This window comes from Homalodisca vitripennis, chromosome 5 (assembly GCF_021130785.1).
Source record: "Homalodisca vitripennis isolate AUS2020 chromosome 5, UT_GWSS_2.1, whole genome shotgun sequence".
Taxonomy (NCBI): Eukaryota; Metazoa; Arthropoda; class Insecta; order Hemiptera; family Cicadellidae; genus Homalodisca; species Homalodisca vitripennis.
In genome coordinates this window covers 47,606,599-47,738,724 of record NC_060211.1, presented here as the reverse complement: position 1 = coordinate 47,738,724, position 132,126 = coordinate 47,606,599, and the positions used below count along the sequence as shown (strand labels likewise).

General features: G+C 33.5%; 3 protein-coding genes across 3 annotated transcripts; all 3 read left to right on the top strand.

Annotated features, from left to right (window-relative positions):
• The first annotated feature begins 2,906 nt into the window (after positions 1-2,906).
• LOC124363455 (skin secretory protein xP2-like) lies at positions 2,907-10,894 on the top strand. The gene is made up of 4 exons (XM_046818704.1): positions 2,907-2,939; positions 4,841-4,940; positions 5,952-6,170; positions 10,256-10,894. The coding sequence occupies exons 1-4, from the start codon at positions 2,907-2,909 to the stop codon at positions 10,600-10,602; spliced, it is 699 nt and encodes a 232-aa protein (XP_046674660.1). The 3' UTR covers positions 10,603-10,894.
• A 5,935-nt stretch (positions 10,895-16,829) lies between these two features.
• Positions 16,830-54,890, top strand: LOC124362107 (proton-coupled amino acid transporter-like protein pathetic). The gene is made up of 10 exons (XM_046816291.1): positions 16,830-17,018; positions 29,217-29,291; positions 29,573-29,644; positions 37,625-37,775; positions 43,352-43,473; positions 44,629-44,713; positions 49,153-49,428; positions 50,269-50,444; positions 52,114-52,283; positions 54,077-54,890. Exons 2-10 carry the CDS (start codon positions 29,224-29,226, stop codon positions 54,322-54,324), a joined length of 1,368 nt encoding a protein of 455 aa, XP_046672247.1. The 5' UTR covers positions 16,830-17,018; positions 29,217-29,223; the 3' UTR covers positions 54,325-54,890.
• A 9,397-nt stretch (positions 54,891-64,287) lies between these two features.
• On the top strand, positions 64,288-127,382 carry LOC124363454. Its single transcript, XM_046818703.1, has 22 exons — positions 64,288-64,441; positions 68,664-68,736; positions 73,128-73,193; positions 75,288-75,438; positions 82,233-82,354; positions 84,976-85,060; positions 86,324-86,599; positions 87,212-87,390; positions 91,008-91,177; positions 93,373-93,617; positions 93,832-93,980; positions 103,163-103,334; positions 105,525-105,599; positions 108,662-108,732; positions 109,612-109,674; positions 112,665-112,815; positions 114,226-114,347; positions 115,985-116,069; positions 116,607-116,882; positions 121,652-121,830; positions 124,474-124,634; positions 126,851-127,382. Exons 2-22 carry the CDS (start codon positions 68,669-68,671, stop codon positions 127,096-127,098), a joined length of 3,114 nt encoding a protein of 1,037 aa, XP_046674659.1. The 5' UTR covers positions 64,288-64,441; positions 68,664-68,668; the 3' UTR covers positions 127,099-127,382.
• Positions 127,383-132,126: the final 4,744 nt, after the last annotated feature.

The window sequence follows — 132,126 nt, the reverse complement described above, 5'->3', positions numbered from 1 at the left end:
TAAGTTAGAGAACATTCTTCACAGAAATGGAATTAAATTCTTAAATTCACTATGGAGAGCCATTATACAACAAATGCTAAACCGAAACAACCAATAACACCATCCACTTGTACAGGTGAGTTGAAGTGGTTGTAGCTATGTTGTGATTGGCTGAAGTTTAACCAATTGATGATCAACATTGATCAATATAGTTTCTTAATAGCCTAATAGTTTCTTAATAGTTTCTAGCATTTTGACAATTTTTAGCTCATGTCTGTTGACTGAAAATGGCTTCCATGAGGCTGATATATTTCAAAAGTTTATTATTAGTGTGTTTATTATTAAGTTAAAGTTTCTACCTAGTGTGAACCAGTTAAAGTTCTCACCGGCTACGTAAGCATAAAAACCTAAGTGTATGAATGTGTTTAAAATACATTTAATCTATTGTTTGTAGTACTGATGCATCCATACTATGGGAGTTGATTTTTATGTGATATTTGAGAAGATGTATAGTATAATTTATTTATTGTTAAGCTTCCCATGATTTTAATTTGTTTGTATTGTTAAGTTAAAAATATTTCCATAATTTTCACTTTCTAATCCTAAAGAATGTTTCAAGTTTGGGCATTGTTTTTTAAATATTTCATTGCCTTAAATTATAATTTTAAAACACAACGGTGAAGATATCACCAGCATAATGACAATAATGATATAGTATGAGACCTTCTTCCTGAATGCTTGATAATTTTTTGCAAAATGTGTTATTGGGAAAGTTGTGGTTAATGGAAGATGATGCCTACTGTTAAATTGAGATATAGATGTGATGTTTTGTTAGATGTTATTAAGCAGTGAAAATTTCAGTGTGTTAAAGTACAAAGGAAAAGCTTCATAGAACAATGTAGCTGTACGAACTTAAATATGAAAGTTTTCTTTGATCAAATAATGAAGAACTCTGTAAGAAGATAAAAGTACACAGATCTGAAAAAATACACGCAAATCTGCTTCAAGCTATCAACATGACCCTACCATTTACCAAACGCTTTCTTTGCTTGCAGTTTATCTATAGCAGTTTGGTCTGGTAGAGTGATCTTATTTTTATTCCAGCATTACAGTAGCTTAAACAATTGATGGAAAGGTTTAAAATGAAATGAAAGATCTGCTTCTTGGACTTCTTATCTCTGATTCGTGTATAATTTTAAGCAACAGCCTATAGTACGTTTGGTGTGATCGGTAAATCCTATAGGTAAACCGCTTGCAAAGAAACCTGCGAAAAACAAATATCTGAGTAGCCTCCCGCAGGAGGGGCCCCCTGCAGTGGTGGGGAGTGGGACAAGCATCTCTTATCAGCTGTGTGGGTCATGTTTCGCTCTCTCGCCATTTTGTTTACACTGCAGCTACTTACATATTATATAAGTATATTGTATTTTTGTGTGTTGGCCTATACAAGCGTAAAATATTAATTGAACAGACTAATGTAGTCATAGACATATCCAGGGAGCTTGCACTTTGATGTGAGGTTAGCCGCTAAGTGGCAGGGGATAGAGCAAGCAGGTGAGTGCCGAGCAGTGGTGGGGTTACTGAGGGAGAGCAGCATCACAACGACAGAGGGGTATTTACCCCATCCCGTGTGAACTAAAATTGCCTAATGTCTTTTTGTAAGCGGTTTACCTGTAGCAGGTACTAGGTGCTAATAAGTATTGATTTACTCCAATTTCAGGCCAAACTGCAATCTGCAACTCCCAAATTTCAAATAATGATAACTATAGTGACTCATTTCAGGTTATAAAACTACATGTATAGAAAAGACTGGAGAAAGGAAATGAAAATAAGTTGAAAAATATATATTTGAGAGGAAACCAGACGTAACTTTAATATGGGAAAGTCGAGTGACGTACCATTTCTCCATCAAAACACATATAAATCACTTTATTTATAAGCTTTATAAAATTTTGTGTTAGTCTATGTAGACACTTCATTAGGATCTATTCTGATGTTTTCTAAACCCATATTATATTACGTTACAGAGAAGGTGTGCTAGTTTTCACGATGTTTTTAAGTCAAAAAGAGCGCAAAGGTTTATTAATCACAGATCAAGGACAATTTCAAAGCTGTAATCATTACTTTACATATAAAATTTACCTTTAAATATTCTTTGAAACGTGTTATTTATAAAAATAATTTAGTTCTATAGTACACACAGGCACTGTTACTACATTTATTCAAATTGATATTTTGACCAGTTAAATTGATCCACTGTTACAGTAAAAGACAAAACACTCTAAAGTTAATGTTAAATAAATACAATAACAATCTAGCCATAGTATAAAATGACTTTATGACTTTATTTTCTCAGAAAAACTTACATTTCACAGAACGTCAATGGGTAAATTTTACTATCCATTTGTACCCTTATGTTACCCATTTTATATATTGGGTGAACCAACAAACATTAGAATGGCTCTTAAATGCTGATATTAAACTGTTAAGCAAAGAGGTTAGAGTTTTCCGAGATCCTTCTTAATGTAGAGGCAATCCATAATTCACAATATGTATCTCATATCAATTTACAGATAACTATACTAATGTCTAACAAGTTCTCTTTACAAACTAAGGTGTGTGTATATTGTTACAAACACACAGTAACAGCTATCTCATCTGCGTTGAAGAACATCTGTCAAAGTCTGAGTCATCATATGAATGGGCTTCCTGGAATCAGGTGATTGCAACAAGAAATTCCCTTTGCTTTCTGACACTTTCAAGCAACAAAGCTGTATATATATGCTATCTTCGTTTGTATTTTCAGATCACTGTTTCTGTTCAAGCTGTCTCTTTCTCTCTCTCTCTGCTTCATAACTTCCCAAACCTCTTGCTTCACTTTCTTTTGTTCAGTTTTTGCTTTCGCTATGATTGAAATTTATTTATTCATAATGAAGCCAATGACGGACTTCAAACTGTTTGCTGTAAATATTGCTTTTTGCTTTAAAAAAAATTCCAGGGCTTACCAAGTTTATCTTAACAAATTTAAGGATAATAAATTAAAATGGTTTCTAACATCGACTAAGCTTTTTGTTGGTGCATTTCATGTTTTATTTTGATGCTAGAATTTATTTTCATTTATATTTTGGGAATTTTGGAACTCTGTATTATTTGTTATTTTGGAGTTTAATTTGACAGTTTTAAAGCTAATATTGGCACATCATATCTATATAATCGCTTACATATCTACTAATACTATGTTAAAGTGTAACTGTAGTCATATATTTATGAAATGACTAAAAGAAAACGTTATATGCAGGCTTATAAAAACTGCACATTTCCAGCACAACTAATAATAACCTATATAAACACTTAATGGTTTCACAAATTTAAAAAAATGTTTTATTTCACCGTTTTTCTACCATTGATGAAAGTATTTCTTATAAGACACAAGAAGAAACTGCTTACGTTTATGTCCAAGAAATTTCTTAACCCTTTTAGGTCGACGGAAATTTTTGTAAGTTTTTCTTGTACATACTTGTAAAGTGCTGACTACTTTTTCTGAAGGGTAACTGAAAACGACAGGGGAAAACCGGGAAAATGAAAACGTTTTGTAAAAATGATACATATAACTGTTTAAGTTATTGCTCATAATAAAATTGTCTCCAATATAACGTTATTTAATAATAATTTGATTCGTTATAAAATTAAAAACATTTACTTTGTTTTTTTTTTGTTTTAATATTTTCGTTAGTTTACTTTAAGAACAAAATATAATTTTAATGTGGGAAACAACTATTACAGTTTCTTACTTTTTTCTGTGAGAGTACCTACAAAATTTGATTAGTTGGAAAATAAGGATAAAAAACACAAATACATAACAAAATCGTCTGTCTGATGACACAGCTGGAGTGACGTGTGCGACCATTGATAAAGATGTAGATGAATTATATTACCAACATAACCGCATTAAATATTTATAGAGAATTCAATAGGACATATGTTAGCATAATCATGATTTTACAATTTTTCGTGCATCATAGCATGAAAACAAAAGCGAACTACAGATAGCCCACTCGTCCTAAAAGGGTTAATGCTTTAGTGTTGTATTATACAAATTGCTTATTAATTAGTTTGGTAACATTATTAGTTTGGACCATTAAGACAGTTATGTTGCATGTTTGTTTCAACCAACATCTCTAAAGACTTACAAAGATAGCTAGGTAGTAAAGATTAATTGCAAAAGCAATCTTATATATATATATATGTGAAGTACACAAAGAACTGTTTTTACGTTATGAAAAACTAAACAGCCATGTAAAATTAAAACCCTTCTCCCAGTTATAGTGAAATAATTTATTAGTAATGTGAAATTTAAATAGTTTGTACATTTTTTATTCTAACACTTTTAATTGGTTTACAATGTTAGTGTGATTTATCTTTAATAAAGTATTAAAATGAGTGATAAAAATAACTACTATTAACAATAAGAAATTAATAAAGCAGAATATTGGTGTCATAAATAAGTTTGTATCTTGTGGAACCTTAAAAATTGAATCATTAGACAAACCTTTATGATGGTACAGGCAGTTTTAGACGTAGTAAACAACATTTTCAGTGAAGTATAAATTTTTATTTTAGAGAAGTTTATTTTTTATTAAAATACATTTATCAATTTTTTGCTATAACGATATACTTACTGATATTGTTTATTCTACCCTGACTCAGTAACTTATTTACTATTATTTTATACAAAAGTATTTATTCCTTACCTATTAACAGAATGAAATCATAGAATATGTTTTAAACTTTTAATCTGTGAATATTGTGAATCTTTTATTTACCTTGGATGTTCACATCCTCAATAATAACTATTTGTGTTTAGCAAGGAATCGAGGCTGTAGTAGAAGAGTCTAAGATAGAAGTGATAGAGATAGAAACACCACCAGCTGTGGAAGAACTCTCAGAAAATCCGCCATCAGAAGGTAAGGTGCTTAAAAATTCTGGTATTTCCTCATTAAGTCAACTTATGAAGTGAGGATAATGTTGAAAAGTAAGATTACCTCTACAATACAGATAATTTTGTCTTTTTTGTCTTGTTTTGAAGTTAGGATGTTTTTTTATTTCTGTTATCATTTACAAAACTTTATGTTTTAAATACTTATTGTGTAATCCTTTTGCCACATTTTTTGTTCTTTATTTTTCTCTGATCGCTCTCATTGTTATAATTTTTTAGTTTTGTTAATAATCAAGAAAAACATATAACATTTAGCGCAGTAAATATAAACTTCTTTTATAGAACACCTACATTTTAATACTTTTAAATGGAAAATATCTGGCTCTGTAAATTAATTTATTCAGTTTAGCTGCCGAATACAGTAGCATGTTTCTTAAAATTTATATAATGTCATCAATGTAAAAAATTAAATATTGGCTACAATCTTATTTTATGTAAATAGTTTCAAAATACTTCAACTTTAGTTAAATATACAGTAATGAATCATGTAAGCCATGAACATGGAACTGAATTCACAGTTCACAGAAATATCAGATAGTTAAATCGTCTTGTTGGTCACCTTCTACAGTTTACTCTTGGTAGCCCAACATTTGACAGTCCAACATACTCAGTGGCCCAACAATTTATGAATCATTGGTTGAGTACATAAAAGTTGAATCATGTGTTTTGTATTCACATTACAATACATATTTATTTTATATTCTTGAGAGTCGAAGAGATCATTGTATAACACCATTAATACCCTTTTGTAATTTGACGTTTTGGCAATCTGATACCCCTTTCCCTAGTCTCGTAACAGTAGGAATATCAGAAGTTTATTTTAATTGTGTTTACTTAAACGTTATCCATTTTATTACGTAAGGTAGTTGATACCTGAGAGTGGATCTGTGCTTCACCATGATAATGCGAAATATTAGAATAAAATGATTGGTTGAATTTTTGGTAAAAAAGGGTTATATAACAGCTGTCTTGCTCATAGGAGGTGAGCCAGTGCCAGAACCTGCACCGGTGGAGGGGGAACCAAAACCAGAAGGAGAGGGTGAGCCAGCCGCAGAACCTGTAGAAGGTGCAGAGTCTGCACCAGCAGAACCAGGTGCAGAGGAACCGGCAGTGGAGGAGCCACAGCCAGAGAAGCCTGCTGAGGCTGAAGAGCCAGGGCCTTATCATGAGCCAGAGGATACTCCTGCGCTTATTGAAGGTAAGCGGAAACATTTTAAAGTTTAAGTTTAAAAACTAAAAATTGAATAGATAATGATTTTTAGTTAGTAATTTATTAAGTTTTTCTCAAACAAGTTATGTATAGTTGAAAAAGTAAACAACGTGTATGAATAATATTTTGTTTGTCATACAAAAATAAGAAATTAAATCATACCATATTAGTTAAAGCTAAAGTTTTATGCAATGTAATCCAAAAGAATGAGCTTGGTTATTCTCCTATATAAATAATAGACAGCAATATGTTGGAATTGAACGTGTGAATGATTCTGGTTACTGTAAACAACATTCAGTTGCAAATATCAAACTGTAAAGAATGGAGTACCTCAGAAATCCATATTGAGTCTTTTACTATTTAAATGCTATGTAGGAGGTCAGCCAGAGAAAGTTAGTATGAGTTCTATGTGTTTATATGCAGCTCATATTAATTTAATTATTTAGGCAAGTCGAATAGTATTATAGAAACATTGGCTAATCTAGACTTATCAATTAGAAAATATTCCTTGAATGGTAAAAATCTGTTACTAAGCTCAGAAAGACCTAATTTTGAATATTTTTTTATCTAAGCAAAATGAAAAAGAACTTAATCTGGATATAACAATTGATCAGAACTTGTTAGCTAGAACCAAATTAGACAAAATATTTTAGGACTAACACCTAATGGTAATGTATTTTAGACAAATCGTGTTGAGAATGTAGTGAGTGCAATGCCATCAGAAATTTATGAATTATGGCAAATTAAAAAAATACGTGATTTAGCCACTTTAAAACCATTTATCATTCTTTAATACATTCTCACTTATCAAACAGAATATGTAGGCTGAGCCACTTCTAAATATAACTTAGATAAAATGCTTATTAAAGAATAAATCCATAAGAATTATGGTGGATTTAAAATATTTAATTATTGCAAAAAACTTATTTGTAAAGTTTAAATTCTTATGTTATGGTTTATACATCTTGGAAACAATAATGTATGTCAAAGGACATCACAATGTCGTTCTATTTGAAACAAAACACTGCTATGACACTTGGAACCAAGAGGTTTTGGATGGACATAATTTGGATTATTACAAAAATAAAACTAGTTGTTACATGGGTAAAATATTATTTTCAGTCGCCAAAAGGGAGAGCAAAATTAAAATATAAACTAAAGCAATATTTAACTGAGGAAGCTATACTCGTTTTCAGAATTTCTTTAGGTACTGTATGCTTAAAATGTACAGTAAGAAATAATGCAAAATATAAATAAATAGAGTCTATGGAAGTTATTTCAGATGTTTATGTTTTGTTATCACGAATATTTTTAGTACTTTTCTATTTTACAATTATTCAACTTAGCTAATTATCTTGACTCTATTCATATACACAGTTATGTATGATTTATTTAGTAAAATATATACTATTTTGAATTTGACTTTGATGTTATGATCTACACATCAATGCATGTTGTATGCAAATAAATAAAAAAAATATTTAAATCTCAATAATTTCTCACAATGAAAAGAAGTAGGTAGATTTAGTAACAAGTAAAATATTAGTGTAGTTTTTTTTATAAGTACACGATTCCAACTACATTTGTACAAAAACACTTTTAATCTAGGTCCGATTTGTGAATTTTATAACTCTGAACGGCCACCATATCAGAGCAAAATAGTGAACTAAGCTTGTTATATCTTAATACCTTAGCTGAGATATTTGCAAGATCAATTTTGGCACCTACTTTCAACTTGTTTGTGATTTTTTGAGACACCAATTGTTTCAAAAAGCCACATGATATAAATAAATAAATGTCTATAAATAACATATATTTATATCTATAGATAATAAATTATATTTATATTAATATGTATGTTTATCGTGCTATGCTATATAAATAGGCTGAAGTTAAAAATGTACATTTTTACAGTATTTATATTAGTTTTAACAGTTTGAAAAAAATATAAATAACTGCCAATTTTAAATACCTTTTTGGTACAATTTAAACTTCTTTGTACAATATAGTAATTAAGAATAAAATTTTAATTTCACAATCTAAACGTTTTTTGAGTTTTGTTTTTTTACTCAATACACTTTGTTTTTTTCAGCCACTGCATAATATTATTTCGAACCATCTCTGCTGGAATGAAGACGTTTTGAGTTTTATGTGATAGATGAAATTCTTGTGGTATCTTTATATTATTATTGTTGGCATTTACTTTAGTTAGTCTGAATTCCGTTTTTGTAGCGTACAAGATATTTAAAAACATAATTTTGTTTTTTGTGTAGCAAAAACTTTTACACAGTATCAGTGTGTTTTATATGTTTTTTAGTGCATGTTCCTTTTTTGATATTTTATTGCCTGTAGTTTAAAGTTACTTTTGACTAAAGTAATAAAAATGCATTTTAAATACCTAAAACCGTGTTTGTCCTTTTTCACCCCACCTGTGTCCACAATCTATATATACTAAAGTAGGTTTCTACCTTTTGTATGCACCACAAAGCTCAACTGTCAATGTTGGCTATCAATATTTCTTTAATGTGTTCTTTATATAAATGTTATAGTTATGAATTAACGTTCGCATGTTATAATTTTCTTTCAAAATATCTGTTTGTTGATTTCACTGTAATTTAAAGTGAAATTTCTACTTAAAGATGAGTATCAATATTGTAATAATAAGTGTAATGTTACAAGTTAACTATTTTATATGGCCAAGCACATTTTTGGTTATATATTTTAATTTTTGCATAAACATTTTCACAAATTGAGGATATATCCGTTACTATTTTTGGAACACTAAAGGAAACACCACTCTCTCTTCCATTTCAAAATTATTTTCTACTTAAAATCGAAGAAGTAAACAAACTTTGGGAAAAGTAAACCAATTACTATAAATATGAGAGTAAAATTCATACTATGAATGTGAAGGTATCGTTCACACAAACATTTATAAAAGCCAAAATGTTACATCTAATCTTTTTAATGAATTTTCGTAACATGTATAGTTAAATTTTCTTAAGTATACCATAAATATATGTGCCACATGTATTGTTGTTGTTAAGTTTTACTTTAGTATTTGAAGAAGTAAATATATTTGAACTATAAGCATCAACAACTAAAGGTAGATGTAGTAATATTCAAGTAGGTAATTAATGTATACCATTTCATTGAACTATATGTAGTGAATGAGTTGATTTAATATACTACCCACTTACTTATTTTAGTTTAATGCACTGCACATTGCATCAGATAAAATGTATACTCCCAGTTTTAGAGTTATATCTGCTGTATCACATACCATCAGAATTTCATCATAGTTTTTAGGTTTTGACCACTTTGAAAATCTAAAAAAGTCTAAATGTTTTGTATGCACAATGATTTTTATGTTTGATTTAGTTTTATGTTATTATGAATATATTAAATGAGTATAAACTATTTTCTCGTACAATTACATTAAAATACTTCGAAGATTAATTTATTTTACAACAGAATAAGTTCGCAGAAGTATAACTTGTTAAAGGATTTTGAAAAAAAGTGAGTTATTAACATCCCATTATTTATATTACTATATTTCAATGCTTGTAGAATTAGCAATTACCATAGCGATTGCGGCTGGGTCCAGGTAGATTAACACACACTCTCTCACTCTCTCTCTCACACACGCACGCATGCACTTCGTGAATAAAGTTCAGATTTTTGTTATTTGCAATGTTATCCTAAGTGATGAGTTTATATATTTGAGGCTGAGTGGAAGAAAGGGCTAAAAAACTCTAACTCTGCCTAAAAAAATAGAGACATATTTCATTTCATTAAACATTATAATGAAAAAATGATACCAAAAATGTTTATTAGACTAAAACTTACACAGAGTATTGCTTAATCATGAATCTAAGATGTTACTGAAAAACACGGGATGGAAAACGCTGGTTGCCGGGCTAGCCCCAACCCTCTGCGCTTGCGAGTGTGGAGGTGCGTGTGTGTGTGTGAGGCAACTACGTAGCTCTTCAGCCGCAATCCTTATTTGCTAATACTGTAGGCTAATGCAACCTCTGTGTTGACGCTTTAATGTTACTCACTATACATTTTAGACATGCAGCACTGCTTGTCCATGTTGAGGCAGAGCTCTAAGGACATACCTTTGGGAGAGGAAGATAAGGAACTGAATCCTGGTGGGGTTGAGATTGATTCTGCCCCTAATCCTGCTGAAGGAGAAGTATCTGCCCCTATCACTGCTGAAGGGGAGGTAGCTGCCCCTATTGAAACATCAACAGGGGTTGTTGAAGCTCCTGTGGAGCAAAAACTCACACTGGTAGAGGGTGATCTTACAGCAGTTGTGGAGGGAGAGGTTTCCCCTGGGATTGTGGAAGTGCAGCCTGAAATGAGTGGAGATGCTCAAGAAACTGTGGAAGAAAAACCTTCAGACCAATCAAACTAATGAACCTTCAGACAAGATCAATAATTAATGTATGCATAAATGTCATATAATTTTTCACACAAAAAAATGTTATAACAGGTTATAGAAATACACGAAAGTACTTTTACTTGAGGTAAATTTATTGCTTATTTACTTACAAAGTACTTATAATGCTACACACAATAACATACTTATTGTCAAAAAATATAACAAATTGATAAATTAAGTATTTTTTTATTGGCAAGAATATATTTTATACTTGTGGAATGTGTTTTTATTGTTCACATACATGTTTAACTCAAACGTTTTGTACTTTTTATTTATTTAAAATCAGTCCTGAAATAAAAATTTGAGTCATCATTGAAATGAGTGTAATATTCCTATCAATGCCATGTGTTAACACCTATACTTTCCATCTGACCTGCATACTGTTTTGATATTAAGTGTACTGCTGTGTTCACAGTCATCAGTATATTAAACTTTCTACAATAGCTTTATTACAGAACATCTCTCTGCGGTACTGTTTTATATTTATGTGACCTACACAACATAATGCTGTTGAATCCAAAATAGTTTGTGTGTTAAACTAGGGTTTCAGTCCCCTTTTATATAAAATCTAAGCTGTATTTCAAGTGATTTCAGCAAATTAATACAATTATTGTAATATTACTTCAGAATTAATATTCATTGGCTGAACTTTAGCGGAGCTTATCACTTTGTGAGGTTGGAAACATTTTATTTCTGTCCGTCTGTCCACACAATATCTCGAAAACGAACTGACCATGGACTTGAAATTGTCCATGGGTCTTCATTTCTTCTATATGAAGAACACTATGCCCATAAATAAAATACTGATTACACCGGTAACCTGTTTTTCTGTCTGTTTTTTTAGTTTTTTCTTTTTTTGTTGGGTGTGCATATTACTCCATTGGATCTGACTGAGTATTAAGATATAATTTTACATCTGTCTTACAGGTAACCATGATGGTAACGAGAAAGTAAAAAAGTAGAATAAATCAATTTGTAAACAAACTCAATACCATACACTTATAAGAGATTCAAACAGTGTACATTAACAAGTTAGTCTAACTGTTAAAACACATACATTATTTTATATTGACGTTGGTTGTGAAGACTTATTATTTAAACACTTATATGAAAACAAATTTAATGTACAAAAAAATTAAATGTTATCATGTAGGAAGGTTCTTGAGAAGATTTCATTTAATTTTTGCATGAAACTTCATTTCTACAAGAATAAGTTCTATGATATCATTTTTTTTTGTGTCAACTTTTTTCGTAATTGCCTGCTGTCTATCTGTCTGCAGGACATGTCGAGAATGAAATGACGTGAGCTATAGATATTTGAAATTTTGCATGCAACCTCAGGGAAGGTTTTTTAATGGACAGATGTGGCATACTCCCTACTTGTTTATTTATACCCACAGGTTGCATGTCTGTTGATCTTTGGTTGGCCTGTGAGACTTCCTCTGGTTTTAGTATTATGTGGAATAATGGACTATCCATAATAAGGAAGCGGCCTCATAATAAAGCGTGTATCAGGCCTATCTCGGTATAATATTTAACTTTTAAAGATAATGAAATATAATATACTACACTCAAAATAACCCTCTGAATTAATTCTAATATATATATATATATTTTATATATTATATATATATATAAATATATATGTTTTAATATTATATATATATATATATATATATACAGGGTGATCAAAACTAAACGGCAATCTCTCGAGAGCTTATTCTATAGCTAAAAACAAGTAAAAAAAGTTCATATAACCATATGCCCGAAACGCTTCGTTAGCGAGTTACGCCTAGCGAAAGATTTCGCCCGGATTTCAGAAAACCTTGGTGAAGTTCAGGCTGTATAAAAATGGTAAAGGTAGTTACAAAGATACAAATACGATTGTTTTTTATGTTTTTATATCTGACAAATTTATTAAAAATTCGTCCATCCCAGAGCTGTAAATGCAATACTTTCAGAGATATCTTACGTAAAACACAAGAATTGGTGCAAAGAAATAACACATTTTTGTGTTTTAACGTAAGATTACTTCCCATAAATGTTAAATAAAAGGTCATTTTTTCTTAAACAGATTTGTAGAACATCTTAATTCTGAAAGATTCATGTGAATTACTTAGGAAAAAAATTAATAATAGGTATTGAAATTTAGCTTTATTTAAAAAATAAAACAGACGCACAAAAATGCATATTCTTATCTGCATAAAATATTAACTAATGTTTTAGGTTGTTGAGTAACAGCTGATCATTTATTCTAGACTGAACATTAACCTAAAATGTATTTACCTTTATAAAACTGTAATAATCACCTATAATAGTTGCTCAAAGTGTCCTCCGTTGTTTCTGTTGCAATGCACGTTTTTTCTGCCACGACGAATCCACTCTTTTCTAGCTCGTTTCATAACGTTTTGGAGCATTCTTGATAGTTTCTGCCGCCTCTGTAATGCGATTACGTAACTCCTCTAAGGTGTTAATTAAATCCGTTTGAATAAACAATTGACTTCATCCAACCCCATAAGAAAAAGTCTGCTTGGCGTGAGGTCAGGAGAACGTGGTGCCATTTTACTGGTCCCTTTCGACCAATCCATTGTCCACCACCCCACACCCCCCTACCGTATGTATCATTTAAATAGTTTTTTCACTATCATTAGAAAAATGTGGAGGTGCTCCGTCGTGCATAAACCATGCATTTTATTCTGTTTTGAACAGGAATATCTTCCAAGAGGGTAGGCAGGTTTGTTCTTAAAAAAATTTTAAGTACGCTACTACTTCCATTAAGTCGATTAGGGATGAAAAATGGACCAATCAAATTATCACCCAGAACACCAATGTCATACATTTGACTGAAAATGTATGTTGAACAATGCCTCGTCGCAGTTTCATGTGGGTTGTCGTACGCCCAAGTACTGGTATTCACGAAAATTTACAATTCCCATTTCTAGTAAAACAGGATTCATCAGTAACGAGAATACGCCGAAGAAAAATACTGATGTCGTAAACAATTTCTTCTTAACCAGCGGCAGAACATCATTCCGTTTATTAAGATCTTGCCGGTAATAAGTCTTGAAAACACGTGTTATATGGATTGGGTAACAACGTGTGCTTCATGAAGTGTCCGCCATAACAACGCTTGACTGAGCAAATATTTAACTGACGTGATAATCGTCTGGTGCTTGTGGTTGGTGATCAATTCTACAGCATTTAGTATTGCTTGTTCATTATTATAGTTCCTTGCCGCTACGTTGACGACCAGTATCTATTCGCTTCGGTTTAAAAAAGCTACCCCAGTTTCTCTAAGTCGTACTCTCCACAGCTTTCAAATGTTTTGCGATCAGGTGTTCTTCGATGTGGAAAAGTATCACAAATATTCCTTAACTGCAGCTAAACCATTCTTGTTAACTTTGCCGTGGGTAAATCAGTATCATGTCCCGGTAATACTCTTCAAACGAATACATACCATTTGACATTATCTGCCATTATTTACTAAGATAATTACATACACTTTTATAAAAATATTAAATAAAATATTTTAAAAATAAATATTTAATAAAATATTTTTATACACTTGTATAAAATATTTCCAAATAATCACAGGATCTCACGCAAAATACATCTTCACACTCGCCACAATACAAAAACCTCCATAAAGGTAATCAAATATTACTTCATGAACTTAATTGTTGATCAGCTGATATTGCCCAACCTTGCAAAGAAAGATATGACGATAAAAAGTGTTGAATAAAATGATCACTGTTACTCACAACCTAAAACATTAGTTAATATTTTTAATGCAGATAAGAATATGCATTTTTGTGCGTCTGTGGTTTATTTTTAAATAAAGCTAAACTTCAATACCTATTATTAATTTTTTTCCTCAGTAATTCACATGAATCTTTTTTCAGAATTTAAATGTTCTACAAATCTGTTTAAGAAAAAATGACCTTTATTTAAATTATTATGGAAGTAATCTTACGTTAAACACAAAAAATGTGTTATTTCTTTGCACTGAGACCCGGGTATGCCCATTCTTGTGGTTTTTACGTAAGATATCTCTGAAAGTATTGCATTTACAGCTCTGGTGACGAATTTTAATAAATTTGTCAGATATAAAAACAAAAAAACACATCGTATTTGTATCTTTGTAACTACCTTTACCATTTTTATACGGCCTGACTTCACCAAGGGTTCTGAAATCCGGGCGAAATCTTCTCGCTAGGCGTAACTCGCTAACTGAAGCGTTTCTTTCCGTGCATATGGTTATATGAAACTTTTTTACTACTTGTTTTTATAGCTATAGAATAAATAAGCTCTCGAGAGATTGCCGTTTTAGTTTTTGAATCACCCTATATATATATATATATATATGTACTTACATACAGATTTCAAAATTCCTCAAAATATGGAATTTTAAAAACTATACTTTAATGTTTAATGGGTTTAATCACTAAATTGAGGATGATAACATTTTAATCATCAGTTAAATCACAATCAGATTAAGAAAAAGTATTGCTCTATAAATTTAACCAGATTTTTTCCATATCAGTAAAATATGTTAGAGTAAAATCGTATATTGCCTTCAGAGTACCTTTTCTTGTTCTTTTATGGATTGCTACACATGTTTCTTGTGTTAATTTGTTTTAGATACTCTGTTAGAACAATAAAATTGTAGCTGTTCTTTAATATATTTTTACTCTTTGTCCTCATATATTAAACAACAATATATTTATAAATACATTATTATTTTTCACTTATACCGTATTGTTGTTTTTAAGTTATTTTTTAATTTACTTTATTTATTTTATACAACTTTACATTTCTACTATCTATCATACTACATGAATAATTGAGTGACTATGTTTATTATAGTGCATACACTTAATTAGGAAAATGATCTAAAGGCATCAAAATTGCCTATATGCAAAGTACAATATATTTTATTCAAATTCATTATGCAACTGGAAGTAAAATATTTAATTAATGTCACTTAATGTCAACATATTAAACATAATTTTCACTCCCCTTGCAAATCAAGCAACTCATCGTCATTATAACTTCATACAAATACCTTTAGATATTTGTAAGTAGAGATGAAATAAAAGATATTGATGAGATGTGCAGGAATTTCCTCTAGAAGCCACTTTACAATGGCATTCTGGTCTTTGCCAAATGTGATAAATTTAAATATATTTATTTTTTTAATAGTTTTAGCCTCATAAGAATAAAAAAAATTAAGTAACTTTTTCCATCTCAAGAAGAATTGAAAACCTTATGGAGATACATATGGCATTTTTTATGAAGGTGCTAACTTGTTGAACATGTAACTTCTACTGAAAAATCATTATTCCAAACTGAACTTCTCTTTCTAAGCAGAAAGAGATTGATTTTAATTTGTACTGAATCACAACATTATTTTTTTAAATAGATGAAAAAGGAAAATCAAAGAAAAAGAAAACTACATGAAATTGTCTCCAAAACTATGTGTTGCCAGAAAATATTTAGTTGAGGGTGTCTATTACATGGTTGGTGAATTGTAAAATTAATTTAATATTGAAATTCTTATATAGAATATAAAATGTTTACTTTTAAATATCAACTTTGATATTACGACCATGATACAAATGTATCTAGATATAAAAATATTTATACCTAATTTTAACATGATGCTTGTTCAACACAACTTGTGTAAATTACTAGTAAAATATTTTTATTTTAATGTGAAAACGCAAAAACTGTAATTTTTACTCAAACTACTATTTACAGATCTTTTAAAACAGAAAAAATATTTATTATAGAGCTAAAGCATAGAACATGTATAAAGATGTACATTTATGGCACATTTTAAAATTGCATTACCTGTGTTGCATGTGCTAATATTTCAAGTAGATTACTTTTCACGAATATTTGTTGAACATTTAGTTCAGCCATTGTCAATATAATTGTAAATCTAATGAATATTGCTTTAAAAAGAGAGTCTGAAATGTGAGAAAACAAGACACACATGTTTGAGTATTCATGCAATGAAAGTCACGCTCTGCAGGGATAATGAAGCATTCATTATCAGAGAAAAGTCCTACAAGGTGTAAAATATACTGCACTGTAATAAAATCTTAGCTAGACATTTGGTACAGAATTTATCAATACTTGAGATACAGGGTATTACAAATAGGCAATTATACGGTTGTCTGAGCCTTCGTATCTGTAAGTGTGTGATTACTATGTTATGGGCTCTTAGCTATAACGCTGAAGTTGTCATTAAACATGCCCAGCTGAGAAGTCAATGTGTATTACTTGGAACGTTACATTATTGAAGTCATATCTCTGGAGGATTCCTGTGAAGATCTGATATCAGGTTTAGTGTGGTTTGTGACGTACCAGTCAGTAATTAAAAGGTGAGTATAGACTACTCTCAATATTTTAAAAATCATCTATGAAGACGAATCCTGGCACTTGTATGAAAGATAAGAATATTTGTGTACTTGCAAATTTAAAGCTAAAGCTGATTTGACAGTTTTCAACCTTACTTATTAATTTAAGTTTAGGAGAAAAAATATATTCACTTCCTGCAAATCACAGTGCACCTCCAAAAAGTTTTAAATGGCTTCGCTACCACTCTCTTAACAAAACGAAATATGTTGTAATCAAAATCATAGAATGAAATAAAAATGAATGAATAATTCTAAAAGAAGGACTGTTGTAAAACTTGAATGTTTATGAAATTGAATCATGTCAACTCCCTGCCCATCTTTCCTGTGACAGAAAATTCATACAAAATCATATCATTCTGTCTGGCTGCATTTTTAGAATGATTCACAAATGACAGATAAAAAATTAAGCTGTTAAAACAACATCTTAAATACAATTTCAGAGATTAAGTAAGACAATTTCATTATCAAATGGGCTTTTTAAAAATGTATATTAAAATCTCTTTATGTAGTCCTTCTTATAACTGCAAACTGATTTTAACCTATACGAAATTACAATTTCAAATTTCAAAATTTTCTATATGTTGAGAAGTATCGTAAAATGTTGAATTTAATAACATTGTTAGTTGCTAATTGAATTTTTCAGTTTGCTTGTAAAAATAATATTCTCAAGTAATGTTCATTAGAGTACACAAAATGGAGAGGTGTATACAAAACTTAGCAACAAAATCTTCTCAAAATAATCATTTTGGCCCCAAATTTTAGGTTTCCTTGCATCAGAGTAGTCAGTGGTGGTGCTGGCTGGTTGGAGGGGTCTTCCCTTGCTTAATACTTTAGAATATGCTAATGTTCCAACTAGTCAAGAATCAAGAATTTTATTGCCATTGACAACTTTACATTGAATAGGCAATGCCAACTTATTTTTCTAATTTACACAAACTTAACTTATTGAAAAATAAAGCAAAAACCAGTAGTTATAGCACAATGAAAACTATTACAAATAACTATTAAGAATAGTTAATTTAGGTAAATTACTTTGATCATTTATAAATATACAGTTTAAAATATACTTAAAAATAAATAACATATACAATTATTATTAAAAATGTACAGTTTGAAAATATATAATTTAAAATAACTTTAATACATACTAAATAAAACCGTATAAAATAATAGGTTTTCTAAAACTTCTTAGTCACAATAGAGCTAAAGTTGTGTATCAAAATTTTAATTAAAAAATGCATTTGTTCTATATAAAATGGGTTTTTAATAAGCCAATTATATATATTATGTTTGAAGAGTCTAACAGTAACATATTTTGCAGTATCAGGCAGCCTATTAAAAATAAATACAGTTTAGTTTGAAAGAGGTACCAGTTTTATCCAGTCTGTGAGGAAGTATATTAAGTTTAACTCCACCTCAAGTATTATACTGGTGAATATAATTTTTGGTTAGAAAATTCTGTAAATTTGTTTTTGGTATATAATAGTACCTGAAAAACATACAAATTTACAATTGTGGGAATTTTGAGTTGAATGAAAAGTGGCTTACAGTGAGCAAGTGAACGCCCTCCTGCAATGTTACGGACTGCCTTTTTCTTTAATAAAAGAATATCATTTACATGCGGAGAATGGCCTCAAGCTAGTATCCCATACAGTATATGTGATTGAAACAGACCGAATTATGTATGACATTCTTAAATATTCCAAGCTTACAAAGTTTTTCAATTTCCATAGTAGGTAATTTACTCTTGATATTTTTTTTTACAAACTGTTTCAATATGCAGGGACCATTGTAACTGAGAATCTATATGAAATCCCAGAAGCCTGACAGATTCCATGTTAATGTCTTGTTTAAGACTTAGAGTTAGGTATTGTGTTTTTGAGGATTAGAAAATAGTTTATTAGAGGAAAACCAGCAAAGAACCTGCTCTTCTGCTTGTTTAGTGATATGTTTTAAACAATTAAGTTTTTTGTGATGGGCCATTAAAGTGGTGTTATCAGCATAAATAACGGAATGAACATTTAAATCCATTCAGTGGCGTATATAGAAAATTATTTTGGAGGGGCTGACACTGGGAGGATTAGGAGATATACAATACCCTAAAAAAACCAGGAGCTCACAATCAGCCCAGGATATTGTTGAGTTTTAAGGTCTCATAAATTTGTTCTAGCTTATAAAAAGTTACTGGGTCCAATTTTAATGTTTTTGTTTCAAAATTTCAGGGGAGGAATTCAGCCCTATATAATAATTCTCATTATAATATAAGAAGAAACATGTTCATAAATGGAAAAAGCCTTATTCTGACCCCTATGATATGCCCTGATATTTCATTACAGTTTCTAATACTGAATATAAAAATTGAACTGTAATATTTAAAATGGTCAAACAATTACGTGTCTGACAGTACATACAAATTACTAGCATTTTGATAACTAAATAAACTAGCTACTCAGTTTGAGGTTATTATAAAGCCTGTCAGTTTTATAAATTACTACAAATAATTTCTTCGTTCAATTTTTATTAAGCCAGGCTTGGCAGGTTTCAAATGAAATCTAAAGTTTAATTCTAAATATATATTAAAGGAATGCTTTAATGTTCTTTGAATAATAATTGTGTAAGTGCTAAAACCTAGATTAAGCATTAGAATACATGTATTACACAATTTGTTGTGCGTTTAATTGTTACTAATTAATAAGTTGCTATTTGTTGCATGTATTGCAGTCATCAAAAGACATTAAAATTTTGTTCAGTTTTATAAAATATCTGTTAAAATTCTAATTTTATCTTCCCCTTTACAACTTTCAGGTGTTATTTAAAACATGTAATGTTGTGCAAGAATCTTTATTTAGACCAACTTCTTTCCATCTGCTAATTCAGAAGTTTGATTTCAAAGTTAATTGGTACAAAGAACAATAACCAGCTCTGTCTTTATGCTGATGGTGTTATCTCAAAATCTCTGAATGTGAAAAGTTGGCTTAATTACAACAATATTGAGAGCATTTTCTTGATTGAACAAATGAATTAATTTAGCAAAAAAATCTCAAATTGAATACTTAAAAATCTAATTACTGGTATTAATTTTATTGAACTACAATATAGATTCTCAAAAATGATGGATTGTAAAAAATTACACTATACAAATTTACAATCCAAATTTAGAAAGTAAAAAAAGTGCAAAGATTTTGTACTTGATCACTGATAATCAGCTTTTCTGTGCTGAAGGTGTAGAATGATACACAGCAGACTGCGTTTGGGGTTGTTTGCAATAATAAAGATGTTTTATTACAGTGTAGTAACAAAGCTCTTTTGATCTTGTATTATATCATGCACACATGCATTTATGCATTCAATACATTGCAGATTTATAAAGGAACTTCTCAAAGCAATCTATAAAAAATGGTAATATCACAGAAAAATGTACTAAGAATTATTTTGAATATCAAATATAATGAATTATGCAAAGAAAATTTAAGAACTTAAATATATATAAACCTGTATATATAGTTTCCAGCTATATTTTCATCTGTAACTAGTATTAATTTTATTTTAATTCTACCTATTCATACTTTTTGTCAATTTAGTTATAGATATTTTTGTATTGAAATTTTTATACACATAATTTTAAAGTACTATTATAAAAAACTTAATATTTTTTGTAGGAATAAAAAATTATAAGACCATGCTCTCTTTCACAATCGCTTAATCTATTTTTTAACACTTACACAATTATTATTCAAAAGAAACAGAGATTATTCCAGTACTGAATGCCATAGATTAGTTATTAAAAAAAATTATGAATACATTGGACTTGCAATTTAAATTACAAGCTGAAGAGATCCAATCATAAACATAATATTAACACAATATTTCAGAGTAAACCTGAGATATGTTATAATACTATAATCATTACATTAATTATTTAATAGTTATAACATTTAATGCTTAATAGAATCAAGAATCATCAAGAATCAAGAATCATTTATTGTCGTCCCATGTTGTATGCATTGACAAAGTCAGATAAGGTTTACAATAATGTACTATTACATCAACAGTCAAGAACACCATCTCTATAGAGAAATGCAAATAAATATACAATTAAAAAATAGTCAAAATATATTATTAATTAAAACTTAATGCTAAAATAAATAATAATAAATTAATAATAGAATTAACAAACAACAGATAACAATAAAAACAATAAATAATAAATGTTAAAAATTAAAACATAGCATTATTAAAATTTAAGGTCACTTAAATCATGTAAAAGTATTTCTTCTACTGAATAGTAGAAAGCCTTCTGCTTCAGCCATTTCACAAGACAACTTCTGAAATTCCTTAAAGTAGTGGTAACTGCATCTGGTGGTAGGAGGTTAAAAAGTTTTACACTAATGTACATGTAGCTGTTCTGGGTTTTACTTAATCTAAAGTATTTGAGGTCTATCAAGTTCTGAGATCTAGTACTATAGTTATGGACATAACTTCTAAATTTATATAAATTAAGATTTTCTTTAAGGAAAATTAGGCTTTGCAAAATAAATATACATGGAAGGGTAAGAATACCTAGATCAACAAAGACAGGCCTACAAGAATCTCTCTCACCAATACCTGCAATAACTCGTAATGTCCTTCTTTGAGTCTTAAAAAACTAATTTTTGCACCAGCAGAGTTGCCCCACAAGAGAGTGCCATAAGTAATGTGAGCATTAAAAAAAGCAAAGTAAGCGTTCATAACTAGATTTTTGCTTGTACAGGACTTTCATTTTTTCAATAGAAAAATAACCCTCGATAAGCGAGAGCAAAGAGAGTTTATGTGAACCCACCAATTCAGCTTCGAATCCAGGTTTATGCCCAGCAGTTTTACAGATTTACTGTCCACCTTTGAGCTCAGACTAAAGACAATCTCCTCAGTTTTTTCATCGTTTACGCTTAATTTGTTGGCATCAAACCAGAGGAAGGATCTTTCTTTCATGTAATTAATTATCACTTTATTTAGCATGCTATCCTTGTTTGATGACAATAGAGTGGTGTCATCGGCGTAAAGAATACTTTTATTTGGTACAAAATCAGGCAAATCATTAACAAAGATAACAAATAAGAAAGGACCCAGAACAGAGCCCTGAGGGACTCCATTTCTCACACACTGAAGGTCTGACCTCTGGTCACCAACCTTTACAAACTGATAACGATCAGACAAGTAAGAGGTGAGAAGAGACAGCTCACGCCCCTCTACACCATAATACTTTAATTTATCAATTAGCTCACTGTGTGGTACCAAATCAAACGCTTTACTTAAGTCTAACAACAAGGTTGCAACTTCCTCCTTGTTTTCAAAACTTTCGAGAACAGTAGATATGACATTTTCAAGAGCCTTAATGGTAGATAATTTACTTCTGAAGCCATATTGAGCAGGATTCAGTATCCGATTATTTTCAAAAAAATATTCCATCTGTTTTTTTTAGTAACCTTTCAATTATTTTAGAGACTACAGCAATTAAGGAAATAGGGCGGTAGTAGTTATTTATACAGGACTTATCTCCCTTTTTAAAAACTGGAACAGTAATTGTAATTTTCAAACATTGTGGGAAGGTGCCTACAGTAAACATTTGATAAGGTATGATAAAGGAAAGGAGATATCTTCAATAATATTTTTGATCAAAAAATTGGACATACCAAAAACATCTTCAGCTAGAGTTGCTAAATTCTTTTACAGTATTATGAATATCAATATTGTTAATCTCCTGCCATTTGAAAGGTAAAACAGGAGTTTTGATAGAAGATGAGCTTAAAATATCCAAGGAACTAGTTACATTTTGGCTAGGCAAATTACTTACTATTACTAATATTACAAAGAAATTATTAACTGTTTTACTTTAAATAAGGGTATTACATTGATTAAAATTTAGATTTATCCCACACACTCCACAGGGATATTTGGCCATGATATTTTACTATCAATGTGAATCAGCGAGTTTGTTTAATTTATTTATTTACTAAATTTCAATAGTTTATAAACCACTTGACTTGTCCAGTAAGTTTTAACTTTTAATTACAATAACATAAAATAATATAAAAAATGCTATGATAAAACAGTTTTTATATGTGAGAGACAATAAAAACACATGCATAAAATCTCGAAATAATATAGTCCAGCTTCAATTTAAAGCAAAAATTTAAAGCCTCAGGTTGGAGTTGAACCAGGTATCTTCAAGTTTTATAGTCCAAGTCTTTATCCACTGAGCTAACTCAGACTGACATTAACTGGTTATCAAGTATTGATAAGGCTATCTAGTCATCTGACAATGTCAGTACTTGCATGTCACAACAAATAGTCCACATATTATGAGTAAAGTTAATGTTTTCACTATAAATAATCCACTCATAAAATAAAAATCTGAGAGCACCTTTTATGTCAGACTCAAAATTTATCACTGCAAAGACTTATTAGATTGTTTGCCATAGATTAAATGTTCATGCAATAATATTATCTAGGTTATAGTTTTTAGGCAAAACTCCTTGGTAAATTATGAGTAAAGTTAATGTTTTCACTATAAAACAATCCACTCATAAAATAAAATTCTGAGGGCACCTTTTATGTCAGACTCAAAATTTATCACTGCAAAGACTTTTTAGATTGTTTGCCATGGATTAAATGTTCATGCAATAAATATTATCTAGGTTAGTTTTTAGGCAAAAATCCTTGGTAAATATTAATGAAATGTTTTACTAATTATGTGATACCTATTATTTCAGCGCAGTCATCACAGGAAAAAACTCACTGATTTAACACAAGATAAACACTTTTTAAACACCTTTACAATAAAACTTGTCAAAATATTGGCTGCATCAAACCAGTTAATATAGCTTGGTCCAGTCCCTGTTTATATATGACTGAGGTCAAATATTTATTAGTTATTTGAAGTAGACTACCATGCAAAAATATTGCAGCAATTAGAATATTCTAAGATGTATTTGGTGAGATAGCCACAGAGAGGGATCATGGGGGTAGAATTTCTAGAGAAAAAAAAACAAGACCTACTTAGGTCATTAGCTTACTTATGCCATTATTCTTGCAAAATGTACAATGTTTATGTATTAATACAGAATGTTTGAATTTGAGACTATTGTGATGCAGCAGCTTATTGTCATAAAACGTACGTACGTATGTTTAGATGTATTCAATAATCTGGGGCAACAGACAGACACTCTGTGTTATCATACTTCATCCAGAAAATTTCTCATTAAATCTCTTAAAATAGTACCAGGAGCTATTTTAAGATACTGATTGCTGGAGTTTTGTAGCATTATCACATCCTTTTGGATAAGATGAGACCAGATTATATTCAAGGATAAGATTTTGAAAAGCATGTTCCAAATATTATTTGTATAACATTTTCTATCAGTAAACTGTAATTGATAATTAAATTTTCTAATATAAGTCACTTCTATACTTTTTTATCTATTCGCTTTGAACTGAGACAATGATTTAATTGATGTAAAATTTTGAACTGTGTCCATCCAAATGATTGAAAATCTACCATCCTTGTTTGGATTTTGAACTCTTTACCTATTTGAACTTTTTCCATCTGGGTTCTCCATTTCAGATTCACACAACACTTTTACTATGATTGCTCTTTTTTGCATTATGCTCATTTTATTATCGCAACGTGGTAAATACTGAGCAAAGGTTACACAAGATACTTCACGATGAGCAAACCACAATTTGAAAATTATAAAATAACATTGTCTTTTTGACCCAACCATTTTAACAACTAAATTTAAAATTCAACCAAGTATGTTTGTATTTGTAAATTGGCTGCTGCCGTTGGAAAATAAAATAAAATAAAATAAACATTGTATTTTTTACCCAACCATTTTAATGACTAAAATTTCAAATTCAACCAAATAATTTTTATACATCCTTATAACTTTGTGCTGCTTGTGAGAAAAGAGAAGTTTTTTAAAATTTAGACACTATAAAAATTACCTCTAGTATTTTCCAACCATACTGAGTTAGTAGCTGAGCTTTTCAAAATTTATTTTTGACAACATAAATTAAAAAAAAGTATTGTGCTCATACTGTTTAACCTTAGCATATTGATCATAGATCTTCACAGTGAGGCCGAAATATACATACCGTACTTGAAATTCAGACAAATAATAGATTAGTGAGAGCAAATTCTTTCTTCTTTCAAAAAACATTTGTTTTTAGTTGATACATGTTTAGTTGAGACTTAAAAGTGTGGTCCAACCGTATGAATCCAACGCACGGTCGGAGAATTCAGTTCTCTTGTGCGATTGTATTATTTTTTAAAGAAAATATAAATGTTTATAAATTTCACATAACATATGTCTACAATAACAATGTAGGCTTAAGATTGTGTTTGTAGACTTGAAAGTTGTAAAAATGTATTGAATGTTAAGTTTTTCTAAGTTATATTATTAGGATCATGCCTGTAACATGTAGTCTTGCCCATGTTGTGACAGACGCATTAGTGTTGTAACTAATGTTACAACATTGTTACAGACAAGTGTAATAGTATCTGGCTTTATTCTTTATATATTTCTCTGTTTGAAGATAAAATGTTCTATTTCTAATTATCAAGATAATAACTGTGTTAGGGATGTTTTAACACAGTGTGAAAACTGTGAATCATAGAACTTGGAAAATAATCGTTACACAGGCCACTTAAGTTTAAGAACTAAAACCCATACCTGTTTCACAATGCTGGATTGCCATTGTCTTTTTTGTATTTTTATTGTATTGCTGCTCTATCTAGCTCTATCAGTTTTTAAGTAATAGTATTGTTAGTTTCAAACTTTTCTTAATTTCTAATATTGCACACTGTTATTTAATTAATTATTCTCACTCATGGTATCACCAGTCAAGAATGAAGCCAGGAAAAAAACATTTGGGTGGGGTCCAGACAACTGATATTTTCACGCACTGGAGAGAGAGTAAGGCCCCAGTTTGTTCCTTAAAAAGTTCTTGACCCGTTTTTTTTTTCCTTGTTGAGAACGATCTTTCAGCAGTACATGTCAGTAATACTGAATTATTTAAATAATAATAATCGTTTACTAAAAAAGTAATTGAAAAAATTGAAAATTTTTGGTGGGGAGATCCGGAACCTTTGGACCCCTTGCTGGCTACGTCCTTGTCACCAATTTACAAAAATGTCTTGAAGACTGACTAAGCTTACTTAGTTTACTAAATATGCCAGTATAAGAATTTACGTCTTGAATATACCTGAAGAACTAATGTCCACAAATAGAGTATCTCGTAATAAAGAAACAATGATTATATATACTTATACGCATAAATAAAAATGTCAACACATGAACAACATGAAACTGTTGTGGCCCTTGAAAGACACTGCCAATGATGCACTTTCCATGTGAAGGAGAGACTAAAAAATAAATAAAAACGATTATACAAAAATAAATAAAGTACCACTAGAACGGAAACTGTTGTGGCCCTTGAAAGACACTACCAATGATGAACTTTCATGTGAAGGAGAGACTAAAAAAATAAATAAAAATAACTATACAAAAATAATTGAAGTACCACTAGAACAGAAATTGTTGTGGCCCTTGAAAGACACTACCAATTATGCACATTCATGTGAAGGAGAGACAAAAACTTTTTCTATTTAGATTGATTTAAGTTTTATTTTTTATCTGTACATAACTTTTAAATCAATGCCTATTGATGTTATGGTGTTTGTGCAATTGATAAGTAAATAATTAAATATGAAATTTTGTTTACTTGGAATTGGTATGGTGATTTTATGTAGACGTTACCTTTATTTAATTTGATAGCAAAAATAACAATAACTAATACCAGTGAAGGGAGATGGTGGAGAGTAATTTTGCTTACATTTTATTCCAAGTTAGCATGAGTCTCAGTGATTTATGATTCATATAGTACATTAAACTAAGTGCTTCATTCCTCATCATTAAAGTGCTATCTGCAAAAAATGAACTTAATTGTCCCTTTAGATAGATTTTGTATACAAAAATTGATCTTGTAAAGATCTCAGGTTCACTGGCCAGTTCGGTATTTAGTTCCAATATAGCAGGCAGATAAACTTTAAAAAATACACAACTCAGTTATTTTATGAACCTAGAAAAAATCTAAAAAGTGTTCTGGAATGCTTATAAAATTTCTTAAACTTTCTGTTTAAGATTTAGAGTGGTTCTCTAGATATTGGTTACCTTTAAAACCAATAAGAAATAAGTTATTTATATATCTGCTATTACAAAGCTACTTACTACTAACTGAGCCAGATGGGCTTTTGTCCTTCAAAAACAACCATATACTAGTTCAACAACATATTATGAGTGCATTTACCCCATTCTGTGAAATAGAGATATCACAGGTCAGCTAAATCATTAGTTTTGATGTCATTTAAATTTTCTAGAATGTGAAAAACTGATTATTCATCCGATAAATTTTAACTCCTACTGAGGCTTATTAGTTCTCAACAAGTCATTCAAGCCAGCAACAAAACTTCATAGAATCGATGAAGTTTTGGAGAGCTGAGGATTAAACGTGGAAAAATTGTACAATAACAGCGTAAAGAGGGTACTAAGGAGGCATCAACTTATCTAAGACTCTCGAAAGCTGGATTAGTCAGAGAGGCAGCAGAAGTAAAATAGTGACAGAGGACTGGCTAATTAAGTTAGTTGTGAAGCCATGATGATGTGGTAAGTTTCATCTGCGAGTAGATTCGTTTGGAAGTAATTACTAATCTAGTCTCAATATTACAATACCGGCGATAACAATTCCGTTTTCACAAACCATACCTCAAGATGACAACAACATATTTCTACATAAAAATATTAAAAGTGAATGTACAAAAAATGTGTGATAAATTAGTAACTTTTGTTCAGATTTCTCTGAACATTGTTAAAGTAATAATAAAATGGCAAAAAGAAATATTTATCTATAAGTGCATGATTTATAAAAGCATGTTTAATCCAATATATTTATATAAAAATAAAAATAATTAAAAATGTCCCATGTGTAAAATAACTACAAAATGTTTCAACAAGAATTTAATTTTAATTTCCTTGATTTTGAAAGGTCACAATAAGAAAATTTCAGTGTGCTTTAATTATTTAATTCACAATAAAACATTTACAGTTAATACAGATAGAAAATACTGTTGATAATTCCAACAATTCCTGCCATACAGTATAGAATTACAGAATGTGTAAACTTTCCTCAATATAGGAGGGAAATACGTGTTTGCTGTTATATTTCTTTGTCGATTTACTGTTTTTTTTTTTTTCAGTGGAAAGTCATGGATTAGTGCATTTCTTCCAAGTGTACTATTGATACAGAATGTATAATTTTGTACCCTCACTAATGAATGAGTGGTGGTATGAATTCTGCCATCAAATAAGACATTAGAAGCAACCTTATAGGTTTTATCCTTGTCAGAGTTACAGGTGCGGTAAAGGTATACAACATCATTATAGTGTTGCATTCAAAACATAAGGTTCTTTTAGGACTAAGTACAATTTCTCAGCATCTTGTCCTAACAAAAAAAGTACAGGTTATCAAGAAAGGTTAAATCAAATTAGTTTTATTATTGGAGAATATAATATCCATTAACACTTCAAACAACTTGAGGAAGTACTATGTTACTTTTATCTTAGAGAAAGACTTAATACAACATAGAGTGTAAACTCTATTCAGTAGCCAGTTGTATGATTACAAAATTACTATAATTGAGTTGTAATAATATAAGATCATGTATGCAAAGGACCCCAAACATCAAATCTAACAAGTTAATTTAACAAGATATTCAAAGTCTTGTTACAAACAATTGACAGCTAGAAATTAATTTGATAGCGGTGTTCGCCTTAAAAACATATTTTTTAAGGAAACAATATCCAATTTACACGTCATACTACCTGCGTCAGTTTTATGATCAATTTAGATAACATTGTTGGAGTGTTTAAAAATTGCCAATTACAGCTAGTGACGAATAAGGAAACTCCCTGAGTCACCGTGCTCCAATTCGCACAAAGTCGTTAACGGTTGCACTGATTGCTTGTGTTTTCCAGTGATTTTAACGTTCAATCTGCTAAAAGTTGTGTTGACAGCACAAGTAAAAGTGGTACTGTAACATTAATAATATTTTGTTCTGTTACACAGGATAAAAATGACTGAAAAACCACCGATTGATGTGGATACACTCAAGGGTAACAACAGCTTCATATTGGCATCCAAGTGAGTTGAATATATAAATACTCATATTTAATAGTAAAAACACAAAAGAATTACAAAGAAACTAATGTGGCAACACATGTTGTCAATGAACAGATTAGACTAATTTTTATAATTAACCTATACAACAATTTGAATTCTTTTACATTTAAAAAAAATAAAATTTGTAGTAATAAATTAAGTAATTTGAAAATATTTTATAACATATTTTGTTGAGTTATTTTGAAGTTTGACATGTGGAAAGTTCCTTTCTATTTATGCTTACAAAATTCAATTTCTTACAGTGCCAAATTTGCCGAAGAAGGAAAAGAAACTTATGACCCATGGAAACACAGGAACATTCTTCATCCTTTGGGGTAAGTTTCATGTGTTTCATTTGCTGTACATGGTAGAAATAAGTGACTCCCTACAACTCTTGAATTATTTGGTAATAAAATAGATACTTTAAGAAAGATTATTACACTGTTCGAAGTTTTTTATATAACTTGTATTTGTTCAAAGAGATTTACAAATCAGATTTCAACAATTTATCATAGTTTGGTAGTGGGGAGCTTATTTATAAACAGAAACTTAATATTTAAGTTTAACCAATAGGTGCCATATTGTTCATATAAAATGTTTCTTTAAACAGTGTTTTTCGTTTTCTGTTACGTTTTATTTGGTTAATCACAAAAATGATCATAACCGTTGGAAAATTTTGAGATGTAGCGCAATCCAATTTTAGGAAATGAAGCAAAATTTAAACCTTCTTTTAAACTAACTTCAAACACAATCTGATAAACATCACCTGAAGAAGTTCTCTTCAGTACACATTATTTTATTTTGTATATAACAATTTAATAAGCTTATTAAATTTATACCCTGTAGAAGAATGAATTAATTTTGAATAGAAAATTTTATAAATATTTGTTGACACAAACTGCTGATGATTTTAAACATTACATGGGCTTATATAAGGAGGGGAGCTTCGAAATGTTAAAAGACAAACATTAAAATTGTACCCAATGGTTAGTTTTAAGTTGGAACACTTTTATGGTCTTGAAGCTGAACATTTTCCCTAGCCCCTGTTTTTGGAGGGTATTTAATATCACCTAACCCAACCAGTGTGTCAGCCCCCCCCCCCGAAATAATTTTCTGTATGTGCCACTGAAACAGTACATTATTATACTTACAATAGAGTGGGTTTCTCTGAGCATTAAAAGTGACAGCTTAAATTGTGTGCAAAACTTATACACAATCTGGCCAAGGCTAAACTTTAATACAGAATAGTAGATTGCTCGACCTTATAATTGTTAGTATTTTATATTTTATTCTTCAATTGAAAATAATTAAATGCATACTTGCCAGAGAACATTTTACCTTTTAAAGAATTTATTATGAGGAGGAGGAGGTTTTATTTTCTTTACACTTTAAGCCGCGTTTACACTGGAAACAAAACATGTTTATAAACATTGTTTCTGGAACTTTTGTTCCAAAAACAATGTTCCTGGAACTTTGTTTATATTTTGCTACTATCATGAAATATTTTGCACACAATGTTCCTAAACATTTTAGGACAGCCACTCTTGAAGATGTAGTCTGACGAGGAGGATGTTCTTCTTCTAGCTGCCGCTACCTTTGTTTTGTTATGTGACAGAGAACCCAGAAGGTTCTGGGTAAGGCCTTCACTTGCGTCACGAGGTGTTTATAGTGGAAGTGACCTATTCAAAGACCTTAACCCTAGAGAGCTAACGTGTTCAAAAAGTTACGTTAAAGCTAACGAATCGTAAAAATTACGACAGGATTCAAAAAATGTACAAATACATTTTATTTTACAAAAATGCCATTTAATTACAGCTGCCTAAACACTTATAATACAGCTTAGTAAACCTTTTTAAAACTAAGTCTATGGTTAAATCTCATCTATACAATGGACACAACATCTTCCGCGATGCTCGGCACAGATTGGCTTGGCTCATCGGCAGCAAAAGATTGACGTCCTCCTCCGTTTTGCTGATGGACATATTCCACAAATTGTTCGACGGGGGTGCTGAGGGACATTAACTTTGTTTGTTTGAAGAGGTGCTTTAATTATTTCAGCAATTTTCTTGGCAAGTTTGAGTAGTTCATACGGTGCTGAAGCCACGGTGTGATGAGGTTATATTGGATTTGCATTGCAAAGTTTCTCCTTGAAAGCGGTTTCGGGCCCATTTTTTTCACCATGTTACTAGTGTAAATAACACAGGAATTTACTAGCATGATATTTATCATGCCAAAAAATACACATGATGGACACCGCCTCGTCTTTCGGCTGCACGTCATTTGATGGCACATTTCATCCAAAGTATCAACTGCACCTTTGGTTGCGTTGTATGTCTCAATGATTAGAGGTTTTTTTTGAGTCCTTATCAATTGATGGCTTTTCATGACAAGTCGATAGAAGCAACACATTTTTGGAATTCTTGACTTTGTATGAAACCATTGTTTTCATTCTATCGAAACAAAACATACTGACAACTTGTTCTACCAACAGAACGCATAAAAAATTATTGGTAGACCTGATGATTTATGTTTCTCAACAATGTTCCTATATCTAAACGTCTTGTGTTTCCGAAACATTCCACAATGTTTATAAACACCCTTTGATCTTACCGCTTTCTACGGGAAACAAGAAACATGTGGAGAAACACCGAATTTCTGTTCCGAAACATTGTTTATAAACATTGTTCCAAGTAGTTATTCTTCGATTTGAGGAACATTGTTCCGAAACACTGTTTATAAACATGTTTTGTTTCCAGTGTAAACGCGGCTTTAGATTTTAAAATGACATACATACTTTTTAAACCTTTATACAACAAGTTTGTAGCAGACAAACTAATAACAGATGATTCTCGAGGTTATAATCAATCAGCTGTGATAGGAATATACAGTCAGCTGGTCAGATAGTGTGACGTAGGACTGGTGGTAAAGAGCAGCCATGTAGTGTATTATAGTCTCTCTGACATTGGCTTGACTCGGCTGTGTCAGAAAAACTTTGTTGAATTTTGAAAAATTTTTAACATTTTTGAAAATTTTGTTAAACACCCAGTGGGCTCAGTACATAAAAGAGAGGATGGCTCACTAAAATTAGCAGCTTTTTTATTTGAAAACCTGGAAACAGTTGCACGATGTTTCTGGTAATTTATACAAATTATTAGTGAGGAAAATACAGGTTCAAATCCATTTGCGTTATAATGTATATTTGTGTTATATGATAATTTTACTTTGACTAATGATGTGTGTACTGATAGTATAAATATTTTCCTTAAAAACTATCACTCAGTTGGTGTCACGTTAATTTATGACCTGATAAATATTATAACTACAATCATAGTAACTTTTTAAGGAAAACATAGGTGTAGCCCATAACATAACTTAAAAAACATTATAACAATAATAACTGTATTATTTCAAGATTCAAGATCTTTATTGGTCTTTAAACACATTCAATAGTGCAATAGACTTCGTCAAGTTACTAAAATATTCTAAACTAAAACTAAAACAAACAATTCAGATTCTACCTACTCAATCCAGCCTACCAGTAAATATATAGATCTATATAATTAAAAACAACAATAAACAAACAACCAAAAGATCTATATAAAATAATAATAATAAATAACTATTAACACATTTAACATGGATACAATTTTAAAACTCAACAATATTAAAACTGAATAAATAACTGAATAAAACATTGAGAGACAAAATTTTAAAAAAATTATTGTTGTGGTATCACAATTTAAGAATTCATCCACACAATAAAATATTTTAACTTGTAACCAGCACTTCAAAACTATTTTAAATTTGACTAAATATACAGATCTATCATTTAATGGTAACTTATTAAACAATTTAATTTTCATAAAAAGATGACTGCATTTTGTTTTGGTTAATTTAACTGGTAAGAGTTGTAACAAATGTTTTGTTCTAGTAGGATAATCATGAATATCCTGCCTAGTTGTAAATGTTTCAAGTTGTTCCTTTACACTTATAAGACAGTAGAATATATATACATATTAGGAATAGTCATTATTTTTAATTCCTTAAAAATTGGAACACAAGTCTCTCTTTTTAAAACACCTCTCATAACACGTAATGCATTTTTTTGCCATTTCAATACTCTTACTGCACTACTACTGTTCCCCCATAGAGTTATACCATAACTTAAGTGTGAATGGAAAAATGCATAATAGGAGGCTAGGAGCATATCCATAGTTATACAATGTTTCAATTTACTCAAGAGATAATTTACTCAAGACCACTCTAAATAATATTTTACACAATTGATCTATGTGATGTTCCCAACTTAATTTGGTGTCAAGGTATACCCCTAATAGTTTTACAGGTTTACTAATTTCATAATTGCTATTTAAAGTAAACAGTATTTTCTCAGTCTTTTGATCATTTACTACTAAGTAGTTTGTCTCAAACCATTCCATAGCCGATTTTACTGCATAGTTTTCTTTCATAATAAGATTCTCAAAATTGTCACTGAAATTCAAGAGTGTGGTGTCATCTGCATATAATACTGAGGAGCATGGTATATTAAACGAGAAATCATTAACAGCAACAATGAACAAAAAAGGGCCCAGGACAGAACCTTGTGGGACTCCAATTTTAATAGGTTTTAGTTCGGATCTATCTTTATTTTGCACAACTATCTGCTTTCTATTTTTTAGATAGGACATCATTAATTGCAGTTCTTTGCCTCTAATACCATATCTATAAAGTTTGGATGGTAATAACTCATGATCTATGCAGTCAAATGCTTTGGTCAAGTCGATTAATGTTGCAGATGATAACACCCCTCTTTCAAAATTCGCTAAAATTGTATCTACAATATTTTCAACTGCTTTTATTGTACTTCGGTTTTGTATGAACCCAAACTGTTCTTTACAAAATAGATTATTATTAACAAAAAATGAATTTAGTTGCCATTTTATAGATGTCTCAAATATTTTACTAAAAATTGGTACTAACGAAATCGGCCTGTAGCTAGATGGGCTAAATTTGTCTCCTTTTTGTACACAGGAGTTACTTTAGTAACCTTAAGGGCATGAGGGAATACACCTTGCATTAAACATCATATTATACAATAATGACAATAAATCAGCTATTTCATTTATAATTTTCTTTACAAGCATATTAGAAATACCATAATAGTCTTCACTACATGATAGGTTTAGATTGGCAACAACTTTTAATACAACAACTATTGTAATTCTTTGCCATTTGTAGAGTGTCACAGTCATTAAAATTAGATAAATAGTTTTCTACAAACTCTATGGCGCGGTTTTGAGGTGGTCTCATATTGGATTTAATATCCAACTCACTTACTAAATTAGTAAAATAGTTATTAAAAGAACTAGAATTTATTACTGATTATTCAAATCGTAACCATTAATATGTAGATTATTATATTAAGTCCATATGCTTCTCCTTCATAAAATAAAAAAATCAATTATAAGACCTTAAGTCTATCACATGACTTAGACGCAACATTGGATTTTCTTAAGGGCACAATGTTTTGACCTTTTATTTTGGATTAAGTAATATGTAGCCTACTATCATAAACAGATTGTTGTGACTTTTTTTAACATAAATTTTGAACATGACTTCTCAACTTTCTGAAAAAACATGAATTTCTTCTGTATGTGTAGATGTTATGTAAGAACGTGATTCCAGTCCAATTTGTATGATTGTGGCTTTTTTTACCAGTCCCTTGGTCTTCTATTGTACATAAACTTATTCTCCTAGAATGAAAGTGGAAATTCTCTTAAATAAATTAAAGATAGCTGTAGAAAAGCTTGGTTGGAGGTGACAAAGATTGACAATGTTTGAAAACTATGAAGGAAGAAAGAGAGTTGACTTACTTTACAGATGTAAAACTTAATGACAATATGAATTAAAATTAGCACCGATAGGTAAGGCAATTAATACCAAACTACTTTCAGACAATAAGGGTACCTATACATATATTTTAAGTTCTTATATGATTTTTAGTCTGTTACAACATACTTTGGATGATTCCTGCAATAATTGAAGAGCTTTGTGAAACTTTCTTACCAATGTCATCAAGTCCAACTGGCTTATCCTTTGACAGCAGTTGTACTTGCGCTTAAACTTTTCTGGCAATATTACATAGAATAGTCGATCAAATAAACACATTCGTTTCACAAACAGGTTCCACCCTTAAATGATTTAAAAATTTTCTTTTAAAATTTCTGAGGCTCTTTTCACATTCTGATGTAGTGATAAAAAAGCCATCTGCTATATTTTCTTTCCACATTGTTGATGGGATAATTTTGAAGTGTAGTTATAGGCCAAGTGTAGTTATGCTTTTAACACATTCATGATGATAGTAATTTTATTAATTTTTTAATATTGTATATATTTTGCACGTATATATGTCAAAAAACCATAAAAATGTTTTTTGTGTGAAAAGCATTAAAAGCCATTACAAAATACTGATATATTTGATAAGTCTATTGGAATTGGAAATACGGCTGGGTTAAACTTACTATACAAATCATACAAAGTGGGTACTATCTAGAATCCCACACCAGGTTTCTAGAAAAAAATGAGTTTGGGGCTCTAGAGCCCCACATCGGTGTGAACGTGATAAGAGGACAAGCATAAAAATCTGTCTGATAATAAAGTTTCTTCTTCCAGTCTTTGGTAATGACTGTTTGTTATGAGTGTCTACATGGATATTCTTTACACTGCCTATCTAGTTGTCACTCACTTGGAAAGCACACAGTCTGATCCACAAAAGAACATTCAGTTAATTGAATATTTTCCTTATCTCTCAACAAATATTTCTCCGCTTCTTGTTGGTGGATAAATTGGGTTAAGTGAACTGTCAATAAATTTAATACTTGGAAAGCTGGCCACTTCATAAAATTGTTTCGCTACATTACCAGTTCTTTTAAGCGAAGACAACTTTTGCTGGAAGAGTTCTATATTTTCCTTTGGTTTTCTATATTTGTCATTCTATATATTGTACAAACAGCTATTCAATTTTCACACTATGACTCAAGGCAATAGAATGGTGTTACAATCGAAGCCTGTGTTTTGTAACAAACAATTGTTGCTTAGAAGTGAGCATTTCTTTTTTACTATGTTCACGTATTTATTATTTTGCTTGGAGGGCTTTTTTCCTTTTTTACATAACATAAGTTTCTCACAGAAGTCTGCACCATACTGAAAGTTAAATTGATTTTTTACTTGCATATCTTTGACTCCTAAATATCTCACCTCCCTCTTCTGATGAATTAAGCAAATTGAAAAACTTACTGAGAAAACAACCATTTGTTTCCTGTAATGCAATTTTAGAGATCAAGATGGAATTTCTCACAACTTTAGAGACCAGTGGGGCGTAGCTCGGAGTGATTTTTAAAGAAAGAATAGGCCTCTATATTAACCAGGGACCCTAAGAATGTCCACGTAAAATTTCAGTACAATCGGACAAGAAGATTTTTTTTGAATGAGTAACACAGAAACAGACACCATGAGATTTTATATAATAGTATAGATTGAAAGAGCCTGTTAAATGTAATAAACTGTATTGTGCAAACATTGTTTTATGACAACACAACCATGTTTAATTAATTCAACCACTATTTTCAATTTCTTTACATTTATAGACTTGAAAGCATAAGTAAGCTTGATAGTAACAATATTTCCTATTTAAACCTTTTCTGCAATTGCTGTTAAGCACAGAGTAAGAAAATATCCAAACGAGAATATTAAGTTTTAGTAAAAATATACTTTTAACTGTACATTTTAGCAAGAATTAAGTATGCAGTAGTGCTTGGTCAGTACTAATATAAAAGACGTTACTATATAACTTTTACACAGCTAAAGACTATTATAAAACGAATCTTAGTTGTCTTTTGACAGAAGTAGGCTTTTCAGACCTGTGTGTATGTATGTATATATTTTCTTGGTTGTGGCAACAAGGAATTCTCAACACTGGCACCGGCAATATAAATTACTCGAACCAGGAGTGCTCATACACGTTCAAAGCCTACAAAATTGTGTCTGAAGCCGCATTACAATTTAAAAAATATACTACAGAACTAGGAACAACATAATTGCCAAAATCTTAACTTTAAGTTTGACAATTACACACAACAATGAAATCATATCATATTTGTTAAGAGACACTATTCTATGTAAAACTAAATCATAGTATTATTAATATCAATACACCTAAATCAAATATATATAATTATCCTTAATTCAATTTAGTTGTCAATAGAATGACAATGTAAATTAAATATAATTTTACAGGCACTTTGTTTTTCCTTTAGTACGATGGGAGCCCTGTTCCACATGATCAAGGGTAGTCTAGGGTCTGGTATCCTCGCCATGCCGGTGGCCTTCAAGAACGGTGGACTCTGGACCAGCCTGGTGGGAGCCATCTTTGTTGGCTTAGTATATACTCACTGTGTCTCAATTCTGGTGAGTAATATTTTATTTGTTTCTTTCCAATACATCTTGAACATTGTAACATTTTGGATATAATTAGTAGCAGTTCATAAGATGTAAAACACTTCTATGGATCATTTCCTTATAGTTATAATAATTAAAATATAAATTCCAACAGTCATTTAAACTGGAGGAAAATCATTAAAGTTCAATAAGTCCAGTCAAGTTTCAGGTATAACTGTACAGAACAACAGTACCTATTATTAATAAACATTACAAAAACAATGTATAATGTACATAATGATTTCTAACTATATTCCCAAGTAATGTCCATGTACATTTTTTCTCCTGAATTTTGGCCAAAAAATGCATATGTTTCAAGGTTTTTCAACAAACCTAAGAAATCTGATAAGCCTTTAAACTCTCAAATCCCAACTTCACAAACTGTAACTTAGACCCTCTTGAGTCAAACGTGAGCTTGGAAGAAGATAAGTTATGTCTAGACGAACTGAACAATAATAAGCCCTACTTAAGGGATTTTAAACTCCCAAAACCTCCAATCAAGAGTGATGACTAAACGTCAAGTAGGCCTATCTATAAAATCTTGACTGCCAACGTGCAGTCTCTCTTAGATAAGCTCCCTGAACTTGATATTATAATCGCAAACAATAACTTTTCTGTTATATGCTTAAGTGAGCATTGGTGTACCTTTGAATCTAAGGACCTAGCTCTTATAAGTGGTTTTTACTGTGCTACCATATTCTGTAGATCTTTAAGATCGCGAGGTGGAGTCATTATCTATGTACATGATACATTAAAGTTCTCTGAAATTAATGTAAATGATTTCTGTGAAGAAAATGTTTTTGAAGTTGTTGCTGCAGTCGTGGAATTTAATAATTTTAAAGTAATCTTTGTATCTATATACAGAGTTTCTAATAGCAACAAAGATATATATTAATTTAAAAAAACATGGAAAAACTGTGGTTGTTTTTGTGTAATTTCAACCTCCCTATCGTTGCCTCTGGGGACATCAATATAGACATCAATAAAGTAAATGAAGAATTTCCAATGAGTTTCTCAACCTTCTAAGATCGCTCGACTGCTCTTGTTTCAACTACAAGCCTACGAGGGGAAAATCCTGTTTGGACAATGTTGTAAGTGGCCTACCGAGGGATTCTCTCTCTGTCGATGTACTACAGCCTCCTTTGTCAGATCACAATGCTTTGATAACTATCTTGACATCTCAGTCCAGTATTGAACCTAATCTGAGTGGCATTCCCGTAGAAGAGGAAAAGGTAATAAGATCTTTTAGTATGTCTAACAAAGTTAAATTTTATTCTTATATTGGTCAAACGGACTGGAATCATATTTTAAACAGTAATCCAAATCTCACACTTTTTGAAAACTTTTTAAACTATTTTCATGAAGGCATAAACCTGTGCTTTCCAAAAAAACTTCTGAAAATTAGACATAAAATAAATCTGTGTTCTAATAGTAGGCCCAAATGGTTTTCTGAAGAACTTCTCTGTCTAAAAGGGAAAGTTAATAGTTTGCATCATATTTATCTGTGGGCAGTAAGGTATAATCTGTTTGTCGAACAAACCAAGTCAAACTATGTTGAAGCTCGGAAAACCTACAAGAAAGCTGTTATCCATGCCAGACTAAATTTCAATGCTGAATATATATCCTCTGCACCTAATAGCTGCAAGGCAGCATGGGAAATTATTAACAGATATAAAGACAGCTCCAATGCTTGTAAGATCAGCCACAACCTAACCCCTGATGACTTCAATTACACCTTCATTGCAATAGTGAAAGAAGCATGTAGTCAGGTTCCGCCTTCTTTGGCGGTTTCCGGTCAACTTGTGAGCGGCTACCAGGTTCCACCCCTACGTTTTGTGTGGAAAGTAGTTTCAAGTGAGGAAGTATTGAAGTATGTCCAAAGCATCAAAAGCAGTTCCAGTAAAGACATATTCGATATCAGTATTGATCTGGTGAAATTTGTTTTGCCTGTGATAGTAGAGCCTTGACCGAGCCCCCTTACGGCTAGCATCAATCATTGTCTTTCTACAGGCCTGTTTCCTGACTTGCTTAAGTTGTCAAAAGTTGTACCTATTTTTAAAAAGGGTGACCCCTCCCTGGCTGAGAACTATCAACCTATATCTGTGGTGCCCACCTTTTCCAAAATCACTGAAAAAGCTGTGATATACCAGGTTAGTGAATTTTTTGAATCTAATTATCTTTTTTCTAAAAATCAATTTGGCTTTCGCAAGGGTTTGTCCACTGTGAGCGCAGTCGAGCTTCTACTCTCAGGAGTAATAGGTGGTTTTGAACACTGCTCTAGCACACTTGCCAGCTTGTGTGATTTGACAAAGGCTTTTGACTGTGCTCCACATGACATCCTCCTTAACAAATTACAACATTATGGCCTAAATGGTGTTGAGCTAAACTTCTTTCGAACTTACCTGACTGATCGCACTCAGAGGGTGTACTTCAACAACACACTCTCTGAGTTAGCTTTAGTTAAGGGTGGTGTACCACAGGGATCGGTCCTTGGCCCATTCTTATTCTTAATTCTTATAAATGATTTGCCTACCAATGTGGATTGTGGTTCAGTAATTTTTGCAGATGACTCCACGTTTTATTGTATAAATAACAATATAGATACCTTGTTTGTAGAGAGAACTCATGTCCTCCACCAAGCTAACCACTGGTTTTCATCTAATGGTCTGTTACTAAATGATAATAAATCACAAAATATTTTATTTTCTCTTTGTAAAAATCTTATGTTAACGAAGTATAATTTAAATTTAAAGTCCTGTGTAAGACTGTTGGGTATAACTTTGGATTCTAAGTTGACTTGGCAACCCCATGTTCAAAGTGTCTGTTGTAGGCTGTCAAGAGTAATTTTTTTGCTGCACCACCTAAAGAAACTTGTTCCCAAAGATTATCTTAAATCCGCATATTATGCATTTTTTCATAGCACCATATCGTATGGAATCACCATATGGGGTAACAGTCATGATATTCAAAAAGTATTACTGTTACAGAAAAAGGCTGTTAGAATTTTGGCAGGTGTCTCCTCCTTAACTGCATGTAAACCTATTTTTGCGGAGGAAGGTATTCTAACTGTTATCAACCTTTATATTTATTCATGTCTGATTAAATTAAAACAGAATCTTGGTGACTTTTCTCTTAGAAATGACATTCATCACTATCCTACTAGAGGCAGCTTATATTTAGATCAGCCCTACTGCAGATTAAGTAAAACACAATCTATGTATTCTTTTATCGGTATCCGTTTGTTTAATAAACTACCTCTTACCAGTTTATTTACATTAGTCTTAGTAAATTCAAATCAGTGATGTATAGATAGATGGCTGTTAACTAGACCTTTTTATAGTATAGATGAATACCTGGCAATGTCTGTGATAGATGTTTCTTTTTAATTTTTAAACCTATCTGTATTGTAGCCCACATAAATGTTTTAAATGTAACTGTTTTAAATTGTCTATTATTGTACTATTTATTTATTTATTATTGAATGTTTTACCATTTTATTACAATTTTATTAATTTATTTTCTCTAGAACCTATTAATACATGTATTTATTGTTGATTGTCCATGCTTAGTTATACATAGGATACTGTTATTTCATCTCAGCCAGTCAGGTTTTCACTGGAATTAACATTAATGTAATATATCTAGATCTAATATTTTATTGAAGCTCTGGTGACGATGTCAATGCATTATAATAATGTTATAATGAATAATAAAAATTCTTGATTCTTGTTACTATTGTGTATGGGACAATATTTCTTTTATCTAATAATATTAATAGTGACCTTAAAAGTAAGGAAAACTCATAACAACATAGTTACGTGATATATAAAGCACGTTCAATTTTATCACTTACTAGCAGTTCACCCATGGTTTCACATGCTATTTCCTATTAAAAAAAAGGAATATCACAGGCACATTCCATTTAAATGAAGTTTTAAATACTCCTTAGTGGATAATCACTGAAAAATATTGTAATCTTTCAATCTATTTTAGGTATAAGTATAACATGTTTTGGGGCCCTCAAGTTGGAAAGTAAAACTGTAATGAGTACCATGAAATAACTTTAATTCTCTCCAATATTTCATGATAATTTCGAATCCCAAATTCAAAGTTTTAAACTTTTCAGATAACACACTCATGTTGTAATGATTAATGTTATCTATGTTATTTCAAAATGGAAGTAGATTTTGTGTTGCTCCGATCAAGAATATTGTTCGCAGGTCTGAGTAGCCTATTTCGATCAAAAAATGTATTCAAAAAGTAAAACCAGGCTATGTATTGTAGGGACCCTAAGAATGTCCATGTAAAATTTCAATCAAATTGGTCCAGTAGTTTTTATGTGACTGAGTAACACACAAATAAACGTACAGATAGATAACATTAGATTTTTGTATAATAGTATAGATGTCTGTGAATCTGTTAAAACAGTTTAGAATATACAAACAGTGTAATTTTTAAACAGGAATCAGATTAATCCGTAATAAGCCAAGTATGATCCAATGCTATCAACATTAGTTTGCTATAATTTTGCAATGATTACAAAATGACTTGTATAGCAATTTCCAATGTGCAGGTTCTTTAAAGAACCTGTCACCAGTAAGATACTATAGCCTGGCATTTATTACCTTTAAAACATAACACTGTTTGACAAAGACTGAGTAGAGCCAATGACAGATCTATATCCTTATATTTCTTAATCGAACTTTAGATCTGAGTAAGTGATAGCGCAGGTTCAAATCCTGTTTCTGACTGTAGCAACTTTGAATTATACCAATTCTCTTCCTTATTCTATTTTATGAGATCTTCATACAGTCAGTGACACATGAGGATGGGCAAAATAAGGCTGTAAAGGGAATTGGTCTAAATAAGAATATAAAACTTGCATTTTTATGCGTCTTAATTAAATATTTTTGTTTGGGCCTGAGGTTGTGTACAAAACAGTGTTTTAATTGATATTTAAGCAAGCAGTAATGTTATTCATGAGGGAATACAATTTTTTAATGTTTTGTTTAGAAGTTTCTGGATCTCTTATTTAGCAATACATTTAGGTACTGTAAATGATTTTATTGTATTGCGGTACTTCACGAATGCTTCAATCATAAGCAATTGTTACAAACACTTGAAATAATTACTTGTAAAAACTGCAATTTTCTCATTAGCATTAAAAACTGAGAAAGGAAGGCATTAGAAGCTATTTTGATTAAAGTTTGTCTGAACTTCGCACATTTCCAGCTAGCTATAATGTTTTAGATTGTTTATTGTATGTATAAATTGCCTTATTACCAACCCTCTCTATAGCACTACAGAATTCTTTGACTTAAACTTGGCACATGTGTAATCCTGTTTATTTTTGAATGGCCTGTAGACTGCAGGATTTATCATATTCTATCTATTGTTGAGTATTCTTATTTTATTCCTGCTTAAATCTTTTTCTATTGTTTATATTATTATTTTGTTATTTATAATTCTATGATGAGATTAATGGCATGTTTATGTAGTATGGTCAGTAAAATGTTGAATCTTGACGGCCCTGCGTGTTTGTGCAGGTCCACTGTGCCCAAGTGTTGGCCATGAGGTTGAAGCAGCCTCATCTCGGATTTGCAGGGATTGCTGAGGCAGCCTTTCACACAGGTCCTTCCAAGTGTCAACCCTATACTGCCTTGGCGAAGTAAGATATATTGCAGATCATAGGATTTATTGAAGAAATTATGGGCCATTGAGGAAACATAGTAAAGCCTCAGCTATAGGTGTAACCAGAATCAAAACACGGGGGGGGAGGTGAGCCATGGCCGTTTCAGTAGTAATATTTTAGAATACAAAAGGTGAATAAAACCAGAATTTTAAGAAAACTTTAAATACACTGTATGTTTTAGATACACTGTAATACAAACACAGTTAAACATTGTCATTATTACAGTGTCTGTAAACAAAGAATTTGCCGTTGGTTTAAAATATTGGTTATTAATGGTTCTATTTCAGTTACTTCTAGCTTAATATTAAGAATAATGTATTTACCCGCAAAAGAATGCACTTACTTATATTCAAGAGTTTGACTGATCTATTTATTTATTCTGGTGTTTCAACTGAAAAATAAAACCAGATAGATACTGTTTCTTTTAGTGAAGTGCACCTTTTCTTTTTCTTAATTGACAAAACTTTTGACAAGAGCTTGCATAAAATAATCTTGATTATCAACTATCAGTCAATTTTTCCTTTAGTAAAAACAAAATACTTAAAAATAATAACTATTTACAAATCCACATTTTCCTTTGTTCACTCAAAATCATCATCTGAAAATATTTAAGCAATGAAAACCTCTGGAACTAATATTCTTCTTTGAACCTGATTCCTCGGAAATCACTATCCTCTTTTCTAAGTTACATAATATTAGACTACTGAATTATACTCTCTTGGTCATAATTTTAGATCAAAAATTTTTTGACGTGGCCTGCTTTGTGTGTATTCTTGTATTTGTTTAGTATTAATACAACGTTTTTTTTCTCAACATTAAATGTATCAATCTTATACAATGAGTTCAAAATGAATCATTCAACTTAAAAGAAGTGCCTCTAGCACTTGACAGTACTGGTTTTCCATGAAAAACATACAGTTACACAGAATTGAATTGAATTGAATGATTTATTAAGCAATATGACTGTAACGTGACTAGATTTAGACTTTTACTGCTTTTATTGTGAAATGGATCATACTCTGAAAACTTAATCCCAATGCATCTATTGCATACATATCTGATGTAAGTAGATCAATTTAACCATAGCTTTATCATTGATGATCTTTATTTTTTCTATCCATTGCATTTTAGGTCGTGTGTTGATGGAGGCTTATTCCTTGGTTACTACTCTTGCTGCATTGTTTATATTGTCTTCACAGCTTCTTCCATCAAACAGGTACGAATATAAGGAGGTTAGCTCTTAATCAATAATAATATCAGTAAAAGACTATATCAATGTAAACTATCACTATCATCATGGTGTATGTCTATAACCAAGAAGTCCCAGGCCAAACTCCCAGGGAGATCCTAAATATTTTCTAGGGTTTGGACCGCTTTTACTTAGGCCGTATTTTGTTGGTTTTTCATAATAAGTTAAAATGCCAATGGCATAGAAAAATCACATTAAAAAATCACACAAGGAATATAATAAAGGATAGCATACAGCAAATTGTAATGATTTGTTTGGTTTTTTATTTATATCCCACGATGACTGAAATAATTATTCAAGTTCACCAAATACAGACTGAAATTTATCAACTTCTTTTTTAAATGTTGCATTATTATTTTAAGAAGGTGAATAAAATAATATACTCGTATAAAAAGATAAAAAAACAAGATGGATAAAATAATAAAAATACAATTCCTTTAAGGCCTGAACGCACCAAAATTTTGTGTAAACAAACATAAACATTAGAAAGTATTTCTGAAGTACATTAACTAACGGAAGCTGCCAAATAGAATGTAAAGTTATAAGTACTATGATAAATTAGTTTGATATTAAAGTCTATAAAAAGTGAAGAGTACAAGCAAAGATAAGACAAAAGTAAACCAGGGATCAAGTTAAACGTGAACTCAATATAGATATGGCGAGTAACTGGATTGAATATTTTTAATATGTTGTTTCGTATACATATAAATACAGATATTGCATTACATAATATCATGAGTGTACATAAGGGGGTCAGGTGGCTAAACGCCCCCTTGAAAGTTAAGCCAAACATTAAAATTGTACCCAGTAGTTTGTTTTAAGCTAGAATACCTTTATGAGTACTTAAAGCTCAACAATTTCCTGGGGAAAGATTCCCGAGCCTATGTTTATGGAACGTACATTATATCTTGTAAACCACCCAATGTGCCAGCACCCTGCGAAATAATTTTCTATATACACCACTGCATAAAATATATGTTGAGATTCACTCCGATATCTCTAATTGCTCATAGAGAGACATTTTTGATATTTTAAGTTAAACAATGTTTTTAATTGAAGAAGGAACAGTATAATTTTATTAGTTGTACAAATGGTTATACAAAACATTGTTAATTGTTTCAATTATTTTACTTGTCAGTTACTTGGAAATCTAAATGAGCAATATCACAAAAAGAGTGAGGTATGATGAAAAATGGGAAATGCAAAGTGCACAGATATCCTCTTTATTTTATTTCCACTGTTTTGGTTTTATATTTGACTACTTAGTACTTAGCTTTATGTTTAATTATTTCTGAAAATTGTGGTTATGCTTGTATTTGAGCTGTAATTTTTTTATTGCAAGTAACATAAAAGGACCTCATATAGGATGAAAGTGGTATAGGATTGAGGACAGGATTTGTAAGAAGGAACTTCTGTATCAGTATTGTCCTGACAAATAATCCAAATTCAACACAAGATGGCACAGTTATTATACACCAGAAATTGCTAACAGTTCCTGAAAGATGAGTTGTTTTTCTGATGCAGCTCTGGTGATTATTCTGTTCCAACAACAAATTTAGTGGACAACATGAAAAAGATACACTTTTTTATATAACTTATCTAAACTCTAAAAACCTGTCTCTGTAAAAACAGTAAAAAAATCCAGATAACGACGTAATTTAGGTACCTACAAAACCATTAAGGGTTATCTCACATGCAGAGTATCCACTCTATGCTCTGGTGTCTACTTAATTCCCACCGAACTACTGAAATTCGTACAGCTGTCTTAGGAGACCCATCACGATTCTCTGAAGCGACACACATAGAACTACAAAAATGCAATGGAAAAAGACATAATAAATTGTGCTCATCAAGAACACAATGTTAAGACATTGTATGTCTGAGATGCAGCCCACCTCATTGCATGCATAGTAGGTGTAAACACTATTCATGCATCAACAAAATTCTCAATGCATGTTTATTATGCTGCTCAATTATATCTTCTCTACCGATATATTATTTACAAAGCAATTTTACTTATGGAATACCTAATTGGAATATGGAGGGATTTTACTTGAGGAGAAAGTAAATATCTATTATTTGCATTTATTTAAGATCAATAAGGATGTGAAGATTGGTATCATCCTTTTTACTAATTTGTAATATTTGATATTTAAATTTTTTGGATAGGATTTTTAAAAATATGTGCCTATAATTTGTAACATTGTTAAATAATAAAAAATTATTATTTAATCATAATACATAACAAGATTTGTTTGTTGCATCTGTATATCGGTATTTCAGAGGCAGACATTGTAATCAAAATTTGCTAAAGTTACATTACTGTTACTTTCCACAACTATTAATAATGTATTACTTGTAAGGCTACATAGGGGCAAAAAGTAAATGAAAATACTATCCCGTGCTTCAAAGTGGGTGTAGTTTTAAAATATTGATTTCCAAATTTACAGATATCAACATAAAAAAGAAATGTTAACATAAAAGCAGCATTAAATATCTGAAAATAATTTGGTGGTAAATAAATTAAATGAACTGAAAACATTAAACTGTCTTGAATCTTATAGCACACACAATTTTATCCATATTTCGTTGAATTTTATAAGGTTTATGTCCAGGTTGTAAGGTATAAAAATACATTTTTAGTGTCATACTATACATAGAAAAAAGTAATAAAGAATCAGAAAAAATTAAGAGATTCTATGAATATCGAGAGATGTTGAAGATCTTCAGCTAATCCAACTTTTGTATGTATTCGAGATCTTGCTGATGAGTGATTTGGACTTTTTAAATATGGAACGCTTCCTTTGAGAGATCCACTTTTATATTGAATTTTGAGAGCAGATTTTAGCTTCTATACGGGAGACCAAGCTATTGTATTGAAGAAGTCAAATTGTTGCACAGTAATACATTGTTTGAAGGGTTATATTTCTAGAACATTAACATTTAAATAAAATTTGCATTCAAAATAAATCTACAAACTAATGTACATTTAAGCTGCATTTGGAATATTCTTTCCTAGAAAATAATGGTTTCCTGTTCCTTACCTACTTTATGTAAGACTAAGGAAAATAATTATGCTATCAGGTTGGGTTGAACGCCAAATTATTACAATAGTCTTGATTATGTTTAGTGACGTGCATGGACGGATTAATGGGTCCCCATGCCACTTATCACTATATAGTGATAATATAACCTGCGTAACATATTTCCTTTTCCCAGCCCTGTAAAAATGTTTAGAAGTTTTGAGAAAAAAATCAATTTTCAAAAACGACAATTAATGGTGGTCTCATCATTTTTTAATTTTGACATAATTAAGGTAATAACCAACCAGGCATTGCATTGAAATGGTATTATAAATACTGATTCAGTGATATTTAAAGTTACAGTTAATTTTGTGTCAACACATTTACATTATAAATTGCTTTTAAATATGTTTATGATGAAAATAAAATGGTAAATATAGCATATTTGTAACTTTAAATTACAAAAATATCATATTGCACTGAAAATTAAAAGTGACCCAGTTATCTTTTGGTTAACAATCATCCAATCTTAGACATCAGTAGACAAACAGGCTTACACGTACCTATTCATCATAAAGTTTGCATTTAAAGTGTTTTATTTAATAAATAGAGCTATAATATACACAATTTAATGTTATGGTCGAAAATTATAACATTTAGATGAAAACTAACAAGATGTTGACAAATTTAAATTTTGCTGTATGTATACTGTTACCCATTTTTGTAAAACATAAAAATACTATAAAGAACTTTTTGGTTCTTTATAATCATTTTATGATTATAATAATATTTTGGTTGGTTGACAGTTCTGGGACATAAAGCGCCTTCAGGAAAAATTATGGTATAGAGTCCTTCATAGTTGATAAACAGTTGTTTTAGGGAAAATAAAATGTCACTGCAACAAACTGCATCTAATCTTTCTCATATTGCATGAGTCAGTAATGTTATAGAAATAAGTGAGTAAGCTATATAGTTCATGTGTGGCATGAAGGAGCGCATGACTCATATATAATAATACTCTTAATTGTAATACATATTAAATACTTTTCTCCACTTCACCCCCCAATTAAGTCGGTAAAATACTGCTAAAAATATACATTCCACAAATAGAGTAGGTTTTGTGAAATCCGGTAGGATTCTAAACTAAAAGTGTAATATGAGTCTCCGGTGAATGTGTTAATTACTATCCAACAAGAATATGAAAAAGAGAAAGGCGAAATTTGAAAGTCCAATGTTAAGCTGGTTGTAAGAAATGTTAAGTGTTCACCTTCATAGAAATTAAGAAGGTGAAAAATATTAATTTGAAGGAATAAATATTAAAAGATATCTCTTAATGAAATTTAATTAGAAACCATTAATAAGTTCTAAAACATGTGCCAACAGGTGGTGGAGTACAATTTCGACCTAATGATGGACGTTCGTCTATACATCTTCCTGGTGACTCTGGTAGTGATTCCTATTGGATGTATCCGCAACCTCAAGTACCTCGTGCCATTCTCGTTCCTAGCCATCTGTGCTCTGACCTTCAGCTGTGGTTTTGTTCTCTACGAGATATTCAAAGCTTTGCCTCCTCTGTCGTCCAGACCAGCATTCAAAGGTTACTCGAGCCTGCCCCTCTTCTTTTCCACCATGGTTTACGCAGTTGATGGTATTGGAACGGTAAGTAGTACGGCCTAGATAGTCAGTTGAAATAGTCAAGTATTTTTAGACATTTTTTTTATCTTGGAGAGATCCAAAGAATGTGATTCAATGTATGGTAAAAAGAGTATATTCTAAAAGTTCTAATTACTAAGCCTACAAATTAGACTTCTCTCTTATTTTGTTTTCTGTATATGAAGATTTAACCAAAAATTATTCGTCACCACTCTGATTTCAAGCAAACATAATAACCTAAAATAAAGGACATATAGTATTTGCCATACAGTAAAACTTTACCTGCAATAAACTTGTTTGTATGCATTTCAATTTCTTTCCTAAATGCATTTTGCTACATAAAGGCTTCAGATAAGTGACCAATGTGGTAAATAAATGTATCTGAAATTGATAGTTACATATTTGTTTTTTATTCCAAGATATGTTACCCTATATATCAAACCCTACCTATGTTTTAATGAATATTTTTGATTTGAGAATGTCCATATCCATACATTTGCAATATTGTTTTAACTTCTTTGTTATGTTACCTTGTTTCATGGATACCTATGTTACCTATCTATATAACTCATACATACATAAAGGGAAACACCAAAACTGCTTAAATACAAAATGACTAAATTACAGGAAGTTAATTTTTCTTCTCTTGAATTCTTAATATCTACAGTACAATGATTATGAATTGAAATCACTAAATAAATAAAAATTAAATAAGCTCATGTGAATAAATAAATTAAAACCATATATCCAATCCATTTTTACAGAAACAATTGCATTTAAGTTCGTCTTAGTTTGGTTTTGGATGTTCTTTTTAAGTAACTAATTATTTAATATGTTTTATTTTAGGTGTTTCCAATTGAAAACTCCATGAGGAAGCCACAGACCTTCCTGGGTAGTTTTGGAGTTCTGAACATCTCCATGATCTGGATAGTGGCCATGTACTGTGTCATGGGGTTCTTCGGATATTTGAGATACGGAGAGGACACTGAGGGCAGCATCACACTTAACATCTCCTCCTCAGTGTGAGTTACATCTACCCCCTCATTATCTGCATTACACACTTATCATCTCCTCCCCAGTGCGAATTACATCTACCTCCTCATTATCTGCATCGCACACTTAATATCTCTCCCTCAGTATGAGTTACATCTACCCCCTCAATGTGAGTTACATCTACCCCCTCATTATCTGCATTGCACACTTAACATCTCCTCCTCAGTATGATTTACATCTACCCCCTCAGTGTGAGTTACATCTACCTCCTCATTATCTGCATCGCACACTTAACATCTCCCCCTCAGTGTGAGTTACATCTACCCCCTCATTATCTGCATAGCGTAACAAAGATGAAATCTAGTAATAGCGTGTCTTAAAAGTTCCATCCTCAATATTAATTATTTTATAAATGAAGATCAAGAGAACGTCACAAAACAGAGGTCTCTAATTTTATTCTATCTAATGTGACGGCTAACTGAAGTTTGAATATTTCCCTTAAAATGCCTCATTAATGAATCTTGTACTAATATAACAACGTTGAAAACACTTAATTTCACTGAAATTTAGTAAATAAATAAAAATACCTTTATTTAACGAGCATATTTAAAATTTACAGTTGCTTTTCAAATAAAATTTTGTCTACAGTAAATAAATGAATAACTGTATATAAAATCTCATCTTAACAAACCTAAAAAAATGGTTTACAGGCATATGTTGTCAAATTCCTCGACTTTGGCTAGTTTATCGCTATTTAATAATTTGTGTTTGCTGAATCCTATGTACCTGAAGATGAGAATAGATTCTAAACCTAGTGTTCTATTTTTGTAATACGTAATGAAAGCAAATGTCCAAAATCCTTCTACAAAGTATAATATCCTTTCCCATTTTCTAATATAACTAAGACTTTAAAACACTGTGCAAATGTGTTTTACTATCTCCATAGCTCTTGTGTAACAGCATGTGCACTCTGTAAAAAGGTGTATTAGTGCAAATAATGCACATGAACGGACAACTTCAATTATTAGACTTTTAATTTACCTTATCATAGCTACGATTCATTTGGGTGAAGATGTAGGAGCTTTTCTATAAAGTGACTGGTTCAAGAACCACTCCTTTGAAAACATTATTCTTGCAGTATTAAGAATAACTCTTCTTATTTAATACTTTACATATTCACCATATAAACATTCGTCATATACTGTGAAGTTTGTCATAGCAGAGCTACTTTCATTTACATGAAATAAGAAAAAAAATAATTCGCTGATCAGGGTGCTCCACACACATCAGCATCATAAGTAGAGCTTGGCTTTGAGGGAGACGGGATTGAATCTGATTGAAGAGCAAGGCACACCAGTGGGGGATGGTATATGAAATACATCAAAATCAAAAGGAATTGTTAGAAATAAGTCAACGTATTACAATTAATTGCTGTATTTCAGAAAAATTGGAATGCTGTTATATATATAAAACAGCAATGGTTTAGGGCTTTTGGGGAGGGTTCCTAGAAATCCTAAAAATGGGGGCCCTCCTCTTCCCCCCTAGTTACACCACTGCTCCATAACTTATCACTTTCAATGTTGTAGTGCCTATCTTAATTCTTGCAAGCTGTTAGGTTTCTCCATGCTACTAGAAAAAAGAGCATGACTCATTTCTATGCAGCATTACTAGATAAAAATTATATTTTCTTGTTCACAGTATGGGACAGGTGGTGAAGACCATGGTGATCTTGAACGTCCTCTGTTCTTACGGACTGTTCCTGTTTGTACCTGTTGAAATTGCATGGCGCAAACTTGAGCCAAAAGTGGAAAAATCACGGAAGACACTTTACTATTATTTCATGAGAATTGTGCTGATACTAGGATCTGGTAAGATAAACATCTGGATAGTTCATTAAATATAATACCATAAATATTTTAAACTTCATAAATGAGGAAAAATATAAAAATCAGTAATAACAATTCTTTTACAATATTATTTTTATTTTTGGGATGAGGCCTTTTGAAACCAAAGCTTTCATTGTCAGGTGACTCCACAAATAAAAATTGAGTAATACTAGCGGTTACCTGCGGCTTCACACACAATTTTGTTTGTGTAAGTTTTGTACGTGTATAAGCACTTTTGGTTTAACTGAATTATATTTCTGATGCCAATGCTGTTGCTACGATCAAGAAAATTGTCAAAAAGCGTATTTAGCATCGTAATTTACTTCAGTGTTAGTATTTTTGCTGCCCACTTGATATTGCTTTGATTAAAGCCCCATCCCAAAAATCAATATTGAAAAAGAGTTGTTACTAACGACTACAAGTTTTAAATTATTTATAATTGCTCCAAGAGTCTTCAATTTAAGTGATATATGATGAGTATTATTCGAAATAGTAATCTTATATTTTAAATTATAAGTGTCAAAGTATTTCTTAATATCAAAACATTTTATTTTATGGAAATGAAAATACAACCCAACATACTAAAGTCTCACACTTCCCTATTAACTTTCTTATGAATAGAGATGGAATGATTGACTTTGGGGGATGTGTATTTGATCAATTGAGGAGGTCTTCGACATAATAGTTTTCGACTCCCCCCCTCAAATGGGATATTATGGGGGTAAGTCAAAATTTTTAAACAGAAACCTCTAGCAAGTGACATCTTATTTTAAAGAAATTATAAATGGAAGAAGAATGGTGCAAACTATAGGTCTCTAATGTTACTCTATCAAATTTGCAGGCCAATTAAAGTTGAATTTTTTATAAAACCCCCACAGTTTAAGTTACATATAATGTTATTGTAAGGCAGATAAAACATTTACTCAGTAATTATTTTGAGAACTTAGGACCCAAAATCGTAAAACAAGTCATAACAAAGATAAAAAAAACATAAAAAATCATGATTAATTAGGTTTTATTTGTTTGACCAAAGCACATTAGGGACAAAAGTCCTAAGAATATAAATAGCTGATTTTGCCATATCATCTCTTATAGTTTACCAGTTAGTATGTGAGACACATAACCCAGCAGGGATCATTTCTGGCTGGTTTATACCTTCCAGTTGAACCTACCATTGGGCACAGCAAAAACTAATGTGTCACTTAAATCTGGGCACCCCTGTAGATGTCTCGGAGCGGCACATCACTAGCCGCAAATGTTGAGATTCTGGGGTGCAGGGGCAATTCGATAGGTCTAGTCTACTGCAGGAGATGACTGTTGTAGTTTGGTGGGGTTCGTTCCCTAACTATCAGAGGTCCTTGCTAGCCTCAACAAGCGTGTGCCATCCCCTGCCTGCTTTGACTGAAGAGGCTGGTTCAGAGCTGGTCTCCCCTTCTTCCGAGGGGACATGACTTTGAGATAAGTGCACTAATTCTTCCTCATGGATCTCGATAGGAGGCGGCCCCACCCCCTAACCTTACCCATCCTGAATATCCTGTCACTCCGGAAGCAGCGTTCGGAGGTCTAAGCAAAGGTTCTTACAGGACTAAGTGCAATTTATAAGCTTCTTGTCCTAAGAGAACAAAAAAAAATAAAAATATAAAATGAGACACATTCAGACCACTTTGACACAGTAACTGGACTTCCTAAATAATATATACTTATAGTGAAAAAAATGATTTATTTTCATTGGTTCATCAAAGTTTACTCACTTGCCTACTGTTTATTTGTCTCAGTGGTTCTTGCTGCGGTGGTGCCGGACCTGGAGCCGTTTGTTGGTCTTGTGGGCGCGATCTGCTCGTCCACACTCATCCTATTTTTCCCACCTATCATCGAGATGGTCACCTTCTGGGAGGACCAGGCATACATGGGTCGGTTCCGCTGGAGGATCTTCAAGAACCTGCTGATCATTGCCATGTGGCTTTGCACACTCATTACGGGCACCCACGTCAGCTTCCTGCAAATAATGGACCTGTACAAATAGTGTGACCTCTACAATTAGTGTGTCTATGTTTTTAACATCTAATGTGTATACCATATTATTGAGAAAACCATGACTGACAATTGTAAGCATATAATTTATAACAAAATACTCTGCAATGATGTGATCAGGCAATTTAGCCTGCATCTACAGTACTTCTTAAAACACTAGTCTTCTTTATAGTTTGTATAATATCTATGTTAAACTGACCTTTTAACAGCTTACTGTTGTCAAACATCTCTTAAATATGAATATTATGATTAGTTTGTCAGTGGTTAATGACTGTAGTATATTTTATAGACATAGTTATAAAAATAATATTATTCCTCCATCAATTTCTAGCATATGGAAGACTCATACACATGCTGGAAAGAAACAATGACACCAAAATCAAACTACTGGTAAATAAATTCCAGTGATATTAAAAAGTGAAATTACAATTTTTGCAATGCTCGAAGATTCTTCATTCGTTGTACTTAGTAATGGTATTTTTGTAAATATATCCATGTTTTATATTTTTTTTATACGATGAATCTATATTTTATAAATAAAAGTTTTATTAACACTTATATTGTATTATTTATACACTATTTATATTATTTATGTATCGTTAAGCATTAATTAAATCCAACACAGTTCACCTTCCTTTTATTGCAGCGTCTGGTATCTGATTGGTGCACTCAATAGTAAACTCAAAATTCAATTGAATCAACCCTTCCTACCATAGCCACGTTATAGAAAACTCTGTTGCTCCACCGTGCTTAGAGATCGTGTCTATCACTCATTGTAGTGCACTCAACTGTGTACCTGATGAGACAATGAGACTACCACTTCATCTAGTTATAGGTGTCTGTAATGTCAAAACGATGTAATAGACAATAGTTTTGAGCTTCTTCGCCATCGACTTTCTTTGGATTTCTTCTGACGAACATGACTCCAGATTCTAGGAGTCACGTCTGAGACAGTGTCAGATACCAGATACCAGATACCAGAAGGTGTACTGTAGCTAAACTCAAATTTCAAAGAGAGTCTGTGCGTCTTAAAATATGGAACAGAAGTCTCACTGTAACACTGTTTACAGCACCACCTGATGGCTAGACCTAGGAACTATCATTAGCAGGACATAACTATTGCATTCTATGGACTGGTTACAGTACCTAATCTTAGTAAGACACCTGGGTTTGAACTGTCTTTGCATCTGGAGTCGTAATTACTCATTTCTCGAACTTAGACAATGAAAATCCTCAGTGACCCTTATGAGAAAAATGATTCAATACTAAAAAAGCTACCATATTTAGAATTTCAGTTGAGAAAAGTGGAGTAATTTATGATAAGACTCTTCTCTACCAGTATCGGCTATATCGGCGGCCATCTTTATTTCAGACACAACAGTACAGTGTTAAACTTCAAACACTTTTACAACCTTATATTTCATTGTAGAATTATGAGATATGTCATGCATCAATGTATAATTTATACACATTTCAGACACAACAGTACAGTGTTAAACTTCAAGCACTTTTTACAACCTTATATTTCATTGTAGAATTATGAGATATGTCATGCATCAATGTATAATTTATACACATTTCAGACACAACAGTACAGTGTTAAACTTCAAACACTTTTACAACCTTATATTTCATTGTAGAATTATGAGATATGTCATGCATCAATGTATAATTTATACACATTTCAGACACAACAGTACAGTGTTAAACTTCAAACACTTTTACAACCTTATATTTAATTGTAGAATTATGAGATATGTCATGCATCAATGTATAATTTATACACATTTCAGACACAACAGTACAGTGTTAAACTTCAAACACTTTTACAACCTTATATTTAATTGTAGAATTATGAGATATGTCATGCATCAATGTATAATTTATACACATTTCAGACACAACAGTACAGTGTTAAACTTCAAGCACTTTTACAACCTTATATTTAATTGTAGAATTATGAGAGATATCTCATGTATCAATATAACATATACACATTACATTATATATGTATATTTTTTAATGTTTGGTTTTCTTTGAGATGTTATTCAATGATTTCGAGATTTTCTGGAACTGGTACATTTGTGAATAGACTTTTAATGTCAAAATTTACTACCTTGTAATTTTCAGTCAACATCAGGAATTTTCTTTCCCTCTAAAAAATCCCTAGAATTTTTATTGAAAGTCTGTTTCCATACATTTTAAAATTCCAAAAAGGACTTTAACAATTCCCTGAAAGTTGAATCACATGAACTAAATTATGGGATGGAGAGCAAATAACGTTAAATTTCCGGAAAAAATGTACTTCAAAATCCTTCCATCGTCAAAAACAAACTTTCAACAAGGAACTACTGGATTAGGTAACATATTTATGAAGAGTCTTTAATGATCATAGTTTTATACTTAATGAATTGAAAACTGATAAGCTCATAAATGTGTTCTAATTTAAAACAAGCTACTGTATACATTTCTAATGTTTATCTTTCAAATTTGGGGTGAGGTCTTGAGCCCCCTGAGCCCTATATATGTACGCCTATGAATAGAATTGAATTGCTGTTGCTGAGCAAAGAGTAAGTTTACAATGGACGTAACACATTGTCTAGTAAAGGCTCTGATAATTCTTAGTACAAAAAAAGTAAAAATTACAAGTTTTTCTTTCTGTAACAAACATAACTAGATAGCATTTATGCTGTGCTATTTAAAATTTTTAGATATAATGCATCAATTTAATATGAACTTCTCTCTGAGACAGCCAGCCAACCGAGTCTATAGCATTACGTTCTCGCATTTTCCTAAGTATTTTATATCTACTCCAAACACTTTCTACATCAGTAGCGTAGCCAGAAATTACGTTCGGGGGGGGGGTCCGAAACCGGGGGATCTCTAGGGGACGTTTTGTGTGTTATATGCCAATGAGTTCACTGGTAAAAAGGTAAATACCAAACATATGGAGCTTTACTACGCCTTACAGAAAGTGGAAAGATGTAATAGGTAAATTCAACTCTCACAGCAACTCTAGTACCACAAAATTTTCTTGTATATCTTCAGAACTTTACGAAGTTTGATTCTGACCGAGTAGAAGGCACCAAAGTGATGTTGGATTCACTGGATAAGGAAGAAAAAGAACAAAACAGAGCTTCACTCAAGCGTATAATTGACACAAACTATATTTTGTGGAGAAAATGAAATATCCCTTCGAGGACATTGGGCCACTGACAGCCGAAAAACCCTTTAGAAAAGTAGGGCAATTTTCGAGCGTTGCTTCGGGTACAGATCAAACTAACGGTCGGAAAATACACCGGAAAAACTCTACTGATTAGAAGTTCGGCTACTTTGGATTTCACTGATAGAGGTATTTATGAATGAGTTATAATGACGATTTTTTGTATAATTCCACTGTAGACGACAGTAGCGTAGCCAGAAATCTCGTTCGGGGGGTCCGAAACCGGGGGATCCGGGGGACGTTTTGTGTGTGTTATTTGCCAATGAATTCACTGGTAAAAGGTAAATACCAAAAATATGGAGCTTTAGTAACTACGCCTTATAGAAAGTGGAAAGATGTAATAGGCAATTAAACTCTCACAGCAACTCTAGTACCACAAATTTTCTTGTATAGCTACAGAAACTTTACGAAGTTCGATTCTGGCCGAGTGGAAGGCACCAAAGTGATGTTGGATTCACTGGATAAGAAAGAAAAAGAAACAAAACAGAGCTTCACTCAAGCGTATAATTGACTCCAAATATATTTTTGTGAAGAAAATGAAATTCCCCTTCGGGGATATTGGGCCACTGACGGCCGAAAACCCTTTAGAAAAGAAGGGCGATTTTCGAGCGTTGCTCGGGTACAGATCAAACTAAAACGGTTGGAAAATGCCCCGGAAAAACTCTACTGATTAGAAGTTCGGGCACTTTGGATTTCATTGATTGAGGTATTTATGAATGATTTATAATGATAATTTTTTGTATCATTCACTGTAGACGAGCATATAATTATCGGAAAAAATCACTTTCGGTCGGAAATAAAATACACCTGAAAACCTCTAATGATTAGAACTTCAACTACTTCGGACTTCGGTGATTGAGGTAAACGTGGTATTTTTGATTGAGTTAGGACGACGATTTTTTGTTATCATTAAACTGTACTCGAACTACCTATATAATTATCGAGAAAAAAATCACTTCCGGTCGGTAAATACCGAAGAAAAGCTCTCTACTGATTCGTTTTGACGATTTTGGATTTCACTGGTTGAGTGGTTGAGGTAAAAGTAGTACTTATAATTATGTTAGGACATTTGATTTTAGAGATTAATTCAACGCTGACTAATAAATATATAATTATCTAGAAAAAAAATAATATACTAAGGAATATACTAAGGAAAATGAAATAATACCTCAGTCAGTGAAATCCAAAGTAGTCGGAACTTCTTATCAGTAGAGTTTTTCCGGTGTATTAGCGATTTTTTTAATTTTTCTTTGATAATTATATAGGGTATTAGTCGGCGTTCAATTGATACCTAAAATCAATGTTCTAACATAATTCTAAGTACCACTTTTATCTCAACTACTCAACCAGTGAAAATCCAAAATCGTCAAAATCTGAATCAGTAGAGGCTTTTCCTAGGTATATTCCGACCGGAGGTAATAATAATACTTTTTATTATGTCAACAATTATAAAAATTGCATACAATCGTCAAGTTGAATTATTTAGAAATATGTATATCTATTTTAAATTGCCCCCATTCATACCCATTCATACACAGTCCACACTCATTCCTAAGACTCATACATACTTACAGCCATACGTTTAAAACTCTTCTAAAATTTACCACCAGAAATAGAGGATGATCGAATTACTTTAAATTTCATCCCAGCGGCTCATCATAAACTCTTCCACCGAATAAAACACCTCGACGCCAAAAAGTGTCTCAATCGAGCTTTAAAATTTTGTTTGGTTCATTCAAATTTTTGATTTCATCAGGGAGTTTGTTGATCAACTTAACACCAACCTCGAATGGCAAACGTTTGAATGCGGCTGTTCTGTGCGGATGTAACCGAAGGTTGTCCCTGCCTCTTGTCCCGTATTGATGAACGTCCCTGCCCCGGACCAACTCGCACTTAAATCGGCAGTACAGGGCGACATCGAGGATGTAGAGACAGGGCAAAGTTAGCAATCCCAGTTCCCTAAAGGCATCTCTGCATGAATTTCGGGATTTCAATTTTGAAATGATGCGGACAGCTTTCTTTTGACTTCTAAATACTCGCTCAAATTTGTATTTAGAACAGCTGCCCCATAGCCTCAACTCGTACGTTAGATGGGGTGTACAAGGCCGAAGTTGGCCATTTTTAGTACATCCGGGAGCAAAATTTTGAAAGGTTCCGTATAGCATAAATGCCTGAAGGAAACCTTTGAGCAGGTACTTACAATATGATTGTCTCAAGTCAGACTTCGATCAAGGTACATTCCGAGGAACTAGGTGGAATCGGTTTCCTCTATGAGGACATCGTCCGCCATCACAGCAGCGCGATCCTCAATCTCTCTTTACCGCAAAACAGAAATTTAGTGCATTCGATTTGGAGTTATTGGTCCTCAGATTTAATAAAAAAAAAAAAACTGAATACATGAATTCAGTTCTAAAAAGAAAATGATTTCTAATTCATGTTTTGTTGGAGCTTTAATGCAGCGTCAACATACTGGACCATTTTTTCCCCTCTCAGGAGCGATGAGTTCAGCCTGCTGACGTACACAAGGAACAAGGACTGGTCCAAGTATAGATCCCTGTGGGACTCCATAGGAAAAAAGTCGCTAATTTAAAGTGATTTAATTGTTTTTTTTTCTCTCGATAATTATATATGTATTAGTCGGCGTTGAATTAATACCTAAAATCACCGTCCTAACATAATCCTAAGTACCACTTTTACCTCAACCACTCAACCAATGAAATCCAAAATCGTCAAAACTTGAATCTGTAGAGAGCTTTTCTTCGGTATTTACCGACCGGAAGTGATATTTTTTCTCGATAATTATATAGGTAGGCCTACGGTGTACAGTTTAATGATAACAAAAATCGTCGTCCTAACTCAATCGAAAACCCCACGATTACCTCAATCATTGAAGTCCAAATTAGTTGAAGTTCTAATCAGTAGAGTTTTTCAAGTGTATTATCCGACCGAAAGTGATTTTTTTCGATAATTATATACACGTTTACAGTTTAATGACACCTAAAAATGAACGTCGTAACTTAATTCTAAGCAGTCACTTTACGTCCCCACGAACGAAGTGGTCGCTAATTTAAACTGTTCGCCGTGTTACGGTTCAGGTTACTTTGCGACGTCACGTGACCGCGCCCTATAGAAATACCGTGATTACACTACACTATTCGAAAGGCCGAGCCCAAAAGTATCGTTTGATACTTTATGATTTAAACGAAAGGACAATAATATTTTTTAACAACGGTCACTTCAATCAGTGAAATCAATCAATTTAATGTTTGTAGACAAGAGTAATGATAACTGTCCTTTTTTTCCTGCCCCATGCTTTATTTTTTAATATGTTTTTAAAATTTCGGGGGGGGGTCCGGACCCCCCTGGACCCCCCCCCTTCGCTACGCCACTGTTCTACATACTTATGATGCATAAGCATTATTGTTCATGACCTGTTTATATCAACCTGGTCTGTTTTAACAATGTAAAATAAGGTAGAATCGTTTCTCAATGTTTATCCTGTGCCGCATTATCGCCATTGATTGTTGAGGTTTATTCCGGGAAATCAGTTTATAATCGATATCATGCCACTGTTTCTTTTAGTTCATAATATTGATATAAAGGAAAGAGTAGTAATTGTTTTATTTGAAATAATCTGTTGTGAACGGAGAGACAGTAATGACTCCAACCACGCTGATACACGAATGAAAAATATCCCTCGAGATAATAGCTAACTGTAAAATATTGACATTCCTTTCGAAAACCAAGAAGTAATGTGAATGCTGTGGTTGTGAATTAATGGGAAAATTCCAGTATTTTCGTTATAAGTGAACGCTTTGTGCTTTGATGTTGGCTTTGACCCATCGTAACATAACCGTTGACGATTATATTATCTGTGTGATATAAAGGGTGGTCCAACCAAAATGCACGAGGTAAATTGTAAATAAAACAAAGAGTTTTCAGAGAATTATCTTAATATATTTTAATACGATATAAGGATCTATGACAATTTTGTGTGAAACAATATATCGGCCAAATGTTCGCCCCGACTTCGGTGGCATACCTCTATCCGATGCTCCATATTTTGAATGACTCTGAGACATAATTGAGGCTCAATGTCGTTAATATGCCGAATTATCTCATCCTTTAGCTCTTGAATTGGTCTTGGCTTATTGACGTACACTTTTTCTTTTAAATATCCCCAAAGAAAGAAGTCCAACGGTGTCAAATCACATGATCGTGGCGGCCAATTAACGTCACCACGACGTGAGATAACACGGCCATTGAATTTCTCGCGCAAAAGAGTCATTGTTTCGTTGGATGTGTGGCAAGTGGCACCATCCTGTTGGAACCACATATCGTCCAGGTCCCTATCCTCAATTTCTGGCCACAAGAAATCCGTTATCATCTCACGATAGCGAACACCGTTCACGGTAACTGCTTGGCCGACCTCATTTTCGAAGAAGTACGATGACGCCGCCAGCCCATAAACCGCACCAAACAGTCACTCTTTCTGGATACGTCGGCTTTCCAACAATAACTCGTGGATTCTAATTTGCCCAAATGCGGCAATTCTGCTTGTTTACGAATCTTTACGAATCCACTGAGGTGAAAGTGTGCCTCGTCGCTGAAGATAATTTTCTTTGAAAAATTACCATTGACTTCTGTCTGTTCAACCAACCATTCGGCATATTGACGACGCTTGAAATGGTCAGTAGGCTTCAGATCTTGAGTTAATTGAACCTTGTAAGCGTGTAAATTTAAATCTTTATGCAATATTTGCACCAGTGATGTTCGTGAGATGTTCAATTGTTGCGCACGACGACGAGTCGAGGTTGACGGCTCTTCTGCCACACTATCGCGAACAACACCAATGTTTTCCGCAGAACGAACTGGGCGAGCACGCACAGGTGTTTTCACATTTCCTACAGATCCGGTTTGCTGAAATTTGCGCACAATTCTCCCGATTGCGGACACATTTGGTCGATTATGCTGACCAAAAAAAATCACGAAGTGCACGAAATGCATTTTGATTTGAAAGTCCATTTTCGTAAAATGCTTCAACAATCTTAACGCGCTGCTCAATGGTATACCTCTCCATGGTTGAATTTGTCGAACACTGAAACAAAAAATGTCAAATTAAGTCGGGCAAAATACTTGACGTTAAGGTGTGACTAACAATATTATCATCGTGCATTATGGATGGACCACCCTTTATATGAGCACACCTAATTGGTAGAACAAAGTAGTAACAAGTTCCTTTTTAAAATCTCAGAACATAGACAATTTTTACTATTTGTGGGGACACTGCAAAATTACCATAAATCCAACACAAATTCAAAGTTATTGGAGCTTGGAACCACTCATTACTGAGCTGCACCACCACTGGCCATGATTTACGTAAAAATAAGTTTAATTATTAGGGGAGTTTGAAAGCTATATACAGTAGTTGAATTATTCGTTTTTGTTCAACAAATAGCCTATATTGGTTAGTGTCTGTAATAACCAAGTATGTTAATAAACCAAAAATAGAAACAAGCAACGATTAAAATAATGTGCCAATAAACTTTCCACCCTGTCAGCAAAACCACCTCAATGTTTCAGTGATTTTCATAAGATTGTGGCCCAACATCTTTGGAAAGTGAATGTAATTAATTAGTGCCAGTGCAGTTTGGACAATGGGCGTGCTGGAATATCACAATTAAATGTTATATTGCAAGGTAGAAGTTGTTTTAACTCCAAATTGACTTTCTACCCGAGTTTGAATTTTAATCACAAACTAACTAGTAAAGATACAGTTACAGGAGTTACATTACAATGTAATTTACTTCATTCTGCATTTTGAAATATGACAAAAATGTTTAAAAGTTGTAATGTTTCATCATAATGGGGGTTTTAATATCACTAACAATTACAGGCACTATGACGGGATCAATGAAAACACTGTAATATTAATAAATACCGAACCCGTTACTAAAATATAGGACATTTTTATATTATGGAAACTCGTCACAGACAAGAAGGAGAGCGGAAACAGATTGGCCACGGCTGGGTTAATTTGATAAACCAGTGGTGCCACAACATTGTACATTAAAAGATCATTTTATCTCCTAATAACTACTATATAAAAATAATGGAAGCTGTTTCAATATACTAAAAAAAAATAAACAAGTTTCTTGTCGAAAAGGACGAAGAAAGATACCGGTTTCAACCAAACTGCAACTTTTAACATTCATAACTTGAAATTGTCATCCGATTAACACAAAATTTTCTACAAGCTAGGTACACGTGTACTGGTTTTGAATATGCAATTTTATAATTTTATAAAATAATTGCCATTTAATTACCATCTTAACTTTTATTCTTGATCTAAGGTTTATTTTTTTAGTAAGATCTTGCATCTACTCAATATAAAGATTAGTCCCGTATGTAATTCTTTACAGTGACCATATAAATAATTAGATCATAATGTAAATGGAATTGTTAACATTATTTAGGATATAGATATGCATTCCATCATCCATCATGTTTAGTTTATCAAAATCAAGATATTCACTTCTCTGGAAAATCTTACAGCTACCAGGTAAGGAACTAAGAAGTGTATGCATACGTTTACTTTAAAAAAGTGTGACCAACCTTGAAACTCATTCAATTTACTGCTCTGATACTCTTTAAATGGAACGTAATAAACATAATTGAATCTAATGGAGATAAGTCACAACTTAGAGGTCCGCTAGATAAAATAAGGTCGTAAACTACTACTCGACAACAGTCAACTAATCTATAGTAGTCTGATCCTGAGTCTGCTATTATCTTTATAACTATTAATTTGCACTATGCCTTGAAGGTACACACTCTAGATTACATTGTTTTTCTACAGATTTCTCCACACAAACAACTTTTTACTGTAAGTAAACTCAATCTCCATAACAAACAATGATATAGCTTTTTCTGATATCGCTATGGGCGTAGATGGACATCGTAAACTTAAAAATATTTTTCATGCAGATTAGCCTACGTAGTTAGTTCAATCATTCTGATAAAATTTTTTAAGTTGCCAATCTTCATTCCCACCGTAAAAAATAAATTTAACAAATTTAGTTTATTGTGAATATTCTTAACTTCTTACCTTTGGGGGTGAAAGCTACTTATTAAAACAATTTTTCATTTACTTAAAGTCTTAGGTACAGTACTGCTACGGTTCAAAGTAATAAAAAAGCAATATCAGTAAATACAGAGGGGAAAATGTTTTAATAATTAGCAATGTCAAATTCATATGAATGAAATGTATTTATATGAGAATAAATAAGCTTAAAGTGAGTTTTAAATAAAAATTTATTTATTGTGGAATCTGAATTTAGTACATTTAATAATTGATAATATCTTGTCACCTTAGCACTTTTAATTGTTGCTGAAACTTGCTCGAGGGAGTGTGTGTTTTTATATTATTTTATACTGATATCTTTTTATGGTCAATAGGCCACACTATGGAGGGGATTATTTTCAAACATTTATACATCGCTATCTATGCTATGAATTAAATAGACAATGGTATAAATGGTTAATATGTATGACTATCACAGTGTCATGAGAACTCACTTTTAGTTTATGCATTGCTTGTGAAAATTCTCATTGAAATGATAGATTCCCTTTACTCCAGAAATTGAAGAAAAAACAGAAAATCTGTAGACTTGTTTAAAAAAATCATCGATTCTTACCTGTGACACAGCAGCATACTGTAAACCCAATAAGGGTCAAACGATCAAAGGCTAAAACCAAAACAAGTTGTTTTTAACGGTTTTCTGAGGGAGTGATGATTGTGGTACAAGAAGTACCCACATTTTATGAAAAAGATCAAGAAAGCTCGCATCATATAAAATATTGTTTACTCAAAAAGTGCTGCCATGATAGTCTAAAAGAATTTTTTTGCAAATTTACGTTAGTATCTTTACATAATACAAAATTGTCACTAATGGGAATTGTACTGGATGTATAGACAAGCAAAAGAAGATGCTGACATAGGTAGTAAGGCTTTATCCATTGGCTGCAACACATGAAATGTGTTTGATGATGATGTATTTACATCGTTTATAACACATCAGGAGATATCTTCCGTACTTCAGTAATGTGTCTAGTTAGGTCATGTATTGGCAGACTTTGGTCGGCCCCACACATCAGAAAGAGCTGCACCAACTAAACATAATAATAAGTAATTTCCCAAATTTTTAAAGTTTTCGGGGTATAAACTACCACTGATAACCTGATAAGGCTGAAGATTTTCTGTTTTTTCTTGAATTTATGGAGTAAAGGGGGATCGACCATTTAAATGACAGTTTTTATAAGCAAATTCATAACCCGTATAAACTAAAATCTATTGTTAAACTTTTAGAAAGCGATTTGGACACAAGAATAAATTCTGTAAAACAATGATGAGCAGGTACAAAATATCTTAGCAAATGTCACAGTTTCGGATACAGCTAGTTTTACGATTAACGGGAATGTAAGTAGACACAACTTTTTGAGCCGTACTCAGAAACTTAGATAAGTTCAATTTTGGGCATCTCTGTAGTTGGAATTCACAAATAATGTCGATAAATACCATTATACAGGTTTTACGTATTTCGAGGTGTACCATAACCTCCGTGTGATGTTCACGTACGAACACTGCTGGGCAGAGTTTCACATCCATTGCATGAACTGTAATGAACATTACTACAAAATATCTGTACATTTGTAATATATCTAGTTAAGGGAGCAACTGAATGGACACCTATGTAGATAAAAAAAAGTAAAGTAAAGATGTCTTATGTCACCAGGCGAAGTTAGGGCTTTGAAGCCCTCTCTAACACTTTTCCTGGGGACCAACGGCTTAGGTGACTTCCGAACCACTACCAATGGCGCCGGGTAGGCGGGCTGCTTGCAAGGACAGGATAGCTCAGCGGTCACCCATCCAAGCAGCAGCCACGCTCGACGTTTCTTTCTTTCTTTATTTATTTTTTAAATTTTATTTCCAACGGACATATTTCTCCATTTTTAAAATCTCTTGATCCGGTTATCTTGCGACAACCATTGTACCCACTACACTGAGCCTTACATCACCTGATTGACACTAAATTTCATTTTATGGGGTTTATTACACCAAACCTGCAATCAATGAAGAAGTTCGTCAAATACCTTTAGTACGTAAACATTTAGGGCAGTATTTATTGAGATTTTTGGAATAGTATCAATTAAGTTGTGAACCATTTTAGTAAGCCTCAGTAAGTTTAAATAAAAAAAAAATCACCTGAACGGTGTTTTATTTTGATTTTACATGAGACCAATAATTATGAGTAATATTAGACTTTTCTAATATTGTCTCTATTTTCGGTAACTCAAATCCACTGGTCTTTTTGTCTCGTCTGTAGTATATTCCCTATCCAAAGAACAGTTTGTGCTTTATGTGCTAGATATTTTTTTAGTGTTTAGGTGGCATTTTTGGTTTGGTTATTACGATATTGTAAAAGTATTTTGGGTTATAACAGTGGTTCTTATATTGAATTTTCTCCGCCCATGTTCCGTTGTTAACCATGACTTGGGTGGGTTGATCGCCAGAAATTAACTAGTATTAAATGTTTGTATATGTGTCTTTTGACACCTGGAGAAAAGGATAGTTCTTAATCCTCGAAACGTAGTATTCTATTTTGGTACCGAATGGCAGACGTCCAAAACCCCGTTATCCTTTCTTACTGTAGGCGTGTAATTGACAATAAGAGATATACACACTGACATTTTGTCTCTTTGTGTGTTGTAAAATATCGATGAACAACCTGAAATAAAAGAATATGTCTTTTAAAACGTTCACGACGACGTGTACTCCATCGGGTACACACGATCTTTAATTCGTGTTCCTGAATGGGTACACAAGAGGCTGTCGTAAAGCGCGTCGTGCACCTTATGGGGTACACGTTGCTATGAAATTCCTTATTGCGTTTTTATTGTTTTATTACCTGTCTTTGTTGTGTGTTAAATTTGATCCCGCGCTTAAATAAATACCTCGAGCTATCGTGTAACCCTTAATTACCTTAATTGTTAAGGTAAATTAATGTTTTTAGTAATTCTCGAGGTACACGGAGAAGAATTGAAAAAAAAACCATACTGAAATAATTTGTTTTGCGCGAAATTGTGAAGCCTACATACTATTCTCGTTATGCTTAGACGTTTAACGTTAAAAAACGATTAGGCTACAGTTTTTGGCATTTATCATTAAAAATATCGACGGGAAATAAAAAAAGTCCGGAAATAAGTCGTCATCGTGAAAGTGTTAAGGACGAATGTCCACCAGTCCACCTGCTTGTAAAACAATAATTGCTTACTACTAATATTCAATTAAATAGTATGTTAAGGTTCTGAACAAAATGTTAGTGATTTCTATAAAATTCCCAATGAATGAACAGAATAATAGTAGTCATCTATACTGAATGTCAATTATGTATGGGAATCAGAAAAGAGAGTGGGAAAGCATAACATGAATGCGATTGCTGTTGTAACGTCGTTTTATTGTTTTGGTGCAAACTATGAGCTAAATCTTTGGTTAGAAAAATAGGCTGTACATATAAAATATGAAACAGTATATATTTTTTTGTTTATTCATAATATACTTAAAAAGGGAACTATTCTACTAAAATGCACGTGTTTAAAAACTTAGGTCTAATTGGTCTATTGCAGTTTTAACCTTATTTTACAAAGGCATTTAAATAATAATATATGTTATTGCCTTATATTCAATTACTGTACTTGTAAATTGTTTTATTATGAATTAAAGTCAATATTCTGTATCGGCAAGTGAGACCAAAGGAGACTATGGAGCAAGACCGGAAGCTAACTAACATTAAAAGACACTCCAAGTCAAGTGAACAAAAGAACATTCCCAGTTTGTGCAACCATTTAGTCTAATCGTTACATATGTAATAGTAAACTATTTGATATGGTGAGGTAATACTTGCTTTTGGTTTGTCTTTAACAGATACTTCCGTATATAACGGAATCACTAGTCTCGTACTCATATTTTTAGCTCTTAAAGATTAAATTATATTTTAATACTAAATGTTACGATAGCATTTTATATTTTAATGTCAAAACGTTTACAGATTTCATGGCAGAAAAAGCACAACTAGAGAAGGAGTCAACTACAAAGACCGTCCGTAAGGTATCACAAACAAAGTGAGTATGTTATCATAAATTAACAAAAGTATACCTATTATGTTTTTAAAGCATTTTTATTTTTCATAATAAAAAGTATAATATAAAATGTCACAGTCATATTCTTGAAAAAATAAGTTTGCAATCAGTGGCGTGTGTGTATAAAATTATTTCGGAGGGGCTGGCGCACTGGGATGTTCAGGAGTTATAAAATACCCTCCAAAATAGGGAGACTCCGAAATATTCCCCTGGGAAGTTCATGAACTTTAAGACCTCATGAATGTGTCCTACCTCAAAACAAATTAATAGGTACAACATGAATGTTGAATTTATCTCCAGTTCAACCTTCCTCTCAGTGCAGCGTCTAAAAATCTGAATGCTGTCAAGCTGTTACAGAATTCAGACTCCAGAAGTTGCACTAAGAGGAAGGTGAACTGGGATCTAATCTCAACATTCACAATTGAATCAACCCTCCCCATACCATCTCAGCTGGTTATGTGCAATGGTGTGCAAGTTTTAAATGTTTGTCTTTCAAAATTTTGGGGTTGGCTTTAACCCCCTGATCCCCCCCTTTTCAAATAACTTTGCCCTTACCCATGTTTGCAATTATGGATACAAGTTTGTCATACCTGACCACCCGTGTATTTGACAGGAATGGAATTACTATATATAACTAATACTTCTTGATAAAAAAACATCGAATAATATAGACAAAAACCATCCATGTTTGATACTATGACTTGTCCAGAATATCAAAATTGAACATATCGTCAATTTATATTGATTTAAAATATAATTTTACTTGAAATAAACAAGTCGCCATTCTAAAAATCGAAATTTGTCTTACATTTGATTACAAGAGGAGACTAGCGACAAAGATTTACAACACCTGAAAGGTGAGATATACATATTTTGGCAAAATGTTTGTTACGTTAAATCTGTGAAATATTCACGAAAACATTATGTATTTAATCTGCGAAATACAGGAATAATAATATAGATGTATTATTTATGATAGATTAGCTTAGTGACGTATTTGTGTATAGACTGTAAAGTACATTTTTGTTTAACCGAGATGCAAATTTTAAAACACTGTGATAGCAGTTTAAAAATACTGCACACTTCTAGACTTGCAATTGAATTGAAAACCGTCTGAAAATGGAAAACTTACACTGCAAAAAAGTTATTTTAGAGTACAAAAATTAGATAGAAAATTTTAAATCTATCGCTATTAATTTTAGTTTTTGCATGTAAAATATATTTTATACACTTTTGTATATTGTTAGTTTTGCAGTAAAAATTACCAAATAGGGATCTACCTTTAAAACAATTTTCAAACATTGACAATACTATATAATGTACAATTGTTTTTTTTTTTTTAAAGAGAGGCCATCCCCTTTTAATCCTTATTCTACCCGTCCTCATGGGCCACTGGCCTGTGCGAGGATCTTATCAAACAGATTAAGGGGGAGAGTCGATACAGTACGAGGTTGATTGTACTGATAAAAAGTGCAATGGTCACAAACTCAGCACTCAGACTCAAAGTCCAACGACTTAGACGACTCAGCCATCGGCACTTATTTTTTAGAATGTAATATAAAAAAAAAACGCCATAGAATATACTATGTACGAGATGCTTAACAACATGTTTCAGCGTCTTTATTTAGGCTTGGTCCTATAGCCAGGAATTCAGTGTCTTCACAACAAGGCGCCTAGGTTGTGGGAATTTTTGCTGTTTAATTCTTCGTTGTGGGATTCCTTGCTGTGACACAGAGCAGAAAAATCTAGAACGTCGAATATTGAATTGTACCACAACAGAGAACCTTTTGACAAAGAATTTTGAGAAGTATTTTAACCAGAGTCCGACGCAAAACGTCCCTGTTCACGTAGGATACTCTGGTGTCGAAAAAAGGTAATTTTTTGGCGGGATAAAATAGTGTCATACATATACGTGTTTTCCAAACTTACGATAATGTTTTCTCAGTGAGTGTTTTGGCAGAAAATGGTGTTGACGAGCGTTTTCGATTGTTTCCTGATTTGTTTCAAATTCCAACGAAAATGAAATGAACAACCTTTGAAGGTGATTTTGTTTTCACCTTTATCAGCAAGGGAAATGTATTATACTCTTAGCTGTTACGGTTATATTTTAGAGTTTTTTTGTTTTTACACATTGACAGACGCATACTTTTAAATCGTATCTACTTTTAAAACGAGCAATTCTTGTATATTTATACATAATATAAATCTCGGTAACGGCTCCAACGATTTTCACGAAATGTTGTATACAGGTTGTTTCGGGGGCGATAAATCGATCTAGCTAGGTTTCATTTTTAGAAAACGTTCTTTCATCCGTGTTTCCATGCAATGAAAAACGGCTACAAAAGTTAATATTTATTTATTTTTTATTTCTTTGTTTACATTAAGATGTTTAGATTGAGATCAGTAAATGACATCTGGTAGATGACAACTGACGTTGAATAATAAACATTGATGAATACCTCACAACTGATGTTTCATCAGAAACACCAAAGAGTAAAAATAAAATTTGTTGTACAAAGTAACGAAGGTTCAAACAGAAAGGAAAGTTGAATTGTAATACAAGTTGATGAATTATTTCACTCCTTTAAAATTTAAATCTATTTATCTATTTCATAACTTCGTCCCACGCGTACTGCTAAAGTTAAGCATTCTTAACTAACACTATGCGAGCAGAAAGGTCTCATGATTTAAATCTTTCACAAGAGCGTGCGGCACAACGTGTAGCTACTGAAACTAACGAGCAACGAGAATACCGATTAGAGTAACAAAGACGCCGAGGCGGAAGACGTCGCTCGTAGGGGTTTAGAACTTAATAATTATTTACCGACATATAAATGTGCCGTCTTTAGTACATGATTATTTATTTTACATAGTTTATCATTGTTCATTTCCATGAAGTCCTCGCAGAGGGACCTCACGTCTATACACGCTGAGGATTTAGAGGCCATCTTGAGCTAAATTGACTTGAAAAAATCAGTGTGCTGCCATGTAGTTAGTGTAGCTGGCTAATTCATTTGCCAGGGGAAGTGATGTCGACTCAACTATAAACTGACACTGAAAGGAAAAAAAACTTGTGCATGAAGAAGGCGATGTGTGGAATTGGTTAAACAGTATTTAAAAATCAATTCTGTCAAAGGCAGAGAAGATGAACTGACTAAAATAACTAATCTACAAATATTTGAAAAAATAAAAAGGATATTTTTAGTCATTAGGAGCTGAGCAAAAAGTGCAATGAGGGATGATAAGAATCTAATTCAAAGGAGAAACCCGTGTTTTTGGCAAATGCAGATGAGTCCTTCATGTATCACTAACAATCCCTTTCCGAAGCATTTCTAAAACCTTTTATTTTACTACTAGTAAATTCAGGGCTGAAACTATGAACTAGAAGTTTATAATGTCATTTAGGAAGATAAAATAAGAAATAAATTCTAGATAAAGCAATACTTCAATTAAATTTGCATTTTTAAGATCAGAGTCATTGATTTTACTGCTTCAAAAGAGAGCGTTGAGGGTCGTCTGGGGAATGAGATCAGATGAGAGCTGTAGAGAGCGTTTCCGATCTAGTGGGATCCTTACCTTGGTCTGCCTTCTCATTTTTCATTCGACAATGTTTGATTATCAAAATAAAAATATTTTTCCAAATTTAAATCATGATCATAACACACGGCACAGATATTACCTAATTTCAGACCGTTTCAGAATCAACCTTTTCAAAAACTCAATTTTTATTTTGGTCCTAAACTGTACAATTTACTTCCAAATGTAATAAAACTTCAAACAAATTTAAACAGTTTCAACAAATATTTAAAGACTTACTTGATCGGGAAGGCTTTCTACAGTCTCCGCGAGGCTCTCTTGATACCCATGTCTTGATTAGACCGATTGTTTTTGCAATAGGAATAACTTAAAAATGTTACAAGAATTTATTTTGTTTTACCTTTAAATTGTATGCTGTTATGTTGCTTTTTTATAATTACTTTTGATACTGATGTTTTGACTTGCACAGAAAACCTTTGAGTTCTATTGTGTGAATAAATTATTCTTATTCTTAGCCTTTAATACAATGTAGTAAGCCAATTTTACTATAAACCATGTTTTGGTTTATAGTAGGTAGCCATCCAATACAATGATCATAATTTTTTTGTTTTGAAAAGTGCTGAAAACAGTCTTTATATAATGTATTCTTTTGTGGTGAAATGGTCGAAAGAGATTGGAGGGAGATTTCAATGGAGTACTTTGAAAGAGACAGAACAAGCGTGTTCTGTGGTGAATTTGAAAGTCACAATCTATAATCCTACAATGGTCTACAAATTCATCTTGAATAAGCATTTTTACAGGGGAATATAAAAGAAATCATCTTGTTCAATTTTCAGGTTTGGTACATTCCAAGAGGAGTCGTATGAGCCATGGAAACACAGAAATGTAACACATCCACTGAGGTAAGGTTTAAAATGAGTATTTTAGCTCTCAAAATGTTTATTAGTACAATATTTTGGGCTATGGAATAAAAAGGGTTACTATGAAATTATACATAATTATCTATGCCGAAAATTCATGAAACTTTCTACATTAAATGTAGAAAATATACAATGTAGGTAACTAATGTGTATATGAAGTGTAACGTACATATGGATCCCTGATAAATAAATATACGAATTCTAAAGGGCAAAAGGTTGTGAAGATTTAAAAAAATTATCTTATGGAAAAAAGTTAAATTACAAACAAAATACTCAAATATTTATAAATTATTTGCAAAACTTATAATTTTTCAAAAATATTTTTAGTTTTTTAGATGTAAGAAATATATTATTTATACATGCATGTGATATCACATTTGATGAGGGTTTTATTAGGGTTAGGATTAGGATCGAGTAGGGTATCTAGTCAGAAATCCTTGGCACAAATACAGCAATTCAGGATTCTCTTGCATGTATCTAATTCCCTCTCTGCCTTTGGAATGGGGTAAATTTGAATCGATGTGACTAATCAGAACCCGTGTTCCTTAGCGAAAGTCTGAAGGTTAAATAGGTAATAGGTAAATAGAGCTGCTACGTGATCAAATTGAACTATACTTGGTATTTCATTTCTTGAAAATATAGATGTTTCAAACGTTTATGTGAACTTTTTCAAAAGAAATAATTTTTTAAAGTTGAATGCATTTTTGTATACAGAAGGCGTTTTTCTCCAAGCAAAGAAATACGCTCCTGCGATTTCCGCGTTCTGTCCGTGCTGGTTATCAATGACCATAACAAAAATTTGTGGTTGTTGTGTGGTGACAACTGCCGAGAACTTCTTCACATCTCAAAGTATCGTCCACCAAACTGCAATTATAGTCTTTTCCAAGAACATATTGATTTCAAAATAACCTTGACGAGTTTGTTCTAATATTTTGTCTCATTCTTTTATCTTTCAAAATCAGCCGATTTAGTTAGAAAATACCAGGAAAGGGTCAGTCTTCGACCTGAATAACATGTCTGTTTATTTCACACGTTTATATCATCGGCCAGCTGACGCAAAAATCAGTTAGTTCCAGACATCAGCTGATTTAGTTAGAAAATACCAGGAAAGGGTCAGTCTTCGACCTGAATAACATGTCTGTTTATTTCACACGTTTATATCATCGGCCAGCTGACGCAAAAATCAGTTAGTTCCAGACATCAGCTGATTTAGTTAGAAAATACCAGGAAAGGGTCAGTCTTCGACCTGAATAACATGTCTGTTTATTTCACACGTTTATATCATCGGCCAGCTGACGCAAAAATCAGTTAGTTCCAGACATCAGCTGATAGATAACACAACTTACATAGTAGTTCCAGTCTGGAAGAACATATTTTATCAGGTAGTCCGCTGAATTAAGGCTATACATGCATATGGATCACAAAGCGCTTCTATAGCTTGTGCCAAATTACCTAGTCAATAAGATAATGCCCATTCTAAATGTCTTATTACTTACGCGGACTTGGTGCATTGACGAATACTCCTTATGATATCTCTACGAGTCTATCTACTTCTGTACTGTTCTGGCCACCAAACACTGTATTTTTTACTCAAGAATACGTCTGGTTTTTCTATTCTGTTTGATCACTTTTGTCTTATTTGGTTGGTCTTATTGAAGGCTACCATTCAGTTACTCTTGTAATTAGTTAAATTATCCTTCGATTCCATCCAGTTCAAATTTCAACTTGTCTTTGTATCCAACGTGGGCTGTGCTTTAGGAGCGTATCTTGACTGTTACCTTATCATGAAAATGAAAACATGCAAGTTTTATTTTAGATTTTTCTAAAACAATTGGTCACATGTTTCTAGAAAATTTTAAGAGAATGTGAATTTTGTAATAAATATAAATGATCTGGTTTTATTCAAAATAATACCTAGAGAAATAAAGCGTTTTCCAGTAACATTCACACTGGACGAGGATGTGATTCTGTGGTGGGTGCTCTTATTGGAGAATGTAGAACATCTCTTAGCAAATCTATTACATTCTTTGTATGAAAGATCTTTTTAACAGTAACCGCTTGTATGTGATTGCACAGCACTACTGGAGCCCTGGCCCACATGATCAAAGGAAGTTTAGGATCAGGGATCTTGTCAATGCCGGTGGCCTTCAAACATGGTGGACTCTGGACCAGCCTGGTGGGAGCCGTATTCATCGGTTGTCTCTATGCTCACTGCGTGTCCATCGTGGTAAGTATCGTGGAAAATATATGAGGACAATTTAGTTCTTCTTGTCACGTCCAATTCTTTAACACTGAGAACACGTAATGTGTTGTCACGTCCAGAATTAGATGGGTTTGAGATGTTGAGTTTTCTAAATTAGACTGTGGAAAATACACTAACACACTCGCAGACCCCAAATACACACAAGTGTAGGACCTAGTGCACATCCCCAATCAAACCCAGATTTTTGTTGTTTGTAATTTTATCCTAGAGTGATAAGTGTATAAAGCTTGTAAACACCATAACGAGAAAGATGGTATAGAACGACGTGTAATACATTGAAATTGCCACAAAATATTGCTTAGTCATGAGTCTGAAATATCCGGGACGGAAAACCGCAAGGTGCTGGGCTAATCCCAAACCTCTGCGCTCGTGAGCGTGTGGGTGCGTGTGTGCGAGGCTAGTCCTGACCCTTCAGCAGGGACCCCTATTTGCTAACACTATTATAGAGATGTGTACATATCTTATATCTTATTTATGTTTAATCAGCAATATTGTAACAGCGAGAGACTCTGCACTAATGCATTTTGAAACACTCATGATGGCAATTCTGACGAGGAAAGTTGTGTATCATGGTCCAAATGAGTCCGTTAAAGCACAAGTGGCGTAGCTTCATTTTTGTGCTTTTTTTTAGTTATGCATGATACCGTGTAGAGAAGAATCGTGTTTGATGCACAAGTTTGTACTTGTCTGTGTAGCCAGTGGCGCCCGGATTCATATATTGTTGGGACGAAGTATATGGTTCGAAAGGTTTCCAAGGATACTACCTGTTTGATTGAACACATTGAAACAAGAGCTCCAGCAGCCACACGTGTGGTTATGTATAGTGATACAAGTTCAGGACAAAACCGCAATTGACATTTATCTGAGATCAACATTAACAACATGAATGGCCCCGAAGACGTCCAAGCGAACTTTGATCTCTTCCCATACTTTGGTCAGGACTTCTGGAATAACAGATTAAAACACAACTCTGAATGATTTGTTGCATGAAGTGTTCAATATTTTCACTATAAAATTGACTCAAGTTGCACTGAAATCACTGAATTAAACCTTGCTAGCCACAAACACATTTAAATTTTCATTGCAGAGTTGCTAATGATGACTGTTTTAATAAAAACGTTACCCACACATTACTAGATGGCAAAAGTGAAAATAATTGAGCTGTTCACTCACGTATGATTGAGTATGTTACATATGTTTTTATAGACCTGGATTAATAACAGTATAGCTTTAACAGGTGCTAGATGACTTTGTGGACACAGTGTATGGTAGTTACTATTAAAAGAATGTTCAAAAGAAGTAGTGAATATGTAAAAAAATATGTTCTAGAAAAATTCTTATTCTGACCTTTGGAACACGTTTGATTAATTTCGTCTACAGTTTTATTGTTTTTAGATATATTATTTATGTTACGAAGCTAATGTTACATAGCATACAAATTCCTGGAGGCAATAAAATTAATAGCTTAAAAAATATTTTAGTATTTTATTAAATGTTAACTTCTTCTGTGATGAAAGGTTGATTATAACATGGAGAACCAACAGTAGTGATTCGAACGTTGTTACTGTAGACTTATCTCCAACCTGTACGGCTCATTAACAGCGTATGTATTGTATCGCTTCTCTATGGAAATAAGTATGTACTGTTTAATCAATATTACCTTTGGTTGTATTAGTTACATAAGAGATAACTCATCTAATGCTATAAATGGTAAAATAGCGCTCGGACTGCCCTCTGTCGAGTAAGACGCTCAGGTCCAAGTCCAAGTCGCTGTGACTGTGGGGGGTGGATCCCCCACATCTTTCAAGGCCTCTGCCGGTTAGGCTTTTGCCTTGTGTCTCGAGGGTCAAAGCCCTAGTAGCTTTCGCTACCTGTCAGTGGGGTGAAGTGTCGTGGTGCAGTCGAAGTTGTAGTCGATGTCATCAGTCATCCATGGGAAGACGCAGTTGGGGGACCTCCTGGGCGCGAAGCTCACGGATGTGATCCCACGGTGAGGACTCTGCAGCTTCCTCAAGGCTCGATGTCAGGCCTTCTACGAAGCTCCTGATGGTAGGGACGTTGGACGAAGCCCTGACTACGGTGTTCCTCACGAACCAGGGCGACCCAGTGGCCCGCCGGAGACACACGCTCTGGACAGCGAGCAACTGCCTCCTTGCGGTCTTGCAGGTGAGGTGGTACCATGCTGGGGCCGCATATGTGAGCACTGGTCGTATCAGAGCCGTGTAGAGCAGGACCTTCGTCCTGGTCGGTAGCTTCGTGGAGTTGAGCAGGGGGCCGATGCTGCCGAAGCCCTTCCTCGCTTGGCCACAGATCCTCTTGACGTGGGGTGTGAAGGTCAGCTTGGAGTCCAGGAGTACCCCCAGGTACTTGACTGAAGTTTTCCACGGTATGTCGTCGCTGTTGAGTGACAGGTGACGGCCGTCCGCTTGTCTCCTTGTCCTTGTGAAGTTTATGGCTTCACATTTGTCAACGTTGACCTTGATCCTCCACTTGGTCAACCAGGGCTCCAGTAGGTGCAGCTGCCGCTGGATGTAGAACCCAGCCATCCTCAGGTTGGCAGAAGTGGCCGTGAGGAGCGCATCGTCCGCGTACAGGGAGAGCTGTACTCTCGGAGCGACCGGAAAGTCGTTTGTGTACCACAGGTACAGGATCGGGCCGAGGACTGATCCCTGTGGCACACCAGATGTCACTGGGCGGGTCGTGGAGGTGGATCGGGCAACGCTGACGGAGAAGGTCCGGAGGTGGAGATAGCTGCGGAGCAGCCGGAAAATCCTGCCAGGCAATGGAGACGATGACAGCTTGAAGAGCAGTCCCTCGTGCCACACCTTGTCGAAGGCTTTGCTCACGTCTATCAGGACCGAAGTGGAGTGGTGCTTCCTTGCTACAGCTCCGGTGATGTTGTTCAGGACTCTGCGAAGCTGAAGGGTGGTGGAGTGGCCGGTGCGGAAGCCGAATTGTTCTGTCCTGATAGACGTGAAGAACTCCTCAGGGAATCTCACCAAGACGATCTTCTCCAGAATCTTGGAGAGCACAGGCAGGAGGGAGATCGGCCTGTGGTTCTCCGGGAAGAGAGGGTCCTTGCCGGGCTTGGGTATCATGATCACCTTGGCATCCTTCCAGGTGGTCGGGAAGTGAGCCAGGCGTAGGCATGAGTTGAAGATGCAGGTGATCGTGACGATCACCCAAGCCGGCAGGTTCTTCAATGCTGGAGTTCCTAAGGAGTCCGGGCCAGGGGCCTTCTTCGGGCGAAGGCGGCGAATGTGGTCTTGTACTTCAAGTGTAGTCACAGTGGGCAGTAGGTCGTCTTCGTCAGGTTGGTATTCCTCCAGGAAGTTTTCAATCATTTCGCACGTGTCCTCGTCGTAGACATCCGCGTGTGGGGAGAATTGGTCTTCCATGGTGTCGGCGAAGGCCTCTGCTCGATCTCCAGGGGAGTAGACAATACCACGCTGTCCATGAAGTGGTCGGTTGGTCTTCTTCTCCCCTCGAAGTGCCCTGGAGATTTTCCAGATGCCGCCGACACCACCGTCAGCTTGATGTTCCACAAAGTCATCCCACGCAGCCGCTCTGTGTTCAGCCAGGAGACGAGAGCACTTCCTGGCCTGGCGGTTGAAGGTCTGCTTGGCGTGGGGACATCGGGACTGCTGATACTCCCTTCGCAGTCTGCGACGAAGGCGAATCTCCTCTCTCAACTCCTCGGGTAGAGGTGGAGTGATGTCAGTCCGGGAGAGGAGATGACGAGGCCGTCATAGCTTCTTGGAGGATGGAAGTCAAGTCGTGTACTTGTAGGTCTAGCTGGTTCGGTGACTCGGCAGGAGTTGGTGGTGGCCGATGTCTGTCAGCGAGGTGGTTTGCAAAGTGGTGCCAGTTGATCTTGGTGGGACGAGTAGGAGGATATGATGGCGCTCCGTCGTCCGAGAGGTCGAAGACAACTGGCACGTGGTCTGACGAGAGATCAGACACTGCAAACACCTCGATGTGTCCGTCCAGCGAGCCAGCTAGACCGATGTCCAGTATGTCCGGGAGGTGCCGTCCATTGTGATTGTAGTGCGTGGGCTCCTCAGGTGTCAGTAGTTGGATGTGGAGTCGGTTGTCCAGGAGACGGTGGAGACTTCTGCCGTTGGAGTTGGTGTTCCGGCATCCCCAGTCCAGATGCTTTGCATTGAGGTCCCAGCAACAAGTGCAGGGGAACCAGGACGCAGCAGGGCATCAAGGCAGCGAGTTTGCAGAGTGTTTCTAGGTGGATTGTAGACGGAGGCAATCTCCAGTTCGGCTCCGCTGTAGTGGATGGCAATCCGGGTGATCTCAGCTCCTGGGGCAGGGACTGCTGCCAGGAGACGATGGGTCACTCGCCGATGCACCATGATCCCCGAGCCTCCGCCGGGTCGGTTGTTCTGCAGCTGCCTATCGGTGCGGTGTATCTGGTAATTTGGATATTGAAGCGATCTGTCGCCCTGAAGTGAGTCTCCTGTAGAAGAGCGACGTCCACATCCATTTCAGTTAGTAGCTGACCGAGTTCCAGCCGCTTGTTTGCCAGCCCGTCGGCGTTCCAGCTGACAACTCTCAGCTTACCCATGGACGGTGGCGGACAACATGTCCATGAGGCGTGACATCAACGCCACTATGTTGGTCAGCTGAGAAAGAATCTGATTTAGTCTTACCTTGAGATCCTGAGGCAGGAGGGAAGCTGGGTGAGAAGTCGGCGTGATGTTTTGTGTGGGCGGCTGGGCTTGTACTTTAGGGCTGGAAGCAGGCTTAGGTGGCTCAGCACGAGATCTCGGTGTGGGCCTGGGTAGTGCTGGTCTGGCAGGGGCAGGAGTGTCCTCGATTGTTGGGTTCTCTAGTTGATGAGAGGCAGGGGTTGACGTGTCTCGGAGGTTGAGGTCTTCGGAGTTGAACGAGAACGAGCCCCCCGATTTTCCGGCTTCCGAGCTGGGCGATGACGGCGACGCCTTACCATCTCGAAGTCGTCTTCCTCCCGGTTTTCAGTGGAGGGCTCCGCGGTGTCATCTACGGTGGCAGGAGGGGCAGGAGCAGGAGCTTCTCGAGGCTTAGGAGGCTCAATCCTGGAAGGTACAGGCCTCTGAACCCTCCTGGCAACGGCAGCATACGAGAGCTGCTTCTCGTTTGTGAAGGTGACACACCCACGGTAGTTGGCAGAGTGGGCCTCTCCACAATTGCAGCATCTGGCCGGGGTTGAAGCTTCCTTCGGGCAGAGGCTGGACGGATGATTATCACCGCATCGTACGCAGCGGAGCTCACGGTGGCAGTGGCTGGAGCTATGCCCAAACCCCTGGCATCGGTGGCACTGGACTGGTCCACTAGGCCTGGTGTACTTCCTGACCTCCAGCCTGCAGAAGAACAGAGTCCGTGCGGTGTAGACATCAGTAGGAGGCCGGAGCCCATCGCCTCCACGGAGGGTGATGAGCCATAGGCTGGTCGGTTGTCCACGTCTTGTCTTCAGGAGCTTGGCCTCCACGATGCCATAGCCATCTCCTTGGAAAGCCTCGACGACCTCTTCCGGCGATAGGGTGGCTGGGAGACCTTTGATCACCCACCTTGAGGAGGCGCTCAGTGGTCATGGCGAAAGTGTGGAACTTCAGCCCCTGTTCCTGTAAGTACCTTTGTAGTTGCCGAAAGTGGGCCACGGTGCTCGTCTTCAGCCGTAGCGTCCGAGCGGTGCAGATTGCCTCCAGGTCGCCCCCAACCAGCTGTTTGATGGTAACAGCATGGCTGGCCCATCCTTTGGGGACGTCCAGGATGATGGGAGGAATGCGTGGCCCTCGCTCGACGTCCATGTCTTCGCCTGCGTTGGTGTCCGTCCGTCGGCTTTTCGGCGGAAGAGTCGGAGCTGGAGCCGCTTGTCGTTTCCGCAGACCCGCGGCGGGACGGCCTGACGTTCCAGAGTTGGCCTCAGAAGTAGCTGGATCCATCAGCTGGGCAACTGGAGCAGAAGTCCCCGGTGGTGTCAGGTGGCCTTTGGAAAGGCATTTTTGGGATTCCGACCGGCGTGGGTTCCCCTGGCACTTGGTCGCCGCACCCTGGCAGCTCTCGGGGGTAATCCCGACTTCACCCGGCCCTGTTCTCCTGTCCCGGGTGACACGGCGTTGCTGGGTCGAGATGTAGTCGGCAGGCCGTGGATGGTCTCCAATGGGCCATCGGAGGTCTCCATCAGGCCGTGGGAGGTCGCTGGGGCAGCAGGAGCCGCAATCCGGGCCTCTTTTTCAGAAGAATCAACCCTAAAAGTCGAGGTGGATGCTTGACCAGTCAGTAGTCCTTTATTCATGTAAACTTTATGTGGGCTCTTGTTTTTCTTGATTTTTAATCTTCTTTGATCTTCTGAGTCTGAACTCTCTGAACATTCTGAGGGTGAATAGTTCTTGTCTTCATCTATGTCATCACTATTATCAATCAAAGCTTTGAAAATATTAAATCTATTACTGTTTTACTGATCCATTGTTTTATATGTAAACGAGCTCAGGTAGTAAGTATTTGAATGGTAACGATCAAAGGTACGTGGCGCAGCATAGCGTCGGACATCAGAACCCACTGTAATACTCTACAAGACCTCATCATATCACTTCCGCATGAATGATATATCTCATATACCACTAACAAAATCAAAGATAGTAGTAATAGTTGAACTCTAGACAAGTTTTATCACATTTTATCATCAGCCATAATGAATTTGTGGTATAGTACTAATAACGTTAACCGATGTTATGGTTACCATTAAGACACGATCTGTTCTTGGGCAGGTATACAGTTCACAAGTGTTGTGTGTGAGGCTGAGGAAACCTAGGATGGAGTTTGCAGAAATTGCTGAAGCTGCTTTCCACTCAGGACCTGTTAAGTTGCAACGGTACACAGCACTGGCCAAGTAAGAGCTTGCAGAAAGTAAACACATATTTCTATACTTACAGAAAAATCTGTTTAACATTACATAATAAGTATACCGGGTGTCTTAAAAGTCCTATGCCTCCCCCCTTTCCATTAACTTTCTTTTGAATAGAGATGGAGTGATTATTTTGAGGGATATTTATGTGACTAACTGAAGAGTTTTGACGTATGAAAATTTAAAAATAGGAATCAATAGCAAGTGACACTTCATTTTAAAGGCATTATAAAAAGAAGAAGAATTGCGCAAACTATAGGTCTCTAATGTTACTCTACAAAATTTAGTGACCAATTAAAGTTTGATTTTTTTTATAAAACCTTCACAGTTTAAGTTACATTTAAAGTTATAGTTTAAGGTTTAAGTTAGTATGTGAGACACATTCATACCACTGACACAGTAACTGGACTGAATGTGTCTCATATACTAACTGATAAACAATAGATGACATGGTAAAACCAGCTATTGGTTTTCCCAGTACTTCCTACTGGGCTTCGGTTAGACGAAACAAAACCTAATAAATGCTATGTTATTCATGGTTGTTGATTCTTGTAATAACTTGTTATATGATTTTGTGCCCTAAAGTTCTAAAAATAACTAGTGAGTGAATGTTTTATCTGCTTTACAATAACTTTAAATGCAATTTAAACTTTGAGGGTTTGTATAAAACATTCAAAATTTGATTGGCCACAAAATGTGATAGAGTGACATTAGAGACCTCTACTTTTGGCCAGTCTTCTTCTTTGTATAATAGCTTTAAAATTAGGTGGCACTTGCTAAGATTTCCTATTTTAAAATCCCTCCCCAAATATCCCATTTTGGAAGGGAGAGTTAAAAATGTTCATATGTCAAAAACACTTCAATTAATTGGTATAAACATCCCCAAAGTAAATCACTCCATCTCTATCCATAAGGAAGTTAATAGAGGGGGGAACTTTTAAGACACCCGGTATAATAAATTTAATGCCACATAATCTATATGCTAGTGAAAAGACCATGAGCTGAGTAAAGAAACAAAATCATTATGGAAGGGATAGTAATAAATGGTAGAGGGAATTCTCTTATCGCTTTCAGATTGCTAGCTGTAAAGTTCATCAAGTTAAATAAAAAAAAGTTATTGAAATCCACTTTCGAAACCATTAAACACTTTCAAATTGTTAAATAGGTTCTGATCATTTGAGTTTTAAATCCTACTTGTGATGATTTCAATATTGTCTGTAACGCAGACTCTAGTAGATAACACGTGCATTTTTTAACCCTCTTGAAATCGCCATAAGAATTAATGTTACAAATACTATTGTAGTAGGCCTACGTTTTTATTTGTTTTAAACCTCAATGGCACAGATTATATTCTCAATTTAATTCAAAATTCTAACCCTAAAAGCTTATAGCAAGTTTTCCACTCTTCAACTAAGAGTTTGACTTCAGTAGTACGCATTTTCCAGTATTATAATGAGTTTTTTCCTCTTTACAATGTATATTTTCTACGGTCAGCCGGCCCGTACTAAAACCGGGTTTTTCGGACAATTTTACGAAAAAAAGTTAATTATATGTTTAAAATAAGAGACAACTCATAATTCTACAACTAAAACTAAGGTCGTAAAAGTACATGAGGTTTAACATTGCTCTTATGGGACTACAATTAAAATAGCAGGCTCTTAAGTTAATAACAATGTTATAATAATGAAACAATAAGAACCATAGCTGGTGTAACAAAAAATGGATAGTTTTTATTCATTAAGTCATCTGCCTTTGAACCATTAAAATATTACCTAGAACGTGCCTCCTGATACGATGTTACTTAAAGAGGGTACAAAGCATTTGTAAGATACTAGCTGTTTCCCGCGGCTTCGCACGCGTCTCTTAAGCTTTGCCCGTATATTTCTTTGCCTCCAAATAGTGTTTGGATATTTTAATATACGTAACTACTGTGTTGTAATTGCAGTTTATAATGTGCAGGCGCTTTGATAACTTTTATATCTTGCAGTACAGCCTGGTGGTTAGTTACATCAATGGGCATTGCGTATAAACCTTCTACATAGAAAAATACAAATTTTCATAGTGATCGGTCCAATAGTTTCTGAGTCTATAAAGGACAAACACACAAACATTCATTTTTATATATTATGATTGCAGAAACAGTTTAAACAAAATTTGTCGTTTCTCTTAAGCTTACTCTATGCTTTAAAACTATAAGTGTAAAGAAATTTATATATAAATATATTTTTTGTCGCATTATATATGTTTACAAAGAACAGCTGATTAAAAAATTTGAAAAGACTCTTTCACTTAATAACATATGTTTGCTGCAATGCATTTCTTACGGGTATTTCTGTAACCAGTGGGGCGGAATCCTGAATCGGGAAAGGGATAAAAAGTATCCTATAACCTTCTACAGATCAAGACGAACAAATTTAAAAAAAAATTAGGCGAATCCGTCCAGCCGTTTGTGAGTGATGCTGTTACACACGAACAGTTTCATTTTTATATTATAGATTTATCTAAGGCCACGAATACAAACATCAAAACTAATTCTTAAATTTATTTTCATTATGCAGTAACTTGAATATTCCTATAAATACATACTAGCATTTGTTTACTTTCAGAGTTGTTGTCGATGTCAGCTTATTTATAGGATGGTACTCCACCTGCATGGTGTATGTGGTGTTCATAGCGTCCTCTTTACAACAGGTCAGCGTGGTATTTTATGTTACCGTAGTACATAGTAACCGTAGATTGTGTTTGTATACTTGTATGCCTCAGTATTAGAATAAGATGTGATTGTTGCAAACTTTGGGTTTAGCTCCATTTCACCTTTCGCTCAGTGTTTCGCAGCGTTTCAAATACTACAATTGAAATTGTTAGATCAATTGCCTTCCCACCATAGCTATGCTATGTGTAGAAAACTCGGTTGTCCCGCCGTGCTTTGTGATCATATCTAAAACATCGTAGTGCACTCAATTGTGCACTTGATGAGACAATGAGAACACCTTTTCATCTAGATTACACTGCTGGGTAAGCCAGATAAAGCTATATTGTAGTGTAAGTGTCTCCGATGACAAAACGATGCAAAGTTCGTTTTGAACGACTTCATCGCCGCCTTTTTTGAATCTCTGCAGACGGAGTGGACTCGAGGTTCAGGAGTCAAATCTCTGACAGTGTTGGATTTCAGGTGCTGAACTGAGCGGAAGATGAGATGGAGCAAAAATTCAATATTCACATTGAGTCAACTCTTCTTACAATGCCAATGTTTTATACGTGATTGCTATTACAATAGAACAAACTACTGTTGTGCCACAATATTAATCCAAAATCTTCTGTAGTCTGGAAGCAAAATGGTCAATCAGCATTCCAAATATGAAAAGTTCTGTAACACTTCCTTATTAGTTAATAATAGTTATAAAAAAGGCTAGATTTACACTGTACCTAAAAAAATACCGTACAATAGTTTATAATAATATATAATATAGTTTATAATAATAATATTTTTATAAAACATGTTACGTTAGATTGAAATAAAATCAATGATTTTGGCTTTAAAGTAGAGTTATATTTTTCTAATTCTTTTTTTAGGAGGGGGGGGGGTTAAGTGTTTCAATTCAGATCTTAAATATTAGCAGTGCAATATATAACTTGTTATACAAATTTATTGTTTTATATACCGTAGCTAGACCTTTTGCGAGTTAATTTGAATAAAAATGCCCTAATCGTACCTATGTTATACAAATAATACTAATTTGTCGTAATTTGATAAACTAACAACGGTTTTGATTTGTTTTCTGGATAAGTTGCCATTGAATGCAGTAAATATGTAAACTATATCTTTTAATTCTATGAATTCTCCTATGTTTAATTTATGGTTATTGATACATTTGTAATAAACTATACATTTGAATAAAATTATACTTAAAGACATTTAGTAGTTTTATTTATTTTTTGTGTGTTCTACAACAGGTTCTGGAATATGACTTTGGTATAGAGATGAACATTCGCCTGTACATCCTCTTCACAACTGTGTTCGTCCTACCGATTGGTCTCATTAGAAACTTGAAGTACCTCGTCCCTTTCTCTACCCTGGCCATCTGTGCGCTCACGGTCAGTTGCGGCTACGTCTTTTATGAAATCTTCCAAGGATTGCCTCCGGTGCTTTCCAGGCCGGCTTTTAAAAGTTTCCAAACACTGCCCATGTTTCTCACCACGGTGCTGTTTGCCTTTGACGGAATCGGAATGGTATGTTATGAGTAATTTAAAACAATATACTATGTGTTCTAATTGCAGTTTATAATAATACTACAAACGAATAAATAATCAAACCATATCTTTATTCAACACAAAATTTGGTACTTTGGTGTTATCCAAAGGCCAATCTGTCCATATCTACTATTTGTCATTATTGGTAAACCGCTTACAAAAAGACACTGGGCGATTTTAGTTCACGCAGGGTGGGGTAAAATAACCCTCCGCTGCTCTCTCCCAGTATCTCGCAGAGAAATTTGAGTTTTTATTGGTATTCATAAACATGTTTGGGCATAAAAGCTCTGTTCTTTAAAATTAAAGTCCAATTATTCTGAAATAAATTAGGAGGTTGGAATATCTTTCAGTGACGCTTATCTTAGGAGTGTTTATTGTGGTATTTAAAAAGTTTATATGATGTTTTTGTTATCCATTAGAAAATTGCTTGCAACACGTTAGGTAACTGCTAGTTTTTTGTGTTAACATAAATAATATTTAGCAAAGTTTATATTTAAAAATGCAAAACATACTTATGTACAACGTATTTGAATTTATACTATTTATCTACTTTCTTCTTCTATATATACTATTCTGTCAATTCCATTTCAGGTTTTTCCTATAGAGAATAACATGAAGAACCCTAGACGTTTCCTGGGCTGCCCTGGAGTTCTTAATATTGCCATATTGTGGCTGATGTCCATGTACGCTGGCATGGGATTTTTCGGCTATCTACGCTACGGCGAAGCCACGAAAGGAACTATAACACTAAATATCTCCACATCTTCAGTGTAAGTATGAAGAAGTAGACTACTCTCTACTCTCGAATATGATGTCGTCCACAATTTATTGTTTTATGTGATGCGAAAAAAATTAAGCAGACTTTAAATTTCCGGTCTTGAACTTTTCGCAAAAGATAAACTTTCTATCCGTTCAATTTTATTTAGCGAATTTCTCATACTTTTACAACATGAACAAATTTACTATTTATTCTGAAAATATAATTCTATAATTGATCCTTTACACATATTTTACTCAATAATACTGGAAGTACGTTGCATTTCATGTAAAGGTTGTTTGTTCATTTTGGTGTCCTTTGCTGAGTAAATTATTGCAATTTGGTAATTTTGTTGCTAAATTTTTAAAACTATTATAATCACTATAATATCTACAATAAAGGTGAAATCAGTTTGTTTCCAAACAGAAAAGAGTAAATGACTTGAAACACTTTTAGCAACAAAAAATAAAAACAAAAACAAAACACACACACAACAACAAATGTCATTATTTAAAGAGGGTATTTATAATAATATCTTCATATTGCACATGACAAATTTTGTTCAAAGTTTACCAGAGAATATAAAACATAATCCTCTGTATGCTACGATGTTTAACCGATTGTATCTACAGGGTGACACAGAATAACGGGAATTTTTGTAACGCGTCGTGGCAGCCCGTGAGCAGGTGGCAGCACTGCGGGACAGTGACAGTGACCAACTAAACAAGCCACCATTACAGTAGCCATGGACCAGTGGAACGGGCAACAGTTGTGCGTTAGCTATAAAAATCTATTATATATATAAAAATGAATGTTTGTATGTTTGTCCTTTATGGAATCGTGAACTATTGGACCGATCATGATGAAAATTTGTACGTATATGTATTTTTCCCACGGAGAAGGTTTATAAGCTATGCCCATCCCTTTCCCGATTCAGGATTCCGCCCACTGGTTTACAGAAATACCCATAAGAAATGCATTGCGCAAACATATGTTATCGTCTTTTCAAATTTTTAATCAGCTGTTCTTTGTAAACATATATTACACTTATAGTTTTAAAGCATAGAGTAAGCTTAAGAGAAACGACAAATTTTGTTTAAACTGTTTTTGCAATCACTGTTAAACATAGACTTTACTATCCAGATAATACAATTCAAATTTGACGTAAAAATTCACCTTTAACTGCAATATTTATTTAATATAAACCATGCTCATGCTTGATCAGAAGAGTAATGCAGATATCATAATTACTATCTTACGTTGGCTACAAATATAAAGAATGTTATAAAATCAACCTTAGTTGTTTTTTTTTGACAGAAGTTTATGGTTCTCAAAACTCCGTGTGTACATATTCTCTCGATCGAGACAACAAAGCAAGCTCAATCGTGGCATCGGAGATATAACTAATTTAATCTAAAAATTTATTATAGTAAAAAAAAATTTACTAGTAATATAAGGACTTCGGTTCTTAAGATTTGCGTGCGAAGCCGTGGGAAACAAGCTAGATAGAGGCAGGATATGGTACATACCTTCATAATACGCCCAAGAGGCTCACGGAGGAACGACTATCAATTATCTCAGCAATGTTTAGAATGTGATAGAAAAAGAATAAGTGAATATAGTGTACTGTTTTTCAACGGGAAAATTGCGTTGCGAAGCCGCGGGCAACTTTTGCAAAAAAATATTGAAATGCGCAGCAAAGCGCGCCGGGCCCGCTAGTGTTTTATAAAAACGGTGATAGTTTTGAAAGCTGCCCAGATTGAGTTCCGACGTTTTTTACAACTTAAGGCTCATGATTCTGTTCCGTAAAAATATGCCATTAGAAGTTGGATTAATAATTTTGAAGAGAGTGGATCAGCTTTAAAGAAGAAAATCAACGGACGACCAAGAAGTGCTCGTACTGCACAGAACATTGATGTTGTACGTCGATCTGTATTGAGGAGTCCACGCCGTTCGATTCGTAAGCAAGCAGCTGGGGTTGAAATGTCCCGTGAGAGTGTTCGCAGAATTCTTAAATTTAGAATTAAAATTTCACTCCCTACAACTGCAGATAGTGCAAACAGTTGAAGGAAAATTATTACCAGTCGCGATTGCAATTCTGCCAACAAATGTTAACCACACAATAAACAATGAAGATGAATTTCTAAGCAAGTTGTGGATGTCAGATGAGGCCCACTTTCATCTCACAGGTTATGTTAACAAGCAGAACTAACCGATACTGGGCAGACAGAAATCCTAATGAACTTCATGAGAGCCCTTTACACGCTAATAAGGTTACAGTATGGTGTGCTGTTTCATTACATGGGATCATTGGACCTTATTTTTTTGAGAGGATGAACGGGGGATTGCAGTAACTGTCATTTCTGATCGTAACGTGGAAATGTTACAAACGTTTCGTTACACCTGAATTGAACAATTTTCCAGACGTTCAAGAATCCTGGTTTCAACATGATGGTGCGACATCACACACTGCACGACAGTCAATGGAAGCTGTGCGAGTATTGTTTGGTAACCGTGTCATCTCAAGATTCGGTAACGTTTCCCTAGCCCCCTAGATCGCCAGATTTGACCGTGTGCGATTTCTTTTTGTGGGGTTACCTCAAAACTAAAGTGTTCACAACTCGACGAAGAACTGTAAATGATTTAAAACAGAGAGTTTGGGATGAAATTAACAGTATTCCAGTTGAGATGTTTTGCAGCGGTCAATGAGGGAATCTCCCACCGCAGACTTCAAGAATGCATACTTAGACGAGGATGGCCACCTAAAGGATGTTGTTATAAAAAAATCATAAATTCCATCAGTGTTTCATAAATAGCAAGTTTTGATGTTTCATTTTAATACAAATAAACCATTTTTCTTCCATCACTCTTAATTTTTTAGAATTTTTTTTAAAGTTCCCGTTATTCTGTGTCACCCTGTAATACATTTTACCAACATAAGAGTCACCCACAAAAATTGAGTGAACAATTTTTTTGAATATTGTGTTAACAGGTATAATTTATTGCATAGTAATAGATTTCAGTTATCATTGATATACTTACCCATCTTTATATATTAAAGAATGGGAAAAGGAAAATCAGTAATGATATCACGACTTATAATTAAAAAAACATATACAGGTAGATATAATGGACAAGAATAGGTATGACTTGTAACAAGAGTCTCAAACCTTTAGGTAAAAATACATTGAGTAGTTTTATCTGGACTTTCATAGAGTCGTTCACAATATCACTAGAGCAGGCCGCACCAAAATAGTCCAAAGACAGTTGAGGCGGTGTTGCCATATCGAAGCTGACCTCCAACTTACCTTGATGTTGAGTCGGACCAGTACTTTTCCGACACATATAACTGACAACAGTGTTAAATTCGGTACGCAGAGTGGGATTAAATTACAACATCCATGATTTGCATTTTGGTGCGGTCTTATCTATTATTATAATGCTTTGAAGACGAATAATGTTATTTAAATTTAATATATTGCTGGATCAACATATGAATGCACTGAAATACACAAATGCATAGAAGAGTTTTGTGCTTCTACAAAATCTGATCAAAAAGCTCACTGCTATAATTTAAGATGCTCATGAAATCCACAGTCCAAATTCTAACACAAGTTTTCTTTTGCACAGAATGGGACAAGCTGTCAAAATTATGGTGACGTTGAATGTACTCTGTTCATACGCTCTTTTCCTATACGTACCAGTAGAAATACTTTGGCGTGTACTGGAGCCGAAATTTGAAGAACGAAGAAAAACATTTTACAATTATCTTTTACGACTGGTGTTGGTTCTAGGAACAGGTATGAATATTACAAGTCTAGATCTTATGATACACAGTGTTGTGACTTTAATGGTTACCATAACCTCTCATTATATACTCTTTCACTTTCAGACATAACAGAGCACGAAATTCTCAAGTACACAGTATATAATGTAAACAACTGAAATCGCAAAGTTTTGAGAGAATGTAAATGAAAAACTTATCTACAGTATAAAACATATTCACTGGCTTCCATAAATTTACACCGTCTAAAGTTTAAGAATAAGGTTAAATTTTCTGTCTGAACATCATACGCTAAGAATGACAGAGAATGTCAATGATGGAGAGTCAAGATAAGCAATGAATCACCATTCACTGTTGGACAGCACGACTATCAAAAATTTTCGCTGAATTTATAGAATGTTAATGTTATGTTGGTTGCCAAACTGAATACTATATCCCAGAAATCAAGTAGTTGGTAGCGTTGTTGCCGATTGGTGTGATATTAGCTGTTTTTATTTACTTTGTAACTGAATATAAACTTTGAAACACCGTAAGTTAATTTCTGGTAGGGTGGACCTTTCATAGTCTGGTTTGCAGCATTGTTTTCTGCAAATATACTATCTTTAATTTCATTTAGATATCGACCTATGCTTTAAATTTAAGATTTTCTATTGACTCCTAGCGGGCCGTCAGAGGGTAAGAAGTTTTTATTGGCATTAAAGAATGGATGTTTGTATGTTATGTCGATATACTGAGTTATATAAGTCTTTAAGTTTAAAGGTATAATAGATAATAAACTGTTTCGGGACTTTTATACTGTATAGTATAAATGAAGCTTGTTAGCTATTCTTATTTTTAAAGAAAATTTTAAAAATAATGAATGTTTACCTCTCTTTTTCTTATTTTAATTATAGGCCTATATGTACAGGGTGTTCAAAAAAGCGTGTCACATACTTCTGAGGGCGATAGTAGTCATTATTAAAAAAATGTCATATTTAATATAAATCGAGAAATGTCTCGTTTACCCGCTGGCCACCATTTTGTATTCTTTATAAAAAATATTATCTTTAAAATTAGTTTAGCTAAAGAAACCAAATTTGGCACATAGGTTTAAATAGATAAGAGAAAAATTAGAAACAATTATGTTATTTTATTTAATATTAACAAAATTACATATATTGAAAATGTTTAACATCAAATAACTTAAACACCAGTATAGTTATAAAAAATACCAGACACCAACTATTTGAACAATATTATTCAAATTCCAACGGTACTTGTTTAAACGAAATCTGTCAAGGAATAGGCGGGTACGACCATTTTAAAGGTACGCTTGCACAAGCCAGGAGTAGGAAAAGTTTTGTCTTTTGATAAGCATTAGCTGTTTTCATAACCGAATCAAGTGACGTCCAGCGTGGCTGCTGCTTGGACGAGTGACCGCTGAGCAATCCTGTCTGCAAGCAGCTCGCCTACCCATTAATGATGGTTCGCAAGTCACCTTTAAGCCGTTGTTGGTCTCTATGTTGAGTGTTAGAGAAGGCTTCTGAACCATAACTTCGCTTGGTAAAATAAGACATCCTTTACTTTACTTTTTTAAACATGATTGGGATAGTATTACAATCTCTCCTCGTGGTAGGTGTAACATAGAATCATGGGCAGGAGTGGCCCAAAACCCTGCTCTTACTCATCCTGAACATCTGCGCATACTGAACACAGCGCAGAAGTTTTTATATTACTAAGAGCAAAGAGAGGTTTTCCCAGTTTTTGTCCTACGTAAAAAATAAACCAGCAACAATACAAGGTTTTGTAAAGTAAATAATAAAATATCTATGTTACGAGTGAACCGTAGTTTCTGTAATTTTCAACTGATTCTAACCAAATCTAGGAAGGAGATATTTTTTAAATATGGCTTGAAAGAGTTTATACTTTTCCTCCTTTAAACAAAGGGTTTCTTGTTTCTCCAATGTTACTGACAGAGTTGAACTGTCCAACATTCCACCTCATAGAGTTAAAATTTCATAAGAATTAATTTAATATTTTCCAGATGATAGACTTCACTTACCATAGTTTTGATCATTGGTAGAGTCATTATAACTATGACTTTGTACAAATTAACCTTTAAAATGCTATTGTATCTTCTCTTTGGTATTCTAATATAAGATATGCATAACCTTTCTTCTGTCTCTGTCAGAAGTGATTATTAAAACTTTGATTACTTGTTATTTTCCGTAGTGATGGTTGCTGTGTTAGTCCCTGATTTGGAACCTTTTGTTGGTCTGGTCGGAGGAATCGGTTCGACAACGCTGATCCTCTTCTTCCCTCCGGTCATCGAGTTAGTGACTTTCTGGGAGGACAAGGACTACATGGGCCCGCTCCGCTGGAGACTCTACAAGAACTTGCTTATCCTGCTCCTGTGGCTTCTAATCTTGGTGACCGGCACCCAGTCCAGTCTTGTCGAGATAGTGGCTCTCTACAGATAACAATGTCCAGATATTGGCACTCTACAGATAACAGTGTCCAGATACTGGCACTCTACAGATAACAGTGTCCAGATACTGGCACTCTACAGAAAACAGTGTCCAGATACTGGCACTCTATAGATAACAGTGTCCAGATATTTAACTCTACAGATAACAGTGTCCACATATTGCACTCTACAGATAACAGTGTACAGATATTTGCACTTTACAGATAACAGTGTCCAGATACTGGCACTCTATAGATAACAGTGTCCAGATATTGGCACTCTACAGACAACAGTGTCCAGATATTGGCACTCTACAGATAACAGTGTCCAGATATTGGCACTCTACAGATAACAGTGTCCAGCTATTGGCACTGTACAGATAACCTTATTAACACTCAGACCACCAGCAGCCATTTGGTTTCAGTTCGTCTAATATTTCTCTCAAGCCATAGTATTATTCACTATGTAAATTGTATCCAACTCTGTGTGTAAGTAGGGAGAGCTCTCTGTGTCTATTGTGTTGGTAAAATGTGAATGGAAAATATACAAACATTACTATGACATAATTTTTCTTTATTGCCTTATTGATTCGGTTATATCCAGTTTTGCTCAAGTCGATGAGTTACTTTAAAGGTAATAAATTGTTTATAATGTAAAACGCAGACAGAATTAGTTAGTACATTTAATAGGTTTGTGTGCGCATTAAGCCTTTCTAATTCTTTAAAATGTATTACAAAAATACTATATGTATAATGTACTAAATGAACACTCCGGTTAAACATTACATATAATTGTATTATCCTCTGCCTTTGGTTAATGTAAAAAGGTTAACATGGTGGTACACGATGCATAATTGTATATTTTAAATGGGTTTAAACTAGTTTTTGTTTCTATTTTGCCAGTATATTGTTGTGGAATTTTATCCAAATGTAAAATAAATACTTCTTAAATAAAAATGTTTCGTGTGATAGATTGTCTTTAATTATTTTTACGTTTATGATTTACGTTTATGATATTTTTACCAATATACCAATATACATCCTACTGTTTGCTGGACATCTCAAGAACGAATTGAGCGATAGAGTTGAAATGTTGCAAGGAGCTTAACTGTTTTAAATGTAAAATTGAGTTCGATAATGGTGCATTCAGCGCAGCCTACTCTTTGCTGGACATCTCAAGAACGAATTGAGCGATGGAGTTGAAATGTTGCAAGGAGCTTAACTGTTTTAAATGTAAAATTGAGTTTGATAATGGTGCATTCAGCGCAGCCTACTTTTTGCTGGACATCTCAAGAACGAATTGAGCGATAGAGTTGAAATGTTGCAAGGAGCTTAACTGTTTTAAATGTAAAATTGAGTTCGATAATGGTGCATTCAGCGCAGCCTACTTTTTGCTGGACATCTCAAGAACGAATTGAGCGATAGAGTTGAAATGTTGCAAGGAGCTTAACTGTTTTAAATGTAAAATTGAGTTCGATAATGGTGCATTCAGCGCAGCCTACTCTTTGCTGGACATCTCAAGAACGAATTGAGCGATGGAGTTGAAATGTTGCAAGGAGCTTAACTGTTTTAAATGTAAAATTGAGTTCGATAATGGTGCATTCAGCGCAGCCTACTCTTTGCTGGACATCTCAAGAACGAATTGAGCGATGGAGTTGAAATGTTGCAAGGAGCTTAACTGTTTTAAATGTAAAATTGAGTTCGATAATGGTGCATTCAGCGCAGCCTACTCTTTGCTGGACATCTCAAGAACGAATTGAGCGATGGAGTTGAAATGTTGCAAGGAGCTTAACTGTTTTAAATGTAAAATTGAGTTCGATAATGGTGCATTCAGCGCAGCCTACTCTTTGCTGGACATCTCAAGAACGAATTGAGCGATGGAGTTGAAATGTTGCAAGGAGCTTAACTGTTTTAAATGTAAAATTGAGTTCGATAATGGTGCATTCAGCGCAGCCTACTCTTTGCTGGACATCTCAAGAACGAATTGAGCGATGGAGTTGAAATGTTGCAAGGAGCTTAACTGTTTTAAATGTAAAATTGAGTTCGATAATGGTGCATTCAGCGCAGCCTACTCTTTGCTGGACATCTCAAGAACGAATTGAGCGATGGAGTTGAAATGTTGCAAGGAGCTTAACTGTTTTAAATGTAAAATTGAGTTCGATAATGGTGCATTCAGCGCAGCCTACTCTTTGCTGGACATCTCAAGAACGAATTGAGCGATGGAGTTGAAATGTTGCAAGGAGCTTAACTGTTTTAAATGTAAAATTGAGTTCGATAATGGTGCATTCAGCGCAGCCTACTTTTTGCTGGACATCTCAAGAACGAATTGAGCGATGGAGTTGAAATGTTGCAAGGAGCTTAACTGTTTTAAATGTAAAATTGAGTTCGATAATGGTGCATTCAGCGCAGCCTACTCTTTGCTGGACATCTCAAGAACGAATTGAGCGATGGAGTTGAAATGTTGCAAGGAGCTTAACTGTTTTAAATGTAAAATTGAGTTCGATAATGGTGCATTCAGCGCAGCCTACTCTTTGCTGGACATCTCAAGAACGAATTGAGCTCTAGACTGTAAAATTTGCACCAAATTTCAGTAAAGCCTGTTACGAAAAACATGGCTTGGCCATTGATGGGTTGATTACCCTTCTAAGATATTAAAGTCCTATGAGGGCCAGAAAGAGATCATTCTAGTGTAAAATACTTGGCGTCCAATATTTAAAGAAAGCAGCAGTCTAGTCAAAATCTAGACGGACTAGCAGCAGAAATCTAAATCTGAATTCCTTTCCAGATTTTGTCGATCCAAACAGCACGTAAGCTTATTAACCGATTGAGCTTGGTAATTATTTTTGATTATTATAAAGTCATTTTCATGGAACATTTTTTTAATAAAAAAATTACAGGAATCGAATTCTAAGGCGCAAAACACATTTTTACAGCTCAAGCGGAATCCTTCCGAGATTCATTTTGCGTCTGTATTGCGTATGTAAAACAATGAAAAAAAGTAATCAGTTTTTCTTTTAGTATTTAATTATTACCAACCCACGTAGAGCAACAGAAGAGGAACACCGATAGAATATAAAGAAAACAAAACACATAAAGATGTTGTTTTTACACGTTCAAACACGTGTTCTGCTATACGCAAAACACCAGTACGTTTAGGTGGAATAATATGTAAATGCCAATATGTATGTATATGTAGTAATATATGTGTGTATGTGTATGTAATACGTGCAGCTGAACGATACAATAATTTCTGGAAGACCGGCGGTACCTGTATGAAAAACACCGGTTTCAACTTAGTCTCCCAGTTTTGAGTAGGTCAAACTAAATCAAATCCATTTAAAAAGTAGTCATAAAAATATTATATGGTAGGCCTAATCCTGTTATATTTTCATGGTCTGTTTCAATATTTCAATATGGTCTTATGCTTAATCATGATGGCAACGAGAAAATAGCAAAATAAATAAATTTGTGAACAAAATGTATACCGGTACAATCATATAAGGTTTCAACATTTAATATTTCTATTTAAAGAGGTGAAAAAAAAATAATGAAGCACAAAGTCAATTTTAACAAGATTTGATTTCAATGCACTATTGCGTTTTAAAACACCCCCTAGCTCACCGGAACTTATATTATTTAAACATTGGTATAAAACCTAATTATTTAACTAACAAAAAAAGGGAATGCATTTTGTGGCAAGATATCTCAAGAAAGATTCCTTGTTGACTTTAAATTTTGCACGAAACATCATTTATACATAGACAAGTATAAGTTCTATGATGGTGCATGACCAACCATGGAGTTGGGCTGAGCGTCACTGAATGAAGCCTATCACTCTGGTTGACACAATTTCTATTTTGTCTACCGGGGGGGGATGTAAAAAGTCTTTTCTGTATACGTATGTGTATGTCCACAAGACATTTTAAGAATTAAATAAGCTATTGATTTCAAATTTTGCAAGCAACCCCAACAAAGCCTGTTACGCGACATGAGGTGTGGCGTACTGCTACCTTGTAAATATATTACACATTGCAATACAATATTGAGTAAACTCTGGCAGTAAAAAAGTACTTAATACTCACATGCAATTCATCAAAATGAGATTATTATTCCAAAACATTCAAATGGAGTAAAACTCTTGGAAAACATTTAGCATAGTATCGCTACTGCAAGGTATACGGATGATAATTGTATTATCTTTTTAATTCAAATACACTTGATATAGTTTTTTTACCAGTAGAGACTGGGCATTAGGTACCTCATAATACTTTTTTTGACTATTTATGTCATATTCTGTCAATCATAACACTCCCTATAACCCATTAAAACCGAACAAGATTAATACGAAAAACTTATAGTAATTAACTTTCACAGCACCTAAGTGGTTAATTTCAGCAAGAATGATTTTCAAAATATTCTACCTAGAAGGTAAGTGATGTAAACGTTTTCTTGGAATATTAAAACAAACTTAGAGTACTACATATATTGCTCAACTTTAGCTGGATGTTTGTACATATTTTATACTTGTGCCTAATGATAAGAATATTTTAAAAATTGGTAGGTTTTTGTTAACTGCACAAAAGTACAAATTAAATCTTTACTTTTAGTACTAAAGTGTTATTAAAATTTGTAATTGATACAGTATTATCACGAAATTGAATCCTACACACACTTACTCCTCTATCATTAATTCTTCTTAGTCATGGCTCGTAGTTAAAATAAATTAAAGTCAAACCGAGACTGAATCAGTGTCACATAATCATTAAAATTATCTTATGTCTATTGTTACAGTTTCCGCTCTAGTCACAGTAGTAGAAATGTCACAGTTACACCAACTTAGAACATTTAGATTTAGTTGATAACAGTCGTCGAAGGTTCTAATGTTGGGTAAACGTCTGTCAGGTAGATCTGCTGATGTTAAAAAAGGTGAGTTTTGTACAAAAGTAGAGTATTACTTTTAAGTAAATAAATGAGGGGAACTAAGTATACGTTAATTAAGCAAATTAAAGCAAGAATCGATAATTGGCATTAGTATAGTATTTTATTGTATGAGTTACATAATAGTTAGTTAATAGTTTTATGTTTATTGTTTAGCTTGCATCCGATGCTATAAATCGAGGCACGGAGAAAGTAAACATTTCGATTTCCCTCTGGGGAGTGAGAGGCTCAGGTAATAAATATTTGAACTGTAACAATCAAAGATACGTGGCGCAGCTCTAGCGTCAGACCTCAGAAGTAACTGAAATAATCCCCTAAATTTTAGCACATGTCGTCAGTATAAATGATTTATCTCCTGTGTAACTAATACAACGAAAAGTTAAAATGTTGAAGACAACACTGACATGCTAGTCACTGCAACTAAACGGATGTTAGCATTAACAGAATTAATGCTTGTGTGGATGGTGTTACACAGATCTTAACCCCAAAATCAGGAGTTCGTGCTTTAGTCAGCCTGGTCTGGAGAGAGAGAGACAGAATGGGGTTCACAAATCTTAAGAACCTGTTGGTAGTTAGTTCTCTGTGTCGAAATGGGTACAACTCGAAAGTGAGGCGATGACCACTAAAACCGTGAAAATGTAGGCGAGAGTCAAGTTTTATTTGCAAGCCTGCTAAAAGCTACCCTCGTAGCCAAGTCTTTGAACGGAAAATTGCGAATTATCAAACTCTAGATCAAAATCTTTGGTTATCTTCTTTTTTGGGCTACTATTTTCTTAGCTATTACTAAGGTTTTTCTTACTATCCTTAGAAAATTATATTTCTTTCTTTTTCTTCATCCTTGGAGTTGTTTTAACTTTTTTTTATTCTACGGCATGTTTGGTTTTGTAAAAGTTTTTTTGATACAGCTTGCAACCTGTGATGTAAGAACAATATTGATCGCTGTTGACCATATATTGTTTGTTGATTAGTAAAGCTTCAGCCAATCACGATAAAACCCTGCTTCTTCAAGTCACCCGTGCAAGGGGATGTTTATTATTGACAGTTTCAGTTTAACTGGAGATGGTTCTCGACACCAAGTTCAAAATACTTCAATACTGAATTGTGGGAACAATATTCCAAAATGGTATGGACTGGAAATTTGAATGTGAAATATTTCCCTGTTTAAACACAGTCGCTTAACGTGGCGTAACTTTCGTCCGAAAGAACTGTTCGTCACTGATTTTGGGGTGTACTATCAATGGTGGGGGGGGGGGGTCATACGAAGGTGGGGGTCTTCGTAATGAGATGTACTATCAATGCTTTTCACTCATTGGATTTTTCATTAATTACTCTTGAAATGTTATGAGAATAATGAGAATTTTATATGTGATATAACATTTGAACAATAAAACTCGAACTATGTGTTTGGAATTGACTATCACACTCAGATTATGTTTAGATAATTTTCAAGATTTTTCAATTGCTGTCATAATGGATTTCACAGTATTTTGGAATCTCAATTCTTAGAGTTGCAATGGTCAGATTTGATTATCCAGTGGAAAATCAGATGTATGAGAGGATGAAGCTACATTACAAAATTGAAGTGTCTAAATCTTCAATCACAATTTGATTAAAGCTTTTCCAAATCATAATTATAAACAATTTATTGAACACTTCTTACTACTACAAGTCCTACCGTCCCTTTGTACAGAGAAAGATTCGGAGGAGCTAATTCGGTACAGTTGCCCATCGACACGGCACCATCGTCATCTCTGTCCCTCATCCCTACTCACTCTACATATTCCCTCTCCAGATCTTCCCACCACCATCCCACACAATTTATCTCTAGAAAGATTTCATCTATAGACTTTAAATTTTGCTTGACACTACATTTATAAATAGACAAGAACGATTTCTATGCCATTGCACATCCAACCATGGAACTTGGCGTTGTTAAATCCTATCACTCAGTAGTAGGCTGACGTAATTTCTTTTTTGTTTGCCGGGGAATGTAAACATTTCTTTGCCGCATGACTGTCTGTATCTATTCTATGTATTCTATCTCTCAGTAATGACATGAGCTATATACTTGAACTTTTGCATTGCACCTCAGCGGAGCCTGTTACGCGACACATGTGGCGTACTTCTACCACTTTTTGTGTTAAAGCTCTCCAAGTTACGCTGTAGTGAGTAGTATTGTTAACTGTGACGGAGCCTCTACATACTTCGAGCTTAACATTCTAATTTTCATTTTTTGGCGAGTAAACTCGTTAAATTTCACTTTACCCCTTCTACTACTATTTTTCTATTCAGTATACGTGTATATATATGTGACCCGATACTAACATGGTATTTCAAAGTAACTCTGTGTTTTGTACAGTATTGAAAAAGACAGACACTTGCACCAGAAATGCACAATATGTTGACTGTAACAGTTTGACCATGCTTGACATTTAATATATTATTTCAAAGTAACTCTGTCTTTTTTGCAGTTTTGTACGAGTCACAAGATATGAAAACCAGAGAACAGACACGTGCACCAAAAAAATAGAATGTGGCGACTGTAACAGTTTGACCATGGCTGACATTACAAAATGTACCATTATATTAACATAACACAAAGTATTAATAATTAATAACAAAGAAAGTATTACTCTAAAATAGAAGAATTTTTGTTAAACCCTTTATTGATTTAACGCAATATTACGTTCATAACGATTGCGTAAAAGTGTGCTTCTGACGTAATATTACGCATCGTTATATTATATCGTTCCGTGATTTAGTTCGTTTTTAAGTGAGAAATAGTGATCCATTGTTTACAATTTTTGTCAAGTGCGTGCACATTGTGTTAGTGATCACTGTGAGAGTAAGTAATCAATCTACAATTTGACGAGCTGATAAGAAATTGCAAGTTTTTAAGTTATAGGAACCGGTCTATGCAATATCAGTGAGCGCCATGTCAGCTGACAACAAGGTCACGACGCGTAACTCGGCTTAAGTCAGGAAAACCGGAGACGCCCGAGCCTGCAATTTTATTGGTAGATTTAAGAATCAAAGGTCTTTTTTGAAGCGCGAAATCAACGTTGTGTACGATAATTACTTGCATAACATAGAAAATTTTTAATTAATAGAGACAGTACTAAAATTTTGGAGTTTTTTTAAATAGTAAGAGATCTGAAAATAGTAAGTTAATGGTTATGGAATATAATGGAGTCAAGCATAGTGGAATGGCAATCGCCATTGCATTTGCAGAATATTTCAGTTCGGTTTTATAACAAATTATACAGCGGAGCCGAGTGTAGAGTCAGCGACGGCGGCGCCGTGCCTGGCGGGTGTGTCATGCCTTGCTCTCCCCCGCACATTAGCGAACATGACGTGCTGGACGCTATTAAAAGGTTAAAATCTAAAAACACCACTGGGCCTGATTTTCTACCTCAATATTTATTTAAAGGGTGCGCGGACACTTTAGTAAAACCATTAACATTTTTGTACAATTTAAGTCTGACCTCTAACGTTTTCCCCGACAAATGGAAAATTACAAAAATTACTCCTATATTTAAGAGCGGCAGGACATCGGAAATAGTTAATCACAGGCCAGTGGCAGTTTTGAATGTATCAGCTAAAAATATTTGAAAATAATTATACATAAATCTCTATTTAATCACTTTAAAAAAATACATTTCTCCAGGACAACATGGATTTGTTCCGGGGAGGTCGATTAGCACAAATTTTGTTAAATTTTTACAGGATATATCTTCTCGGGGCTAGACTCTGGAGCTCAGACTGATTCTTTGTTTCTTGACCTGGCCAAAGCTTTTGATAAAGTTGATCATCAGATTTTATTGCAGAAGCTGGATTTTTATGGCTTATCATTAAGTTTTTTTAAATTTTTTTTCAAATCTTACATTTGTTGATAGGAAACAATTTGTTTTTTATAATGGTTTCAGCTCATCAACCTTTAATGTTCAATCAGGAGTTCCTCAAGGGTCAAATTTAGGGCCTTGCCTGTTCACTATATTAATAAAATTATATAAGTAATTGTATATTCTCTTCTAATAACTCTTTTGTTCGCGGACGATTTAAAAATATTTAAGCAAATAAGGTCACATTCGGACGCTGACTAGCTGCAAGCCGATCTTAATAACGTTTTTAGATGGAGTATTGTAAACAAAATGTCTTTTAACGCATCAAAATGTCAGGTAATGACTTTCAGAAGATCTCGTAAATACATAGAAAATGATTATTTTTTGAATGGAGTATTAGTATCTAGAGTGAACGAGAAAATTAAAGATTTAGGAATTTATATAGACTTTACTTTATCTTTTAAACTGTCATGTAGGTGCGTGTGCTTCAGCAGCTAGTAGAATTATGGGGTTTGTTATTAGACAAGGTTTCAATTTAAAAAATGTAGAAAACTCTGATAATGCTGTATTATTCATTGGTCAGGTCGAGGCTAGAAAACAATATCATTATTTGGAATCCTATTCACACTACATATCAAGATCTGTTAGAAAAAATTCAAAAACTATTTTTAAGGTATTTATTTTTCAAATGCTTTAACATTTTTTACGTAGCCTACGCAGTTTCATATGACGAGTTGCTAGAGTTGTTTGGGTTCGGGAGTCTTAAAATTGAGGAGGAAGGTAGCTAGCCTGATGTTCCTGTACAAGCTGGTGCGAGGCGTGGTAGACGATCCTGCTAGCCTGGCCGTCTTATCTTATCGCGTACCTTCATTCAACAGTAGGAGCAACCTTCTGTTCTCGGTTCCAATTCTGCCGCACGACGGCTCATGCTTCCTCGCCACTCTACGGGTGATGAGGTCGTACAATTTTCATACAGAGCTTAGGGCCTGATGCAGACATTTTTTTTTTGACTCACAAAATGCATTTAGAATTAAATGCCTCAGAAGTTTAAATTAACTAATCAGCTGTGTATAATGTAATTAATTTTTATTGTAACTATGTTTTGTAACTTTTCGATATTCCATCCAATTAATTGTTTGTTCCTATTTATTTGATTTTCATATATTTATTACTTATTTTTGTGTTGTTATCATTGATACATTTATTATTATTGTTATGGATTGTTATAGATTTATTTATTCTCCATTCGTTAACTTATAAGTTATTAGTTATATTTTTTTATGTTATCACATAATTTAAAAAACTATTATATAAAGTGAAGTGAGTGGAGAACATTCCCACAGTTAATTGTTTATATGTAATAACTGCTTTTATTGTAAATGGTTAATAACTGTTATAAAACATGCAAATAAAATAAAATAAAATAAAAATTATTCCTGTTTTATTATGTTGTCTGCGTAATATTGCGTAAGAAGCATTTCTCTGACAACCCGCGTATCGCACAAGTAGTTCTGGCGTTTTCTACTAGATGTCAGCACTTCCTATGTCCTCTGCTATTAGTGTTTGCACCTTTGACCTTAGGTAGTTCTCTGAAGTCGCACAGCGCAGACAGCTACCGCATGTTGTTGTTGCATGTACCCCTTCCTGAAGTATTTTATAGTTTTATTATAGTATTTCTAGTGTTTAATTATACCATGGATATATCTAACGCACAAATAGACGGTGATCTTCCTTGCCGTGATAATGGCACGGACACGGTAATGAAAATGACTTAGTGGAAAATCAATATAAAAATAACAACAATTTGAAAAAGGACACTTTAAAAAGTACATATCTAAACTCTACAAACCTGTCTTTGTAAATAAACAGTAAACATTTCAGCAAAACAACACAATTTTAGGTACAAAACTGTTAACAAATTCTTAATAAAAGTTGCAGACGGGTAGATAGTGGCGCTCTCTAGCAGTGTACTGGAGCGGATATGTGCCGAGGCAGATCATATCCACGTGAGGAAATAATCATAACACATGATTGGTGCGAGAGGCAGTGAATGACACTGGCGTGACTGACGTATGCTGGTGAATCATACTCCTCTGTCTCCATCATCGTAATGACAAAAAATGTTGTAAAATGTCTATAACATAAAAAGTAAAATTAACGTCTGTTTTCATTATGTTTGTAATAAAGGCCTGTGGCATTTATATGTTCACTACATTAGAAAACATGAAATGATGCACTTTCATGTGTTTATTATTACATTCGTCTGCTATCTTGGTGAATCCTATACTTTATCTATCTAAACTGCAGGATTAGTGAAAATGTAACACAAAGCTGTAGGATTTCTTAGTAAGACAACAAGTGTTTTCAAGCTTCATCTTACCTTTTCTTGAAAATGACAACTTGAAATTTTGAAATCATCACCTTACTATTATATATTATAATAGTAATTATGTTTTAAAATATATAATTTTGTTATGTAAAACTAAATAAGAATTAAGAAATCATAAACTTTAAATGATCACAATTTTCAATATAAGACATTATTTACATATGCTGTATGGATTTTGTAACTTTCCTATTCTTTCATTTATTCAATCCAAAGATGAGGATTACCATTAAAAAATTATGTGATACCATTTAGAGAAAAGGCCAACTTGAAAATACTTGTCAAAAGTGTAAAGAGCATCTTGTAAATTTGTTGGTCCTATATTTCATTATCATAACTGTAAAAGTGGTGGGAGTTTTTTTTATTTCCACCTTCTATTCTTAATTCTAAGATGTTTTAGTTCTTTACATACATTGTATTATTGAGTTTATATCAAGACAATTTTCATGTGTTAGTTGTAATGTTTAATGCAACCTTTTATAAATATATTCTTTTAATTTTATCAATTTAAGTAACATGACTTTCCCATTAGCTGAATGTTTAATAGTTTACGTAAAAGTATCACGTTGTTGTTGCAGTTTTTAAATGAAGTGCTTTGGTATCAGTTAATTATTAGGGAATCTCAAGGGGCTCTCAGATAAAAAGTAATTTACAATATAATCCAGCTTGACATTGTTTTTTCATATAGTTAAATAATCCAGAACTGTTGTTTCACATTGATCCTGACCAAGCTATTATCAATTAGTTACTAGCTTTACTCACGGTTTAGGTCACGTTGTTTACTTCTTCGTTGCTATTTTTATATTTATTTAGTTCCAAGGTGTCAAGTAAGTATGTTTAGTAATTAATTATTGTTTTTGTTTACAATCTATCTACAAATATTTGTAGTGTTTTTAATATGTTTACTTTATGTTTGCATTACAGATTTTGATCCTATTCATATATGCCATCGTAGCTGCATAAACAAAAGATCACTAAACAAGTAACAGACCAGATAGAGCACGGAAATCGTTAGATTCAGACCTAGTTGTAATTGTTGTGACCAGGTTCTAGGTTAATCTTTAAATGATGATGGTAACGAAACGAAACTCACTTCACTTGCCTTTATCGACTTCTCAGCAGCTTATGCTATGGAAAAGAGAAAAGGCTTTTTAGCAAAGCTGCACAACTAAATTCCTTATCCCTCATTTTACAACTCATGAGTTCTAAGCTGAGTAATTGATTGGACAAGGTTTACTTGGAAATAAAAGAGTGATTTTAGACAACTCAATGATTGCCTCCCTCAGGGTTCACTCATTGGTGCTATTCTTTTTAATGTTATTTCTGAAATAGTCTAGAAAGTTTACACCGATGATATTCCACAGCTGGCATTGCTGTTTGAAATCGTTATTTGTCAACGTGGAAGCTAAAACCCAACACTTCATAAACTGAAGTGGTCTTCCACTTTTCAAACAGGATATGGCTTAATATAAATTTAAAACCTGGATCAGTGGCATGTAGGTCAATAAACATAATGAGCAATCACTATACTTGGAGATAAGTCTAAACCAATGTATTACTTTTAAGAGGCACCTGCCAAAGATTGCAGGCTACATTTCAACATTTCACTACAGTTTGTAAGATCAACTAGATAGTCAATGCAAACCTCTTGTACATATCATCTCATAGCTGAATACTATACTCTCATTTCATAAAGTGTTGTAAGAGAATTTATCAACCAAACAGAACAATGAGGGTGATAAAATTGGTACCTTTATGGATACCCTGTTTAATGGCTCCCTGTACATAATAAAGCTACCCTATATATAAGGTGCAAGGATGCTCTAATGATAGAGTTTTACAAACTCTTGCTAGCGAACAAGTTTCATGAACCACCTTTAAAAGATCAGGTTCTCAATTATATGATGCAAGCTTTCTTATAAATTACAGTTGGTTTAAAATTTTAGATTTGTTTGAAGGATGAAATAATACCTTGATAGCTGACCCAGTTGAAGAATCTTATGGAATGAGTCTCCTCAGTAGGGAATGGTCCATGATTATTTACTTCTTTACCGGAGTTGATTGATGCATCAATTGAAATTGAGGGATGGGCAGATGATCAGTCCTGCGGTTGAGGAACGACCAGTTAGATAATGACTTGTGTCCTAAATGAGTCCTTTCTCCTGAGAATTAACGAAACTATACATGATTAGTAAGAAAGATGTTCATTGGCGTAACACATTGGACTTAGTTCTGTGATGAGAGATACACTTTTCCCACTAGATCTCAAGATGGCTTATTACATTTATGCTTTTTACATTTATACCTGAGTACATCATATTTCGTTTTGTGCTAAGAGTTCAAGAATAACTACTAGGGCTGAGAGCTGGACTATTGCAACATCAGTGGCGTAACTAAGGGGTGGGAGATGAAAGAAATAGACGCCCCTCCCAAAAGCCCTCCCAAACATAAATAAAGTATTTGTAAAACATTAATGCACCTTGTCTGATATGCAACAGTTACATGTTTTATCTTGAATGAGGTCTATCTAATTACATTAATACAAATTTTGATTTATTCACACTTATTCTATACCCTTCCTTGGGGTGTTCTTCAATCAAAATCATCTCCCCCAAAGCCAATTACTAGTTATTTCACTGTTTTCCTTAGAAATGTGGTTAAATCTGTCAATACATGATGTACAGCTCCACTCTCTCTCTTCTCTTTCTAATTCTCTCTTTCAGCTGAGGATTACTTATATTTTTATATTCTGAAGGATGATTCTAAAACCATGCACTTGAACATAGAAAGGCCTTCTCTTCACTATCAATTCTACAAATGCTTATAATATATTGTTTCTCATTTTCTTACAATATTATTGTGCTCAATATTAGTATTCTGGGGAATTTTGTCTCATTGAAAAGATATCAGGGCATTCCAATCATGTGTGTTCTAATTTCTCTGCCTCTCCACAAAGTCTGAATTGATCAGTACAGCATTCAACTATCTTCACCAATGTTTCCAGAAAGAGTTGTGTCCTGTTACCATTCCTAGTATCAGTTTTATCCTTTTAACCTATGTATGGGAGTAAATTTTGTTGATTAAAGATGAATAATATTTTTTAATGCCAACTTCCTGCATTTTTCCTCCTCTTGGATCTGACTCTCTTCCCAATCATAAAGCTTTGATTTTATAAATTCTTATCAGCCAGATTTCAAACAGTAGGACTTACCGTATCACAAAATCATTTTTATTGACTTCATTTTTGTACTTACTTTGAGACAATTTTGTTTCTAATGATGAAGAATTACAAAAATATCAGAGGTAATATGTATTTTTACTATGTTTAAGAGTTAAGATAACATAAAAACCATTTTATATCTAATGATGCACAATATTGTACCATAATTTTTAACCAAATATTCTTTAAGCTGAGTTTATTGCTGTACTGACAAAACAATATTTAATAGTGCAAATTATGCTGATAAAATGCTGTATTCAGTGCAGCTAAACATATTATGAAACTAATAAAGATTATGATCTTTTTAAAGTTAAATGTTGAGAAGCATTACTATTTCAAAGCTGTTTGCCAGAATCAGTTTTCAAACAAATTTGAGAACGTTTGTTAGGAAATTTTTGTTCTTATAGTAGTAACCAAACTTGTTTATATTGGAAATACACGATACTATTGACTGCCTCTGTTGTCACAACTCACATGTCACATTGAAGGTGTTAACCAATACCTGGCTACTGTAACTACAGACATATTGTAATTTACACATTGACAGACATTGATGATGATATAGGGCAACCCTAGATAGGATATATTCACATGTGTTACAGCTAAAACGTTATGTAATATTAGGCTTGTATATTAGTGTTTATTCTATATATCATGAATGATTTACAGGAAAAAATGGAAGAAAAGAAGCACTTAGAAAAGGAGAAGGATAAAGTTACTTCTTACAACACTGACTCCAAGTAAGCCTTAGAAAAAATACCTAAAAATTCAGTAATTAATACAGGATAAAATATCAAAATATTTTTGAAATAAAATTATTAATTTTTAATATAACAATAAACTAATTGTTGGAACATGCATTAATTAATCCAGATTCTACTATTTACAAGGGTAACTCTGAAAAAAGTTTAATTAATTTGAAAAGCTGTAAAATTTAAAGACATTTTGAAACTGCAAATCTAATCTTAAGGCATAGCACTGGATTTTTACAGTAAAAATTTGTGTAATAAGTTTCTTATTCTTCAATTAAAGGAGTGTATGTAAAGAGTTTAGATTTAAGGTTACTTTTATTGAAACAACTGTTAATAGAGCGGCTGTTAAAATAACTAATCCATTTACTGTTAACCTCCGAACACTTGATAGGAGTTTATCCTGAAATTATAGGACACTGGAAATGGCTGTGAAAGAATTAAACCCTTTGAAATTTGTCTTCTCTTAAATGTTTATCTACATTAAAATACAATTTGTATGCTACTTTTGAACAAGTAATGAACTTTGTAATTGGAAAGGAAAACCACCAATTACAATGAACTCGAGGGAAGCAGTTAAATGTTTTATATTTTTTAAATATTTCCAACTTTTAATTCTTGTAGTGTCCATTTTAACAATCCCTCTTTTTTTACTGATTTGAAATTTTGGCATTATATTCTTGCACATTTTACCACTCTGAAACCTGTTTTAACAGATTAAATATATGATATTTTAAATAATAAATTTTTTTATTAAGGGTTACTTTACATTAATTTTTTGTTTAAGTTCTTGTATGTTATTTTCTTGTATTTTTTGAACAGATTGTAAGAAAGTAATCACAAACACTAAACAATCCTGTTTTAAATAAGGTTTGGAATTGAAGAGGAGCCTTACAAACCATGGGAACACAGAGAACAGACACATCCTTTAAGGTAAGTTAAGAAGATATTTTATTATGAATAAATTGGAGAGATTAATGTCTTCAGTGTGTCACAAGTAACTGGTTAATCGTGTCAAATGTAGTTAATATGCAAATTAAAAATTATTGTCCTCCCTCAGTTGTGTTTTATTTATTTCTTGAATTTATTGTTTGATTAAAATAAAAGTTGTACTTCCAAAAAACTAATATTTCAATATGATTGAAAACATTATTTTATTTTGTCAAGAGTAAAGACCTAATCGCACTTCACTTTGGTAATACGTAAAAAATGGTGCAAAATAAGTAATCAGTTAATCGTTCAGTTCTTCTCAGTTTCTTCAGTTTATCTCTCCTTACATTAAAGGGTAGGCAGCTCTCTTGGATGAAAATAAGGAGTATATAAGACTGAGATTAGGGATGTTGACAGGACATGGCCCCCTAAGGATACATCTTATGAGGGTGGGCCTTAGTCAGACTGATGAATTTAGACTCTGTGGAGAAGAGGAGGAATCAGCAGAGCATATTTGGTTAGATTGTCCTGTCATCTTAGAAACTCAGAAAAGATTCCTGGGAGCATATCTCCTCAGCCCCAAGGACATCAGAGAACAGGAGCCCTCAAATCTGATTGGCTTCTGGAAAAGCCTCGAACTTTGAGGACACAAATTTAAGTAAGGGAGTCGCAATGGTCCTTTTATGGCAATGGTCCTAATCTCATGGCATCCGAGGCGTGCCTCTCCAGTGGCTCAGGTCATTTTTAAGCCACAGAACCCAAATTGTCCAAATCGCAAACAAATTATCTGAACCAATTCACCTGAGCTATGGTGTCCCACAGGGCTCAATTCTCAGTCCAATTCTCTTCCTGATCTATGTCAATGACGTAGGTTCATCACTTCTGCACGGAAAACTTGTGCAGTATGCTGATGACACGACTCTCTGTTTCACAAGCAAATCAAAATTGATTCTGGAACAGCAAAGTTTTGTTGAGATCAACAACTGCGTCCAACATTTCAACAGCCTCAATCTTAAGACAAATTCTGCAAAATCTAATTTTCTAAATTTTGCTATGGGATCAGTAGACAGGCATGACGAGCCAGCTGTTATGTTGGCTGACACAATGCTGGAAGAAGTCTACTGCTCGAAATTCCTGGGAATATACCTAGATCGAGGGTTGACTTGGAATAATCACATCGATCACGTTTGCTCCAAATTGGCTTCAGGCATTTATGTTTTGAGGTCTCTAGCCAAATACTGCCCTATTCAGGTTCTAATGATGGCGTATTTTGGCTTGATTTACCCCCATCTCACTTACGGGTTGGTGTTGTGGGGAGCTTGTGCAAACAATCAATTTATGAGAGTGTTCAAGCTGCAAAAACAAGCGATCCACATTATCGCTCTGTTGAAATTTAGAGAGTCGTGCAAGGAAGCCTTCAAAAATTTACAACTGTTGATGCTGCCCAGTCTCTACATCTTGGAAACAACTCTGTTTTGTATGTCTAAATGTACCATGACGAATGGCCGGGACATACATGCGTATGAGACTAGAGGCAGAGATAACTACCGAACTGGTAGGCACAGAACAGTGGTTTATGAATGCTTGCCTTCACAGGCAGATGTTCATTTCGTCAACAAATTACCAAATTCAATAAAAAACGCTCCAACGCCCAAGGTGTTAAAGACTCGTTTGAAACGCTTTTTAGTGTCACAAGCATTTTATAATGTAGACGAGTTTTTAGCATTTGATTGGGAGACCACCAATTAAAAAGACTGACTGAATCCGTCGCTGGAAGTGGGAATCATTGGCGAATGAATGGATGTATGTAAATTTGTAAATTGTATGTCTGAATGAGATCTATTGTGGGGTGTATGACAAAATTCTAGCAAGTAAAAAGTTGACTTTTGCCATGCATTATAGAATGTTCCGGCAATAAAAATCTGATTTGATTTGATTTGATTTGATTTTAGGACAAAGTTCGGGGACAAACTGTCCTTTTCCCTCAGGACAAAAAAAAATCGTTCAGTTCAAACTTTTCCCCCACAAGCAGTTAACCACTGCCGCTTGCAGTTCTCTCTGGCCATACTGGATGTTTACGCATTTGTTATTCTTGAAAAGTATGTTGTCAGAGAAAGACACGAATTCAGCCAAACTTTACTTCTGTGAGGAACAAGTAGTACATTACTCATTTCATGGTGACCAATTATCCTACACTGTTACTAATTAGCCATATTGGTAATAATATTGTAACAGTTCCTCCAACCTAACCTAGAGTGTTCCACAACTGTCGGCTGCTGACATATTATATGCAAACCTTTCATTGCACAAGTAATGGGTTACTCGTGTCACACCCAAATAATATTAATGCAATTGCAAAAACGCTGTTCATATATTAACCAATGATTTAGATTTTGTCAATTACTTTGTGAAAATTAACCTGTCAATTGAAAATAACTGAAAATTTTCATTTATATGAAGTTCATTGGTGTCAGAAGGTTTTTGTGTATGAGAAAGGAATAAAGCTAGTCTAAATGCTAATATGCTTATTATTTCTTTCAAATGTCGTTAGACATTACTTTGTAGTATGTTGTACAGCAATGTGAAGATAAAGAATTTTCCTTAATCAACTGTACTTAATTACATTAAAAATTAGGAAATAAACAAAATAACAATATGTGGACACTGTTGAATCCATGTTATATATATTTAAGGATTATGGTTTTTAAACTTTGCTAGCATTTCCCCTTCTCTAGGTAGCCTCCCTCCCTTAACAACTTTCCATCAAAAACTGAAACTCCTATAGTAATCAGAAATTCAGCACAAACTGTACTACTACTATTTTTTTAGCAGGAAAACGTAAACTATTTATGTAAATACACTTTTTTATGAATTTCTAATAAAATGTACGAAATACATTAGAATAATGTACAATAAAAACTTTTTAATTAGCTGTACTTCTAAATTTTGTGTTTTTAGTTCAAAGTCAAAAACAACTAATATCTTATGTTCAGTATGGCAGGAGCCCTGTTCCACATGATCAAGAGCAGTTTAGGGTCTGGTATTCTCGCCATGCCAGTGGCCTTCAAGAACGGTGGACTCTGGACCAGCCTGGTGGGAGCCATCTTTGTTGGTTTTGTCTACGCTCACTGCGTCTCCATCCTGGTAAGACTTGAGAATAACACCTGTATTGTTACACTGATGAGTATGATGTACAATGTAATATTCTACTTAGTTTATAATATTATAGGATGTTTAAAAAGAAATTATTTAAAGTTTTAACACTGAAAGGTAGTACACATGATAATCAATTGTCTTCAATTTGCAAGGTTTTATATTCAAATAATTTAACTGGCAATAAAGCAAGAATAGAGGTAACTTATCTAATAGAAAAAAATATATTTTCTGTACATGTTATTTCAATATTGTGTATTATTGAACCAGATCTCTTTCTTATATTGATAATGTAGAATTATTGAAATTATAAACATTTGCTGTACAGTTTTATGTACACAAGGTTGTAGTACATAAACTAAAGCCATTGTTTTATTCCTAATAGGTCATGTAATTTGATTTATTGATCAATCAATGCCTTAAAATGTAAATGGAATAATATGTGAGACTATCTGTTAGAGACTGACAATAGTGTGCACAACTAGTACAGTTGTTGTGTATATATAGTTAGTATCAAGTATAGTCATTAGTGACTAAGCTTAACAAGTCACCTGGAATTGGATGATCATTCAATAAGTTCTTAGAAAATCCACAAGATGTACTTGTAGTATGAAAGATTGTTTGCTTTTAGTTAACATCGTCACTTATTTATTAGAAAGTTGTTAAAGTCTCAGTCAATTTAGATTTTCTAAATTGTTTAATTTTTATTGACAGCTAAACCAAAAATCTTGAGTTTATGTAGATAAATATATAAAAAGTAAATGTAGCAATTAAACACTAATATTTGAAAAGTTTAGCACTGAAAAAGATGAAAGTTGAGTTGGATGAAGTTCATGTCACAACTGCTCCGTTGTGACAATTGGATATATCAGTTTAAACATGGCTGTGCATCCACAAAAGATAAATTTCATTTGGGACATCCATTAGAAGTAACTATTTACGATGGACAGTTTGAAGTGACTATTCCCGAAATGATATGGTTTTGAGTGATCAACGAACCAAAGTACAAGAAATAGTTGATGGCACATGCATACAGTTTGTCACAAAATACAGCGTTTAGTACTTTGCATGGAAAATTGTTGTGAAAATCTCATAAAGATCTTTGCAGTGTTTGCTCATTGAAGAATAAACATAGTTGAGTGGTCAACTATGAGACTTATTTAATACCATTATTATTTAATATGCATGATTTAATACCAGCTATTATAAAGATTATCTTTAAATCCACTCTTTAAATTAATTTTGCTATCTCTTTCTAACTTATTCAACGACTCTTGTAAAAATTCTGTCCAGTCATTGTAAAAAGATATTCTCTGAAATTTATTTTATGATGATAATTATTGTACAAAAGTGAATTAATATGAATTAACCTCAATTAATGATGTTTAATCTTTTATACAGGTATTTAGTTGCCAAACACTGTGTGTCAAATTAAGGAAGCCTCGACTCGATTTCTCTGAAATAGCTGGCAGTGCTTTCCGCACTGGCCCACCTCGACTCCAGCCATACTCTAAGTTTGCCAAGTAAGGACCAATGAACAACAAGCGTTTGTGTTCTGTGACTGTCAGTCTAGTCCCTGTCTGATTCCAACCTCTACTTGACCATCGGAGATGTACTTGGAAATGTCTCAACTTTACCTTTGAGTCCTTTTGCATACACTATAGAAATTGAAATTATTTCATTTAAATTATTAATAATGTACTGCACGTTTTAATGATAAGCTATGACAAGATGGTGAATCGAAAAAGAAAAATTAGTTTTCTTTCTTGCATAAAGTATTTACTCTGAAACCTGCCTCAGGTATAACAAGAAGGATAAAGGGAAGGAAATTTCCTCTTCTATATTAAATAAAAAAAGGTTTTGTATAATGAGTTACCCTACGTGTACACATAACACAGCTAAAGTGGGAGGGGTTATTTAATTGCAAATGCTGAGTTTAGTTCCATTTCACCTTCCGTTTAGGGTAACACTTGAGATCTGACACTGCCAATGACTTGAATCCTGAAATCTGAAGTCCACTTCCGTCAGAACTAAGTACTAACTAAGCAGAAGGGATAATAGAGCTATACTAAACATTCGCATTAAATAAATCCTTCCTACAATACCCGTGTTATATGTAATAGATAAAATAGATAAAACTTCTGATTTCTGTAGAAAACTCGGTTGCTCCACCATGCTTTGAGATCATGTCTAAAAACATTGACGGACTGAGCTCCAGATTCCAGGAGTCAAGTATGTGACAGTGTCAAATCTCAGACACTACATCAACATCAGAATCAACATTTGTATGTGTACAGTTGCATGAGTAAGAACTCAACAACATTGAATCATTTGTATTAGAAACTGAATAATTGTGCATGCATTGATTTATATTATGGCTGCAAATCGATTCTGGCTGGATCAAAACTGAATAGAGACGATTGCATATATGTCTAATATATTTTTGTCAATTTCTATAGTTTCACAAATCACATGAATACATAGTTGATAATCAGATTGGATCAGATTATTACATTTTTTAGACACTTTTATTGGTTTCTTGATATGGAAGGATGACCCTGGTGTGAGTAATCTTCAATGTTTTCTTGGCATTCTTGGAGATGCATAAAACATTGAAAACTTGTGCATGTGGTTGACCTTCATTCCCATATACTTTATTTAACAAAAGATAAGTTTCAGTAGCTGTTCACAATTCACTGCTCTCTTATTAAGCTTATAATTTTTTGAGGAGTACAAAACAATGGCTCTTACACAAATGAAAACCCTGCTCAGACTGATTTGTTTACAAACGCAGGAGACACTACATTACAGAAAAAGCTTCATCTACATAGTTTTTGTACTTGCTTCAAACACAATTATTCTTTTTAAGTGTCAGTTGTGTCATTTTATAACTGCACTTATATTATTTGCACTAGCAGGATTATAGGTTAGTTCATTTAAATATATTCTCTATTTTTTTTTTAATTTCAAAACTACACCTAAATTTAAAATTTTAGATAATCATCGAATACTGCATACTACTATAACATAATGATCCTTTAATTTGTGTAATCCTTAACCAAATATGCATTGTAAATTTAATAATATGCAATGTATTTGATTTTAATATTTTTATAAAAAAAAACAAAATAACATTTTCATAAGTATTAAAATATTTTAGGAATGTTGTCGATGCAAGTTTATTCTTCGGGTGGTATTCAACCTGCATGGTTTATGTTGTTTTCATTGGATCATCTCTACAGCAGGTAAGTGGTAGATGCAATACATTCGAGTAATGTTTTTAATTTACTTATTAGCCAGCAACTAATAAAACTGAGATTGCCCAGAATATCATCAACACAGCTTTCAGAGTATTATTACAGAAGTATAAAATTACACAAATTGTAAAATAAGTTAATATTAAGAATAAATTATGTACTCTTAAATTAAAAATATGAAACTAATCTCAACCTGCTTGATTATTGACTAGATTCTTCTAAAACTAATCAATTAACGTCAAATTTGTACTCTTTTTCTATTTTGTTCATTTTAAAATTCACCACTACATCTTTAAATCTAAGACTTATTAGTTGCTGGATAATAATTCAATATGTTACATTGAACAGTATTGACTAAAGGACAAACAAATTTGAGACAGGGTTAAGTATAAATTATGCATTTATCAAAACTGTGCAATATTAACAATTTCTCGTGAAATAAAATATAAAATATAGGATTAAATTCATCATAATTATTGATGTTGTTAAAGACATTCTCTACTAACTTATAATTTTTGTTGATAGGTAATTGAATATGACTCTGGGTTACGATTGGACATACGGTACTACATAATGTTAGCAGCCATTTTCGTTATTCCCATCGGACTCATACGCAACCTCAAGTTTCTAGTCCCATTTTCATTTCTTGCTATCTGTGCTCTGACGTTTAGCTGTGGCTATGTCTACGTTGAAATCTTCCAAGATCTGCCCCCGATATCCTCAAGGCCAGCATTCACAGGTTTCCAGACACTGCCACTTTTCTTCACCACCGTTATTTTCGCTTTTGATGGAATTGGAATGGTAAGTGAAAAATAACGTAATAAGTGTTTTGTGTATATGTGTTTTACAAAATGTATGCCTTAATAAATTATAATGAGTTGTGTCTTATACTGTACTATTCCTGTGTGAGGATCTTATTAAACAGAATAAAGGGAAGAGCCAATAAAGTACAAGATCAATGGTACTGATAAAAAGTGCTGTGGTTACAAACAGCATTTTAACCTGCACTAATTCTAACTCAGATCCAAAATCCGTCACCTTAGACCGCTTGGCCATTGGCATGGCACGCTTAACCGACAAGGACACTGATTTCCCTTATCTTATCTGAGATTGAAGATGAGAAGGAAAAGTTGTTTCCTATTCAAGTTTTATGGCTGCCTTTCCTGTTATTTAAAACCTCTTAAAACATAGTTTCTTTCAAATAAAGTGCTATAGAACTATATACCTGTGACTATTCATAAATTTAAATCATGCTATTGAATTGTATTAGCTATAATAGGTTTTAAACTTTAAATTTAAGCAAAATTATTATTACTATTTGAACTGGTTAGTTCTAGATAAAAAAATGTACATGCTAATAATAATGTAATTTTTTTATTTTTAACTATTCAAAACTAAAGATAATTTGATGAAGGAATGTTTAAATTTATTCCTGCAACAAACTTTACGTGTCTATAGTGATGTTATTTAATGTAACTTGACTTCTTATAATCCTGTAAAAAGATCCAATTATAAACTCAAATGTTGTGGTACAAAGCAAGCCTCTTTAAAACTATTAATTTCAATGTACTAAACAATTATGCAGAGTGTTTAAAATTTCAACAGTGAAATTTCAAGGAATACATTTCTCATATAAATACAAAGAAATAATATTATTATGACAATATGCATCCAAAAATGCTTATTTACAGGATTAATTCAACAAACTATAATTAAGTATTACAGAGTTCACTGTACATTTGTTATGACATCTACTCGTGTACCAAAAAAATGTACAAAGTTACTTCCTCCTACCCTGACACAGCTCTCCACTCATAGTGTCATTAAGTTATGTACACGATTGAAAATGCTAAATATACAGTAGTGCATACTGTCAGGTTGCCACAATACACACGTGGAGATATGTGCACACCAATTCAATTGACGACACGATTATTTGTGTAACAATTTTAACTGGTATTGGCGGTATCCAGGTCCGTACTCAGACTGGTTTTTTCTGACAATTTTACTGGAGCCCAGATCTCGCCAAACGTATATTTGAAGGGACCATGTTGAAGGATAGCACGATGGCAAGGCCCGGCCAAATATTTTCTGGGCAATACCGTATTTATCAAAGTTCAAGACAGCCTTGACAGTATCATATTTTATAGCAGCAAACAGGGTAGCATAAGGTTTGTAAAATAACAAGTGTCAATCTGAAAGCATTGAGATGTATGAAGATACGTGAGATATATGATTGAGATATGCCAGACTTGCTAGATATACTAGACTTTAGGTGAATTCAATGTAACCTCCTCCAGCATCAATGCACTTTTTTAAGCCGAATTTTCCACTTGTTGACTTCACCCAACCTCTAAGTTTTTGAAATGAATCAAAAATATTTATGAATAAAATTGGGCCCCTGAAGAAAAGCAAAGACCACACAAATGTTTCTTCAGATTGAAGAATAACCAGAACACGGTGAGATCAGGTGAATAAGGAGATACTCTATTGTTTTTATGCCATTTTCAGACAAAAACTACAAAGTTTTTACAGCAGTGTGAGAAGAGGTATTGTTGAGGTGCAAAATTAACTCTTGATGACAAATCCTGAAGAACATGTTGAAGCATTGTTCAGTGTATCAATTTGCTGTGACAGTGCTTTGTCCCTCCAGCTTAATAGCCAACATCAGTCCCATACTCCAGAAGAAAACCACGTACATTACTTTCTTCACTGATCGTTGTTCCTTGACCATTGAGGGGGACGGCTCGTATTCAAACAACCATATGCAACGAGTTGGAACGTCACAAAATGGTATGTACGTCTCATCACCAGTGACAATTTTGAATACCTGATGACCACATTAAGAAGCAGTTGGAATGTGTGCTGACTGATTCTCACATCCTCAGCTTTTTGCTTATCTGTCAAATCATGGGAATCCACCGAGAAACAAATCTTTGGACTGTTTAAAAGTCATACAAGATTGTTTGCACTGCTGAAGATATCTAGGAAACCTTCAACCATTAAATAAGCATAAGCATAGTATGTGTCTTCTTGGATCATAGCACGCACCTGATAACATTTTCCTAAGTAATCGCAGGTAGCAGCCTTCTTGAATGTTCATCATCTTGAAGTGAATTAAGACCCGTTATGAATTCTGAATACCACCTAAAACCAGAAGCATAGGATACTGCATCAGGACTAAAGACAATTTGGAGGTGTTTCATTCACACCTTTTGAGACTAACCGTCTTTAAAATCATAGCATAAAAATTATCTCTAGATAAAACCTGACATCTTCATAAAATTGATCTTTCGGCTTGCACAACAAATACAAGGTGTGATAAAAAAATACGGTGAATAATTTGTTATTTCAAAAAGTAATAAACTTCAATCAAATTCAAATAATTCTCCTTCAAAGTATTGTCCTTGGCTGGCAATGTACTTATCCCAACATTTAATCTATGACTGGAAACATTTCTGGAAGGCTTTTTTTGGAAAGGCTTTTAGCTGCTCAGTCGTGGCCCTCTCAATGTCAGGAATGGTATCAAAACATTTTCCTTTAAGCACAGTTTTAATTTTTGGGAAGATTCAAAATTTGCGTGGCGCTAAATCAGGTGAGTTTGGGGGATGTGGACAGAAATGGACAATTTTGCAACAAGCTTGTGAGTGAGAAATGATCTTTGACTTTGACTGACGTGACTTTCTAGGGCAAGAGATTCACTGGTTTTTCATTGGGAACTCTGCATTTTGGTCTTAGGGTCATACCCATAGATCCAACTTTCATTTCTAGTTACAATTTGGCCATCAAGTCTGAATCTGCTTGAAGACAATCCTTCAACTCTGTGCAGACTGACGCATGGTTTCCTCCTGTTCACCACTCAAAATTCTAGGAACAAATTTTGCACTCACTCGTCTTATTTGCAAATTATTGGGTAAAATGCTTTGAACGAAGCTGTACGAGATCTTAAGATCTTCTAATAGCTCTCAAATAGTCATTCGCCTGTTTGAATGAACCATTGTTTCTACTTTTTGCACATTGTCATCTGTTTTTGAGGTTAACGCTGCTCATCTTCAACCGACTCATTTGCGCTTTTAAATCGGTCTTACCACTCTTATACAGTTTTTAGAGTTACCACATTATCGCCATAGACAACCATGATGCGTGACAGACATGATAAACACAATCTCACTATAGTGGTTGTGGCAGTCGACTGACAAACTCCAGCATGTTGAAACCTGTCCTTGTCTGACTCAACAGTTTTTGCGCTACTAGGCAAATTACATCATATGGATGAAATGTCAGCAGTTGCCACTATAGAAATTCATTCACTGTATGTTTTGATCACACCTTGTACACTGGTGAACTCAAGTTGCTGTCAGGTACTGATGTGCCTTCAACAATCAGATAAGAATGATAAGATTATTGTAGTATGCACTGTCTGTCAGTATCTCAAAACTTTCAGAGTGACCCTCATATAAGCTAGGCTAACTCTAAATATACATTTCTAAACTCCTGGTTGTCATAATCCTTTTTGATTCTTTTTATTTAAGAAATATATTCTTAGAATAGTTCCAGAAGAATTTTGAAGTATAAATGTTGGTATAATATTTTATATGACACTAGCGGGCCCGGCGCGCTTTGCTGCGCATTTCAATAATTTTTTGCAAAAGTTGCCCGCGGCTTCGCACGCAATTTCCCGTTGAAAACAGTACACTATATTCACTTATTCTTTTTCTATCACATTCTAAACATTGCTGAGATAATTGATAGTCGTTCCATCGTGAGCCTCTTGGGCGTATTATGAAGGTATGTACCATATTCCTGCCTCTATCTAGCTGTTACCCACGGCTTCGCACGCAAATCTTAAGAACCGAAGTCCTTATATTACTTAGTAAATTTTTTTTTTACTATAATAAATTTTAGATTAAATTAGTTATATCTCCGATGCCACGATTGAGCTTGCTTTGTTGTCTCGATCGAGAGAATATGTACACACGGAGTTTTGAGAACCATACTTCTGTCAAAAAAAACAACTAAGGTTGATTTTATAACATTCTTTATATTTGTAGCCAACGTAAGATAGTAATTATGATATCTGCATTACTCTTCTGATCAAGCATGAGCATGGTTTATATTAAATAAATATTGCAGTTAAAGGTGAATTTTTACGTCAAATTTGAATTGTATTATCTGGATAGTAAAGTCTATGTTTAACAGTGATTGCAAAAACAGTTTTAAACAAAATTTGTCGTTTCTCTTAAGCTTACTCTATGCTTTAAAACTATAAGTGTAATATATGTTTACAAAGAACAGCTGATTAAAAATTTGAAAAGACGTTAACATATGTTTGCTGCAATGCATTTCTTATGGGTATTTCTGTAACCAGTGGGGCGGAATCCTGAATCGGGAAAGGGATGGGCATAGCTTATAAACCTTCTCCGTGGAAAAATACATATACGTACAAATTTTCATCATGATCGGTCCAATAGTTCACGATTCCATAAAGGACAAACATACAAACATTCATTTTTATATATATAGATGATTGTACTTTGATAGTTTATATTAATCTCATTAAATCTTTTCAGGTACTACCCATAGAAAATAGTATGAAGAATCCCAGGCGTTTTTTGGGTTGTCCTGGAGTCCTCAACATCTCAATAATATGGCTGGTGTCCATGTACGCTGGCATGGGCTTTTTTGGGTATCTTCGTTACGGTGATGCCACTCAAGGCACCATAACCCTCAACATTTCAACATCCTCCATGTACGTCTAATCAATGTTTACTATTATTCATTTGTTTTTATTGACTATAACAAAAATATATGTTACCAAGTAGAAAAGTTATGAAATGTAAAGGCACTGCTACTGCTCATCTCATAGTATAATGATCTCTCATAGGGTAATTGTTAGAAAAGGTGGTACCGTGCAGCACCTGTATTTCTGACATTACCTTTTTCAAACAGTGACTTTCCACTCATAATCATCACATCAGAGATCTGTCTATTGCTGTAGGATCTAGGGTGAGCATCTTCAAGAGATGATGTATTTATATTTTGTAATATAATTTTGTGCCAATGTAACTTTGATAATATCTGTGCTGAAAATGTCTCAGCCCTCAACCATATCTCATTAAAACATGGTTGGAAGTGTGTCAGCTTCAAGTTACGTCTTAAGATGATAGTTTCATGAGGTCTTTAGATGTCACAAAGAGAATCTGGAGAGTATGGGCCACTTTGCCGTTGGTTAGGTTTTGGGATTCAACAAATTAGATTAGAACAACTTGTGGCAAATCATGAATGAAGTTAATTCAAATATGCTTGAAGTTGTAGGTGAGAGTTGTAGGTGAGGGTTGTCTTGTGAGCCTTGGTGTAAAAATGAGTGTTTCATATAATCGTTGGTTATTATTAGTAATGGGGTTATCATAATAACCTGTTACCAAACATTTGTTTCTATTTTTTTTGGAACTTATAAATGAAACTATCCTTCAGTAATTTTCATAACATCAATCCCATTTTTCAAATTTTACATTAGTACAATCTTTAGCTCTCTAGATTATCTGTGAAAGGAACAGTTCAATTATTAATAAATTATGAAAATGATTCAGTGTTAAATCATGATCTGACACAGAGATGTTCTGAAGGATGAGCTGACTGGATTGGATAGTGCTGAAACACTTCTCTTGGAATCAATTACAGTGAATAACTATTTCAGCTCATTTATCGGTCATATTTGGAGATAGTGACACCCCTGTTGCAAGAATAAAATGAAACATACGAAGAATATTAATACTCTCTTAACAGCAGACCATCCATATTAGATCATAATATTACAACTAAAAACCAGCAATCATCAACTGAAGTTGGTAAAATAGAGAAAGTTGATTTGAATCATTCAACCTACATAGGCAAAGAGCCACATAAATCCATTCCAGTTTTATGGAGGGAAGCAAGTAGGTTTTACATTGTCATTTTAAGAATTTTTTTAATATCTCAAAGCGTAAATGACTGTAATGATTAGGATTGTGGTTCTATTTCATTTTTCTAATTGCTATAAAACTTAAATTCTTATAAAAATTAAAATTTTAGTGTTTATTTGATAAAGAATATAAGAAAAAAAAAATTATTATATACATATATATATATATATATATATATATATATGCAGGGTGGCTGGTCATCAGTGTTACAAAATTTTTTGGGTGAAATTACAAAGTAAATGAATTGTAATGATTTTTTTTGTAGTACAAATTTTTGAAAAACATTTGGCCCAATCCAATTAAAAGCGAACTATTAGATTGTTTGAATCATGTGCAATTATAATAACAATTGTATAAATACAAAATAATTAATGTTTAAAATTTTTTTTCTTTGTCTTAACATGTTAAAAATTTCAAAAAAACTTTTGTTAATATTTTAAATAAATAGTAAGCATGTATTCAGCGAAACTTTTGTTTTAGTTATAGCTTGAACAGTGTTTAAGTTCCCTGTGTTTTCTTGTATTCAAACCACTAAAACGAACATATGCAGATCTAAACCTCAATAGTGTAGTGTATGGTTGGAAAGCTTATAAAATGGTGCAGTTTAAAAATATTTAGCTACCTTCTTGTATACAGGGTGTAGAAAAATACAATAGACCAATGTTTTTTTTTTTTTAACAGATACTTAAATTTTAAACTTTGGAACTATTAACAATGGAGTTTTTATTATTGATCCTTTAAAATTTTCACTTATTCCTATCAAAAATTTAATGTAGAATACGAAAATTACGTCATTTACTCAAATCCGTTTACAGGTAGTTGAGAAATTGCTGTAATATGTTTAAAAACATGGTTATTAAAAACAATTTAAAATAATTATTTTTGAAGCCAATTTTTTTGACTTGGAACCTCTTACATACATCATTACACTTCATTTACTTTGTAATTTCACCCAAACATTTTTGTAACACTGATGACCAGCCACCCTGTATATATTTACTCTGGTTGTAAGCTCTATCAATGCACAGAAACCTTGATAAGTTTGACACCTAAATTCCTGAAAGAAGGATGACTACTATGAGCAAGGTTAAGGTTAAGGTTAGCAAGTGGGTCAGTGTTCTGCACTGTTTAGTAAGAAATTATACGTATATATGACTCTAGTTAAGAGTCTCTAGTACATTAAGTTGAATTATTTTACAAGAACACATAAAGAATAAAGTCAACATAGTGTGTATGTAGTGACTTATGGCATAACCTATTGGTTAAAAATATTTTAAATTTCATTTTCCTGTTGTTACTATTTTTATTTTTTTTTTAGTTTTTTGAGTAAATCTTTTTTTTAACTATATAGCTCAGATAATCCTGGCATTTTCACCATTTACTAATTAATTTCATTAAAAGATCGAAACTATCTCTATTTAATGTTACAGGGTTGGACAGGCAGTAAAGTTGATGGTTACATTCAACGTTGTCTGTTCGTACGCCTTGTTCCTCTACGTTCCAGTTGAAATTGCCTGGCGAATACTGAAACCAACACTGAAAAGCTCAATCTACTGCTACTGTATAAGATTAATAATGATATTAATATCTAGTAAGTATAAAAGTTATGTATGTAATCTGCAAATGTTGTACTTTAACAAAAAACAATAAAGTAGTCCCTCTATAGTCTGGCTCTTCGCCAGTCTAGTCCTTCCAGTAATCCGGACAGAACACAAAGGCAGGGTATCATCATAGCCATCAGTTTGTGATCCCAGCTCATAACAACAGCATTGTTTTTTTTTGTTTGTTTATGAAAAGTGTATATATAATAGAAAAAGTTTGAGATATTTTGGCGATTTAATTTTTTTGCTTATCGTTTTGTTCATAATTTATTAGTGGTTAGAATTTGTAATGTGTTAAGTTGATACATTTTTTACTATATATTTAATGACAGTAACACAGTGGGGTAGTACTGTACTGTTGCTTTATTTGTGGTTTGAAATATTATCTCATTTTGGAATCAGCGTTTTATTAATTTTTTAAATATTTTCTTATGAATCAGCAGTTGAGCCTTATGAACATAACTTTCTAAAAGTTTTCGGTAATTTGAAACTTGGTCTGGACCAGGTGTATAATGCCAACAATGTGGACCTTTTGAAGGCTTTAAAAAAAAACCACTTGTGCATAAGACTGAAGTTAGTGCTCCAGACCAATAAGATTAGAAAAAAAGAATGACATTCATGCCATGTGCTAACTTATTTTTTAAGACTCTATTGTGCATCTTTATGGTAAGAATTTACTTTTTGAGTAACAATACATATATTATGTAATTTAAAGGTGTTTTTCAATTTAACTCTAGTAATCCGGCGTTTTTTTTCTACTCCGACATGTATGTCTGGTCTGAATTGTGTCAGATTATTGAGGGACTACTGTATTCTTAAAACTATTCTTGATATTTTTGTCACTTAGCAGTAGTTTAGGCTTGAATCTTAAAACAATCTGAAATTAATCCTGAGTATTTGCAGGTTATGATTTTCTGAATGTAAAATATTTATTGACTCCAATAAACACTAATGTGACAGTTATATGAGCTAACATGAACTATACAAAAAACATTTAAGATAATTATAACACATTTTGAAAAATGTTGTAATACTGGTATTTAACAATGTTTTGAAACCATAATCAGTAAATAAAATTATGATCCTTTTATGGACATCAACAGAAAAACATGTTTGTACAATGCAGAATCTGTCATACCAGGAATACTGGTGATCCCTATGAATATACTGCAATATATTATTGCTATAACCAACATAAGGGATGAAAAAAATCAATAATTTATTTTCACTCCTTCCATACGTATACAAGAAAGATGTACGCCACACACACGTATCATAACAGGCTTTGCGTGCAAAATTTCAGATCTATAGTTCATTTCATTATCGAGATGTCCTGCGAACAGATAGACAGACAGACGATCATACAAAACAGAAGCTGACATGAAAATGAGGAATCATAGAACTCATTCTTGTAAAGTTTCATGTATAAAATTTAAAGTACATATTATGACATCTTGCCTCATAATACACTCAGATTTTTGTTCATTAAATTATTTAAGTAATAACGAGTATTTAAATAATAAAATTCTACATACAAAGTGAACAGAAAATTATGTTGTATGTGTTGGGATAGAATTAGACTACATGTGTTAATACATCACATAATAGAATTTATTATTGATGTATTGAGTTTGTTTAAAAATGTATTTATTATATTTTTTCATTCCCATCATGGTTACCCATAGGACCAATGTAAACAAATTTGTTAACTCTCAGTCAAATCCCATGGAGTGACTTGTACCATCATCAGACTCATTGTACCTGGAATATATATATATGAATATATATATATATATATATTCCCATATATATATATATATATATATATATATATATATATATATATATATATATATATATATATTCCCATCTATCTATCTGTTTGTCTGTCTGCACGATATCTTGAAAACTAACTGACCTATAGACGTGATCTATAGATAATTCTATAGATAATTGTGCATGAAGCTTCATGACATGACAAACAGACAGACGGGTAGACAGAAATTAAATTTTTCCAGCCCAAAAAAGATAGGTTTCACTAAACCTCAGCCAATGAATGTTTTTTCGTAATATATAAACATGTTTTTAGGCCAAGTAAAAACATTACTTGTAGTTATAACACATGAAATTATTTTTATTTTAACCTATCAACTCTAATTTCAATCAAACCATTATATGACTTTACCTAGACCATTTACAATTCCAGTTGTAATTGCTGTCTTGGTGCCGGACCTGGAACCTTTCGTTGGGCTTGTTGGTGCAGTCAGCTCATCCACCCTGAACCTCTTCTTCCCTCCGGTCATCGAGCTGGTTACCTTCTGGGAGGATAAAGCCTACATGGGTCGTTTCCGCTGGAGGGCAATCAAGAACGTTTTGATAATTCTACTTTGGCTTGTATGCTTGACAACAGGGGCGTACTCTGCTCTGGCAGAAATTGTGAAACTCTATGAATAACAATATCTGTGGCTTGTCAATGAACTGGACTCTATGTTACTCATAATGTATTTGAATGAATTCCAAAAAACAAATACAGGCAAATAACAAATGTTAAAAAATGTTACATCGCTCAATAAATTTTCTCAAAATTAAAACATTTGCAGGATTTTTAATTACATTTTACTCATATACATATAATATTTAAGTATCCAACTATCTACTGTAAAATTGTTAAAAATGAACTTAAAGGCATAACCATATTTTTGTAATCTACACAAGACTGATAATATTACTCATAATATTGTATGAAGCTTTAAATGTGTTTTATTTGACCTAAATAATTCTGAAAATCCATGTAAACATTCCAGGAGTGGAAATATAGCAAATATACTAATTATTGGTACAGAATGTGCAGCATTGGTATTTAATAATGAATAAGTCTATAGATAAACCGTTCGCAAAGAAACCTGTGCAGAAGCAAATATCTGAGCAGCCACGAACAGTGCCCCTCCAGTGGTGGGGAGTGGGACAAGCATCTCCTCATCTCTATTTTATTAGCTGTGTGGGTCGTGTCACGCTCGCGCCATTTTCTTTACACTGCAGCTGCTTATCTACACTACAAGTATATTGAATGTGTGTAGGCCCTATACAAGCGTAAAATATTAATTGAACAGACATGAAATACGTCTATGGCTACATTAGTAGCCATAGACATATTCAGGGAGCTTGCGTTTTGGTGTGAGGTTAGCCACTAAGTGACAGCGGCCAGGTCAGGCAGGGGATAGAACAAGCAGGCGAGTGGCTAGCAGTGGTGGCGATACTGGCAAAGAGCGGCATCACAGTGGCAGAGAGGTATATTACCCCACCCTGAGTTAACTAAAATTGCCCAGTGTCTTTTTGTAAGCGGTTTACCTACAGAGATTTACTTAACTGTAATAGTACTGTTAATATAAATTAACAATAGCTAAAAAGCAATAGAACAATTAAGATATACTGTAAAATTGAAGTAATAAATGTATGAAATTTCTATTTTGGTCATATGGACTACAGAAGTATGTACAAAGACAACACAACATTGACAATTGAACATTTCAGTCTAGTCATTATCAAAGGCGTATCCAGGGGGGAAAGCTTAAGGGGTTGTAATCCCCCATTGATAAAAATATTTTAGGTATGTTTGAACTTGTTTTAAACTGAAATTATACTCGTAGTCATACCAAGTTCATAGTTCAGTTTCGTTTTGGTTTTGTTTCGATATTTTATTTATAAAAGCTGATTTTATCTATAATAGCAGTAAAACACAAACTTCCTTCTATTTTTTCGGAATGAAGAATCCATGAACAACCCGTAGGATTTAAGACATACAATAAAAGAGAGCCATTTTTGCACCTTTCCTGCGCTTTGAGTGAGAGACACGGCGAGTAATGACAATGAGCATCTACCGATTACTTTGAACTGCTAATTTGTCTTAATTGTCTTAACATCATTCTTATCTCTATTGTTGTTGACAGTAGTTATGTATTAGTGACTTTTGTTAATAATAAGTGCCAACAGTGTTAGTAGTAATGAAAAAATAAAATTACAACACCTTTAGTTTGCAGATTGTAGTATATTAAAATCTTGTTTTTAATTTGCTGTTACTGTTACACATCTTGGTAAGTTTCTACCAAAATTGTCTAACTATGGTAAACAATTCTACCAAAAAATCTAAAAGTATAATATTTAAAAATGTAGATGTTTATCAAAATTTGTTTTTAAAGTTTACCTATCTATAGAAATAAAATGACTATTGATTTGTCGGAAGTTATGCAATTATGCGTTTAATATTGATTTTATAACATATTTTAATAATCAAGTGTTTGCAAAAACTTTATGTACAAAACCAAATTAAGGAAATATTGTGGCCCTTAAGTAATATTTGACTTGAAGTTCATACTCTTTTAACTTTGTTAATTTAACACACATTTAAAAAAATATCAATTACATTAATAAAATATGAATAAATAATAATAATCAAAAGTTCAAGTGGTAAATGTTAAGTTCATATTGAAATAATCTCTAGAACTTCATGAAAACTGTAAATAACTAATGTTCAAATTCCTAAATAATAGTAAACATGAAGCATTTTTTGTTTCAAGAGACAGTGTTGAATTATTTAGGACTAAAGTGAGAATTGAATTTTTATAAATGTTTAGATTTATTTTCGATTGCTCTAACTATGGTCTGGTATTTTAAATACATTGTCGTTATAAAAAAAAACTAATACAATGATAAATTTATAAAGAAGGGAGTGTTAAGACAGTATCTGACCGAAAACCACAATTCTCGTGACCCCAGACCCCAAACTATACGGAAGACCATGTGCAACAAAGTTTGTTTTTAAATTAGATTTCATAAAACTATACCATATATTAGACTTGACTCAAATATACCATCTTAAAAAACCCTGACAGTTTGTGGTCAATAACTTCAAAAGCTTTAATAATCGCAAATAATAGAGTAAAATTGTGCTCATTTTGACTTTACGGAAGCCATAGCTTTTCAAAGAAATAAAGAAACTAGAAATTGTGGAGAGCTTATGATAAAATCCAAATTTAGATGAATATATTGTACTATTAGTTTTAAGAAAGAAGTACAGTACAGTAACAAACTGAATTAATGTACTGTAATACAATAATGCACATTAGATTTTACGTTATGCAGGATTTCCAATTTTCTCAAATATATTTTTTTTTAAATTGAGTAATAATTATTAGTCTGAAGCTATCAAGATTTAAATCGATATGTTTTTAGAATGGGGATAACTTTAATAATTTTCAAATATGTTGTGAATTATTCATTCTGAGTTATAGAGTAGTTGAACCGGAAAGTCAAGATAGGGAATGGCTGAAATCATATTCTTTGACGAGTAAAATTTTTCTATGCCAATGGCATTTTATTTGAGGATACTAAACATTTTTAGGGAAAACGGTCCAAATCTACTAACAAATATTTATTGATCTCCCCAGAAACTGAACCCGTGACTCTCGGTTAGAGAGATGCAACTTTACCCCTACAGATTTATGTGAAGGTCAGTTAAAGTAATCAGATTCAATACTCTTTTTAAGAAAAGTGAATGCATCAAAAGATTCAAAGAACTGGATTTTGTGAAAGGAAATTGGATTCAATATATTAATTAGTAATGGAAAATCTTACAAGCATAGATTGAACAGTGGTAAGACTGGCCTGTTTGCTGGAAGAAGTATATTTAAATTTTAATGTACCAGTGTTGTTGATAAAGTAATTTTGTAGAAATTTCTTCAAAAAACGTGTATGATATCCCGTTGGGTTTCATTTCACCCACCTTATGGTTGAATAATTATTGTTTTTAATTGTTGATAACTTTCTAGGTTACCCTCAAAGGGTTGCGATTGGCAACAATTGAGTCGGATGTTACTGTAGCTATAAGTTTTGTGTTCAAACTTCTTTAATTTATAACAATTCTTCAATTCTCATGGGCCATTAATCTGTAAATTGTAAGCACATTGATGTTCTTGTCTGTTATTTTTAATTTTATAATTTAAAAATGTTTGGGATGTTATAAATTCAATGTAAATATTTTCAGATAACTCACAAGAGTCTCAAAATTTTCTTAACCTTCTGACATCTTATAATTTATTTTGTTTAAACACAAAAATCCTACTAGAGGATTGGCTTGTATTGACAACATCATAACTAATAATGTACATAATGTAAGTGAATGCAAAGTTTTCAAACCACATATATCAGATCATGATGGCCTTTATTGTCCAGATACTTAGGGAGAATATAGAAAGCAAACAGAAAAGATGCATCACCTTGTAGTTTTAAGAGTGCTATCTGTAAAGGCTATCAATTCTCTTAAATACATATTAAGTGAGACTGACTGGAGCTATTTGCTCTGTGAGCGGAATGTAGAATTGCTATTTACAAATGTGTTAGGTTTATCTTAGAAATACCTTTGAGCAATGTTGTCCTATAAAAAACCAATAAATTCAAACATAATAAAACAAAGCAAACAAATAAGTGGTACAACAATGAGTTTGAAAAAAATTAAAGAAAGAGTAATTTGTATGCTATAACTTATATGTCCAATGTAATAATGATGAGTTGGACAAAAAAAAAAACAATTAAAAGAACTGTATCAGAAGGAAAAAAAACATTACAGATATAAAATTAATGAGGCTAAAATGTTACACAATAATGAATTTATTGCAAATTCTAAAAACAAGTGCAAAAGCAGCATGGAAGGTAGTTAGAGAAGAATCTGGTGGAAAACAGTAGAAATCTTGAGTGTCCAATTAAGTCTAATGATTTTAATGACTACTTCATTAATGCACCAACAGAAATGAACATTAACAAACCTATTGATGTCATGGGAGCAACATTTACTTGTAAATCAATACTTACATAATAATAATTTAATAATGCAAAATAAAACATTTTTCTGGCAAGCAATAACTGAACAACAGGTAAAAAAATTGTCAGTAATTTTAGCACATCTAATAGTGAAGACATATATGGGTTATCAAATAGAATAATCAAAGAAATCATTGATTTTATAATTAAGCCATTGGTTTTCTTGTTCAATAGAGCCTTAACTGAAGGTGGTGTTCCCAGATGTGTTAAAAATTTACAAAGGTAATACCAATCTATAAGAAAGGAAAAAAGTCTGATCCATCAAGTTACAGACCAATATCATTAATCCCCGTAATAAGTAAAGTTTTTGAGGCATGTAATTAAAGATCAATTAATAATTTTTTTTGTTAATAATAATTTGCTTTGTGTTGAACAGTTTGGTTTTTATACCAGGTTTGAATACAATTAAGGCCGTTGAATGTGTTATTAATTATGTTTTGAACGGTTTTGAAGATAAAATATTGACATGTGCTACTCTGATTGACCTGACCAAAGCTTTTGATTGTGTCTCTCATGAAATATTATTGGAAAAAATTGCAATGTTTATGGTTTGGGGGGTGTGGAACTTGGCTTAATGACATCCTACTTTGTGTAACAGGAAACAAATGG

Excerpts from the sequence above, each read along its gene's own strand:
- LOC124363454 (XM_046818703.1), top strand. The coding sequence starts at position 68,669 with ATGGCAGAAAAAGCACAACTAGAGAAGGAGTCAACTACAAAGACCGTC. Across the intron at positions 73,194-75,287 it reads AATGTAACACATCCACTGAG|CACTACTGGAGCCCTGGCCC; the intron begins GTAAGGTTTAAA and ends GTGATTGCACAG. Across the intron at positions 124,635-126,850 it reads AATAATGATATTAATATCTA|TTGTAATTGCTGTCTTGGTG; the intron begins GTAAGTATAAAA and ends TTACAATTCCAG.
- LOC124363455 (XM_046818704.1), top strand. The coding sequence starts at position 2,907 with ATGAAGCCAATGACGGACTTCAAACTGTTTGCT. Across the intron at positions 2,940-4,840 it reads CGGACTTCAAACTGTTTGCT|CAAGGAATCGAGGCTGTAGT; the intron begins GTAAATATTGCT and ends ATTTGTGTTTAG. Across the intron at positions 6,171-10,255 it reads TACTCCTGCGCTTATTGAAG|ACATGCAGCACTGCTTGTCC; the intron begins GTAAGCGGAAAC and ends TATACATTTTAG.
- LOC124362107 (XM_046816291.1), top strand. The coding sequence starts at position 29,224 with ATGACTGAAAAACCACCGATTGATGTGGATACACTCAAGGGTAACAAC. Across the intron at positions 43,474-44,628 it reads CCCTATACTGCCTTGGCGAA|GTCGTGTGTTGATGGAGGCT; the intron begins GTAAGATATATT and ends ATTGCATTTTAG. Across the intron at positions 44,714-49,152 it reads CAGCTTCTTCCATCAAACAG|GTGGTGGAGTACAATTTCGA; the intron begins GTACGAATATAA and ends ATGTGCCAACAG.